Source organism: Neofelis nebulosa, chromosome 6 (genome assembly GCF_028018385.1).
Source record: "Neofelis nebulosa isolate mNeoNeb1 chromosome 6, mNeoNeb1.pri, whole genome shotgun sequence".
Lineage (NCBI taxonomy): Eukaryota > Metazoa > Chordata > Mammalia > Carnivora > Felidae > Neofelis > Neofelis nebulosa.
In genome coordinates this window covers 10,683,944-10,828,122 of record NC_080787.1, presented here as the reverse complement: position 1 = coordinate 10,828,122, position 144,179 = coordinate 10,683,944, and the positions used below count along the sequence as shown (strand labels likewise).

Sequence of the window (144,179 nt, the reverse complement as noted above, 5' to 3'; positions counted from 1 at the left end):
GCTTTTGAGGTCTCTTGGGGGGGACATGCTGTGGAAGGTGCCCGTGAGAAAGAGTGAGGGTGCCAGCGGCATGCCCTTCAAGGGCAGGGGTCAGTGGTAGGCTGGGGAGCCTGACAGTGATAACAAAAAGACATGGAGGGACGTGAGGGTGGGGCCCCATAGTGTCTGCTCCCTGGGCCGCTGCAAGCCGAGAATGCCCCGAGGACCCGGAGACCGAGTTGCCTGCTTGACCACCAGGCAAGCTTGAGAGCTGCCGGGTACAAGTGCCGGATAACCATAGACCCTGATCTGCTGAACTGTCACCTGCAGAGTAAGACTATTTTCAGGCTGGGATTCTCTCCTGGAAGTTAAAGTGTGTGTGTAGCGTGTAGTGTATGTTTGTGTTGCCTTGCGTCTTAGGTTTAATTTTGGTGCTTGGGCTCTAAGACGAAATTCACCATGCAGGGGACAATGATATGCCTAAGAATAAATAAGTCATTAAACTAAAGTGTTCTAGAACAGTGTAGTGACTTCAGAAAGTAATGAAGCAAATAATTTGAAAACCCAGGTGTTTATTTCATGTCTCAAGGTGGAAATGTGCTGTAGGCTTCTCCCTGGAAACTGACAAAAAGGACACGTGATGACGTGTACTTTGTACAAAACAAGGGACGTAGAAAATCACTCCTGTTATTCTTAAAGTCCTGTCTTTTTCTTGAGATGACACTGTCTGAGAACTTCATAAAGCTGTTCGGATGTTAACTCATTCGTGTTGAAAACATCCCATCTGATTGGAGATCTATATTGCAAATACTAACTCCATGTAAATTTGACATTAGTAGAAGAGATGAAATGCATGAGTTTTAATTTTGGGGCCCCCAATGGGCTCCGATTTTGAAGCCCCTCCCCCGCCCCACCCCCAAATTTAGGAAGAGACAACTTTCTGCAAGTTACAAAACAAAGAAAATGCCAGAAAAGAAACACTCCTGTCTTTTGTGACCCACGGAAATCTAGTGCTCGTGAGGCAGCATTGATGCCCTGACCCCATCTTTTCAATCTCCTCTCTGTGACAAATATGTGCAGCGGGGTGGGGCTGGGGTAGTGGCACGAAACACCATCTAATCTGATTTTGATTTTCTCTTTTCTCCCTTCCCTTTGTCCTCCTTTGGGGTGGGGAGAAAAGAGAAAGAACCCAACCAGGATTTCAGTAGCAGGTGTCCTGGGATACTTTGAGGAAAATGTTTATCTTGCAGATTCTGTTCTCTATAGGTTTCTTCTCCTGGGACATATTGTAAACCCTGGTGCCCAGGACGAGGAAAGCCTTTGGTGGATTCCTGTGTTGTGTGTGTGTGTGTGGGGAGGGGGGGGGAAGGCTTCACCTGTCAGATATCACGGTAGCATCCTAAGGTTCACTAACAATAGAATCCGCCAGTATAAATTACTAGAGTCTTGCTTTATTTCATAGTCGTCTAAGATAGAAAGTGCCTCGACTTTGGTATTGCCCAGTGAGGTATTTAGAACTCACTTCCCACCATGGAGGTCACCTCTTTCATTAGTGAGAAAAACAAGGAAGCTCCGGGAGGCTGCTCACCTGGTGCACTATCTTCTCCATGCCCTCTAGAAGCCTCCTGTTTTGCTCCTCGATCTCAATGGCTCTGGACAGAATAGCATCGGGGGCTTCGTGCAGTCCTCGCACTTCCGTGACGAGGTGATACAGGGGGTCATTCCAGGACCGCAACACTCTGAGTATCACGTTCAGAAGGTCTTCGTGCTAAGCGACCACGTGAAACAATCGCATTAAATAAATCATAACACAGTGGGTTTGGTTAGCTTGTGATTTCTGCTCCCAGAGGCCGCCCCGAATTATCTCTTTGTTCTTCGTGTGTGCGCGGAAAATATTCTGTAGGTGCTTAAAGTTGTAAACATAAAAAGCTGAAGCTATTGGCTTAAACTTTGTTAAAATTAGAAAGCAGTCTGGCTGATTTGAATAACTGCTTCATCTAGTGAGGCTTCTAGTTTATGGCATGAAGGATTTTGTTTTCCCTCGGAAATTCTAACATCCGCGCACTCAGTGAGTCCTTTTATGTTTGACAGCTTTGCTGGTCCCAAAAGAGGTTTGCTGGAACTCGGTACGCACCTGTAGTACCTGACTCAGGAAAGACGGATTCCACCAGTGTCTATGACAGAGGGCCCGAGTCATTTTCATCCAGCGACTCATTCATACGAATGGCTCAAATCATTCTTTAATGTATTCGTTTGTGATTTGTAATTTTTACTCCATGATATCAGAACAAAGAGCAAAGAAGACAGGGCATTCGTACATATGCTGTCCTCAATCTAGACCAACCCCTGTCCCTCTACTGCTACCAGAACAGTCTCTTCTGTTGACCCGCTCAGGCGAATAACAGGGCGTATGCCAGCTGGAGTCTGCAACGGAAGTCACAAGGGACGGTTGCCCCCTGTGGATCCCACAGGAGAGCCTTAGGAGTGGGTCGTCTCTGATATAAAATACTTGCTTCCCTGAGGTCCATGAACTAAGCTAGTGTAAAGGAAGTGAGGAGTAGAGAAGAATCAAAGTGACAGTGCAATGGGAACGTGTCCTCAGATACGAAATGGAGGGCCAGGCCGCACAGGGAATGGCCGTCTGGTTTTGCTAAGGCTGTTGTAGCATCATGAGTAAGAGTGAGGGCTTAGAATCGGATGAAGTCCGGACTCACAACTTACAACTCCTGTCGTTGGTCCAAATTCTGCAACCTCTCAGAGCCTCAGTTTCCTTACCTTGGCAAGTGTCCTCACAGTGCCCTGTGTTCTGAGATTGTTTTTGGTGAGGATTAAATACAGTGCATGTAAATTGCTCTGTGAAGTGCCTGGCAATGGAGTGGCCCTCAATAGATTTTAACCCCTCCTCCTTCTCCTTCACCCTTTCCTTCATTTTAAAGTTCTTTTTGAAAGTTTATTTGTCAATAGAGTGCAAACGTGGGAGGGGCAGAGAGAGAGGGAGAGAGAAGATTCCAAGCAGGCTCCTTGCTGAGAGCAGTGCTGTCACAGGGAGGGGCTCGATCTCATGACCTGAGCCGAAATCAAGGGTCGGTCGCTTAACTGACTGAGCCACCCAGGTACCTCATCCTTCATTTCACCACCACCACCACTGCTATTCCTGAGCTTAGAGGACAGAAAGAATGCTGGTACCATTAACAAAGCTGTGAAGAGAATCAGATTGTATTAACGGGGGTATGTGTGTGAAAACAGATGCTTATTTGAAGTCACGTTAAGACCGTGACCGTGGCAGAGAATCAGAAAGGAGAGATGACAATGGTCAAAGAGTTGGGATGAATGGGGCTTCATATGCAGACTTTGTTGCCATCAGAACAGAGGCGATTTTTGCAGCCGTTAGAAACAATACATAACATTACAGGACAGAGGAGTCAGGGGAGAATGGAGAGGGAAGTAGGGGTCAGAGAAGCAGAAGCAGAATCAGAAGGAGAGCTTTCAAACTCAGCAAGACATGGCTCACCTGGGACAGTGCTCAGTGTTGTTAAGTGCTGCCAGTGTAGGAGCCAAGGGTATCACGTAAAAGATACAACTGCACTTGCATTTCTTACATACCCATGATTTTGCAGACCTTCTGTTTTATGCATGGAAGTCCAATTTAGTGCAGGCTTTCATACAATATAATACATGCAACCCTGGGTCTAAGGCATCGGTTAAAATAATGGTGTTTGCATCAACAACTTACAGATTTTTTATTTTGCTGCTACAATGTTTTTTTTTTTTTTAAGTTTATTTGTTTTAAGAGAGAGAGAGCAGGGGAGGGGAGGAGAGAGAGAATCCCACGTGGACTCCATGCTGTCAGCATGGAGCCAACGTGGGGCTTGAACTCATGATCCCTAAGATTTTGACTTGAGCCAAAATCAAGAGTCAGAAGCTTCACCGACTGAGCCACCCAGGCACCCTGCTGCTGCAATCTTGAGCCAGCATTTGGGTTTCACCAATGATTCTTCAATGACATACTGTCTTTTCCCTTTGATTGCTTTTCCTCCATATTTGTCTGTGTGTGCAATTAGCATTACCTACTGTAGCACTTCTAAGAATGTGTAGCACGGTGTTACCAGTGTACTGCCTCAGTGGTATTGGTGAGAAACACGGATAAAAGACTCACATGGATCTGTTGGGCTTGCTCCTTGTCCTCAGGGGTAGAGAGGGAGGAAGTGTGACAGCTGTTGATGGCCTTGGTAATGAACCCCCGGCCCTGGGCATACCTTTTGTCCTGAAAGCCAGCAAGCAAATGCAATTAGTTATAGGTGTTTGAGCATCCGTTAAATGAGCCCATTACCAGAATATTAACACACTTGATGTATAATCTTTTATTTTAAATGAAAACTACATGAAAAACTGAAACCAGAGCATTGAGAAAGTCACCCTTTCTCTGCGTTTTATTTATTTTGTACATGCATTTTTTTTTAACTGTAACTCTTCTAGTCCCACCTTCTTTCCTTCTTTGTGATTTACTTGTTTAATTCACCCTTTCCACAAATTACTACTTGGAAAACAAACACTAAAAAATACCAAAAATATGAAGCATTAAATATTTTGTTGTTTCCTTTTTCTTTAGTATTTGAGCCACTGTTCTAGCGCATATATACCTATATTTTGCCATTTAGTATCTTATTTACCAGGGGTCCAAGCCAATATGCACCCCCTAATAGGCATTATGAAATTATAACTTTTCTCTGCCTGATACAGTAAAAACTTGGATTACGAGTAACTTGTTCCGCAAATGTTCTGCAAGATGAGCAAACATTTCTAATGAATTTTAACTTGATACATGAGTGATGTCTTGCCATATGAGTCGTACATGACACTGGATGTCACGCGGTCACAACCAAGCCGATGGTTCTTGAAATTCGCTTTGATATACGAGTGCTCTGGATTACAAGCATGTCTCCGGAACATATTATGCTTGCAAACCGAGGTTTTGCTGTATTTGAACCCCCACAACTATGCCTCACCACGTTTGTCCTAGATGCATAATACCATTTTGTTGACTGCGACCAAATGGTAAGTCAAAAAAACAGGGCATAAAATTTTAGGAAATATTAATCAATGGACTCAGAATAAAAAACACACACATGCACACACACCTAGCTAAGACATCGACATAAAAGTAATCTCTACGAGAAGTTGTGAAAATTAAGGAGATAACTGTGAAGACGTGAAAGACAAAAGATAGCCAGTCAAAAGTGGAGGAGGACAGAAAAACCAGTGAGTGAAGAGAACTATGTGTATCTGTATGTATATATACATATATATACACAATGTATATATATTGTATCCATGTATATATACATATATATATTGTATACATACATACAAACATTGATCCTCATTCTTTATGGCGACCCTTTGATTTACTGAACCTCTCATAGGTATACTGTCTGCACCTTGACTGACCTAAGATCAAGAGTTAAGATACAACTAAGAGTTAAGATACAACTTTCAAAGTACTGTAATAAGAAAGAGAATAATTGTTTCTGATTCTAAACCAACCCTTCTGTTCTAGTTCTAAACCTATACACTGGACATCTCAAAATAACACTTTATAGCATTGTGGGGTTTCAGAAGAGCTATCATTGTTTGTTTTCCTGCCATGGATTCAGCTTAGTTTAACTTTGTTCGGTTAACTCCGTTCTGGGCAATGAGACTGTCATTTATTAGATATCTAGTATGATAGGTGAAGAATGCCTAGGGAGACCTGTACCCCACAGTCAAGGACAAGAAATCAGCATGCGTTCATTTTCTCAAACTCCACCTGAAAGTGCTTTTTGCCAGGTGTTGTTATGAAGGGATGTTTCCCCCAAAATTCAGTTGAAGTCCCGACCCCCAATGTACAATATTTGAAGATATGGCCTTTATGGAGGTAAGGAAGGTTAAATGAAGTCATAACAGTGGAGTCCTGATTCAATAGGGATCAAGAAGAGACCCCAGGAGAATCCCCCACCTGTACCCTCTGCCACCATGAGGACAGGGAAAAGGCAAGCTGGGAAGATGTGTGCACTTCTCAGAACCTGACTGTGCTGGTGCCCTGATCTCAGACTTCCAGCCTCCAGAACTGTCAGAAAATACATTTCTGTGGCTTAAGGCACCCAACCTATGGAATCCTGCAATGGCAGCCTAAGCTGGCTAATATAGGTGCTGAAATTTTTTAGGAAGTTTTTCTCAAGAAGGAGAATTAAAGGAAATTTTTATTTTTTTATTTACTTTTAAATGTTTCTCTGGGTGGGGGGGAGAGCAAATCCCAAGCAGGCTCTGCACTGTCAGCACAGAGCCAGACGTGGGGCTCCATCCCATGAAGCATGAGATCCTGACCTGAGCCAAAATCAAGAGTCAGACGCTTAACCGACTGAGCCACCAGGCACCCCTAAAGGAAATCTTAAAAGAGTTACTGTACTCTAAGAATTCTTGAGGTTTCATGAAACTGTCCCTTTCTTCTTGTTGCACATTTTGCTAACCAGTGGCTTTTTTTTTTTTTTTTAATCTAAAATGTGTGTGGTTCGATCAGGCTCCTGCACCTTTCTTTCTTTTTTTGGTTAAAAATTTTTTTTTATCATTTATTTATTTTTGAGACAGAGAGAGACAGAGCATGAACAGGAGAGGGTCAGAGAGACAGGGAGACACAGAATCTGAAACAGGCTCCAGGCTCTGAGCTGTCAGCATAGAGCCCGACGCGGGGCTCAAACTCACGTACCACGAGATCATGATCTGAGCTGAAATCGGACGCCCAACCGACTGAGCCTCCCAGTCTTTCTTGTGTCAAGCGTAGGACAGCCCCTGCCTTCCCGGGAAGGCTCCTTCTGGGAAGAGGCAGTACTTACAAACTCGTTGAACATTTCCGAGGACAGGTTGTGGATGTAGTGAGACAGGATGACCGCACGGTCGAACAGGTCCCGCAGGGACACCTGGCAGTTGACTGCCCCACTGGGACAGATGGGCAGGGAGGCCACGCTCTTGCACAGGAGCAGGTCTGACAGCAGCAGCAGCAGGAACAGGAGTGACCCTGCTTACACAAAACCACGCACCGCTCTGAGGTGACCTGTGCACCTGAGGCCATCACCGGCAACCCCGTCCCAGAAGCCTTCCCTCTCCCCGTCGCCCTTGGCACCTTCGGGTTCTGTAACAGCTGGGGCCGGAAAGAACCCACACCTTCCACCGTGTGACTCGGGGTCTATAATTATATTTGCACAGATCACATAGTTTGAGAAGCGGGTTACTCCCTGCATCTTTCTGTCGCTCCCGGGAGTGCTTCTGCACTCGGCAAACATTGGGAACTGAAATGAACTCCGAGCCGGGGTGTTTAAGTCATTGCTAGAAGTTAGTTCAACGTCTTGGGGGTTTCTGCAGATTTTCGGTAGTCGGGCTGTCTGTGAGGTTGTCATTTTTTAACCCCGTGTTGACCAATACCTACATCTTAGACCCTGAAATGGCACACACAGCACAGTGGATCTGTTTGTTTCGCTTTCGTGACTGATAAGGCTAAACATGATGGACAACTGCTAGTATCGCGTACGAAGAGAACCTAACACGAAGCGATACGGTGGCCTCGATCTGCTAACTCACCTTAAGAACCCCCGTGCACTGGCTTGACACTTTGCCAAAAGCTTTGAATTTTTTTTTTAATTTGTGTTTCCCAGTAACCTTGTAAGAGCTTCGACCTTCATTATTATCATCAAATTACATTGATGAAGCAGAAGGCTTCGAGAGGTTAAGTGATTTTCCTCAAGTCCTATCATTAGCAGGTGGAGGGGGCTGGATGCCAGTATGATGGCTTTGACTTTGCCACGTGGCATCGCACACACCTGCGGGCTCTCCGGCTTCATCCCTGCAACTGGCCAGAGCCGCGGCCGCGATGGCTCAGGGCTTGCAAAGGTCTTTCTGTTACTTGGAAAGAACAGTACTCTGACTTTAATGCACGCTAACATTGTTTGTTAACAGAGAATGTAACGCACCACCTTTTAGCTGCAAAATAAAAGATACAAGTGTTGTCAAGTGAGTCCTAGAACAGACTTCTTATTTTTCAAAAAACGTGATATTTCCAAAAAGTTTATTTTAGGTACTTGATAGTCCTGTAACTTAGCTGAATGGATATTTTTATCTACAGGTGTAAAAAAAAAAAAGTGCTCTGCAGATAGAAAAATTGGAATACCAGTTCTCGGAAATTCATAACTTCATAGATACTATTTAACTCTGACCGCATTTATCTGTACATTTATCATCTGAAGGGTTCTCACAGTCCAAGAGGAGATAAAATAGATAAATGTTTTTGTTCTTCATTTCATAAAATGAGTTTTATGGTTGTTCCTAATTTTCTTTTTCTTGCAAATGTCAACCAAGAAAGTAAAGATGGTTAATTATTGCCAGGCTGTTTCTCTTTTTTAAATGTCATTTGGCCCAAACCCAGTTAACAGAGTATCATAAGACACAATTCTATCCTTGTCCATATTATGGTTTCTGAGTTGAAAGTTGCACCAGGCTGACTTAGGTCGGCCAAACCGCGTAAGAGGCCTGAGAAACAAAAAATGCTAGTTTCTACCTTCTGAAGTTGTGATAAACTGGACCCGTAGACATTTCCGGTCTTGTTCCAGGCCAGGGTTTCTCAACATTGGCATTATTGGTGTTTTAAGATGGATGGTTCCTCGTTCTGGGGGCTGTCCGTTGCATTGCAGTACATTTAGCAGTGTCTCTGAGTTTTACTCACTAGATACCAGTGGCACCCCCATTCCGAATTAAGACAACCAAAAACCTCTCCAGACTTTAGCCACATGTCTCCAGAAGAAGGAGGATTTCCAGTTGAGAGCCAGCGTTCTGTTCCATTGCCCCTGCTACAGTTGCTTTCTAGAGCAATGACTAGCCCTTCTAAACTCTGTAAACCTGAAACCTCTTGCTAAGAGAATACTAGCTCAGATTTCAAATTAGTGCCACCCCCCAAGAGTGTTGATAATCCAACAGCTCAGCGAGCTGTTGCACATACCTTTCAGCGACCACCCCTTGTTGTCCATGTTGGTGATGCTTTCGAGAAACACACTTCGCCAGAGAAGATCTGGTAGTCCAACGGCTTTCTCATTCCCAGATGTTGGCTTTATAAGCCTTTGACATCTTCATGAATATATTTAATCAGGCATTCCCTTCCCTGTACCAGTCATCTATTTCCGTCATTGAGATTACCCCCATAATTTCAAACATCAAATGGTATTTTATGTCTTATTCATATTCAGGAAGACATACTGGCCAGAAATGAACATTCTAGGAAGGATTGTGATTAATTAGAGCAAAAGGAAATGAGAGAAACAATGAAGATGGACTCTGGAGACTATTTTGGGTTAAAGGGCCCGTACAGCTACAGAAGTTGTACTTTACAGGAGTCACGAACGATCAAGTTTACCTTGACTTCCCTGCAGTCTCTTGAATCTACATTGTATTTCACTTAGGTGTCTCGTGTGTTATCGAAGGGTATTCTTTTTTTCCCCCAATTTGAAATTGCTAGGTGAAGTCAAGATTTCAAAACTTATACAGGAAATATCCGGAGTGAGAAAACAAGACATTGGGTCCCCGTGACGCTCTCGTCACTTGTGCCCTCCTATTTTGCTTGTTTTCACGCAGTGTGTGTTGTCCATTTTAAAATGACTTATGTGTATGTTTTAACTGGGTATTTTCACCTGTTTATTTCTTTTGTCTCCAACATATAAATAAATGTAGATTGTCATCCCCAGTTTACAGATGAAAAAAAAAAGGCGGGAAAAAAGGCAAGATTCATTGTCAAGAATATAGAAGTAATTAGTCACCATCGATGCGGGAAGGACGGTTGCTTCGTGAGGAATCAGGGATATAAAGAAGCCTTGGAAATGAATCATTTAGCAAACATGGTCACGCATGAACAAGAAAGCACCCCTGACCCCACTGGGAATTTATTCTGGGGAAGCAACATAGTGGTTTTCAAGGATGGACACACACACACACACACACACACACACACACACCCTGGTATATAATGCAATAGAAGGAAATTCTAGGCAATAATTTGCACTCTCCTCAAGGATGGGGTGGAAAAATGATCACTGGTTTATAATTACTTTATTTCTCTGACTCAGCTCCCCTCTCGGGCCAACATGACAAAAATTCATCTTTCATGGGCTCAAACGTTCCATCCGCCTCTTAGAGATTTCCTAAATGAAATGATTATAATGAATAAGAACTGGGTTGTTGATGACTTTCTCTAATTTTTAAGTCCTTGCACGTAAATCAGCCTGTGACCTTCCCTTAGCTTTCATCTCACTGTGTGTCTCTCCTAGGAGATCGACAGGTGAGGTAATTTTTAAAATAATCCCTTTTTATGGCATTTACTTTTTCCATAGTTGCTCCTGCCACATTTATGTGATAGCAATTTTCCAAGCGCTCTTAGGGAGACCTGGAAATCTTGACAAAGAGTAACATCACTTAAAAACTATCTTCCTAATTGCCTTAGCTGAAGCAATACTAGATTTTGAATCCTACTCATCAAGTGTGATGATGTATAGACTCTATCAGTCCAAAGCTGGGGCAGGATTCCATTCACTGGGAGGAGGTATCCATTTCCCGCCCCCCCCCCCCCCCCCCCGCCCAGACAGTGAAATTCTGAATTATTAAGAGAGCAGTGCTTTGTGGTAGAAAAATGAATGCTACCCTACATTCCCCTCTTCTTCTAGAAACTTAAGAGTAGGGAATCTTCCATAGGAACTGACACCGTAATGTTCAAATTTAAAGGTGTTGGGACTTTTGTAGATAGCCAGGAAAAGAGCAATCTAAGAGGACCTGAGTTGTGTTCATTCTGGGCGGCCAATTGATTTACTTGACTCCAAAGAGAAGGATGTTTCTCTGTAAACTCTCATATGCTTCTTTGCTGCCTCACCGCCCCATGTTTCCTGTTAATGGGATATTGCAGTATCTAAATAATGCAAAAGGCGTATTTTATGCAAAAAGTCATAGTTGTCCTGTTTTTCTGCTATATATGTCACCCACTTTCACCGTAATGTGGCTCTTTTAAAGATCTTTCTCTTTACCAGACCCTGCCCTTAACTTAGAGCTATAAAGAAACATTCACCAAGAATAGCCTTGTCTGGTGTTATTTACAAAAATTCATGTGTTTGCCATAAGCTGGGAGCTGATGATTGATTTCTGTTAAGTGGCTGAATAAATGGCTGAGATGATGTTAAAATCACCGTGAGGGTTTTAGTACCTGAAACGAATGAACAATTTTGTCATCTTTTCTGAATGGTTCTGATTTTTAACATTAAGTGACATAAGGTGTCTTTTCCTTACTAATCAGAAATGGAGCTTGTATTTCGTACTGTCTTTTGTTTCTCTGTTTTTAAGTTTGGAATAATACTGTTCTTCTCGTCTCATGTATGATGCAAAAATATTTAAAATAGTTCACAAAACTTGAAAGGTGTCTACTGCAGGGTATCAGAGGGAATACTAAAGAGCAAAAGAAATTAAGTTTAAAAATCATCAGATTAGTGGATCACACTGATATTTCAATTTATATTAGTCATGAATTGCCTCTTATTAATAAAGTGAAATTTGCAGATGATAAAAAGCGTATTGTTTATAAATTGAAGAATTCCCCATACCCATCTTCCAAAACTTGGAATAAAAGAGCAGATGGGGTATGTGTTGTTTTCTTTGATATAAAATAACAGAAAATGTGAAGAGCACATTGGAAAAAGGATCAATCACAATGGTGCTTTCTTGAATTGCACGGTTTTCAAGATAAACCAAAGTACTGATTTCCTTACATCCTCTGTTTACATTAACTTTGTGCATATTAAGATGTACATTTTCCCCCAAAGCGCTTGTATTTAATGCCTCTCTCTGCCAGGGCTTTGCAGGTTATCAGCTTCCTTAAGTAACTCCAGAACCCAAGCTCTTAATCTGTAGCAGTGTCTTGAGGGAATTTGCTCCTTAAACAAAAAAGCCATAATGGAAGCATTTGGAAATTTCTCCTGTAATTTCTTTTCACCAACACAATATTCACGTCCTCTGATCTAATTCTCCGAGTTCTCTGTGTCAGTTTATCCTATGACCTTCTTGTCACACATGTGTTCTGAGCGACCTGTACCTTTGGACAAATTTTAATGAGTGATATATGACAATGCCAGATCTAAGGACGATGTGTCTGGAGACTTCACAGATTCACTCTTGAAGATGACACTTTTTTTTTTTTCAAGCTAAAAGCATCAAATATTGGCTGTATGCTAATACTAAGTGAGGCAGATAAAAACTTTTCTTAGGAAAGATTCTTTATGCTCTGCTATTACACGTGTGTATCTGTGTGTATATTTTCTGTCTAATGGGAAGTTGATCTGAAGCATGCCCACTTTCAGAGAGATCTAGATCTATATATAGATACGGACACACGCAGAGAGTCCTTGTCTAATAGGATGTGGGACTCTGAGCCATTGCTACTTCCAGGGATAATTTTAAACTTTATAATTAGCACGGGCACCACCAACAGAACAGAAAGCTATAGCAGTAGGCCAGGGTCCCGGAGGCCTGTCTGTACTCCCTGACAGGCATTCATTCTTTCATCGTTCAATGTGGTGCTATTGTCAGGCTCCTTGGGGAGGGACTGGGGCCATCAAGAGAGGTCAGGGCACATGGGATCAGGGCGCTAAATCTGTACCCATCCGAAGAGAAGCATTTCGATAGTGTCACAACTCATAGGGCCACACCTGTGCTGACGGTTATCATCTCTGCCTTCTTCCATGGTTGGTCTTTTTCTGTGCATTGAAAGAATTCAGACTGAGAAGTAGGGCAGGTTCTTCGCAGGATATAATATACTTCACTTCTCGTCTGTCTCCCCATCATCCTGTAATACATTTTTCTATGGGAATTTGCCTAAAATACCTTACCTGGAACATGTCCCTCTTTTTTTTTCTTATTCATTCATTAAATGCAAAATGTATTACTAGCATAATACATCCTTTGATACCCAAGGATTAACTGAAGTGACGTTTGGCAAAACTGTCATCTGGCATTGAAATATAAATAATATGAATGGATGGGATGCTCTATACACACGCAAACACATGCATACACTTACTTTAAAGTCTCTTTATATATGTCTATATGTGCACTCTACATATAGTTACTAACACGTATATACATATAAATATGTATATATAGAAGTATGCATATATGTACTTTTAAATTATAGGGGAAAGTAAAGGTAAATGGTAATTATGAAGATTTCTGAGATACGGGGGTCAGAGAATATTAGCTCTGCCCAATTCTAATGAAATGGGCAAAAAAGTAAGCTTGAGAAATCTGGCAATATTACACCTCCTGTCAAAGGTGAAGGGAAATGTGAGCATGCTATGTTCTTCAGGGCTCAGAATGGAGAATCAACAGGCAAAATCAAGCTAATTTTTTAAAATAGGAAAGGTGTCAACAGATGATACAAAGTTATCATTACAACCACTAAAAAAAATAGGGAACACAGAAACCTTCTAACTCAGAAAAAGGAAATGTCACACAGAAGCAGGGACACACACATGCACACAAAATAAGTCCTTCCATTTAACAAAAGGTAGGAAGCATAGGGGACATGAGCAGACACACACACACACACACACACACACACACACACACACAATTAGAGGTCAGAATAAGATCATCAAGATTATAATGGGACAAGTTTATTAAAATTAAAAAATGACTCAGTTTCTTTAAAGGTGGCAAATCCCAATTCGGTGCTGGATACAAGCGATATCTCGAAAACGGTCATTTTCAAAGGATGAGGAATTAAAGGCTGATTTTGCGTTCTCTTCTCCCCTCCCCTAAGGGACAGTTGCCAATGTCTGGAGACAAGTTTTGATAGTCATAACTGAAGTCGGGGGGCGATCCTGGCATCTGCTGGGCAGAGCCCAGGAATGCTGCTAAGTATTATACAACACACAGCACAGCCACCAAAACCAAATATTACACCATCTAAAATGTTAGTAGCTCCAATGTGGAGAAACCCTGACTTCAACCAAAGTGGCTAAAAAAAGTTAAAGGACCAAAAAAGCCTATCAAGTAAATTCTTTAAAATTGTTGGAGTAACAAAATTACTATGAGGCCAGTTTAAAATTAAGCCAAAAATGGTAAAAGGTCATACTTGGTGATATCGTATACAGTCGACAATGGAGACCAGGCTATCAGCAATCTTTATGCATTTCAGAGTAGGATCCAAAACATAAAGCTTAGAGTAAGAAAACGTGAAGGGAAATTAACCAGTACACAAGGGTAGGAGATCCAATGTGTGCGTGTATTTTATTTTTTATTTATTTATTTAAAAAAATTTTTTTTAACATTTATTTATTTTTGAGACAGGGAGAGACAGCATGAACGGGGGAGGGTCAGAGAGAGCGAGACACAGAATCTGAAACAGGCTCCAGGCTCTGAGCCATCAGCCCAGAGCCCGACGCGGGGCTTGAACTCATGGACCGTGAGATTGTGACCTGAGCCGAAGTCGGACGCTTAACCGACTGAGCCACTCAGGCGCCCCTAAGTGTGCGTGTATTTTAAACACCTATGAAACATCTGCGGTAAATGACATGATACTCAATCAGCATGAAAATGTAAAAATTTTCCAAAAGAGTACAAAGAAAGAATATATAAGTAGTTTGATTTGTTTTGTTCTGTTTTCTCTTATTTTATTGCTCCATCAAAATAACTCCCCAAGTCCTCCTCTGTGTTGTTTCTGGGGCATTCAGCCCTGTAATTTCCCACTGGCTGTCCCATCCAGTGCCACGACTACCTGTCATATCCATGAAGATGATCCCAACTCTATCTTCCTTCTCTGACGTCTCTTCTGTGATGCCATTTGCCTGCTGACCATTTCAGCCTATATATCTGCAACCTAGATAGGCTGAATAATTTTTTTAAAAAAATCCTTAACTAGTCAGCTTTTCTCTTAAACAACTGTCTTCTCGGTCACCCACACTTAACCTCTCGGCGTGGTGTTTATTTGGTTTTCTTTTGTCTCCTTTGACTCACACTCCGTCAGTCCCTGTGTTGCAATTATTCTGCCTCCTTGGCTTCCATAAAATTTTCTTTTCTTCTCTTTCCAGGTTATCTTGACCTGCACACTTATAAAAGCTTCTCCTCCATTTTCTCCTGCCTATGTCCGTTTCAATTTCAATCTGTTTCTCCATCAGGAAGATTAGTCATCCTGAAGGGTAACTTCTGAACATTCTCGAATCTGTCTAAGTCATGGTATTTGAGGTCAGAGGCACTAGAGAATAAATCTAACCAAGTAGTTCGTTGCACAGGTGAGGAAAATAGTTACGCGTATGTAATTATGGAACCGGCACGCAACTCCAGATCTCTTGCTTGCCTTCCTGGTTTTATTTCTTCTTGCCTTCCGTATTCATACGTGTGCCCACTGAACTTCTTGTTCATCTGACAGTAAGTCTTGCTGAGGAGATGCAGATGTGACCTTGAAGACACGTTGAGAAACACATTACTTCAAGGAAAAATGCCAAGGCAATTGAGTTCCCAAAGAGAGGAGAGAGAAATAGAATGTTTTAAATGCTTTTGGAAACACTGACGCTGTCAGATAGGATTTGAGTGTGATTCTTAATCATGTTAAAAAAAAAAAAGACGCACACAGTACGTTTGTTAAAATACTTCTTAATGAGTTCTATCGATAAGGAATGAAAAGCTATTAATTTTGTTCCTACTTCAATTTGGTCTTTGGTGTGTCTGCTATTTTGGTCTCGAAGAATTCTTTTACTAATATGAGGCTTGCATGTGTCATAAAATCTTCATTTAACTTTTTGGCTTGTCACTTCTACATCATTAGCAGAATGAAAGTCAAAGAATTCTTGTAGATTAAAAAAATAATGAAAGGTTATCTGTCGAGACCACTTGAGAGAAGCAATATTATTATTACCATTATAGGTGATGTGGCATTTGAGTGTCCTGTCTTCTACAGGCCATTTGTATTCCTACCTTGTATGATGAACTTAACAGATGAGAAATTGGGTGTTTCTTCCAGAAAGGGACATTAATTTCGTAGAGAAAGACAGTGACTGCAAACTATACGTTTCTGTTAATAACTGCAGAATAAGAGATTGTCTTTACTTCCAGCTATATCTGAAAATAATGTCCACTTATATAAATGAAAATTGGGGATGCATATGTAGGAAACAGCCATGAAGTTGTGAGAATGTTTTCATGTTTGGTTTATAGAAAGCTTTCCCACTGTGTTCCCATCAAATATATAGGAACACATATTTGATCATTGGGAAATGTATTTTGAAGAGTGAACTAACTGTATCTTCCAAACTCTTTGTCCGTATAAATGAAGTATTAAAAATGAATACTGTTCGGCTTCAGTGTAAAGAGAATTTGAACCTCTGATGTTAAGACACCAGTTTTTTTTCCTCCATTATTTCTCTAGGCAGTTTCAGCAAGAATGCTTTTGCACGGTCGTGTACATCTGTGCGTTACTTTTGGTCGGAATGTTAAAATTTTTGTTGACATGGGAGGTAATTAGCTAAAAACAGATTGTTTTTGTAAGCCTCGTAGACTAAGCAACTGTTGGTGAAATCATTAATTTTTAATTTTCAAACAATGATGGTTTGAAGAATGTAGCCATTTTATAGCATTGTGATCAGAATCCTGTAACATACACAATAATGGATATATTTTATTAATTTCTCTAGAATATTAAAAAAATTTTAGTGTTTATTTATTTGAGAGAGAGACAGACAGAGGGCAAGCAGGGGAGGGGCAGAGAGAGAGGGAGACCCAGAATCCGAAGCAGGCTCCAGAATCTGAGCTGTCAGCACAGAACCCGACGTGGGGCTCAAACCCACGAACCGCGAGATCATGACCTGAGCCGAAGTTGGACACTTAACCGACTGAGCCACCCCGGTGCCCCAACATCAGTAGAGTATTTTAACCTTAAAAATTTTATAAGTCAGTTTTACTTCTTGTGTCTGCCGGGGAGGTGGGCAGGAGATGTGTCGGTGTATCTGTACTGTGTATCACAAAATATATTGTATGCAAAATATATTTTAATTTCTCACCAGCGTCTTATTGTTTTTAGAAGAGGAATCTTTAAAAAACGACATGCATTCTATTACATGAGGTATTTCTCATATTACACCACAAGATAACAATCCCATAGAAAGGATGCCGTTGGGGCTTTGATTGACTGTAGGAAGGTTAAGAACATGAAAGTGGAAATAAGTCAGCTTTTGATGCATTTAAACAGTTTTTATAACATGTATATAAAATAAAAGGTGAAAGCTTAGGTCCGATAGCATTTTATCACCGAGGCCCGTTTGTACTGATAACCAATTCTTCCTGCAAAGGTTAATTAAATTACAAACACACACCTGCAGAATATTTGTGTGTTTAAAAAATTCATTAAAAGTGGAATATGCCTTCCTGTTTGGCCAATTCCTTAATGAATATTTTTGCATTTAATAATAGCAGCCACCTTTAGAGCTTTCCTGCTCATTTTTGCTGCCTTTATCCTAAGCAGACAGATTTCCAAGGTTAAGACCAAAGGCTTTGTGAAAATGTCACGGGTTTGTCCTTGTCGGAAAAAATCTTAAAAGTCTTTTCTTGTAGTTTACTTCAATGTCATTCCAAGCAAAGGAAACTTTATCATCCCAAACATAAAACCAAAAATGTTGTTTTGTAGTATTATGAAAGACTTTATTATATATATTCTCTCTTCTGACTGGCACATTTTAGCACACAGTTCATAAAAGATGACATTAAAACTGTCTGCTGTCATTGCAACCCCAAATTTCAAGTTTATATCTTAAGACTTCTCTTTTCAGAAAGGGTTACATGGGAGTAAACTCCAAGATTTTGGAAGAAGAAATATGTTCATTTCTTGGAACAAATTGTATGTTATTGTTAAGGAGGCATATAGACTCACTCATAAATCATTGAATAAGAAAAAGGAGTTTCGAATTAGTATTGACCCCATTTCTGGTTTGATGAGGCTATACCTACATGATTGTGACAGATAATTGCTTTATAACCAAATCTGATGAATGTACGTCATGGTTCAGGAAAGTTCCTGGTTCTGCTCATAGAGGTCTGTAAGTCAGCAGTGACCAACAATTTGGGTTATATCTAGTCCTGCTAAGGTATCATGAAATCAAATAATTCATGTGGGACTGTGGCCTCTCTGATGTAATGATAAATCGAATCATGTTGGGAATACTCTTTGAATCTTCAGTAAAAGAGACTATAAATAGTTCTGATTATTCACTGCTGCAAAAAAAATTACTTCCTCGGTCAGATGTGTGGTAGTGAGTTGACGTAGTTGATGTTGACTGTCAGCTGGGGTTGTCCAGCTGAATCCCTCCTCATGGCCTCTCCAGGTGGTCAGGGCTTCCTCACAGCATGGAGGCTGGGTTCCAAGAGCAACCACCTCAAACCTTGGAAGCTACATAGCATCATTTCCCTTAAGGTCACTGGCATGCTCAAATTTAAGGTGACAGAATAGAAGCATCTATCAACGGGAAAGGCGTCAACATATCACTGCAAGAAAAGCATGCTGACTGGAAGGTTCCGTCATATCCATCTTGGAAAGGCTAGTCTGCAATAATCATTATACTCTAGTACAGATATTATGTTCATCCCTTAAATTATTCTGCAGTTGACTTTGATGTCTATCGTTCAATCTTTTTTTACTCAACCAGTAACATATTGCTCCATATTCTGGTTCAGGGGTTGCCAGACAGTGATAGATTCCTCCTTTGGCCCACGAAAAAACTATTTCTTTTTTATTTATTTATTTATTTTTAATTTTTTTTTTTAACATTTTTATTTATTTTTGAGACAGAGAGAGACAGAGCATGAATGGGGGAGGGGCAGAGAGAGAGGGAGACACAGAATTGGAAGCAGGCTCCAGGCTCTGAGCCATCAGCCCAGAGCCCAACGTGGGGCTCGAACTCACGGACCATGAGATCGTGACCTGAGCTGAAGTCGGATGCTTAACCGACTGAGCCACCCAGGCGCCCCCGAAAAAACTATTTCTAAAACTAACTCTTGTAATCTGGGGCACACATTTACAAAAGAGAGAATATTAGAAATAATTTTTTTCTAAACTCTAGATTAGGGGTTGGCATGCTTTTTTTTTTTTTTTTTTTTTTTTTTAAAGAACCAGAGAGTAAATATTTTAGGCTCTGCTAGGCAAGAGACACAATTAAGGATATCATGTAGGGACTTATAGGACCACTTGAAAATATAAATAATTTTCTTAGTTCATGGGCTGTACAAAAACAGCTTGTTTGGCTGCATTTGGCCTGCAAGCTATAGTTTGTGCACCTCTGGCCTCGCTCACTAAGACAATGGTACAAACAAAAATTTTTAAAACTAGTGAATCACATAGTATCATTTCCTTCATGGTCACTGGCATGCTCAAATTTAAGGTGACAGAATAGAAGCATCTATCATTGGGAAAGGCATTAAAGGCATAAATTGCATCATGTTAGGAATACTCTTTGAATCTTCAGTAAAAGAGGCTACAAATAGTTCTGATTATTCACTGCTGCAAAAAAATTACCCCAGGTTTTAGTGGGGTAAACAACAATAATCAATTTATTAAACTCTCTCATTTGGTTTTAGGAATGGGTAGGTGCTGAAATCTGACTGTATGCACTGGTCCCTGTACATACTGTGCTCTCAATTTTAATTGCAAAGAGTTACCACCATGGTGTAGTTGGATGGACCTTTCATAAAACCTGTCATCCACTTAAGTTATAAAACTAGTGTGGGAATGAATCCTAGAAATCTGATCTGGGAAGGGCAGAAGAAGGAAAAAGGGGAAAAAACATTCAGAAAATTCAATTGCTTTTTTCTTTTTCTGCTCTTTTTTGGAGGACCTTAGGTAAAGGGGTAGAGTTATTTATTTCATGGTACATTATCCTTGTTCAATGCAGGGCTATATTTCTTTTTATTTATCTTTCTTTTTTCTAGATCATCTATCTCTGCTTCTCTCCTTCCGCACTCCCTTTACCTTGCTTTCCCCACAAGCAATCATTCTAATATGTTCATAGGAATTACTTTGTGTTCCTGTAAGATGTGTATTGTCATTGACTGAGAGTACATTTGTAATTTATCTCAAAAGTACGGTCTTAGAGATTTCAATCTAATCTTTGTCTTGTTTTTTTTTCGTTGTTATATTTAATAAGATATACTCATGTTGCCATGTGTACATGTAGTCTGTTATTTCTAACTCCCTTCAATGCTTCATTGAAAGTATTAACATTTTATTGTCCACTCTTCCACATTACATCTGCTCCCCCCTTCACTATAAATAATTGTGTGAGAAATACTTGTATACATGCCCTTATGGGAAATGTTGATAGAAAATTCTCTTAGTAATCCAAATGAAATGAGGAATTTGTCACTGTGTGACTAAATCAGTGCTTTACAGATCCCCTTGAACTATTATCATTTCTGCACACGACACAATTAAAACCGACACTCAATGTCTTGGAAAGAAACAACACAAAACGTATTTTACTAAGAGTGTAATGTCACTGATGATGCTGTTGGGCCAAAATGTATTTACTTCCTTAGATTTGACTGAAGTGATAGTCACTGTCTTCGATATAAGTTATGACGGCATTCAGATTCTAATAATTTTTTTTTTTAGTAGTTCTAAAGATGACATTGTGCATTCGTAACTTTTCACAGGCTAGTTAGCATCAAGGTTTCATTCCACATAAATTCAAGAAACCTTGGTAGAAATTAAGAGAGGAAATAGTATTATCTGTTTATACAGAGACATACCATTTCTGATGTTTTCTATTGTTTCCTAGGAATCCAAAGTTTTCTCTGATTATCTTTTCCTGTTACACTGAAAAACTTCATTTAACGCTTCTTATAGGACAGGTGTGCTTATAGAAGATGCTCTCACTTTTAAAATGTAAAATGTTCTTTTTTTACCTTTACTTTTGAGTAATAGCTTTGCCCAATATGAAATTCTTGTCATATTCTTTTTAACACTTTGAGTACGGCATTCTAATGTCTTCTGGCAACTATAATTTTAGGTGAGAAGTCAGACGTTAACTAATCATTGTTCTCCTGTGTTTGATGTATCGTTTTCAGGGATTTTTGTATTTTTGGTGTCAAATAGTTTGCCTCTAATATACTTGGGCAGGATAGTTTTTGAATTTGCACTCCTTGGGTGCCACTGAAATTCTTATATCTCTGCATTTATTATTTTCGCCAACTTGATAACTTTGGCTATTCAGATATTTTCATACCATATTCTCTTCTTCCTCTGAGACACCAATTACATGTAAATTGAACTTAAAAATTTTTTTAGTGTTTATTTATCTTAGAGAGAGGGAAAGAGAGAGGGAGAGAGAGAGAGACAGTGTGAGCGGGACAGGGGCAGAGCGAGAGGGAGACACAGAATGAGAAGTAGCCTCCAGGCTGTCAGCACAGAGCCCAAGGCAGGGCTCGAACTCACAAACTGCGATATCATGACCTGAGCCAAAGTCAGACACACTTAACTGACTGAACCACCCAAGTACCCCTGTAAATTGGACTTTTAAAAATTGCCCCATAGGTCCCTGAGGCTCTGTTTCTTTTTCTTTTTTTTCCTAGTTCTTCAGATTAGATAATTTCTAGTGTTCTGTCTTCAAGTTTGCAGACTCTTCATCATGTGCCTTCTGTGATTTAAAAAAAATATTGTGCTTTTCTGTAATTTTCACTTGTTTCTTTTTACTTCTGTTTCTCTGCTGAGATTCCTATCTTTTCATTCATCTTGATCCTATTTATCTTCATATTATTGCTTATAGATATAATAATTATTTTATAATTCTTGTTTGCTCAGACACCTCCATCATCTCGGAATGAACTCTGCTAATTGACTTTTCTTTTGATAATAAGTGACATTTTCCTGTTCCTTCATTTCCTCCTGTCAATTAATTTTATATTGCACTCGGTGTAAATTATATATTGTGTTTAGATTTCAATATAGTCTATTGAAGAGTATTGCATTTTGCTTGCTTGTTTATTTTAGCAGGCAATTAATTTAATAAGACTGAAACTTCAATCTGCATTTCTTGGAGAGCAGTTCAAGCCTTGGTTCGGTTCTTTAATCCTTACCTGTGCTACTTGAAGTCTGCTAGAGGTCAGCTAGAAATTTGCACAGAGTTTATACGCTGAATTTGGGTGCCTCTTCCCTGGGTCTTTCCTTTCTGAAATTGTCCATTCCCTTTCAAGTGTCTTCAATTCCCCGGGATAGTCATGGGGTTTCCAACAGAGTTTTAGCCACCCCACAGAACTTTAGTGCAGTCTTCCCTCGAGCTAAAAGCCATATACAGGAAAATCACCTTTGTCCCCTTCTCCTGAATATGGACTATCTCTGGAAATACCCTGCATTTGGCGTTCTTCATATGTTCAAGTATGTTTTTGCTCCCTTCCCTTCTCCTTTCCCTTCTCTCTTCCTGGCTCCCCACCTTTTTCTCTCTCCTGCTCACTTGCTTGTGTTCTGTCTCCGTCCCAACCTCCCTTCCCCCACTCTGTCTCTCCCTTCTGTCTTCCCTTTCTCCTTTCCTTCCCCACACCTCTCCTTCTCTCTTTCTCACTTTTTTCTTTTCATTTTCTTGCCCCGGAATTCGTAGTTACCAGCAGAAGGAGAATGGACAGTAGGAGATTCAAGTCCATGCAAATTTGAGGTTATTGAGTCCTTCATTGAAATCCAAAAAAAAAAATACAAATATTTGATATCCCACACTCAAAAATATAAACATCCCCATGGTTATAAGATAAACCATGATCTATTTTATATAAAGTACTGTTGTTGAAAAATTAAAAAATAAGGTAATTTTGTCGCACTTGGACAAAAAATTTCTAATTGAATTTTTAAAAATGTTTACTCATTTTCCTTTTTATAAAAAGGATGTCAGAGGATAGGCACATGTCCTTTTTATCTAAAATATTTTTATTTGTTTTAAATATCATAATTTTTAATATCATAAAAATGTCTCTGAGATAAACTTGTTGCCCCTGGAACTGGAAAAAGTATTGAGAACCCGATTGAAGGGTAGAAGAATAATGAGCTAATGACCTTTGTAAGTAAGTGGAATCCCAGACTGAAGTGAGAAGGAATTTAGCCTGGGCAAAGACTGATGAATGAGAGAGATATTATCATCCCGAATGAGATCTGAACATGAGTGTTTTTCCAATTTATCAGAAGAGTGGTAATTAAATTAAGGAGAAGATACCAGCACTTACTAGGTTTTCTCTGCTTTTAGTCAATTGGAAATGCCCATGGTCTCTAAGAACAAAATTGTTATTTATAATCAGGTGGTTAAAAGAAAAGAAATAGTCCTCAAAAAGAAGGAACGAGTTAGAGAAATATAGGACTGTATCTCTCAACATACTAAGAACTCATTGTGACAACCGAAGGGAAATAATAGCTCAAATGTCACAATATTTCTGTGTATATTTACATGTGTTGTGCGCAAATATAAATATACATTTAATCCCTATATAGCATTTTGGGGCGTATCTAAAGTAGATCTTACATGTGGCACTAAGTGTAGCAGAATATCCTAAGTCCTAGTGTGATCAGTCGTTCATTGGTGGATGGGCAAATGGAAGATTTTGTTCCGTTAAAATGTTGTTTTATGACCAGATAACCTCCGAAGGATCTAAAATCAGTAAAGAAGTTCACAATAGGTCGTCAAGACTCCGAACTGAAGGCCTCAATAATCACCGCAGAAATACACGCTACCTTTATAGTTTAATGAGAAAAATTGACAAACACTATTGTCTTCGACCCAGGGCCAGAGCAAGATTTCATCTCTGCCTGCGCTCACTTTCAGGTGTCATAGTGTCCCGGCATTAAAGTTGGGTTAGTTCCCAGAAGTGCACAGATATGAACGCTCAGAGTCTTTTTTTGTGGTGCCGGATTCCCTTCTATTTTCTGATCCATCAAATCCCACACCTGAGCGTTCTCTGGTTCCAGCCAATTGCACAAGCTTTTGTATTTTGGCTTCCCAATTTGTTTCTCTTGTTCTTTTGGCAGACACGCGAGCCCCTGGAGAATTTACTTTTCATACTCTTTTATGTTTTAGTTTTCCTGATGCTCATTAGTGGTTTTGATCTCAGGTCTACATCCATTCCTGAATTTTCGAATCTCCATATACACTCCTCGACTTTTCTTGTTGGTTTACATTTTGGCTTTTTGCTTCGTCATATTTTTATAAACTTAATTTTTCTTCTGGTAGACAATGTAAGGTGGCTTCTCACTTCTGGCTTGTTCTCAGCTTCTCAAGCAACTTTGAGAACTTTGCTTGTCCCTAGGCGAGCAATTCCCTCATTTTGATCCCACTGTTGGCTTTCTAAAATTCTACTTCCTGCCTTATATATTCTTTGTTTTTCTTTATTCACAGTAATTTCATTACCCTGTGCTTGTCTGTTGGTATTAATCTTCATAGTGTATCATGAACCTGATGTACCAGAGATTTACAAGAGATAAAAATACAACAGTAATAATAAATCTCCAAAGCATATAATTTGTTGACACTGCCATTTTTTTGTGATTTTCTATCCATACATTATTGAGGTTCCCTAGCTCATTTTTCCTGACTGTGTCTTTCAATTTTGAAATAGAATCTAGAGAACAATGGGTTGCTAAACTGTAGACATCACCTTGCTTTTCATATTCCTCATTAATAAGCATGTATTAGTTATTGCCCACTGGGTCTATTCTGGGGCCCATGTTAGAGTTCACTATGGAGCGATTGCTTCTGAGTGCAGGATGTACACTGTGGGCTACAATCATAGAACAGATGGGTGGCAATGAAAAAAAAAAATAATGCTCGGAAGGTCTTATTTACTCTGCGAGGGAAAACTTGCTATGCCTGTCATCTGGAGTCTAATCTGCAGATTTGTCAAAACTTTTACTCTTCCTTTGCCCATTTGAAAAGTTGAGTTTGTTTGTTTGTTTGTTTGTTTTGCTGTTGAGTTGTAGGAATTCCTCATATGTTTTAGATATTAACCCCTTATTGAATATGTGGTTTGCAGATATTTCTTTCCTGTTTCATAGGTTGCTTCATTTTGTTAATGGTTTCCTTTATTGTGCTTTTTTAGTTTGATGTAGTCTTACTTGTTTGTTTTTGTGGCCTTTGCTGTAAATGTCAAATCCCAAAAAAATCTGTTAAGACCAATGTCAAGGAGATTACCTCTTATCTTTTCTTCTAGAAGTTTTATGGTTTCAGGTCTCAGGTTGATAGGAGTTCAGTTTCATTCTTTTTCATGTGGCTATCCAGTTTCCTCCACACCACTTATTGAAGAGATCGTCCTTTCTCCATTGTCTATTTTTGGCTCCTTTGTCATAAATTGATGGCCTGTATATACTGTGTGCTTTTTTCTGGGCTCTCTATTCTATTCCATTGATCTATGTGTCTTTTTTAATGCCAATAGCATAATGTTTTGATTTGTATATATTTTTTTTGAGAGAGGGGGAGGGGAAAGGACAGAGGGAGAGAGAGAGAGAGAGACTCTTTAAAATTTCTTTTAATGTTTTATTTATTTTTGAGACAGAGAGAGACAGAGCATGAGCAGGGGAGGGGCAGAGAGAGTGGGGGAGGGGCAGAGAGAGAGGGAGACACAGAATCCGAAGCAGGTTCCAGGCTCTGAGCTGTCAGTGCAGAGCCCAACGCGGGGCTCAAACTCACGAACCATGAGATCATGACCTGAGCCGAAGCCAGACGCTTAGCCAACTGAGCTGCCCAGGTGCCCTGCAAAGAGAGAGATTCTTAAACATTTTCTACACTCAGCATGGAGCCTACCATGGGGCTCTATCATGACCTTGAGATCATGACCTGACTCGAAATCGGGAGCTGGATGCTTAACCAACTGAGTCACCCAGGCACCCTGATTACTATATTTTTGAAGTAGTTTGAAATCAGGGACTGTTATGCCTCCAGCTTTCTTTTTCTTTCTCAAGATTACTTTGCCATTTGGTGTCTTTGTGATTCTACATGAATTTCAGGATTTTTTTTTTTTAATGTGTGGAAAAATGCCATTGGAATTTTGATAGGAATTGCAGTGAATTTGTAGATCACTTTGGGTAGTATGGACATTTTAACACTATTCTTCCAATTTGTGAGCATGGGATATCTTTCCTTTGATTTGGGTCTTTTTCAATTTCTTACACAATGTCTTATAGTTTTTAATATACAGATCTTTCATCTCCTTTGTTAAATTTATTTCTGTTTTACTCATTTTGAAGCTATTGTGGGGAGATTGTTTTCATTTCTCTTTCTGATAGTTTATTATTGGTGTATAGATACACAATTGATTTTGGTAGGTCTGTATCCTACAGCTTTGCTGCATATATATATATGCATATATATTAAGAACAAGAGGTTTTTTTAATGTTTATTTAATTTTCAGAGAGAGAGAGACAGAGAGAGAGAGAGAGAGAGAGAGCAGGGGAAGGGCAGAGACAGAGGGAGACACAGAATCAGAATCAGGCTCCAGGCTCCGAGCTGTCAGCACAGAGCCCAACACAGGGCTCGAACCCATGAACCGTGAGATCATGACCTGAGCCGAAGTCAGACGCTTAACCGACTGAGCCACCCAGGCGCCCAAGATGTATTTTTTTTTCAGAGAAGACATACAAACGGCTAACATACATGAAAAGATGCTCCACATCATTAATAATGAGGGAAATACAAATCAAAACTACAATGAGGAATTGTACTTTGGAATAACTACTATCAGAAAGACAAGAAATAAAAAGGTTGAGGAGGATGTGGGTAAAAGGGAGCTCTTGTGTCCTGATGGTAGGAATGTAAATTGGTATGACTTTTATGAAAAACCACTGGGGAGATTTCTCTAGAAATTTAAAATAGAACTATTGTATGATCTAGTAATTCTTCGTATAAATCTAAAGGAAATGGAACCATTATCTCAAAGAGATAGCTGTACTCCCATGTTTATTGCAGCATTATTCACAATAGCCAAAGTATGGGAAACAACTGAAGTGTCTGTAGTTGGATGAATAGGTAAAGGAAATGTGGTAAAGAAACAGTGGAATGGGGGCTCCTGGGTGGCTCAGTTGGTTCAGTGTTCTGCTCTCGATTTTGACTCAGGTCATCTCATGGTTCATGAGTTCAAGCCCCGCATCCGGATGGCTCTGCGCTGACAGTGTGATGCCACTAGGGGGTTCTCTCTCTCTCCATCTCTCTTTCTGCCCCTGCCCGCTCATGCTCTCTATCAAAATAAATAAATAAATAAAACCTTAAAAGTGTTGTTAAAAAAAAAAAAAAGAAACCGTGGATTGTTATGCAGCCATAGAAAGAAGGAAATCCTGCCATTTGTGGCAACATTACTGAGCCTGGGGGGCATTATGCTAAAGAAAGCAGACCGAGGAAGACAAGTACTGCATGGTATCAGTTATACGTGGAATCTAAAAAATTAAAAGGTCAAACTCATAGAAACAGAGTAAAAAAGTGATTGCCAAGGGCTGGGGAGGGTGTGGTGGGGAATAGGGAGAAGTTGGTAAAAGGGTACAAATTTTCCATATTAGGATGAACAAGGTCTGATCATATATAACATGGTGGCTATAACTGATCAGATTGTATTGTGTAACTGAAATCTTCTAAGAGAATTGAACTTAAATGTCAACAACAAAGGGGCAAGTATGTGAGGTGTTGAATATGTTAATTAACTCAGTGGAAAGGAGAATCAAATCCTATACTTTATACCCTTTAAGCATCTTACAACCTTTTTTTTTTTTTTTTACTTATTTTCATTTTACGTCGTGCAATGTTGATGGTCTCAATGAAAAAAAATAACCTCTTCCTCTTCTTACTATTCATTGTTTATGACACTTGATATGTTCAGGTTGGTGTTTGTGTAGGAAAAAACTTGTTCTTGGCAACATCTTCTGAAAAGCAGAATTGAGAAGCTATTGGGGTGTTTAAGTACTATTTATGCCAAAGGGTTAATACATAAGTAGTAAATGGTGGATAGTAAGTCCCTCAGCAACCTGCCTCAGTTTTAACAAGACTTTGGGTTTTTTTGGCTTTCTAATATTTTTGTAGGTACCGTCTCTTTGAGGACCAGTCACCAGACCAGACTTCCTAAAAGTGGTTATTGGTATAACAGGGTGTCTGGTCCCTAGACATGCCACAGTTCCCCATCACTTGAAATAGCTGGTGTGGAATAAAAACCACCCTGTCTTTCATCGTGTTCCTGATGAGATTAAGAAGGGTTGAGGTCATGGTAAGGGAGCGGTTTTGTTTTCCAAGCTGGACTCCTCCTGTCAGAACTAGGTAGCCGGTGTGTGAAATTTTTCAAGCTGTTCAAGCAGCAGTGGAACTATGTGTGTGTGTGTGTGTGTGTGTGTGTGTGTGTGTGTGTGTATGCGCCCTCAGCCCGCTGCCCCCCCCCAACATATCCCATGACAAAGCTATTGGCCTAGAACCAAAGTTAGAATCTGACTTTCCACTGTACAAAGACCTAAAATGTAGACTTATTATCACTGTAATTCTTTTTTTTTTCGGTGTAACATCTGAACGAGAGAAGTGAAAATACCATACCATAAAACCTTGAAGTCAGAAGAGAATTTTAACCTTTCCCATTCATTTTCTCAATATATATACGTAAAAGATAAAATAAATAAAATACTCGTGAACGTATACATGTGCTTATACATGGAGTGCCTGGGTGGCTCAGTTGGTTGAGCGTCTAACTTTGGCTAGGGTTATGGTCTTGCAGTTTAGGGGTTTGAGCCCCATCTGGGGCTCTGTGCTGACAGCTCGGAGCCTGGAGCCTGCTTTGGATTCTGTGTCTCCCTCTCTCTCTGCCCCTCCCCTGCTCACGCTCTGTCTCTTTCTCTCTCTCTCAAAAATAAATAAACATTAAAAAAAACACACCTACTTATGCTTATACATAAATTGTAGCTGAGGGATCTTTTAACAAGGATGCTGCTAACGTTTGTCTGGATGTACTGTGATAGTGTTCATGATGACTAGTCCCTGAAAGAAAGGACATTTTTGATTTGGCCAAAATATTTTTTGCGGGGGTCAGATGCCTGGCTGGCTCAGTCAGGAGTGCATAGGTCTCTTGATCTCACAGTTGTGAGTTCAAGCCCCACCTTGGCTGTTGAGTTGACTTTAAAAAAGAAACAAAACCTTTTTAAAAATCGAAAACTTTTGGGCACGTTAGGTTCTAAAGACTTTGTGGCAATAAACGGAGAAACCTGCTCCTGTGTTGCTATCACTGTGTCTGTGATACAGTTTTGAACCCCTTGGGGTGTCTAGTAAGCAGAAATGTCAACCAAAATGGCTGCTGCGAAGTTTGCATTTATCGTGTTATACATATTTTATCTTCAGAATAGTTTTTAGGAGGCTCCTGGGTGGCTTAATTGGGTGAGCACCCAAGTCTTTTTTTTTTAATATGAAATTTATTGTCAGATTGGTTTCCGTACAACACCCAGTGCTCATCCCAACAGGTGCCCTCCTCGAAGCCCCTCACCTACCCACCCCTCCCTCCCATCCCCCATCAACCCTCAGTTTGTTCTCAGTTTTTAAGAGTCTCTTATGGTTTGCCTCCTTCCCTCTCTTTTTTTTCCTTCCCCTCCCCCATGGTCTTCTGTTAGGCTTCTCAGGATCCACATAAGAGTGAAAACATGGTATCTGTCTTTCTCAAGTCTTGATTTCAGCTCAGCTCATGATCTCATAGTCGTGGGATCGAGTCCCACATTGGGCTTTGCGCTGAGAGTGGAGTCTCTTTAAGATTCTCTCCTTCTGCCTCTCCTCCCTGCTCCCATTCTCTCTCTTTCTTTCTCTCTTTCTAAATAAATAAATAAATAATTTTTAAAAAGAAACCATTTTTTATTTGGCAGCATATGGAATTTTAAGGTCATTTTCAAATTACTGAATTTTTAAAAATGTTTATGTGTATACTAAAGTGTATTTTGACCATTCTGGAGCTGGAAAATATGATTCTGATGAGCTAATCTCTCTCATTCCTTTTGCTGGGTTGCAAAGTATGAACCACATCAGACGGTGACCATTCAGCTAGACCACAGTCTCCTTTAATGATTCATCCACCCCAACACTCAACGATCCAGACTGTTGGAATTTTTTACTATATATACCTTGACACTTGAAGTACCCATTTTTTTTTCCAGTTTTACACAGAGTTTGTAAACCTCCCTACTCTAATAATAATTCCTAATAGACTTGAACGTTGTTATTAACTGACCTTGGACCTAATTTTTGGTAAAGCGAGCAACCCTAACAATTCTCGTAAGTATTTGCATCCTTTTGCATATTTTAGGGTATGCATCACTAATCACAATTGAGATTATTATAAAGCTTCATAGTTTATTATGCACTTTCCTACTCATGTTCTCTTTTATCTGGTCCTTCCACAAACATTGTGATAAACAGGGAGATGAGTTGTTCATGGCACTGAGACCAGGAAGGAAGAAACCTGGAAGGAGGACGAAGGAACGCTTGCATGAAATGAAGGCTCAGGCAGACTGGAGGTGAATACTAGAGTGTAGCATAATGTAATGTTGGTGGATTTCAGCTGCTGAGTTATATGAGATCGATATATCCACCTGTTCTGATTCACTAATGTCCGTATCCAAAACAAAGCCCGAAGTTTTGCGGACTTTTATTGCCTGGTTAGATGGACATCGAATCCCACTGTGGTCCGCTTGGTGCATAAATGTGCTACCACACGCTGGGCACATACACAGACCTGTATACATGAAACGTGCTGGTTTCAGCCCTCTTTTGTCTTCCGCTCTTTCCTTCCAGGCCTCTGTACTTTCCTTTCCTGTCTACTCTGTCTCCCCCTGGGTAGGCAGTGGAAAGAGGGGAGCTCAAACACATCTGCGTATAAAGAGTGTGGGGATCAAGTTGGCTCACCAAAAGTTGAAGTTTCCTCCGTTCAGGAAGACCTTTGAGAAGTCATTTCTCCATTTTTTTTTTCTGAGGGCTGCCAAACTTGATTTAAAAGCTGGAGATTTTGTGTTGCATTAAAAAAAAAATCACAATTACTTGTGAAGTTCCTGACTGAGGGATGAGTAGATAAACTCAGTCCCTGAATGTTTAAACTTGCAGAACGTCCTTCAGCTGTGATGAGAGGGTCAGGGTCGAGAAATGCGGGCTCAGGTTGGTCTTCTCTTCACAGGGAGCTGGCTGGCAGATGACGTCCTCCTCTGAGTTTCTTGTTTGTCTCTGCTTGTCTCCAGCTTGTAGAGCAAGAAAGCTTAAAAGGCTATTAGGGTTTTGTGGGTCAGATACCCAATGGCAAAAATTTCCCCTATTCCCGATCCCACAAAGCAAACAGCCTCTTTTTGAAATTGGAAACTTTAAAGAAAGATTTATGAACCTTCAGAGTTATGAAACCATCTGGTGCTTTACAGACTGGTTGCTTTGACGGTTCAAAGTTTGGACCGGCCCCCTACTCGTCCTTCTAGAATAGTTCAATTCAGTCTCCACATTGATGCCTGGGAGACGAGTCTTTGAAACGTGTTGAACGACCTGTGAAAATCAGTAGGATTTGGAAGAATGTACCTGTTACTTTTTAAGGGCGTTTTTACTGTTTGGTACGTGCTGCCTTAAGGAGCCCAGTTGGTGAACTCTGAGTTTCCACTCCGCTTTGCTTCTTTGCAGGAGCACTGTGTAATTTTGGTTTTGTTTTGACAGTTGGTGACCTTTGACCCCTCTGAGTAAAATGTTTAGGCTGAGGAGTACTGAAAAGGGCTTTCAGATGGGATATTTCCAACCTCTTTCAAGCTAGAGCAATGCCCCCCCCCCCCCTCAGCACAGCCAACCCTTATATAGAAATGGTTTTCAGCCTCTGTGCGGTGTTCTGGTGGAACACATCAGATCAAAGCCTTGCTTAATATGTTTGAAAAATGCACATCCACATTGCAGAACAAAAACATGTTATGGAAATCAATAATATCATATTCAGGCAGCCCTAACTTCAAAGTGACTCCTAATGTGTGTTCTCAATTTCAAAAGAAAATGGAGAAAATGAGAACAGGGTGCGTACGCTTTCTCTGCTTAATTCTATTTGTAACTGAGCTGAGATCTCAAATGTCTCTTTCCTGCTTTTTGATGGGTCCCCAAGGACTCTGGGCGTAGGGCAATCTGCTTATTAATTCCCTGCACCTGTGGATAATCTTGCACACTTAGGTTACGAGAGTGGCAGACTTTCTTCCACCCCGTGCTTTTGGAACACAAATTATTTACACGTTATTGGAGGAGTAGCATTTTAGGGGAGAATACAAAATGAGAGACCTAGAGATAATGTGGATCCACCCTTTAGATTCTTTGAGTCCCAGCCAATGGGTTTCTGTTGGTTGTTTATTTTTCCACAGTTGTTACAACGATGTTGAGGACCCGTGGTAGAGCTGTCTGTCAGTCTCCTAGGTACTTAACTATGTAATTGTCTTTAATAATCTTTACATCTTTAGGTTCTATACACTTTGAGAGATAGGGTTGATATTTTTACGTGTCGCACTTGCTTTAGGATAACGTTAGAACACGTAGGCTTAGGTGTGCGGTTATGCATGTGAACAGTTTATTCTTTTGATTCTCCCTCGACACCTGTGTCATGCACTCATCATCTGATTTGGTAGAAGCTAAGTATTAACCATAGTGTGATGGAAGGACTGTGTAAAATCAGCTCTCCCGCCATCTTCTTTTCCCCTCTGTGTTCTTTCCTAAAATGCTGATGGGAAACTGTAATGTTGGGGAGGATCGTGTCGAAGATGTGCCGCTCACACCCAGAGCCCCAGGGATCGAATCGTGAGACTTATCTCTTTCATAACTTTGCCCGAACCCGCCCAGAGGTTAGACAGGCCAACCGTGTTCCTTCCATAGCAGTCGCCCGTGCTTTGCTTCTCAGTCTCTGCTACGTCTGCTTGTTGGGAATCTCTTCCAGCACAGTGTTAACATGTCAAAGTTCATATGACAGACTGAGACGAATACTCGTTGAATTGTGGGCTCCAAGTCATACTACACGGTCGTTTGTTCAGAGAATGGCAGAGATTCGTCTGCATCAATTCTGGACCTGACTCGCTTGTGACCAGATCTCAGTTACCAGTACTGCGTTTCATTTCAACCCAAACTCCAAAAATAAAACAAATCCATCCAAGACTTTGATCGGTGTCCGTTAAATTTTCTTTTAGATAGTTTTAGAAAATGTAGATAATTTTCTTTTAGATAATTCCTCAGATGCAGCTTATAGACTACGGTATGCCTCCCAGCTCCTTACAGAATGAAATCGCGTCCTCTAAACGGTTCCTTCGTACACTGCTCGCTCACTGGTGTAAAAGGCAGACAGACTCGGGCTGCTTTCTTTCCATTTTGCAATTGGTAGGGACGAAAAGGGCTCTTTAGACATTGTTGAGGGAAGACACAGATAGAAACTCAGGATTTCAGTCACCTTTCACTCCTGTTTTATCCTGCTCTCTGACCTGTGCCCAGTTCTCTGAATTTTTTTTTTTTTTTTTACAAAGAGCAGGTATTTTCACTTGACTCTCATGTCAAGAGCTATGAAAATATTTTAGAGTTTTGACAGATGTTATCAACTTTGGTTTTTCTAACTAGCGGCCCCGAATAAACTCTGTCCTGGGGATGACTGACCTTAAGTCAGCCAGTTGGGTTTGATCAATGGTTGCCGTCACTTTCCAGAAAGACACATTTTAAAACATCACATGATATGACTGTCAATTGTAGTTGGACACCCCTCAGTATCCATCCATTGTCCTCACAGATTTTTTCTAAACACTTTGAAATACTTTCCAAATACTTTGAACAGTATCTATACACAGTTTTAAACACTGTTTTATATGATTGTACAGAATTATATATATATGTATATATATAAACTATATACACATATGTGTGTGTATATATATATATATATATATATATATATATATATATATATATATATATATAAAACCTTTGCATTCCTTCATGTTTGTTACCCTTTCCTTTCTTTTTAATTTCTCTCTTTTTAAAATTCTAGCATAGGTAACATACAGTGTGATATTAGTTTCAGGAGTACAAGAGAGTGATTCAACACTTCCATACATTAGCCGGTCCTCGTCACGACAAATGCCCTTCTTAACCCCCATCATCTGTTTTCCCCATCCTCCCCCGCCCCCTGCCCACCTCCCTTCTGTTAACCATTAAGTTCTCTATAGTTAAGAGTTTGTTTCTTGGTTTCTCTCTCTCTCTCTCTCTCTCTCTCTCTCTCTCTCTCTTTTCCCCCCTTTGGTCATTTGTTTCTTAAATGCCACATATGAGTAAAATCATATGGTATTTGTCTTTATCTGACTGATTTCACTTAGTATTATATTCTCCAGCTCTGTCCATGTTGTTGCAAAGGGCAAGATATCATTCCTTTTAACAGTTGATAAATATTTTTTATTTTTATCAAGAAAGGGCAAAACAAATTATGTTCCCTCAGTACATTTGGTCTCTCCTCTCCACCTTACAAATCAGATTCTGATTCTCACTGAATTGTGTGCGATCCAGACGAAGGTTTGTTACTATTTGCTACTTTATTAAATGCTTCATCATGAGGTCTTCATGTGTTTTCCGACCGCTAAATTTCACCAGAGCAAACCCACAATTTACTTCAAAACCATCACAAGAGTTTGCTGGCCTTGACCTCTTGATCATTTGTTTGAGATTTTTATACTAACCACACATTTCTGGGTAAGTGAGCACACATATCCATGCATTTCTGCAATATTATGGTAAAAGTCTTGGTCAAGTTGTTTTCAGAGGGGGTGGGGAAGCTGTATTTTTAGTATTCAAGTGACCCCTGGGTCCTGGGTAAAATGCAGATTGCAAAAAAGAAGACATGACCAATCCTGGAACTTTGGCCTTTGGCCCAGAAATATATCTTGATGGGTGTCTGGCCGAATTTCCACAGCAATTCTTAGCACAATAAAACTGACAACCATGAGCTTTTCTCAAATGTTTACACTGTAGTTTCTTAACAACATGTGAACACAATTGAAGCATTTAGAAATAATCTCTGGATTCTCGAAATTCGCAAACATTGGTCTGACCTTGAAGAAAGGGGTAGACAAGGAATTTGGAATTCCTAGCCTGGAATAACTGAATTAAGTGAGAATAAGGTATGTGAAAATGCTCCGTAACTTGTAACAGTCATGCTCATGTCAGTCATTGGTTTTTTTAGTTTGGTAATCTTCTTTTGTTTCCCCGATAGACGGTTCGGTCAAGTCAGGTCAGTGCTATTTGGTTTAAGTATGTACAATAACGAAACATAAACCGAATCAGTTTCAGGGTAACTGAGTCTGTTCTTGCTCCTATACACCAGTTATCTATCCATTGGTTCTGTCTGTACAGCATTTCTTTTACCCTTACCTTTGGGAAAGTGGTATTTTTTTCCCTTTCAGGAATCTTGGCCTCATGTGAGTCCATGCTCTTTTGAGTGGGGCTGACCCTAATGTCCCACGCCAGAGAGGCTAGCTATCTTACTTTGACGTAGTGAATCGTAATTCACTACAGTTAGTCCGTGGGTGGGCATGTGAATAATGCTTGTTTCACTACCATCGTCTATGCGAATTTTGCTAGAACCACTGGGAGGAGTAGTCTTAGAGCTTCTAGTAAGTTGTGTGTTCTGTCCTGTGGGGAAACCTGCCTGAGAATGAAGTCCGCATGGAGAAAAGGGACACATTCCTGGTAACAGAGATCAAGACCCTGCATCTACCCATGCTCAGAGTCTGTTCCATTAAGCTTCCAACTCTGTGATGTAATGTACATGGCCTCCTCTGTGTTCGTTGTTAGTTTCAGGGAAGTTTCTGTTCCTGGCAACTGAATGTTCTGGTTTACTCCCACTCTGCCATTCCCTGACCGTCTAATTCATTGTGTTACCTTGAGTTTGCCACCTAACTTCTCAGATTTAAATTTTTCATCTGTAAAAGTAAATTGTATTATTTAGAATTTAAGCACAAAGCAGGTGGCACAATGAAATTAGGGTATTTCAAGGAGTGCTTGTATATAAAGGTGTGGAAACTGGGTAGTGTTGGATGAGTAGCATAGATTCAAAGAGATGGGAGCAGGGAGCATATCTGGAAGGTGAACAGAGAGAGTCTTGCAGAGAAGTAGTGACTTGTATCTGGGGTAAACTTAGCAGGGAGAGCCCAGGGGATACACTCACTGGCCCCATTCTCCTTCCTTTCACCCATCTCCTACCATGGCTTCCCTTTTGCTGACCTCAACAGGAATGGACGGGGGCCTGCTGATGTGGTCCATGGAGGTAGGGAACAGGGAGAGAAGGGTGCAGAGTGGATTTGGATGGGCAAATAGAAGGATCTTCAGCTTGTCTTCTGGTTCTAAAATTAAATGAGTATCGTTGAAGGAATAAGGCAACTTTGGGCTCAGTTTGGATTTACGTTCGATGTATGTGTGAGAAAAGAGAAAAAAAATCTTAAGTTTGTCCATTAAGTACACAAATAGTTTGGTCAGTGCCATTGCGTTGTCTCTAATGACATGGGGCAAAAGGGCAAAAGGGATAATTTACTAGTTAAATTAGATAATGCATTTATTCCAACTGTTCTTAATCGTTTCTTCCTTTCCTTTCTTCTCTTTTCTTTCCCTTTCCCTTTCCCTTTCCCTTTCCCTTTCCCTTACCCTTTTCCATTCTCTTTCTTTCTTTCTTTCTTTCTTTCCTCTTTCTTTCTTTCTTTTTCTTTCTTTCTCTTTCTTTACTCTTTTCTTTTCTTTTCTTTTCTTTTCTTTTCTTTTCTTTTCTTTTCTTTTCTTTTCTTTTCTTTTCTTTTCTTTTCTTTTCTTTTCTTTTCTTTTCTTTTCTTTTCTTTTCTTTTCTTTTCTTTTCTTTTCTTTCTTTTCTTTCACACAGACAGCATGAGCAGGGGACGTTCAGAGAAAGAAGGAGAGAGAGAATCCCAAGCAAGCTCCACGTTGTCAGTGTAGAGTCCGAAGTAGGCTTTAAACTCCCAGACCATGAGATCATGACCTGAGCCAAAATCAAGAGTTGGATGCTTAACCAACTGAGCTGCCCAGGCTCCCCTTAAATGTTGCTTTCAGTAATTAGAGTGGAACTTGACCCAAGTGTCAGTTTTGAAAATGGATAAAAAAGTAACTTATCTTAATTACATGTGCTTGATAAAAAAGCAAAAAACAAAACAAAACAAAACAAAACGGACAAAAACATATATCTTTACAAAGGCAGGCCTGGTGTTTGATCTGGTTTCTTGACAGAAGAGACAGCAATTTGTTTCGGTGCTGGAACAGAAGACGAGCGTGTGAGGCTTATTGCAAGACTCTCAAGTAGGTACTAAACTGCATATATCGTTCTCTGTGGGCGATCTAGAGAATGTTCAAGAGTAACTTTCCCTGAGATGTTTTTTCCCCACTGATTTAACTGCTGAGTAAGCTGCAGCTCGACCATACGGCACAGTAGATTGCTCAGGGAGAAAATAATAATTTTGCATAGGGGCCTACCAGTCATATACATTGAGAAAATGCCTCTTCAATTCCTGATCTTTTATTAGAACTGCATCCTTATAAATATGAAGTATGAATGTTTGCATGTCAACATGTAGTGTAGCAAGGCCGCACTTCTCCTCAGTGGTTGTGTTGGTCTATCTCTGGTTAAAGAACTAGGACAGGGTCCTGCTGCCTTGGGATCGTCCCGCTGGGCCCTGCCCTCCGCGGAGGTCAACCGATGGCCGGTGGCTGCAACGCCTTCTCAAGCTGCATGAACGCTGTACCTTGTGCATGGGTCTCACTACCGCTCTCCAGCCCTCCAGAACTTTGCCTTGGCCACTGTCGGGGAGGGTGGCGAACTGTGCAGCGTCTCAAGATTTTATTCAGTCCAAAGGGTTACACCTTGAGGTTTTAACCCATAGCAGCAAAACGGGCTTCTGAAAAAGAATTGGAAACTCAAGGCCTCGATTGTCTTCGGAAATTTAAATGGGAAACCTTACCAAATTGATTGAGATTTATTTTCATCTATTTTTTTTTTAATTTTAAAGTTTCCTCATTTATTTCGAGAGAGACAGAGAGAGCATTCGCATGGGAAGAGCACAGAGAGAAGGAGAGAGAGAATCCTAAGCGGGCTCCATGCTGTCAGTGCAGAATCTGACACAGGGCTTGAACTCACGAACCTCGCAACTATGACCTGAGCTGAAACTGAGAGTCGGATGCTCAACCAAGGTGCCCAGTATGACACGATTTTGGTTTTGTTTTTTTTTGTTAGCTGTCCACGGCCTACCTGCCAAGATGTAGAGGTAGACAATTCATAATCTGGATGACCTACTGTAGGCTATTTCCTCGTGGTGACAGAACAGTGTCACCCCTGCCCCACTTGTTTCCGTTTGCATCTGTGGGCTACGGTCTTTGAATCCCATTCAAAGATACGGATTTGACCCGGGGGGGGGGGGGGGGGGAAACCCGCCTTGCGTCACTTGTGAGAAGAATTGAGCAAAATTTGGTTTCACTCTAAAAACCGACCTTTGCATTCTTTTGAGCTTCTGTTGCAGATCAGGCATGATGGGGGAGAGGTGGTAGGCAATGTCCCATTTCTGTTTGGTTCACCACCAGCACATTGCTGGGATTAAAATCCTTATTTTACAGCGAGAGATCTCTTTCTCTCTTGCTTTCCTTATCCCTCCTGTATCTAATTTGTTATCAATTTTAAGCATTCTTTATGAAATGTCTGCTGGATTTGTCCATTTCTTTCCTCACCTTTCATAGCAAACGGTTCCATCTCTCTCCTAGATAATCAGTAGTCCCCTGATTAACATCCCTGTATCCACTTCTGCTGCCTCCAGTACAGGTTCTGCTCTGAAGCTAGACTTTGCTTAAAAACCACAAAGCTAGGGGCCCCTGGGTGGCTCAGTCGGTGAAGCAACTGACATCAGCTCAGGTCATGATCTCACGGTTTGTGGGTTTGAGCCCCGCGTCAGGCTCTGTGCTGACAGCTCAGAGCCTGGAGCCTGCTTTGGATTCCGTGTCTTCCTCCGTCTGTGTTCCTCCCCCACTTGCACTCTGTCTGTCTGTCTCTCTCTCTCTAAAAAATAAATAGATATTAAAAAACAATTAAAAAACCACACACACACAAAGCTAATTGTGTCTCCACTCCCTCAACCCTTGGATGGCTTTCCCCTTGTCCTTAGAATAAAATCCACGTGGGGCCCCTGGGTGGCTCAGTCGGTGAAGCAACTGACATCAGCTCAGGTCATGATCTCACGGTTTGTGGGTTTGAGCCCCGCGTCAGGCTCTGTGCTGACAGCTCAGAGCCTGGAGCCTGCTTTGGATTCCGTGTCTTCCTCCGTCTGTGTTCCTCCCCCACTTGCACTCTGTCTGTCTGTCTCTCTCTCTCTAAAAAATAAATAGATATTAAAAAACAATTAAAAAACCACACACACACAAAGCTAATTGTGTCTCCACTCCCTCAACCCTTGGATGGCTTTCCCCTTGTCCTTAGAATAAAATCCACGTGGGGCCCCTGGGTGGCTCAGTCGGTGAAGCAACTGACATCAGCTCAGGTCATGATCTCACGGTTTGTGGGTTTGAGCCCCGCGTCAGGCTCTGTGCTGACAGCTCAGAGCCTGGAGCCTGCTTTGGATTCCGTGTCTTCCTCCGTCTGTGTTCCTCCCCCACTTGCACTCTGTCTGTCTGTCTCTCTCTCTCTAAAAAATAAATAGATATTAAAAAACAATTAAAAAACCACACACACACAAAGCTAATTGTGTCTCCACTCCCTCAACCCTTGGATGGCTTTCCCCTTGTCCTTAGAATAAAATCCACGTGGGGCCCCTGGGTGGCTCAGTCGGTGAAGCAACTGACATCAGCTCAGGTCATGATCTCACGGTTTGTGGGTTTGAGCCCCGCGTCAGGCTCTGTGCTGACAGCTCAGAGCCTGGAGCCTGCTTTGGATTCCGTGTCTTCCTCCGTCTGTGTTCCTCCCCCACTTGCACTCTGTCTGTCTGTCTCTCTCTCTCTAAAAAATAAATAGATATTAAAAAACAATTAAAAAACCACACACACACAAAGCTAATTGTGTCTCCACTCCCTCAACCCTTGGATGGCTTTCCCCTTGTCCTTAGAATAAAATCCACGTGGGGCACCTGGGTGGCTCAGTCGGTGAAGCATCCGACTTCAGCTCAAGTCATCATCTCACATTTTGTGAGTTTAAGCCCCGTGTTGGGCTTTGTGCTGACAGCTTGGAGCCTGGAACCTGCTTTGTATTCTGTGTGTGTGTGTGTGTCTCTCTCTCTCTCTGCCCCTCCCCAGCTTTCACTGTGTGTGTCTTTCTCAAAAATAAATAAAATGTCAAAAATTTTTTTTAGAATAAAATCCACATTGCTGTATTATGGCCATGGGTCCCCTAGGTCTGGGCCTTTCCCTACCTTCACTCATGCCTCACCTCTGCCTTTTCTGTCCAGTGCAGCCACATCAGACTTCATCAGGTCCTTGAAGTATTGACAGATTCTAAGTTCTTTGCAATAACTATATATTTTTTTAAATTTTTTAAAAGAATATTTATTTTTTAATATGAAATTTATTGTCAAATTGGTTTCCATACAACACCCAGTGCTCATCCCAACAGGTACCCTCCTCAATGCCCATCACCTACCCTCCCCTCCCTCCCACCCCCCATCAACCCTCAGTTTGTTCTCAGTTTTTAAGAGTCTCTTATGTTTTGGTTCCCTCCTTCTCTAACCTTTTTTTTTCCTTCCCCTCCCCCTTGGTCCTCTGTTAAGTTTCTCAGGATCCACATAAGAGTGAAAAACATATGGTATCTGTCTTTCTCTGTATGACTTATTTCACTTAGCATAACACTCTCCAGTTCCATCCACGTTGCTACAAAAGGCCATATTTCATCCTTTCTCATTGCCACGTACTATTCCATTGTGTATATAAACCACAATTTCTTTATCCATTCATCAGTTGTTGGACATTTAGGCTCTTTCCATAATTTATCTATTGTTGAAAGTGCTGCTATAAACATTGGGGTACAAGTGCCCCTATGCGTCAGCACTCCTGTATCCCTTGGGTAAATTCCTAGCAGTGCTAATCCTGGTTCATAGGGTAGATCTATTTTTAATTTTTTGAGGAACCTCCACACTGTTTTCCAGAGCGGCTGCACCAGTTTGCATTCCCACCAACAGCGCAAGAGCGTTCCTGTTTCCTCCATCCTCTCCAGCATCTATAGTCTCCTGATGTGTTCATTTTAGCCACTCTGTCTGGTGTGAGGTGGTATCTGAGTGTGGTTTAGATTTGTATTTCCCTGATGAGGAGCGACGTTGAGCATCTTTTCATGTGCCTGTTGGCCATCCGGATATCTTCTTTAGAGAAGTGTCTATTCATGTTTTCTGCCCATTTCTTCACTGGATTATTTGGTTTTTGGGTGTGGAGTTTGGTAAGTTCTTTATAGATTTTGGATACTAGCCCTTTGTCCGATATGTCATTTGCAAGAGAGAGAGAGAGACAGACAGAGCACAAGTCGGGGAGGGACAGAGAGAGAGGGAAACACAGAATCTGAAGCAAGTTCCGGGCTCCGAGCTGTCAACACAAAGCCCAACATGGGTCTCAAACCCATGAACCACGGGATCATGATGTGAGCCCAAGTTGGACACCCAACTGACTCAGCCACCCAGGCACCCCTGGAATATATATATTTTAGAATAATGTCTTAAAAACTGTAGATAATTATCATGTTGAAATGATCATATGTTGAAATCTGCATGTTTTGAAAAAGTTACATAATCTATAACACTACTGTGAAAATGATTATAAACGACTTTTCATTTTGTCTTGAATGTCATGTTAAGATTTCTAGTAATTCTTTATCGTCTCCTAATCTTCCTGAAGTCCAGTTTTCCCTGAAAGATTGCTTTGAAATCACAATATTGCTTGGGTATTTACTTTACAAAAATTTCTTTTAATGTTTGTTTATTTTTGAGAGAGAGAGACACAGAGCATGAGCGGGCAGAGAGAGATGGAGGGAGACACAGAATCTGAAGCAGGCTCCAGGCTCTGAGCTGTCAGTGCAGAGCCCAATGCAGGGCTCAAACTCAGGAGCCATGAGGTCATGACCTGAGCCAAAGTCAGATGCTTAACTGACTGAGCCACCCAGGTGCCCCTACTTGGGTGTTTACTTTTGCATATGCAGTGCCACGAAGAGACAGATCATTGCTGCTGTGTAACTATGTTTGTTTATGTTAATAAAAGAAAGAGGAGAAATGAATCTGTTGGCAAGCAGGTGGCGTGTGGAAGGTGAGGCTGGTTTATGTTTGTCGGTAGTTAGTTAATCTGTGAAGTTTAATCCCCGGTCCAGGTGGTGTTGGGAAATACAAGTGCAAATGTTAGCCCTGGCTTTGGTGAGCTTCTCTCTACTGATCTATATAAAGACCTGGTGAGTGGTTAGCAATTTACAAAGGTTGCAGGTTGCCTGAAACCAGCGACAAAGGGGGATGGAGGAACTTCCCTTCCTTCCTTCCTCAGACCTTGGTTTTTCAGGCATCTCTAAAAAGATGAGAATAACTGAAGACGTAGAAACACATGTATTGATGGTTAGTGGTAGGGAGTGGGCATTTAAGTTTGTTTTGAATTTTAGTGAGTAAACGATATTTGGTGTGTGTTTCCTGGCAGTTACAGGCTCCTAACTGGTGCTGGTTCCGCCTTGGAAGGAGATTTGGGGACAGAGAGACTCTCTGGAATCCAGCGAATCTGGCTTTCTTGTTGGTCAAAGTTTGAAAAACAGTAGCCGTGGAGAACTTCACTTTCCAGTACAACTTGAGTATTACTGGAATGTGGTTTGTTTTTTTGGTTTTGTTTTTTCCTGTTCCCTGCATCCATTTTGTAACTTTCCATGGACGTTTCCATGATCCCCAAATTAATTAATTTTCCAAAGTAATTTGCAGCTGTGATGTAGCATTTGCGGTGTCTACTGCGTAATAGTAATAGGGACCATCTTTGAAGGTTCATTTGTCGTTTGAGAGTAAGGAATATTCAACCCAACTGTGACACTCCTCTTTGTTCACTCATAAAACAGGCTTGTCTGGTTGCATGAGCTCAGAGGTGTCTTCGATTTCTCTTCGACTCGCTTGAAATAATTTCGTAGGTAGTGACTTCAAAAGGAAGCATCTGGAAATGCAGCGATGTTTCAAATGACTCATGAATATAGAAGAAAATTTTCTGTTGTAGGTGAGTTGAAAGATGAAGCCAGTTTTGAGTATTAGCAATGAAATACTGACCATTTGAGATACTCCAGGAGATTCTCTAAGACCAAATAGCTTTGTAATATTTGTTTATTTTACTAATTTGTGTATTTTGCATTTTTAGAACTGAAAGGAATTTTCTTTTTATTTATTTAAAAAAAATTTTTTTTTAACGTTTATTTTTGAGACAAAGAGAGGCAGAGCATGAACGGGGGAGGGTCAGAGAGAGGGAGACACAGAATATGAAACAGGCTCCAGGCTCTGAGCTGTCAGCACAGAGCCTGATGCAGGGCTCGAACTCACGGACCGCGAGATCATGACCTGAGCCGAAGTCGGCCACTTAACCGACTGAGCCACCCAGGTGCCCCAGGAATTTTCTTGAGGAAGAAAACACTGAAAGTGACATTTTCACCAAGCTCTCAAGAATTTCTGTTTGTTTTCAAATAAATAAAAATGGTGTGTGTGATGCTCTTTACCTAGACTCTTGGTATTTTTCACTAGTTCTCAAAAAAGTGAAACCTTTTTAGTGAAGCAAGGTAGAAATTCGAAGTTATGAATCCCAGTTGCCTAAAAGAAACTCCTGCCTGTGTATCTCTTCCTGCAGATTCTTGACAATCTTCATTTTGTTTGGTGGAAAAAATTATTTTTCTCAGGCCAATAATCAAAAAAGTGCTACCTGCAATTGACAGGTTTGTTTTTGTTTTTTTTTATTTTTTTAACGTTTATTTATTATTTAGAGACAGAGAGACACAGAATGTGAGCAGGGGAGGGGCAGAGAGAGGGGGAAACACATAATCTGAAGCAGGCTCCAGGCTCTGAGCTGTCAGCTCAGAGCCCAGAGCAGGGCTCAAACTCACGAACTGCCAGATCATGACCTGAGCTGAAGTTGGACGCTTAACCGACTAGGCCACCCAGGCCCCCCTGACAGCTTTGTTTTTGAAACAGGTCTGGCACATGTGGAAATGAAGAGGCAGAAGAACAAGGTGGGTGGCTGTGTGAGCTGACAGGGAAAGGGTCATTGGGGCAATAAAGTTACTCATTTCTCATCTTCTTTGATGACAGCCACCATAGACGACTTTTCTCAGTATGGCCTTGCACGGATACAAATGTGGAGCTTTCAGGCTACTGCATCAGGTGCAGCTCCTTACTGCTTAATCCCCTCCCTAGAATCACAAGGTCTGGGGCACCTGGGTGGCTCAGTCGGTTGAGTGTCCAACTTTGGCTGAGGTCATGATCTCGTGGTTCATGAGTTCGAGCCCTGCTTTGGGCTCTGTGCTGACAGCTCAGAGCCTAGAGCCTGCTTCAGATTCTGTGTCTCCCTCTCTCTGCCCCTGCCCTGCTTGCGCTCTGTCTCTGTCTCTCTTTCTCAAAAATAAACTTAAAAAAAAAAAAAGAAGAAGGTGTGAAATGCTTGGGCTGGAGTGGCAAGAAAAGTCACCACTCGATTCCTGATCATTCTTTAGATCCTGATTAGACAGCATACTCTCTGCCTTTGCTCTGTGTCTTGTGGGTTACAAATTTATTTTGAACCCACGGCAGATGCTTTATCTGTAAGTCATCCATTACTGCCTAAATGCTTTTGGGAGGCAGATCGGATTGGGCCCTTTATGAAATCCCAGCCAGCACTTTCACTCAACACTAATTGTCAGCTTACATTTAATTGCAAGTGGAGACAGTGCCTCCCACTTTCCTAAACTGTTCTGTTCCATCTTATTTGGTAAAAAGCAAAACAAATTTGGGATACCTGAGGCCAGCCTTTGGATGACAGTGAGAAAAATAGCATGTTGTGGTCAAGATCATCTTATAGTAAAGACATTTTGGCCATCATTCATCTGTAATACGTTAATTAATCTATCATGTTTAAATATGTATCATAAACAATTTTGATACAACAGTGCCGTATTACTCCATGGGATACAGATGGGTAGAAAGCATGGTTTCTACTGTAACAGGCTCTGTAGTCTTGAGAAAACAAGATATATGACAAGAAAAAGCTTTACAGGGTGTCTTCCTACTGGTCACAGATGGTTTTAGATTTGGAAGAAGCTGCTTTAGGACCCTTTCAAACCAAGGTCTTCTGCAGTGTCTTTCCTGCAACAGTGATACACATGAACATCCACATAAGTGACCCCCCTGCCCCCCTCCCCACTTAATTAACTCTCCAGCTGTTGGGATGCCCTCTGTTCTCCCCTAAAACCTGTGTACTGGTGCCTCCTGTTTGCTGAGCAGTCACTCAACGGGGCCCTCTGCAGGCCATTACCCCTCCCTGCAGGTGAGCTAATGCTCACCAAGAGATAGTGTTGTTTGTCCTCATACTGGTTAGTGACCATGGTACTTGCTGTTATAATTATATAATGAAATGCTTTGTAAATAAAAGACATGTGCGTGTGATAAGAGAGGTGTTTCAATAAAAATAAAAATGGAATACTTTGGTAAGACCCTTGAGTCTAAAAACATTACTATCGGATTAGGAATAATCTATCAAATGTAAACAATTAAAACAATTAAATCTTAGAACTCCATACTCGGATTTCTTTTCTAGTATCTTTATGTGATTTTACATTAGAGAAATCTAGAAACTAGAGATAAAGTGTAAGAGATCTGGCTTTTGGGAGAAGAGGGAGTATGTTGGAAACTCCACTCAAGGTAGAGGCCATGGCCCTATGTGAAGAGAAGCATTTATTTCCTCTTTGCTGCTTAGGATTGTTGCATTTGAAGGGCTTTTCCATTCACAAAGAAACCATTGGTGCTGATCACTTCGGTTGAGAGGGATTCTGACACTGACTTGTCGCTTCTTCTAAGAGGATCTTAATGTACATTTACACGGGTAAGGTTCTGATAACTTCTCCAGAAAAGAAACTCAGGTTTCTTTGACTCAGTGTTTGATAAACTTTTTGGAATTGATAACTCTTTTCAGATTTCAGTTTTGGGGAATTAAGATTCTAATGTAAAATTTAAGTCCTCCACTATTCTGTACTAATTGTGAGATAACAGCAGTGTTAAAAATTTTGCTATGTCCTGTGGAGAAGAAAAAAAAATGAATCAGTTCTAATCTTAATTCTTGAGTTTATTATCTAATGTGGAAAAAACACATAATCAATTATAATATACTGAGGTTGGTACAAAGTGATAAAAAGATAAAAAATATTAATTTTATATGTAAAGAACTTGGGGTACAAGGAGGTTTAAACATCTTCCCCAGAGTTGGCCAGTGCAGCATGGACAAAAAACCTGATACATCTGACTCGGTATCTAATTTAATAGCTTCATACTCACATAATACTTCATACTAAGCCTGGCAAATAAAAAGTAAGCTTTCATAGTTTTCAGCTAAATTAGTTATTTTTAACTTTGTATTGAATTATAAAAATAATTTGATCACTCAGATTCCCAAATTTGTTTTCTAGAATATGGAATAATAACATATATGATGTATATGCCCCCTCCCCTTTCTTATGGTTCATTTTAAGTACTTTATTATTTTTAGTGTTATTTTTCTATAAACCAGTCATACTCACTGCCTACCGCTCAGCTGTATAGGGATAGAAGACCCTCCACCCCGACCCTGGAGAGAGAGCCGGTTTGTTGGGATCTCACTAAAATACACAGAATGCCATGCATGACTAAGATTCATCTTCCATGTGAAAATATCAGCAAATGGTTGGTTTTTATTGAAAAACATATATATATTTTTTTTCTGGAAAACATTTTAATAGTTTGTTTCAATTTACTTGATTAAAAGACCAAAGAAGAGAGTACATTCTTTTTTAAACCCGTCTATATACATTTAGAGAATATGCTTTATTGAAATGGTATCCTTAGACAATAAACATAATGGTTATTTTGTTGAAATGGTTAATCTTGGACAATGAATTTATATCATGTCAGCATATGAGTTTTCTCCTTTTCTTTACCATGGTAAAAGTTCCTTACTAGAGGGGCCTCTGGGTGGCTCAGTCAGTTAAGCATCTGACTCGTGATTTCTGCTCAAGTCATGATCCCGCGGTTTGTGAGTTTGAGCCCTGCATTGGGCTCCATGCTGACAGCGTGGAGCTTGCTTTGGGCCCTCTGTCTCCCCTTCTCTCTGCCCCCCCCTCCCCGCTTGCTTTCTCTCAAAATAAATGAACATTGAGAAAAATTAAAGGGATGTCTGGGTGGCTCAGTCATTTGAGCATCTGACTTCGGCTCAGGTCATGATCTCTCAACTTGTGAGTTTGAGGGCCACATCGGTCTCTGTGCTGACAGCTCAGAGCCTGGAGCCTGCTTCAGATTCTGTGTCTTCCACTCTCTCTCCTCCCCCTCCCATGCTTGCACACTCTCAAAAATGAATAAACATTTAAAAAAATTTTTTAATTAAAAATCCTTATTAGAGACAACAGAAGAATGATTTAAGAAAATAAAGAAAAAACCTAAAACCTCATTGGCAGCAAATACTAAGGCCACTCTTTCTTTGTTTTTTTTTTCATAATATAATTTATTCTCAAATTGGTAACATACGGTGTGTAAAGTGTGCTCTTGGATTTCAGGGTAGATTCCCATGGCTCATCGCTTTCATACAACACCCAGTGCTCATCCCAACAAGTACCCTCCTCAGTGCCCATCACCCACTTCCCCCTCTCCCCCATGCCCCCATCAGCCCTCAGATTGTTCTTTGTATTTAAGAGTCTCTTACGGTTTGCTAAGGCTACTATTTCTTTGTAAAACTCAATACAGATGTTTAAGAGGTAAGCAGATAATAACATACATTTAAAATCCATGTTTTCATTTTCTAGAACTGCAAGATACAAAGTCCCCTTGCAGCTTTGAAATGACACACTTGAGCGTTCCATTTCCTAACTTTCCCTTTTGGCCTTTGTTTCTCTTCATCTGACAATACTTCTTTATTTTGCAGATCTGTTTGGTTCTACGATATAATCCCAGGGCCTTAAGCATATCTCCTTACTTCCTAGAAGTGAAATCTGACAAATGCCTGAATAACTGAATAGTTTTAGAGTTAGCAGATGTCAAAACATGGATGTGAGTGTGTCAGCTTGTCCCGACAGCATGTGAAAGTTGAATGCTCCTCATGGTCCATTCTGCTTGGAGCATTGCGTCTGTGGTTGGGGCGTAGGAAATCTTGTGGGGTCAGATTGTGAAGGACCCATGTGACATGTTAATGAATTTAGATCATGTTCTTAAGGAATGATGAACTTTGAAGGAGATGTGGAATGAGAGAAATTTCTAGGAAGAACACGAAAGCAAAAGGTATTTTTCCTAATATATCTGATAGGTAAGCACAATCAACATATTAGTGATAGAGTGAATTTTTTGGTTGTGAAGCCATTATTTTGAGCTACCATTACATTAGGTGGCACGACTGGGTCAGCCAAGAAGAAGGGAAAAACAAAACTGTGTATAGGTATTTTTGTAATTTGATTGTTCATTTGACAGTGAAGCAGCTACTTTATGTGGTGCGTTTGTAGGATAATTTCACTGAAACAGACCTCTATGCCCTTAAATAATCCTCTCCCTTACAAAGATTTCCATTGCTTTCTCTGCATGAGAGCTCAAGGGAAGATTGAGGACATTGAAAAAAGGCAGTTTTTTTTAAGTTTCTTTATTTAGTTAGAGAGAGAGAGAGAGAGAGAGAAAGTGTATGTGTGTGTGTGTGTTTGTGTGTGAGCGAGCAGGGTAGGGAGAGAGGGAGAGAGAGAATCCCAAGCAGGTTCTGTGCTAACAGCACAGATCCTGATGCAGGGCTTGGTCTCAGGAACTGTGAGATCATGACCTGAGCTGAAATCAAGAGTTGGACGAGCTGAGCCACCCAGGTGTCCCAGAAATGGCAGGTTTAACATAGACTCTTAAGTGGGTTTAAAACATAAAACAATTGCCGAAAAGGCAAACCCAGGAGAGAACAGGAGGCTGCCTGAAGGGCAAGCATGGAGGGTCGTGGAGGCTGGACTAAGGAAGTCACGAAAGGGAGATGTGATGTGTAGAAGTTCCAAAGATATTTTGGTGGAATTGGCACATTTGGATGATTGTAAGGGAGAGGCAGGGAAAAGAAATGAGTCCTGTTTGTGATTTGGGCAATGCTTGCTTGGCCAGAGTTAAACAACCCAGGAGTATACTTGTGATTTTTGTAATGTATTTGGGTATTTATTAGCATTTATTGGATTGGTTAGCCTAGTATTATTATGTTAAACTTTTAATATATGTAGTATTCTATAAGGGATGCGCTTACCCAATAGATGTGTTCAGATCCATGTAATAAGTTGATATAGTACATCTCTACCAAAGAATGTGATCATGAATCTAATTCTTTCTTACAAAGGCATATACCTACTCCTCACTGTCGGAAATGCTTGTCTGAAGGACATTGAAGACATATACATGTAGAGATAGTTGGTTGTGAATGATATAAAAAATGAACTCAGTAAATATCCATTATATTTTCTACCAGAAATATGACATTCACTGTAAATTGGACAATGCTATTATACATTATTATTGAAATGAAATGAAACATGTGAAATGAATGAGTTATATTTTATAAGGTACAACCACTTTGTGGGCAATGTATTTGTAACAGTGTTTGTTATGCGTTTCCTGATGTGAGGGAAATATAAATGGTGATGTAGTGTTCTAAGGTGATTTAGATTTTGGAAGGATAAATGAAATGGAATTTTTGATTGAGATGACTACATTAAATTGTTTGGTTTTACATTTGATTGTGCCTTATGTATAGACTTCATAATAGGGTTTCAAATACATAAAAGGGAATTTATTCCATAAGCTGGAGTTAGAAATTCATTTTAAATATTTAATGATTTAATTAAGTTTTATTAGTGTGATGCTTTTTGCTTTGCCGATGAAAAATTGACAAGGGCCTCATCTGGGTTTTTCCCCCCTTTTTGGGTAGTATCTTGGTTAGATTTGTTTGTTCTGTTCTGTATCTTTATAAACAGTGATAAATACTCATTTCTCAAAATAAACGCTTTTTCTAAACATCTGAAATTGCCAAGAGAAAAATAGTAAACAATTGTGAAGCATTAAAATCAACAGACTTTACTCACTGAATTGCTCTTTGATTCAAAAACTGATTTTTCATACTGTGTCTCTAGAGAAAATTTGGTTTGTTGTACTCCAGTCTTGTCTCTATCCTGATTGTCTTCACCAGGGTGCAGAAACCTTTTCGTGCCCCAACACTCAGGCCAGGTGCACATGGCACTTGCTGTTGGACTAGACTTTGGGGCACTGGATGGGGAGTGGGGCTTGCTCTGGTCAAGCAAACAGTGAGGGAGAGCGAAAAGTGAATCCCCTGAATTACCCGACTATCAACAATGGGTTCAATGGGTTCACTGTGAGGGGTTTGTAGGGAGTGGACGTTCCCCAGATTTATACCTCAGGAATATATTGGTCCTGCAAGTGTGTCGGTTATGGAAATGCTGTAAAAAGTCGAGAGACACTTTGGTCACGTGCATTTCTATGAACTGTCATACTCCTATTTCACTCTTATTAATTGACAAAGTGGGGGGAAAGGAAGAGAGTATACTTGCGATATTTGTCCAAAAGGCAGCAGTTGGCCCAGGGTAGCAAGGAATGTGATTCTCCAGACTTTACTGATAAACCTCATGCCCTTTGCCCGTGTGCTGATCAAGAGTCAACGTTATCTTCAAATGTGCTTCTGAAGGAAAAAGAAAATAAGTTTATTATCTCCAGATAATAGATGTAGGTAATTGGTAATTATCCTCTTTCTTTTTAGATAAACAAATGTAATTAACCAAAATTCACCTTTACTTTTGTCAAACTTCTCACGATTCGGGAACACAGGCTATTAAAGGTAGGAAGGTATGCTGAAAACCATCTTGTCTCCTGTTGAAAGTTTGAATGTTATTGCTAGAGAACTGAGTGTCCCCTTATGGTAGTCATTAACCACACATGGTTGTTAACATTTCAGTTTAATTAAAATTAAATAACAGTTTTATTTCTTCAATGGCCACAAGAGAGTTGTGGCTGCCATATTGGACAGGGTAGAAATATTTCCATCATTATAGAAGATTTTACTGTGCTGCCCTGGGTTAGAAAGTATGTGGTTATGGCATCGAAGAAAGTATTTTTATACAGATCCTGTTAACGTAGTAATAAACAAACGATACCATTTCAGTTATAAAGAATATTCTTTTTGGCTTTTTAAGATTTTATTGGAATTGCAGTTAATTAACATACAGTGTTATATTAGTTTCAGGTGGACGGTATAATGATCCAACACTTCATACATCACCTGGTCCTCGTGACAACAAGTGCCCTCCTTAATCCCCATCATCTAAGTCACCCATGTCCCCACCCACCTCTGGTAACCACCAATTTGATCGCTATTACTTCGGGTCTGTTTCTTGATTTGTCTCCCTCTCTCTTTTTCCCTTTGCTCATTTGTTTCTTAAATGTCACATGTGAGTAAAATCATGTGGTATTTGTCTGTCTTGGACTGACTTCACTTAGCATAATACTTTCTAACTCCACTTCGTTGCAAACGACAAGACTTCATTCTTTTCTAGGGCTGAATGATATTCTATCGCATATGTATACCGTATCTTCCATTCATCCATTCCATATCATTCATTCCATATCTTCCATTCATATTATCCATTCATCAGTTGGCAGACACCTGGGCTGCTTCCATATCTTGGCTCTTGTAAATAACGCAGCTACAAACATAGGGGTGCATCTGTCGCTTTGAATTAGTGTTTTTGTATCCTTGGGGTAAATACCTACTTGTAGGATTGCTGGATTATAGGGTACTTCTGTTTTTTTCTTTCTGAGGAATTTCCATACTCCTTTCCTACAATGGCTACACCAGTTTGCGTTCCTACCAATGGTGCAAGAACGTTCCTTTTCCTCCACATCCTCACCAACACCTGTCGCTTCTTGTGTTGTTGATTTTAGCCATTCTGACAAGTATGAGGTGATCTGTTATTGTAGTTTTGATTTGCATTTCCCTGATCGTGAGTGATGTTGAGTATCTTTTTGCGTGTCTGTTGGCCATCTGTATGTCTTTGGAGAAATGTCTGTTCGTTTCTTCTGCCCATTTTTAAATCGAAGTATTTGGTTTTGAGTGTGAGTTTTTATAAGTTCTTTATATATTTTGGATACTAACCCTTTATCAGATATGCTATTTGGAAATATCGTCTCTCATTCTGTAGGTTGCCTTTTAGTTTTGTTGATTGTTTCCTGCACGGTGCAGAAGCTTTTTATTTTGATGTGGTCCCAATAGTGTATTTTTGCTTTGTTTCCCTTGCTTCAGGGGACCTATCTAGGCAAAAAGTTGTTACAGCCCGTGTCAAAGAGGTTATTGCCTGTGTTCTCTTCTAGGACATTTATGGTTTCAGGCCTCACATTTAGGCCTTTCATCCAACTGTGTATACGGTATATGCATGTGATGAGTGTTTCTCGTTCATTTATGTGTTACTGTGGCTGTTCCCAGCTGTCAGGCAGCTTTTCTCTTAGTGATGAAGATCCAGGTTCTTCTTTCTTGGGATTCTGCCATGCTTCAAATCCTTGAAGTGCTGGTCCCAGCTGCTGGAAAGGTTAAGTTGCACTGGCCTCTTCACCACCTTGACCTGCAAGTGATAAAATCGATTTTCCCTCAAAATCCACTGGCGAGAACTAGTCACGTGGCCCACCTATATGCTAGGCTTTCCAACGGCAACTCTGTCTCATGGAAGGAAAAGCCACTGGGAAACCACCACAGTTTCTCAGCAACTGAGAAACTCTGCAAAACAAAGATGAATTTTATATGGAAAAGTAACTAATGGGTAAGGGAATAGCTTTGCTCATTGTTAAACTGATTGCATTCTGTCATCTTCGGCAGACATATATTATTGTTTTCTGCCCTTTTTCAGGAATTGGCTTTCACATTATAATTTGATTATAATTTCACATTATAGTTTGATAATCTCTGAGAACCAATTAATATCTTTATTTTCATGTTCTTCGACATTTAAACACTTTCTACCTTGCAGATTAAGAACAGTCAATAAGACCAACCTCATTTTTACTTACTTCATATAAAATATTATAGATCCATGGGAAATTTATGTAAAAATGGTTGTATATTTTTATGTAGGCTTTTTATTTTATAGGTGAAATAGTGATACTCTGTTCCTAGAAGTTTTCTCTTGTGGGTCTGAGTATGATTTAATTTAGAAGAATAGAATGTACATAAAATTAGGATTATGTGTATCACATGTAGTGAAGTACACCTGGAAAGGAGTCTCCTTGTTATGGACAAAGAGTTACTGGCAGAACTCTCATAGAATTATCTCTTGTAAATCATCTTCCAAGTTAAAAGATAAATCCATACTCAAAATCTGCACTTTTAATTTTTTTAGTTTTTAGTTTTGGGGGCTTTATTTACATTTTATTTTTAAGTCATCTCTACACCCAACATGGGGCTCAAACTCAAAACCCCATGATCAGGAGTCACGTGGTCTGACTGAGCCCACCAAGTGCCACCAAATCTGCACGGTTTTTACATGTTGATACCATGATTGGATATCCAGTGCACATGCAAGCACACTTCTCTTTCTTGACCTTGGCACTTACGAATACCAAAAAAAGATAGTTCAAGGTTACCCTATGCCTAAATTCATTTTGACTGTTTTCTTCTCTTTGGATATCTCCGTCTGTAATCTCTGCTTCTATCTCTAGAGCCATCTAGCTATCTTGTTCGTCCTTCCTTCCTTCCTTTCTTCCTTTCTTCCTTTCTTCCTTTTTCTTTCTTTCGTCCTTCCTTCCTTCCTTCCTTCCTTCCTTCCTTCCTTCCTTCCTTCCTTCCTTTCTCTTTCTTTCTTTCTTTCTTTCTTTCTTTCTTTCTTTCTTTCTTTCTTTCTTTCTTTCTTTCTTTCTTTCATCTATCCATCCATCCTATCAATCATATCTACTGGTAATACGTTGCGCAATAGTGTGGGATTGTAAAAATGACCTTGCAAACTGGGGCGCCTGGGTGGCTCAGTTGGTTAAGCGTCTGACTTTGGCTTAGGTCATGATCTCGTGGTTTGTGGGTTTGAACCCCGCATCGGGCTCTGTGCTGACAGCTCGGAGCCTGGAGCCTGCTTTGGATTCTGTGTCTCCCGCTCTCTGTGCCCCTTCCCCACTCACACTCTGTCTCTCTCTCTGTCTCTCTCTCTCTCTCTCTCTCAAAAATAAACAAACATTAAAAAAATTTTTTTAATGACCTTGCAAACTGAAAATGCACAAGGCAATTTTAATAATCAAGTGGAAAAATTTGTTTTATCAGCGACCTTTACAATTTTTGCTTAAACATTAAAAACTCTCTTAATTTCAGTCATAAGTATGTAGGGAAATGAAAAAAAAGCAGTAAAACTCTCTTCAGTACTTTATAATTTGAAACAGAAATATCGAGAACTAAAATGCTTTGGCCCTTTAGAAAAACGTGTCAGGAGTAGTTTGAACCGTGCTTGCCGCCTTCTCATCGAGTAACTTAAGGAATGAAAATCTTCTCGGCCACGGCAGATTGCTGTACTTCTAAGTTTGGATCAACTCCTGACCTGTCCCCCTTTGTGCTTGCATTGTTATCAAGTATCAGAGCATTCTTTTAATGTGAAATTTATTTTTTTACAGATGTCACCTCCTCGAGGACAACTCGATCCTTTTCATCACGACTAGCCTCTTCATGTTTGTTGGTAAGCTCTCTTGTGCTCCGTTTTTATTGGTTATACGTCCCGAGTCTCTCAAATGGTCATAGTGTCAATGTTCCCGTGGTCAACCACGCATGGAAGGTTCCGATTTAACTTCCAGTGCTAGCACTTTTCGTTTCTCTCGCCTACTTTCATCTTCGTCGGCTGTTTCCCTCCCGATTATCCATTTTGTAAAAAGTTTTGTGGGGCTTTCCCTGGGAGATAAGGGAGCCGTGGAATGACACGCTTTTCTGTCTGTATGTGCGCGGAATAACAGATGTACAGTGACTAATCACCGATAGACTTCGGTCACTGAATGGGGTGTACGTCTCTTTTTTACATAGAGATTTGTGGGCTCAAGAGCTAGCAGCAAAGTTTACCCTTGAAGCAATTACTCACATCTGATATATTACAGTAACTGAAATTGGAACCCTGTTGTTGAAAGCTGGTGGTATTTCACTAAACCATGATAGCTGAAATTTGTGTATATTGGAATCCTGCAGACAAGGATTGTTTCTGTGTGTGTTTTCCTTTTATGGAATCCTCTCTCTGGTCCTCCGATCATTTCCCCTTCTCGGCTGTTACTACTGCTACAGCCCGTTATAAAATGAACCCCATGAAGCCCTTTATTTATTCTGCTACAATGTGTCTATGACATAAGCTGGGACAGGTTTGAGGGAAATACGCATCATTACTGAGAGAAGTCCATAAAATATTTACCTCTGGCAATTGGATAATGCTTTGAATTAGAGAAGGCTAAAAACATACTGCACAGTGCAGGAAGAGCCATCCACCCAAGTGAATCTGCACCATCTGTATGCATGGATGTGATCGTATTCCAATTTAAGAGTAAAATTCATTACTTGAGATAGTGTAACTTGAAGCTAGTTAATTACTGGATTTGAAAAAAGAGCAATGCTGGTATTCACAAATAAATTAGATGTGACTCTGGTGTGTATACAGAGTAAATTACAACAATTTCAAACTATACTTTAATGGATAAGATTTCTCTTGGGTTATCCGTAGTAGAATCTAGATTCGTGGGTTTTAAACTTTAAAACGCATTTGCATCACTGGGGGTCTGCGATTTCGTAGTTTTAACTACTTCCCAGGAAATGCTAACGTAGATGACCAGACACTGAGTATCAAGAATCTAGAACTACGTAGATGTTGCTGTAAACGTTTAGGAAGTCAGTGGCTTTAGCGAATAAAACTGTGCCATATTTAAAATTGCTTTGACTTTTTTCCACTTTCCAAGTGGAAAATACGCACTGTTAAGAACAAACTTTGGACCTTTCCTAGCTTTTAAACTTCTGCCTTGGGTTTGCCTTTCCTTTCGGTACCTTCTGAAAGCTTTCTCTTTCTTTACTCCTACATGATGGCCTTCCATTCATTCACCAGCTCACCAAATCAGGCTTTAGTCTGGATGTGAACTTCTGACAGAGACTTTCTAAATGTACATCAGGACCTCCTTGCAGTCAACTGTGTGATGTGCGTATAAGATCTTGTAATGTGGAGCTGACTTCATGCACGTCTTCCCTCCTTTGGTTTCTGGAATATCACCGCTCTTGTTTCTTCTCCCACTTTTATGGGGCTACCCTCTCCATCTCCTGCACGAGCTCCTCAGTTCAGCCCCATCAGTGCTCTCCTGCCCTTCTAACAGACCAGCGGCTCCTGCCACCATCTCCTCTTGGCTCTAGTTGCCATGCATATTTCAGCGACTCCCAATTTTTGATCTTTCTACCTCCAAGACTCATAGGTTCACTCCCATAGTGACCTTGGGCAAGTTTCCTAACTATCCTGACCCTCACTTTCTGCCTCACCGTGTTCTTGTGGGGATTAAACAATTCTACTTGTAAAATGCCTGGAAGAGTTCCTGGCATCTAGCAAAGGGGTGCAAAATGCAAGCTGGTAAGCATCTGTTGGAATTTTGAGCAATAAAGAGGCTGTATGCCACACGATTTAGGTGTCTACTTAAGTGCCTTGAATAACGATCATGAGATTCCTCTGAGAATATTGCCCATTTCTCTGCATGGCAGGTTAGCAGGTTGCAGTAAACTCTATCAATTTGAATTTATTTCTCTGGAAATGTCCCATCTTCTAGTTTGACTCAAATGCACGTAGTAACAGCTGATGCCATGGGTGCATCCAGCCTGTGGGGGTGACAGATTTCCTTGGTCATATTCTCATTGTGGGCAGCTCTCTTCCATTTGAAGCCATGCGAAGCACAGTCGTCCATTTTCACTGAGGACTGTATCATCCCTCAAACATTTGTTCTTATCGATGGAATTTTTGGAATCTCACACTTTGGAAAATACCTAAACTAATTTTGAGTTTACCATTCTATTCCTTTATAAAAAGAAAAATGTAATATTATCCTCAGACATAGCCTGAAGAATTTCAGTCTGAGAAATGAGCCTGATAGCCAATTTACAAACTACACACATTTAGTGCATTGAATTCAACACATATTCATTGAATACTTATGAAGCATCATCATCGGAATGTAACTCTCGCTGGCCTCGAATTTTTCATGAGAAGGAGGCAAATATATGAATAAAGAATTATAGTCAGATGTGTTAATTTCTCCATGGTAAATATTAGTAGAACACATCATAGGAACCCAAAGGAGAAGACAGCCAATCTGTCCAGAGAAGTTAGAAGAATTTTCACAAAGGAAGTCGGATCAGATCTAGTGGAGAAATCTCCAGGAGTGAAGAGGAGAGGGAATTGTCCAGATGTGGAGAAGAGAGCATATGCAAGGACCTCAAACCCAACAGGCCCCTGTGGGTTTGGGCAACATGTTAAATTCTGTAGGTTCACACCAGGTTCGTTGTGGGGGCCAAGTGAAAGCAACAGTGGGGGCCTAGCCTGTGGCCCACACCCTTTATCTTCCTCTCTGTAGACTTGTTCCTCCCATGGGCAGCCTTCCGGGAAGATGTGGGAACCCTTGAGCCTAGGGTTCAACATGTGCTCCCCATCCGCCCTAGAGACCAGCCTCCTTACACCGGCCTTAGAAAAGGGTATAGGGTCATTGAGGCAGGGAATTCCAGGGTTCCAGGTCTAGAAAGAAGAAGGCATAGGTCCAGGAGAGGAACATTCCTTTGCTCTAAGGAAAGAAAGCTAGAGCAGGACTTTCTACAGTTCTGTCTCGGGCAGAGGATGGATGGAGCCCAAGTTCCGTATGATTCATAAGTTGGTCGCTTGGAGAAGGTTGGATACGGAAGATGAAGCCCAACTTGTGGATTAGAAGCAGATTGTGATTCGTTTTGATTTTAAAAATATATAATGGTCATCGTCTCCGACTATAATTAGTGGAATCTAATTTTACTGTCTCGGATCAAAAAGTTCTACCCGAAAAATTATACTGCTCGGTTTATAACGTGGTTGTGAGTGAATTATTGATTAGTAGTGTTACTCATTTTCAAAGAATTAGAATGCCAGGAACTATACTTAAGCCAAAAGTTGCGTTAGACAGAATTAAATCTCTTCTCTCCAAATTTGATTGTTGCTAGCACTTCTAATCTTGCAGTGATTCAAAAATGTAAGCATAGCCTATTAGATGCTGGTCATCTCAAATTAAAGAACGGTGCCTTGTAATTGCGCTGTGCTTATCCTTATTATATGTACTGATTTAGTCTATATATGTGAAGTAAGAGTGCTTATATTTCCTAAATCTTAAACTTCATACCCATGAGTGAGGTCTAGCAAATACCTAGCTAAAACTTTCCATCAAGGCAGAACGTTGGAGGCGAAGAGTTATATACAGAATAGTCACATTTCAAGAGTTTTTCTCTTTCCTTTCCTTTCCTTTCCTTTCCTTTCCTTTCCTTTCCTTTCCTTTCCTTTCCTTTCCTTTCCTTTCCTTTCCTTTCCTTATGTTTGTTTATTTTTAGAGAACAAATATGATCAGGGGAGGGGCAGAGAGAGAGAATCCCCAACGGGCTCCACACTGTCATCTCAGAGCCTGACCTGAGCCAAAATCAAGAATCAGACACTTAACTGACGGAGCCACCCAGGATCCCCTCGAGAGTTTTCCTTTAATATAAGTCAGAGAAAGACAAATATCATATGATTTCACTCATATGTGGAAATTAAGGAATAGAACAAAAGAACAAAGGAAAAAAAAGACACAAAACCAAAAAAGAAACTCTTAACTATAGAGAACAGTTGCGCGGATGGTTACCAGAGGGGAGGTGGGTGGGGGGTGGGGTAGTAGATGATGGGGATTTAGAAGTGCACTTGTGACGAGCTTTGGTGATGCATGGGAAGTGTTGAGCCACTATGTTATACCTGAAACTAATAGAACACTGTATGTTAACTATACTGGACTTAAAATTTTCAAACAGTGTTTTTTTAATTTCGTTCACCAGTTGCCGTGTTTCTTAGAGTCATTCTGATTTATATCTCAAGCTACTTTTCATCGTAGAACATGACTCAAATTTACAGTAAGTCTACTGTGTTTGCTAAGAAATCCTGCGGCTGCTTAATGACACCATCGGGAAATAAAACGGAAAAAAAAAAGTTAAAGAGAAGTGGGTCAGGCAGGAACTGAAGGAAAAAAAGAAAGGAGAACAAAAAGGGATAAGAAGTTGTGTGCACTGGATAGTGTTGGGTGAGAAGGTGGTAACTGCTCAAGTTGTCCCTTAATGACCAGTCACCATATGTGTTTACCTCTAATGCATTTTGCAGATGGGCAGAACATTCAGGATTAGGACACACAAAGCTTTTTCTATAAAGCTTCAACTTCCTGGAGACAGTGGGCATTAATAAATTAAAATTTAGTGACACACTGATAAGTAAAAGTTAAAAAAAAGTAAAACCCCAAATATGAAAATCATGCCAGGAGCGCCTGGGTGGCTCAGTTAGTTAAGTGTCTGATTTTGGCTCAGGTCATGATCTCATGATTTGTGGGTTCACCCCTGCGTTGGGCTCTGTGCTGACAGCTCAGAACCTGGAGCCTGCTTCTGATTCTGTGTCTCCCTCTCTCTCCGCCCCACCTCTGCTTGTGTTCTGTCTCTCTCTCTCTCAAAAATAAATAAAATTTTTAAAAAATAAAAAAAAAAAAAGGAAAATCATACCAAAGGTCCTATTTCTCCCTTGAACTTGGGGACCAAGTTATGAACATGATAAGAAGTTGTAAACTCTACTTGGGACTAATCAGCATTGCTGTTCAGGGTCCTTTCACACTAATTTAAGGTGACTATGGTCGTAGAATCCTATGATGCTTCAGCACGCTGTCATTTCACATGCTTTAGGCACGTAGGAGAGGAAGAAGAAGGAGAAAAGGAACCCACCTTTCTATGGCAGTTGTAACTCAAAATACTGTGTGTTCTCTTTTAGTCTCTTGTTGCTTCTAACTAGAACTCATTTATTTTGCTAAAGGAAATTTAACGTGGAAGAGATGCATTGGGTATGAGAGATGAAAGTCACTTTTCTCAGCAAAAGACATTTTAATCTCAGGGCATATTCTAGAATAACCAACGCTATTAAAAAGCAGGCAGCTGGAGTACCCTATAAGACACAAAATGAACTAAAGCAGTCCATGTGATCAGTACAGGCTCACAATATTCAGTGCTAGGTAGATGCATCATCCAGATGCCTTATAAAATCCAACTTTGTTAAAGTGACCAGATATTTTGGCATTGTGTAGACAGAGTCTTAGTTCTACAAGTGTTAAGTTAGGTGACATCAGATTTTTCTGCTGAAGACAACTCCGGTGACCGAATTCAACATGAAACACTTAGTTGAAAAAGTAGTGATTTGGTTTTAAAAGTATAAAAAAAAAGAAAAGGTTTAAGTTAATTTTCACCAGGGTGAATTTGTTTAAATGTGGTTGGAAGACGTGTAAAAACTTAAAAACGTGGTTGGGGGAAGCGAGCCAGAGCGATACAGGTCTGTGTCACAATGCTGCTTTTCAGTTGGAGAGTTCTCTTCGTTCTTCCGAAATTTCCGTATATAGTTTCTCATTTAATTCTCCAAACCAATTTTTTAAAGTAATGCAAATTATTCCATTTTCCAGTCTAGAGGTGACGAAAATGAGTCCCAGACAGGTGAAGCGACCTGCCTAGAGGGGGCAGATTGTTGTAACAGGCTTCTCATGTTGTTCATGCGGCCCTGTATCGATTTCCTTACGTGTCTACACCCACTTTAACCGCACTCACTCATACTGTTTTTGGCCAATGGAGCAACAGCAAACATGGCACAAACAGGGGCTTGACAGGTGCTTTTCCCCCTTCTTCCTGCTGGGAATCTTTGTGCCACAAGGTGCCTCCTGATGGGCCACCTGGAGACCAGGCCAAGGCCGCAGACATATGGATGAGGGCATCATAGATCTACCAGCCCCAGCGAAATAGCCAAGGGGGTAGGACCAGCCAGCCAGCCGTCAGATTCATGAATTAATAATCAGTCATTGTCTTTTTTTTTTAAGTTTGTTTATTTATTTTGAGAGAGACGGAGACTGCCTGAGTGGAGGAGGGGCAGAGAGAGAAACAGAATCCCAAGCAGGCTCCGCGTGGCTGGCTCAGAGCCCGATGCGGGGCTCAAACCCACGAACCACTGAGATCCTGGCCTGAGCCAAAATCAAGAGTCAGGCACTTAACTAACTGAGCCACTCAGGTGCCCTCTTCCTATGTTTTTTAACCATGTGGGAAATGTGGTCGCAGTATATTTGTATTACTTATTTTATTTTATTTTATTTTATTTATTTTTTTAACGTTTATTTTTGAGAGAGAGGGAGAGTATGAGTAGTAGAGGGGCAGAGAGAGAGAGAGAGAGAGAGAGGGAGAGAGAGAGAGAGAGAGAGAATCTGAAGCGGGCTCTGAGCTGACAGCAGAGAGCCCAATGTGGGGCTTGAACTCACAAATGGTGAGATCATGACCTGAGCTGAAGTCGGACGCTCAACTGACTGAGCCTCCCGTGCACCCCTGGGGATGATTGTTAAAGCATCGAGCACTAACTCACAAACCTAGAGTCACAAGGCAGACGGAGCAAGACCAAAGCACAGAACTTTTGAATCCAATTTCAGCCCTCCACTGGGGGATGGAAAAGTGGGTATTTTACCCAGCAGTTGAAAGAAATTGGTCTAAAGGATTTTAAAAATTGAAAAGGGAGAAATCAGATCCTTCCACAGGGACTGTCAGAGGCTTTAGTTTTTGCTTATTTTTACAAAATTCTTTTATCTTTGTAACTAAATAGCTGTTATCTACAGACACATTTTTTCCTACTCTTAGATTTGTTCCTTCGTCGCTTGTATCATAGTGTGTGGCTTTCATTAAGGGTTAAGTTTTCCAGGGGAAAATGTAAGATAAAACCATTCAGGGTTATTCATTTATTGTCTTGACATATTTATAATTCATGGCATATGTATTTTACCTTCTATAGGCCTGTGGGGTTGAATAAAATACCCAATGTAGCATAGAGCAACATTTTTTTTTTCAGACTTCCCTCCACGGGGCTTGTGCATACTCAAATCAGTAGTTCACAACTGCTCAGGAATAAAACAAGTTATTTTTGTTGTTTTACATGGCCCCAAAATACCGTGCAGAGTATCCCAATGAAAACAAACATTCATGTTTTCCATATTTGTTGTCCTAGTAGTTGCTTTGGTGAATTTCCCTCAAATCTCCCAACGGTTTCTTCGGGTTTCGTACCAAGATTGATCTTTCTCAGGCACAAAATGATTTTTTAGAAACTAAGATTTAATTTGAATGGGGATGGGGAAGTAGGTGAAACAATGGCTTTTCGAGGGAGGCTGGCCGCAACTTTGAAGTCCAGAGCTATAGGCATGGCTTTGTAATGCCCCACTGGAAAAAAAAAAAAAAAATCCCACAGAAAAGTAAACATTTTGACAAGGATCTAGACATCAATTGGAGCTCATCCAGTATTAAACAGAAACACATGCTTTGTTCAAGGCATTTACAGAAACAAAACCATCCTGCCTTCTTTATTTATTTTTTTAAAGTTCAGTCTTCTATTTATGCCCTGTCATGACTAAAGGAGACTATGAATTGGAAACAAAGGCACATTCTTCCAACTAAAATCTGAAACATGTCCACTTTCTCCTTTCCAGTGCCTTTACCCGTGACCTCGCGGCCCATGCTCTCAACCTCCTCCACCGTGCCCTTCCACGTGTTACTATATTTTTATTTTCATTTTTTTAAGGAGTCTCCACACCCAGTGTGGAGCTGAACTCGCGGCTCGAGCTCACGACCCTGAGATCAAGACCTGAGCTGAGATCAAGACTTGGACGCTTAACCGATTGAGCCGCTCAGGTGCCCCCACCACGCGTTACTATAAATGTGCTTTGGCCAAATATTAATGCTAGGCGCCGATAGCAAGAAAGCCAAACATACACCCTGAGGAGAGTCCCGAGAGTCAACTCTTTTTTTTGTTGTTTTATTTTCCTCTTTACTTGAGCTGTACCTGTGATGCTGGTGTCCCCTGTGATCTGGAAGCTTCCCACTCTGGAGGTGGGGAGTATTCTCTACACTACAAGTCTGGAAAGTCACCTCATACAACAGTGCCAGGAGCAGATGTAAGTGCACTTTCTGGACCCTACAAGCCCCACATTTGAAGAAGTGTGATCTATGAAGCGGTGTAGACAATAGTGACACAAAACCAAATAGTCAAAGAGCTTTGTTAATCCCGTGGGATAAGCCAGCACAAAACCAAAGCAAATGCCCCCCACCCCCCAAACCTAGAATATTTTTGTTTTTATAGGAGTTGTACAACTGGTTCATTCACTAAACTTCTCACTTTTCAACTCATTATTTTGGTGTAGATTTGATGCCTTGGTAATTCTATTAAAAACAGAAAGTTGGAGTGTTTGTAGAGTGTAGGTACAGTGAAGCACTGACAGTTTTGGCCAAATTTCTCGAAGGATCCTTTAGCTTCTAATCATTACAAAAGAATCCTCTGAGGAAGGCAGTTTTCCATATTAAATTTCACCGTTACCTGTTTGTAAAACTGAAACGCAGTAAAATGGGAGAACATCTGTCTTTAATATTTCTTTCAAATCGCAGTTGTGATGGATGTTTCCAAGACCACCCACCTGAGGGATGTGGAGGCACCAAATGGTCATAAGAATGACTCTAGACCCACATCGGAACCCCATTGCTCATGCTCGCCATGTTGCTATGTGGCAGTAGCTTGAGCTCCTCTCCTCCTTTTCCAGGAATTTCCTACCTGGACAGAAACAGATCTAAGAGGGGGCCCGCAAATGTCTTCCCAGTAAGAGCACCTTCTGGTGCTTAGAACTGGCCCGTGTCTCTCCTCCCAATCGATGTCCGTTTGGGTTTGCTGTTGGAGGCACCATCTTTTGGAAACCACCGGCCACTCTGGAGATGTCCCTGTGTCATCAGAGAACGGCCATGAGTAGAAACACTCCTCCCTCGTGCTGCCTGAGGGTAGACGGCATCATTGGCCCTGTCCCGGTTGGGGAAGGGCCTCTTTCTCACAGCATCGTTAGGTCCACGTCTCTTCAATCACCATTCCTCAGAAAAATTGTAACTCTCTTCTCCCCCTGTACATCAGGCTCTCTTCAGCTGGATTTCACACGAAATTCCTCATACGTTCAGTGCGTTTTCAGGACTCCCATCCCAATTTATTTATTAAATATCAACACCATTGGTCACACAGCAAGTGAACAGAAGCTTTTTACCCCAAATTTAAAAATTAATGAAGTTGGGGCGCCTGGGTGGCTCAGTCGGTTGAGCCTCGGACTTCGACTCAGGTCATGATCGCACGGTTCGTGGGTTCAAGCCCCGCATCGGGCTCTGTGCTGACAGCTTGGAGCCTGGAGCCTGCTTCGGATTCTGTGCCTCCCTCTCTCTCTGCCCCTAACCCACTTGCATTCTGTCTCTGTCTCAAAAATAAATAAACATTAAAAAAAAATTTTTTTTAAATTAATGAAGTTGGATCATCTGGACCAGTTGGTACCAAACCAAGGCATCCTGGGGCATATGAAGATTTCCCAAGGGGCATGCTCGCACGGAGTGGTTTAAGGGAAACAGTTTTCTTGTCAGACATTTGTATTTGAAGCCTCAAACGCTGGTCGTCCTCACCTCCCCTTTCAGAATCGCCCTTATCCTGCTTTATAAAGTAAGGCATGCCTTTCACTCATCCGGAATCTTACTATTGTGCAGTGCCCCAGGGTGGACAGACCTCTGGGATGCCAGACAAAAAGACCATTTGAAATACTGTGGTCAACTCAGCCTTCTTTGATCAGGGCACCGTGAGCTCATGGTAAGTCTTCGTGTCCTTCTGCCTTCTATTTATGTCGGTTAAATGTAGAGCGAGATGAGTTGCTGGTTGTGGCAGAATGAACTCACATATGTTGTGGAACAGAAGGGCAGCAGTGGACGGTTTTCAGTCAGTACCCGTGCTTTCTTTGAGCACGTGCCTATGGACATTGACTTCGCATGGAAAAGGCAGTATGTTTGCGGTACAGTGATGATGAGCACAAGCTCCTGTAGTCTCTTCATTGTACCTCTGGACTCCCGTATTCCTTGATTATTCCGTCTTCAGTCACTGGCTCTGTAATTGGAGACAAGCCTCAGTTTCCTCGTCTCTAAAATGCCGTTAATGGGGCGCCTGGGTGGCGCAGTCGGTTAAGCGTCCGACTTCAGCCAGGTCACGATCTCGCGGTCCGTGAGTTCGAGCCCCGCGTCAGGCTCTGGGCCGACGGCTCAGAGCCTGGAGCCTGTTTCCGATTCTGTGTCTCCCTCTCTCTCTGCCCCTCCCCCGTTCATGCTCTGTCTCTCTCTGTCCCGAAAATAAATAAAAAAACGTTGAAAAAAAATTTTTTTAAATGCCGTTAAAATAATGCCCACTGGGACACCTGGGTGGCTCAGTGGGTTAAGCGTCCGACTTCGACTCAGGTCACGATCTCGCGGTCCGTGGCTTCAAGCCCCGCGTCGGGCTCTGTGCTGACAGCTCGGAGCCTGGAGCCCGCTTCGGATTCTGTGTCTCCCTCTCTCTCTGCCCTTCCCCCATTCGCACTGTGTCTCTCAAAAACGAATAAACGTTGAAAAAAAATTTTTTTAAGTGCTGACTGCAGCAGGCTGCGGTGAGGATTAATGGAGGCAACGTTGGAAAAACATTTCAGAGAAGACCAGAGCAAAATAAATGCTTAAGTGTTTGTTTCATGGATAAAATGCACTTACAGATTAAGTTAGAATGGGAGAGCATCCCCAGGTGTGACCAGCTATCCAGTAGTGGAGTACAGAGCTCTCCCTTCCCCAGAGAGAAGTCTGGCCTCTGTCCTGGTTTCTTGGACGGTAACCTGTAAGCCCTCAGAATGTGTCGTCCGAGGAAAGTTGTCAAAAGTTGACATTGAGGAAAGTGCTTCTGTTTACCTGGAGGCCTTTGGGCAGTGGACAGAGCCAGCGCAGTTTGGAGTGGAAGCTTTGTGCCACACCAGCGATGTGCTGTGCAGTGGGGTTTGCATCATGGAGGGGCCGGAGACTGAGATCAGCTGTCTGGGCAGTCACTCAGGGCTAGGTGATGGAGCCCCTGGGAAATCCCTGGACACTGAAGCTCGAGCGAGCTCCCCAGCTTGGGAAGACTCGCTGTACGTTGTCACACGCCAGTGCTGGAAAAGTAAAGTGGATCGCGACTCCCTGGGGAGAGGACAGCCAGAAGCTCCACATCTCATACTCTGCCCCACCCACCCTTTCCCTCGGCTGATTTTAATCCGTATCTCTCAGCTGTGATAAGCGTAGCAGTCAATATAACAGCTTCCGGGGTGTTACACTGAAACCCAAGTGTAACTGAAGGCCTTCTTGCTAATTCTGGAACCCAAGAGTGGGTTTCAGTGGTCTTAGGGATCCCTGAACTTGCGATTGCTGTCACAAGTGGACATGGTCTTGTTCGTTTCATAAGGCATCTAACTATTGGGTTCCTATGTTGTATACCTGAATCCAGTACAGTATTGTCTGTCTACTCTTCAATTTAAAAAAAAAAAAAAAAGTGGGTGTGGTCTTGTGGACTCTTTTCTCCAAACTTTGCACCTGCGAAAGGACTTTTTCTTTGTGCCCATAAGACTTGGTGTTGTCCCGTTGGCTAACTTGGATTTTGTGATCATTTGTTTCTGAACTCAGCAATTAACTCTTATTTTCTAAATAGGGACACATATGGAGGAGAATTACTTAATCCGACTGATAACCCAGAAGGAACTTGCAAATACTCCTGTGTTGTTGTGAAGTCCCTCAGCCTCAACCTTGCCTATGGCTGTTGGTCGTGATGCAGCGGTCTGACACCTTGGCTTCCGAGCCAAGCTCCACGGGGCGCTCAGTATGGACGACGAACTGGGTTCCTTTAGACAAGTCAGTGTCTTATCAGTTCTGTTCCTCTGGAGAAGCCCGACTCATGCCAAGGTGGAGGCGCCTAAGAATCATCTCAAGGTTATTGTTGAAGGTGAGCTGGATCCAGTCTACTGCTCTCCCAGAGCAAAGGAAACAAGAAAAATTAGAACGTCACAGGTGGAAACAACATAGAGAGTGTTTTCCGTTTCCCTCAACATCCCTCGTCTATTCCAGTCATTCTGCTTGTATGAAGAGGACTTACAGGTTCCCAAACAGAGTGTTTCTTCATGTTCTGGAAAGGATCCATTCTCGTAACAGCAGCCACTGAAAACGACAGCTCAGGAAACCTAGTGCGCACTTGTAGTCAAAATCGAAGGACGGTAATAGCAAACCACGACGAACTACTCCTCATTCTCTGTGCGATAAATGTAACTCATACATGATCTCATTTGGCCTCCATCACAACAATGCACAGCAGCTGTGATTTCTCCCATTTTATTTTATTTCACTCTTTTATTTTAAATTTTTTAAAAATGTTTTTATTTATTTTTGAAGGTGAGAGAGACAGAGCATGAGCAGGGGAAGAGCAGAGAATGAGGGAGACATAGAATTGGAAGCAGACTCCAGGCTTTAAGCTGTCAGCACAGAGCCCGACACGGGGCTCGAACTCACGAACTGTGAGATCATGACCTGAGCCAAAGTTGGGTGCTTAACCGACTGAGCCACCCAGGCGCCCCACATTCTATTTTATTTTAGAGAAAGAGCATGCAAATTAGCAGGGGAGAGGAGCAGAGAGAGACAGTCTCTGAAACAGGCTCCATGCCTGTCTTGGAGCCTAGTGGGGCTCCATCCCACAACCCTGGGACTATCACCTGAGCCAGAATCAAGAATCGAACACTCAACCCACCGAGCCACCCAGGTGCCCCTATTTCTCCTGTTTTAAAAACAAGGAAACTGAAGTTCATAAAGTTTCTGGTCAAAGCTTGCTAGAAGGGTGTGTTGACCCAGCCCTAGGGGACACACAGACGGAAAAACTAACGTCCACTACACGGAAGGAACTTTGTCTGGAGAAGTGAACTAAGATTGCCAGGCAAGCGAGAACCACTGCACAGGCCAGAGAAGACAGAAGCTGTCACCAGAAGTCGGGCCGGTCACGCCTGGGGAATCCCACACGGATATTTCATATCGTGGGCACCCATTTATGAGAGCAGGATGGGGCGGTGGAGAGGCAGCAATTTGACTCTGGGGCCGGACCCTGGGCTCCAGTCTGAGCTCTAACATGACTGCCCTTCAATCTGGGAAATTCCTCTTCTCTAGGCCTATGTCTCCCTACCTATAAAAGGCAATTAGATTAGAAAATCTTGGAGTTTTGCAAAGATTGTGCAAACCTCTCTGTAAAACACGACCCCAAGCTCGGTTTTTGTGGCTTTCTCAAAAAGAAAAATACAGATTTGTTGTGCAAGTGTCCCACTTGAATCCCTTCTACTCCTCATTATCTGCTCTATTTCCCTGTGTATTTGTCTAGATTTGAGAGAAAAAAAATCCTTGGTTAGAAACAATCACTCTACACTTGTGAAATACTGTTTTCATCCCCGACGTCTTCCGTTCTTCTTAACAGAAGCCCGAGTGATAGTCACCGTGCTCTAATGAGAGAAATTATTTCAGAACGTCAGCATGTCACCTTGAAGGAGTTTACCGATTTAAAAATGGGTCTTGAAGTGTACAGAAGAGGCATAATTTGCATACTTTTGCTTCCTGTAACAGTCTTTTTCCAAATAACACATCTGTCCTGTCTCCATTTGCCTGAAGCGGTGTAGAGCGCATACTGTCTTTGAAAGAGAGAATTAATAATGCATTAGGCAGCCTTCATCTGGAATAACAGTTCAGGTGTAGTCCAGTCGGCATCTAATCCGAGATACTAATATCATAGTCTCGGGGAGGGTGGGATTCCCATGTAAATTGCCATCGATTTTGTACTTTAATTTGACAGTCACTAATGTAATGTATGCTATGAACAAGGAAGGACCCATGCTGGATGAGGCATACAAAGAAAACCAACTTCTCTGACATTCGGTTTCCTCATCTCTGGAACGCTTACCGTTGTAATATTTACCTGAAAAAGAAAGAAGGTGGTGCTTTTAAAATTCCAGTTTCTGGCGTGGTGGAGATATTCACTAACCAGTAACCTCGCCGTAGCAGATGTAAACCCTCGTTGCCCTGAAGGAACTGAATGTAAGTAGTGAGAATTCCTGCCGTCCTAATGACTGACAATATTAGAAGCCAGAATGTGGTCAGAGAGAGAAAGATGGCAAGAACAAGAACGGGTACGTTGAGGGAGAAGAGAGTACTTTCGTTTAGAGAAGTGAGGTAAGAATGTATCGTGGCATTTGCCATTTCTTTTGGGCCTTAAAAGATTCGGTTTTTGGGGACCCTGGGTGGCTCAGTCAGTTGAGTGTCCAACTCTTGCTTTCAGCGCAGGTCATGATCCCGGGGTAGCCCCCTGTTGAGTATGGAGCCTGCTTGAGGTTCTCATCCTCTCTTCCTCTCCCTCTCTCCCTCTCTCCTTCTCTCCTTCTCTTTCTCTCCCTCCCTCCCTCTCTCTCTCCCCCTCCCTCCCTCTTTCCTTCTCCCTCACCATCTCCCTCTTTCTCTCTCCCTCTCCCCCTCTTCCCTGCTGGCACACTCTTTCTCTAATAAAAAAAATAATAATAAAATACTAAAAGATTAGGTTTCCATATGCAGTGTAAGGGTATTTGATTTGTAGACTCTCCTTCAGTTATCAGCCCTGATCAGGATAATGTAGCGGGCAGGTTGAATGTCTATGGTAAAGTAACGTAACTGGATACTAAGAAATCTTTCCAAGGGGCAGGTTGTAGAACCCTGGCTCTAGTTTGTCCTGGTTAGCACTTTGACAGTGACTTGATTATCACATTGCCAGAGGACATGGAAGCTGCAGGGATGATATGGGTGGAATAACGGGACGCAAATCCAGTGGGTTTAATCTTGTAAGATGATGTTTAAGAGCACACGTATTTACAGTTCTGTAATGAGATCCACCAAATAATCAGGCTCTAGAGTTTAGGTAGGAAAAAAAAATGATGAGTTTAGTCAACTGTAAGTCTTATGAGAGAGAACGTCTAAAAACCCATTGAGGGGCTCTTGGGTGGTTCATTTGGTTGGGCATCCGGCTCTTGATTTCGGTTTAGGTCATGATCTTGCTGCTCGTGAGTTCGAGCCCTGCATTGGGGTCTGTGCTGGCAGTGCGGAGCCTGCTTGAGATATGCCCTCTCTCTCTCTCCCCCTCCCCTGCTCACTCGCTCTCTCAAAGTGAGTAAATAAACTTAAAAAAAAACCTCATTGAGATTTCACACTGCAGTAATAAAATTTCACTCAACAAACATCTAATGAAGGGCTACTATATGCAAAGAACATATATCCGTAAAGAGTACACATTTGGACGCTGTGATCTCAGGACTTGACTTTTAATAGAATCAATAGAAATGAAATGAATTTCACAGTTGAATGTTGCACTCCAACTGTGACAAGTGCCAGGAGGGAAAAGTACAGGGTGCCACACGTACACATAACAAGGGGACCTGAGCTCACATCAGGGTCTGGGGAGGCCTCCTTGAAGAGGTGACTTTCACTGAGAAAGATGACGGGAATTAACCAGGTAAAAAATCTTCCAGGTAGAGGAGGCAGAATTTATGAAGGTCTTCAGCCAAAAATGAGGCTGCAGACGGCAAAGACAAGACACACCAGGACTGAGTCTCGAAGGAATTCAGTTCAACTGGAAAGTCCTGAGATAACTGGATGACTCCTACGAGGTGGAATGTGGTCAGTGCTGTGAAAGATCTCAGAATAAAGTTTTGCAGATCATAGGAGATCTTTCTGTTTGCCCAGGAATTAGGTAAAAATTCACCAAGATGAGCTTTCGTTTGGGTTTTTTTTATTTTCGAGAGAGCGTGCACACATGTGAGCAAGGGAGAGTGAGTGGGGGGGGGGGGAGAGAACCTCAAGCAGTCTCCACGTTCAATGCAGAGCCCAACATGGGGCTCAGTCCCATGACTATGGGATCATGAGCTGATATCAAGAGTCAGATGCTCAACCAACTGAGCTACCCAGGTGCCCCTCGTTTAGGTCTTTAAAGAAAGATGTGGTTCTGGTGGGCAGGGTTAGGGTATCCTCCAGAGGCAAAGACCGGTTAGTGGAGGATAAGAAGAGTTAAACAGGGAGGAAGAGGCTCGGTATGGTGTGGGATCGTGGGAATTGAAGAAAAGTTTACAACGAGAGATGGGTCATCATTTGGGATGATTTGACAGTGTTCAGGTAGGATGAGAACTGAGCTCTATCCACCATATTCACCCAACTGGAAATTACTGGTAAACTTAGCATGAGTGGACTGAGCTGTGAGTAAAAAGTGAGGAAATGGAGCCCACAGGTAGGGAGCGGCCCAGAACGGCTCGAAAACTCAACGCTGTAGGCTTCCGGTGACCGGATCCTTGTGATGTTCCTTTTTTTTTTTTTTTAATTTTTGGAATGAAGCACAGAGCAATAGTCATGCAGTAGTCCTACAAAACTTAATTTCAGTTGGATGAATGAATATTTGGGGAAAGAAAGGTTAATTATACTAGAAATAGGACAAGACTTTGGGGAAAAAGACTTACTATCACACTTTGTCTCTAGCAAATTACTAACTTTGTGACCTTGGGCAAGTCATTTAACCACTTGGAGCCCTACTTTCCTTACTTATAAAATGAGGATAATGATAATTGATCTAATTTCCCTAAAGAGTTGGTGACCATGCAAAAGTAAGAAACTTTCCATGAATGTGTGGGGTCCTTATCTAATAAAAGGTACTTTAGTATTCGAAGGATTTGAAGCTATGCCATGGACTGAGGAGGTGGTCAGATCATTGCCTCCTCTTCCTGGACTACATTTCCCAGGGACCCTTGCGCTGGAATAGCCCTGTGTTTGTGTGTGAGCACTGACGTGTGACCAGAGGGGTTATGTGTCGCTTCCGGGACCGGGTCATTGAAGCCTCCCCAAAGGGCCCCTACATGCTCCTGCTGCTTTTAATGGTTTCCTGCAGATGGGTGATGGGGTAAGAACTTGTAAGTTCCTACTACCAACTTGGAAGACAATTTGGTGTTTGTGTCCAAATTTGAACATTCTCCTATCCCACAGTCCTGCTATTGTAGCCCCAGGTATATTAGCTCTAGAGAAAGTTGGAAATGTGCTCTTACGAGACATTTTTTTTTAATGTTTATTTATTTTTGAGAGAGAGAAACAGAGTGTGAGCAGGGGCGAGGCAGAGAGAGAGGGAGACACAGAATCTGAAGCAGGCTCCAGGCTCTGAGCTGTCAGCACAGAACGTGACGCAGGGCTCCAACACACGGACCATGAGGTCATGACCTGAGCCGAAGTCGGACACTTAGCCAACCAATCGACCCAGGTGCCCCTCTTAGGAGACATTTTTGAGTGGGTTTGTTTGTAATAACCCAAACTGATGGCAATCCCAATGTCTTTCAATAGGAAATCCAATGTCCATGCATAGAAGAATGGAGAAAGCAATTGAAATTCACAAAGATTAATTAACACTATGGGAACAAATCACTATACATGACATGACGTGAATGGAAGTAAGAAGTATAATGATAGGTGAAAAACATAAGTCACAAAGGAAACCATGTGGCAAAATTATGAAAGACTGAATAAGATAAAACAACAGGGCCAAGAAATACACTTTTTAACACTGTATCCATCAGTGACTTTTTCAAAAGGAGGAAGGGAATTGTATAAATAATGCCAAAAAAAAAATACTGCACACAACCACCATGAAACTCGGTGACTGAAAGAAAGAAACACGTGGGGCACCTGGGTGGCTCAGTTGGTTAAGCGTCTGACTTTGGCTTACGTCATGATCTCACGGGTTGTGAGTTTGAGCCCCACGTTGGGCTCTATGCTGGCAGCTCAGAGCCTGGAGCCTGCTTCGGGTTCTGTGTCTCCCCGTCTCTCTGCCCCTTCGCCACTCGTTCGCTCACTCGCTCGCTCTCTCTCTCTCTCTCAAAAATAAATTAAAAACATTTTTTTTAAATAAATAAAGAATCATGTAATATGTATATAGCTCACTGTCAGCTGTGTTCATCTGACCTTGCCACTGCTCGGTTGACCTGACCTGGGCTCCCTCGTACTTCCATGGGGGCTACAGGTTTGCTGGGTGGTTCTGGTAATCTTGGCTGACACATGTTCTTGGCTCGGCTGTTGGCTGATCTAGGATGGCCATGACCTAGGGCGACATAGCTCTGCTTTGTGTGTCTGTCGCCATCCAGCTGGCCAGTCTGGTCCTGTTCTCATGATGGGGCCCCGAGGGAAGGAATCAGTGAGAGTGATCCTGCAAAGGGCCAACAGGAATGTGTGTGTACTTTCCAAAGCTCTGCTTCTGTTTCCTTTGCTTATATCCTATTGGCAAATGCCAGGCACATTGCCAAGCATAGCCTTAGAGCGGGAAGGGATGATGTTCTAGGATAGAGGCCATAGGAGGACATTAATGAGGGCTGTGGATGCAATCAGCCTGGCAGAAGTGATGACCCCTGTCAGGACGGCAAGGGGCGGAAAGGAGAGGAAATGCAGCTGCCAGCTGATTGGTGATGTTCTAATACCTACGTGAGGCAGTGGTTTTTTACTTTTCACTTTGTAATTGTGCCTTGTCACAGGCACGCATATATTATGTTTATCCTTTTTTAAAAAAAAAATTTAGTGTTTTCATTTTTGAGAGAGAGAGCACGCAGGAGCAGGAGAAGGGCAGAGAGAGAGGGAGACAGAGAATCCAAAGTAGGCTCCAGGCTCTGAGCTGTCAGCACGGAGCCTGATGCGGGGCTTGAGCTCGTGAACCGAACGGAGACATCATGACCTGAGCAGAGGTTGGACGCTTAACCAACTGAGCCCCCCGGGTACCCCTATGTTTATTCCTTTGTAACCACCAAGTACTAGACTTTTGAATATTCAAGGGAAAAGCTTTTGGGGAACTCCAGTGGCAGATGAGGCCTCTAGGCCTCTGGATTCTGTTTCTGCAAAATGGGATATTAATTGTGGCTTTCAACAGAAGATTGTGACTTTGACAGAGAAAGCACACATCAAATGAAATTGAAGGACAAGCTTTGCCAAACTGGTGAGAAGAATTCTTTTTTTTTTTCTTTTTTTCTAGAGACCTCAGATCACATTTCGGCATTGTAGAAAATTCATTCATTCTGCTCTGTTCTGCTCTCTTTTATGCTGTTTGTTTTATTCCTGGAACAAAGATCCCACAGCTTGTCTTCGAAAGACTTCCATGCGAGTGTGAAAGGGGGTAGGATTTGGAACATGCTAGAGTTCAGATAAAACTCCTGATTTTTTTTTTTTTTTTCAAAGCGCTTCTCAATTGGACGCAGGTCTCAGACCTCCAGGGTTTGATTCATTCATCTCGAGCTGGAACTCTGTTTTTTCACCCCGGTCCAGAAGACTGGGAGATTCACTTTAAAAAGATGCTGCCGCTGCTTTTTTCCACATCACAAAAGAATTAATGTTTGCGCAGCCCTTTGAAGATGTGGTGTCACGCATGTGCTATTATTAATAATAAACTACAGATCTGCTTCACACCATCTGAAAAACAGGGCTGCGCCACCATGAAAGGGCTCTTATTTCACCCCGTTCTCCATTGTGCTTCGCCCGGGTCCCTCTCTGCTTCCGTCTGGGCTGCTTCCAGAACATGGGTCAAGAAAGACAGCAGCTGGAGGGAAACAAAACAACCTCTACCACCCAACACATTTAAAAAAAACAACTAAAGTAAAAGAGGCTTGCTTTTTAAGTTTATTTATGTCGGGAGAGAGAGAAGGAGAGAGAAAGAGAATCCCAAGCAGGGTCCTCACTGTCAACGCAGAGCCCGATGTGGGGCTCGAACTCACAGACCGCAAGATCCTGACCTGAGCCGAAACCAAGCGTCAGACGGTTAACCGACAGAGCCACCCAGGTGCCCCTAAAAGAGGCTTTTATAACCATTAGAGGTCAGTGCCACCTGCTACGAGCCTTTTGGCCAAAACGCGGGTTTGGGACACAGTACCTGCTGAAGGTAGGGACAAACGGAGCGTGTCTGATTCTGAGCGAATTCTGGGGGAGGACAAACATTCTCAGGGCTCGCCAGCCTGCACAGCCAGGAAAGAAGGCACTGATCACAGCCTGCTGTCTGTCTCTCCTTTTCTGGGAGTTGTTCTTTCCCCCCTTTTCTGAAACCACTCCTATCATTCCTCCGGTAGCTTTGTGCTATCTACAAGCTACCTCTCCATGGTGGAGTTTGGGGAGATGGGTGTAAAATGAGGCCACTGTAAAAACCAGCGCAGTAAAGCCTTGAGGACAGGTTTCACTTGGAGAGGCGAGAACACACACACAGGGCTGAAATGCGAAGGGTGGTTTCCGTGGGCTCCACGGACCGCGGGGACACCCACTGACCGGCCTGAGGAGGGAGAGGCACGTTTGAGAGCCGGGTCTGTTCTGTTTTTGAAAAAAAACAAAAACAAAAAAAACTTTACACCTGTCTTTGGTGGCGATTTTCAACTCACCCTGTCAGTTTCAGCCTCCCGTTGGCCCGGCTTCTTTTGGGAGCTGCGTATTCAAAATGGACTTCTGCCTCGTTTCTGAATTACAGCGGCTGGCAGACGGGGAAAGGATGGATCTCTGGCTCCATTTCGGGCCCCAACGCTGAAGGTGTAATATATGAACAATGGAGCTGGGGAGAGAGAGACGGAGCAAGCAAAAAGAGGCAAAAATACAAAACTCAAGGAAATCAAGATCACGCTGTGCAAAATTGTTACAGCTGTTTCTGTTTTTATTGGCTGTTTCTTTTGGCTTCGCTTTTTCAGCAACTGCTTTTCAGATGGGCAGGAAGGCATACGGCGTGGCCCAGCTCCGCGCGCTGGGAGGACCGTGGATGGAGCAGGGAAGGAGGGGAGGGGCAGGCACTGGGGGAGGAGGTTCTGAATTTCGTACAGCACTTGGAAGAGCTACACATCAAAGCTTTTTTTTTTTTTTTTGATAGTTTGGTGGAAGCCTTAGCAATAGAATTCAGATGCACTTAATGGAAGGCTCTTAAAAGCATCCCATCTCCCTGGCTGGATCAGATTAGCGGGCCGTTTAAGGCATTGCACCAGCCCTGGAAATGACGTTCCGATATCTCGGGAGGAAATAAAGTGTCAGGACACATCCTTTTTTCCCTCTCTCTCCCCGACTGTGATTCACCTAGACCATTGCACAGGGCTGAACATATGGAGAGTGCACATTTTCCCTGGGGAGCTCTCTTTCTCCCGGTTACAAATGGAATGAGCTGTATGCCTGCTCACTGACCCTAGGAGAATATTGGCAGCTGGGATACAGCGCCCCAAGGCTTGGCGGAAAATGCACACCCACCTTGATTACCCTGCATAGCAGCTGGAAGGTGAGCCAGGAAAAAAAGCATGTGGAAAAGCCCACAATTACTCTCTCACTTTCTTAAAACTTCCTATCGAATCGGTGATTTAACTGACATTTTTAAGGTTTATAAAATTGCTTAAAACTGAAGTTCTTGGATTTGATGCTGTTCTTAACCACCCCTGTCCCCCCACCCCCACTCCAGACACAACCACTCTTAACCAAATTCATTCTGCAAACCGTAAGGAAAGATTATTCTAAAAGCAAACACTGAGTCCCTAAATGAAGGCATGTGGGCAGTAGAACAGGGAGATCAGGAATATAGCAAGGGGGAAAGCGTTTACTTCCGTTTGGCTTGTAGTTAGAGCAAAAGGGAAAGTTTAATGAAAAGGCGATTAATGAAAAATACCTAGAGCTGGTGATACGTTGTTACACGCTCTCGTGTTAAAAAAAACGTCCAATCCAGTGAGCCCCACTGTAGAATGAAGGGCAGATCCCAAGCCCAGGGCCCAAACATTGGTTCTGCTTTGAACTTAACTTGACTTTTCTGGACTGGACCTCCGACTTGACCGCAGAAGGGCAAATCGTTACCTTTATGCCTTGGTGTGCTCATCCAACAATGGAAGCTGCACTGGGGAGATGGGTTGACGGAAGGTTGCAAAGCCCTTTGAGGCTCTAAAACCCCAGGTGATTGTGAACAACAAATCTAATGTGATTAGATGTGCCTTGGTTTCTTGGTTGTGTCTTAGTCATTTTTTTTTTTTTCATGTTTACTTCTGAGAGACAGAGAGCACAAGCCAGGGAGGGGCAGAGGGCGAGGGAGACACAGAATCCGAAGCAGGCTCCAGGCTCCGAGCTGTCAGCACAGAGCGTGACGTGGGGCTCGGACCTGTGAACCATGAGATCATGACCTGAGCTGAAGTCAGAGGCTCAACTCAGCCGACTGAGCCACTCAGGCGCCCCTACAATGATATATTTTGAGATGTGCCATGCTTCTTTTGCATTTTCTTTTTCTTTTTTTTTTTTTTTTTAACGTTTATTTATTTTTGGGACAGAGAGAGACAGAGCATGAATGGGGGAGGGGCAGAGAGAGAGGGAGACACAGAATCGGAAGCAGGCTCCAGGCTCTGAGCCGTCAGCCCAGAGCCCGACGCGGGGCTCGAACTCACGGACCGCGAGATCGTGACCTGAGCCGAAGTCGGACGCTCAACCGACTGAGCCACCCAGGAGCCCCTTCTTTTGCATTTTCTAATTTCATCTCTTCCTGTTTTGTTCGTATGTGTTAATTGTGGCTAACAGCACATCATTATTGCCAGATATTTAATTTGTTTAAAAGTTTTCAGTTCTGGGAGAATGTGGTCCAGGTAGAGTGAGGCAGGCTGTTTTTGTGAAAGTGGGCTCACTAACCTCCTTGAACAGGAAATGGAGTGATTTCCCAAATTAGAGATGTCTAGGGAGAGCTCTTCTCCTCTTACAAAGAAGGAAACTGTTCCTTGTGAAGGAACAGTAGTAAAAAAAAATAACAGATTTTGTTATTTGTCGCTAATACTTAAAAGGATATGGTAAGTTTGTTTGCACCTCAGCTCTTAGTGTAAGGGTGGGTGAAATTCTTTTGCCCTGGGCTTTGGCCACAAAATGCCATTGGTTGATGGGGCTTGACCATACATTCCCTCCTGAGAACCTTGTGAAATTTAGATGTAAGACTTTGAAACGGAAGCACTGAATGTTCTTGTTTGCTCTCCGTGTTCAGCCTTAAACTTTTATCTGTAGCCCTAGGAAACTCTGCAAAGGTCAATCTTGTGAACATGGACATTGGTTATACTTTTCGGGGTCATTATGAACAGCCTCACTTGAAAAAACAGATCTGTTTTCCTGATTCACTTTTCTGTGCTTTAGAATGAAAGTTATTATACTTCACAATGTTAAAAAAAAAAAAAAGGCATCTGGGGAGCCTGGGTGGCTCAGTCAGTTAAGCATCCAACTTCGGCTTAGGTCATGATCTCTTGGTTCGTGAGTTCGGGCTCTGTGCTGACAGCTCAGAGCCTGAAACCTGCTTCGGATTCTGTGTCCGCCCCCCTCCCCCCCCCCCCCCACACTCATGCTCTGTCTCTCAAAAATGAATAAACGTTAATTTTTTTTTTTTTTAAAGCATCTGTTACATGTACTCCACATTTGAGATACCATTAGTCAGGAGCATCTTTTACAAATGAGGAGTCGATTTTTTGCATTTTGAGGTTCAGCCAGGCACTCCCATTATTCAGCTATACACTGAACCTCACTTGCAAAAACATGGTTCTGCCATTATCCTTACAGAAGGCCGTGTGTTCACACACATGCACAATTATGAGGCTGAACATCCCTTCTTCTTTGGGTTGCTCTTTGATCTTTTATTGTTTTGCTGCTGTGTCCATATGGAAATGTTACCAACCAGCGGGCAATTCCTTTTCCATTATGATTCCTTGTCCAGAGTCTTCCCCCCTGTTGTTTCTTATTTGTGTTGGGCTCCAGATTGATGCCAATATTTCAAAGGAGTACACCTCCTCGGGTTCAAAAGCTCAATTTGCTTTAAGCAGCCATCAAAGCTTACACTTAGATTTAAGTACTTGTTTATAGCCAGGTTTTTCTGACATGCAGTGACAATGTGGGCATCTCCCAAGAAACAGTTTTCTTGTGATACGGGGGGGGGAGACCTTTGGGATTGGGTAGGGAGGACATCAGCCCTGTCAGCAAGAAGCCTGTTTTCAGTTGGTGTTCCCTCTGCTGATGTCCATTTTGGTCTTTACCAATTGGAAGTATATATAAGACCCGCAGGGGCATGACCTCATCCAAAGAAGATTGATTGAAAATTTTCAAACCCTAAAAAAAGCTCAGTTTGTGGATGGTAGGTTTATGTTCATTCGTAAAATTTCTTCCTGTCCAGAGTACCCAGTAATGCTTGTCCTGGAAACCCCCCACTTTTTTATACCGGAAAAATACCAAAGATGTGAGAGCATAGAGGTATGTGTTTACTAAGGGAACTTTTTTTTAATAGCCTTCTGAATCTCCTCCTTAGAAGAGATTAAATAAAGCCGGTGCCTTTCCACTTCCCAAGTCTATCTCACACATCAAACAAATGAAAATCCTTCCAAAACTCCTTTCCCTTCATGCCCACACTCAAATATGCTGTTTTATGTGGGTTGACCAAAGTCTTTTTCTGATTTTCCTCCCCATCTGTTCTTTGAATAAACATGCATCCTAAAGGAGGACTTACAGGATCAAATTTGATTCCTGTATTTGGAAATGTTTTCAAAAGACCATGCCGCACTTGGCTATTTGGTCAAATTAGGTTCCGTTTGCCTCTAATAGCATTTAATTACCTCCCACATGCTTCTCACACTCTTTCACTTCTTGGTCTGCATGACTTAGCTCTTCTGATGTCCGACAAAGTGTACCGGCTATATTGGCCGTCTGGAATTGTGGAAACCAAAATAACCAGAGACACAACCGGTTAGTTTTTAACTTTTCAGATTGTTTTGTTGCCAAAGACACGGCACCTCAATTTCTTGCTTTTACAAGTGGATTGCTATACTCATGGTGATGAGGGAGCGTGGGGCAAGCTGAGGACAGAATACAGGCTGGCACCCCGTCCCCTCCCCCAGGTGGAGTATATGTGACAGTCCCCGGAGACGCCTGGCTGCCCAAGAATAAAGCAAAGGGGTGTAAGTGCTGGCCATGGTGATGGGGGAAACTAAGGCAGATGAAAAATTAAATTCCCTTACTGCCTTTAGCCCATTGACAAGTCCTTGAAACAGGCAGTGACCTCCCTCTAGGAGCTCAGCTGCCTCAATGATGACACTTTCCTGGATGCAAAAGAGAACTTTAGCTTAACATTGAACCTCGAGGATCCTGTAAGCGTACTTCCTTTATCTCAACTGTAGCGAGATATACGCTGGCAATCATACTCGAAGCTTATGGCCCCCCAGTATGCATCTGAAAGGTCTCATGACTGAGATTTTGTTAAACTGTAGTGAGTGGCATTTCCCTAGTAACAGCTAGCCCCTCAAGGTCCTGGAAACCTTGCTTCCAAAATACCTTAGAGACTCAGTCTATCCCTCACCTCCTCCCAATCTGAGGGCATATAATGAGTTACCTGTCACAACCCCATACAGCTCTTCCTGCCCACGGGTCCTGTCTCCGTGCTTTAATAAAATCCCCTTTTTGCACCAAAGACGTCTTCAAGAATTCTTTTCTTGGCCCTCGGCCCTGGACCAGCCCAATGTCACCCTAAAACTTCATCAATATGATTTAAAAACTCACTTGAATGGAAAGCAATGTGCACTAATAAATCTCCGAGAGACGTTCAACCCAAAGTATGAAGCATCAAGGACGAGTTATCTTACAGTTATCCTCAAGGAGGGATTCGGTTATCCTGATTAATTTTTATTTTTCTTTTTCCAGATTAGAAAGGAGAGGAGGGTGGAGTGAAGGCCTTGTGTGGAATGTCATGTTCAGTTGTCATTATTTCCGGTTTACAACCTCTGCATAGGCTGAGATTATGTCTGTTAATCGGAGTTCAATTTTAGTGGCATCACATACAAAGATTAGTTATCTTCAGTATCCTAATTCAGTTTATTTTTATTTATTTTTTAATCTCTGCTCTTGAGAGAGAGAGAGACAGTGTGTGAGCCAGGGCGGGGAACAGAGGGAGAGGGAGACACAGAATCCAAAGCAGGCTCCAGGCTCTGAGCTGTCAGCACAGAGCCGGACGCGGGGCTCGAACTCACAGACAGAAAGATCATGACCTGAGCCGAAGTCGGATGCTCAACTGACTGAGCCACCCAGGCCACCCCCCCCCCCAATTCAGTTTAAACCTGGAGTTGGAAAACTATTTTTTTTTTCTTTTGAAGGGCCAGATAGTGAATGATTTAGGTTTCGATGTGCACTTTGATCAAAATCACATATATTAGGTAGGGACATAGAGGATGAAAAAGGAAACGCTTGCCCCTCTGTGGTCCTGTTCACTGTTTACATTGAGGCATTCCTGCCTTCAGCTGGAGACGTTCTCTGGCTCTGGTGGGTCGGGCCTGGTGGGCAGGCAGGAGTGTGTGGTGCCCCGGGGATGGAGATGGGTGGGTGGGTGGCCCCTGGTCCCAGGGCAGGCGCTGCAGGTGGGAGAAATTGGGACTGTGGCTTGCAGTGTTAGTGCACGGAGTAGTGACTGAGGGCCGTACACAAAGAGGCTTTGGTCTGGATGTGGTCTCCTGGCTGGAGTTGGCCAAACTCCTGATGACACAAACACCTAGATGCCGATGACTCCAAACTGATATTTCCGGTGTGAGTTGTACCTGTTGTACATTTCCCCTTTGCTCCTTGGTAGGCCCTTTAAAGAAAAGATGTCCCAAACTCATTATATTACCTTCTTCCCTCCACTCCCTATTTCTGCAAATGGCACCACTGTGCTCACCCAGCTGCCCGAGTCAGAAACTCTGCGTCCATTTCTGACTCCTCCTTTCCTTCATGCTTTTGCCTACAGTGACTGGGCTAGAAGCAACGGAAAGGCCGGAACAGATCTAGCTCATGTTAATATTTATAACTTCCTCTAGAGGGCCTGACACACAGTAGGCTTCTAACACTTGGTTGTTGAATCAATCTACCCAACACCAAACATAAATGATCCTTCCTGATCATCTCATTCCTCTGTCAACATTTATCCATGGCTTTCTGTTGAATAAAGAATAAGCATAAAATGTTTGCAGACTATGCAAAAACTTTTCCTGTTTGGACTGTGCCTCCCCTAAGGACTAATGATACAGAATTATGTCACAGGCACTAGTATCTCTCGTACTTGATGTCTTCAGGGGGTGCTGTTCCCTCCGCCCGGAGTGCTTCTCCACTGGATTTACATGTCCTTCCAGACCTGAGTCTGTTATCTGCAGGAAGAACCCCCAGGTACCTTCCCATTCCTCAGGTGTTTGTTCTCATAGAACCAGGCAGGGCTCCCCCAACTCTACCACAAGACTTCGTCGGTGCTGAGACTACTTGGTAAATGCATTCACCCTGACTGGATTATACGTAGCATCAAGGCAAGACTTTGTCTTTTTCTGTATCTTAGTTTGGCACTTGGAACATGGCTAAAATGACACCTAAGTGTATTTGAGAAACCTCAGAATGCCTTTTGCATCCATGTAGACTCAAGAGGGGTCTTTCTAGAGTCCACTGGGCCTCTCTCAAACCTTCTGTTTGCAGCCAGAGAGAGCAGGTTACAATTAGTCTGTGCTAGGGATTGCTTTGTGTCGTGAAAGGCACTGGGGCTCCGATTGGAAAGGATTTTGGTGGGGGGAGGGTAGGAGGAAAGTGCTTTGAAGCCCCAAGGCATGGTCTTTGGTCTAGAAATCCCCCTGGGTCTGGCTTTGTTGCACACAAGGCAAGGCAATTGCATTTACAAGTTACTTAGACACAAAGAGGCTGAGACTGACTGGGGCAGCCAATTGGAGCCAGCACCAAAGTGTACATTTTGTCCTACAGTCACAACAGCAGTGCTCATACGATATCAGAGATGGCAATGAGAATCTTGAGTTATTTCTTTTTTTTTTTTTTTGAGTTATTTATATGCGTAAAAGAAAGACAGTCCATAATGATCATCGTAATCAGTGATTGTAATACCCTCTATGTGCATGTCAATATTAAACAGCAAGAAGGACGCCTGGCTGACTCAGTCGATAGAGTGTGCGTCTCTTGATCTCAAGGTCGTGAGTTTGAGCCCCTTGTTGGGTATGGAGCCTACTTAAAATAAAACTTAAAAAAATTATATGACAAGAAATCAAGCAATATATTACTTAGTGTCTCTTTTTCCTTTCTGAACTCTAGGTAGGTGGAGAATTACAAATAGAAAAAGTGTAAGAGATAATTATATCATTGCAATAATTTAGAAAATCTGAAACAAAGCCTGGTGGCAGTGGCCTTAGGGGGAATGTAATACCAACTAAGTTATTTGAATATAAGCATGATGTTGTTTAATGCATCCATCATGTAATTAGGCATCATTAAGAATCTTTCTAACATACAGTGATAATTGAGATAATAATGAAGGAAAAGAGATAGTAAAGATTATAGACATTTGGAAGAAAGTTGCTCTTTTGAATTTAATAAGGAATATAATAAAGTACCTGAGGGCATTGCAAGAGTCCAACAGGGGGTTGAGCTTCAGGGATTTGTGAATTTTTTTTTTTTTTTTTTTTACGAATACAGTACTGTAAATGTATTTTGTCTTATGATTTGCTTAATAATTTTTCTTTTTCTCAAGCTTACTTTATTGTAAGAATGCAGTCTATAATACGCAAAGTATGTATTAATCAACTTTATGTTATCAGCAAGGCTTCTGGCCAACAGTAAGCTATTCAGTTATGGGAGAGTCAAAACTGATATGTGGTTTTTTGACTGCGTAGGTTAGCACCCCAACCTCTGTGTTGTTCAAGGATCAACGGTACTCAGACTCTCCAGTTATATCCTTTCATTAACCACAAACGCCTGGCAGTTAGATGAATTTGGGTTATTATCAGAAAGGGAGGAAAAAGTATAAAATTGGGTGCAGAGAGAACGCCTGCTCTATGCCCTTCGCCCCTACTTTTCTTTCACCCCAGTAAAAGGACAAAAAATATTCCAAAAGTTCCACTTCCAAGTTACTTAGAAAGGGGGCCTTTTAGTAACCAAAAACTCCTCCAAAAGGATACAATTAATTTACAAAGCAAGACAACTTCCTAAGCTTTCCTATCTTTCTGTTTCATGATAAAGAAAATAAGACATCATGGTTTGATCCATAATTAATCACATGAGAATGGAATTTATTTTTGTCCTGAAAATGTTGATTTTGGGGGAAAGGAGAAGGTAGGGCTTTTTCCCCCCTTTTTTCTCCCTGTCTCTCTCTCTCTCTCTCTCTCTTTTCTCTTTCTTGCTTTCCCTCTCTCTCCCTGTTTCTCTCTCTCTCTCTCTCTCTTTCTTTCTAACATTAAGGAAGAAACTAGCAGAAATAAATGAATCATAAAATTGTGGACAAATCAGACCACTGGAATTAATGAGATTTCTCCAAGTAGAACTTTCTCTGAGGCCAGGTTTAGGCTCTGGGAAAAAAAAAAAATATGTGCGCTTGTAGGGCTTTAAAGATGAAAACTGTTTCCTCTGCACGGTAATGCAGAAAAGGATTTACCCCACCAAATTTCCCCAGAGTCCTCACTAATAAGATAAAGTCAGCTGAAAATCACTTTGCTCAGCATAGACTGTGACTTCTGAAAGGCTCATTGAAATTAATCAGTACATTTCTGTCTTACGCCGTCTTTATGTTTCACATCTAAGAATGTTCCTTAGGACCGAGTGAGGAAGAGGCAGTTCCCTCATAGTCTTTGGCAGGTGTCATTTACTTGCAAGGTGGGCTAACAGAGGCGGAGAGCAGCTCATCTTGAAGGTTCTGTGTGTTGCTAGAGCTGACGTATGTGATGAGTGGGCAGACGAGCCTCTGTGATCTACTTTCTTCATTCTGCATCATTCCTCTCTGGAGTATTTCACAGGGACGTCCAAGCCAGCGTGGAAGAATGAAGGACCGCACCACCAGGCAGAAATTAAAGGGAGCAACCAGGAGAAATGTATCTTGTGTTGGAAGCTACGCAAAACGCCAGGAGGGTGTGTACTTCTTTGGGGAGCCCCGAGTGGATGCTTTCGAGGCCTGATGTTTTCGTGGCTCGCTTTGAGACACCATCGCAAATGACCTTGTTCTCTTCGTTCAGGCATGTCTGCTTTTCTCATCTATCAGAATGTCCTCTTTCAGAGGGCTGGGACTGTCCCTGGATTTCTTCAGCCTTGCTGTAGAACCTTGTTGAATGATATGAAAAAGGAGATACTCGATAGCATTTGGGCAATTGGGTTGTACGGTAAATGACTTAAAAGATGCATAAAGTCTTGCTCTAGAGCAAGACAGTCCTAAACCCTTCTTTCACTTTTGACATTTAAATAAAATACTTAAGATCACTTTGCATGTTTACATGTAAGTTTTCCTTTATTTAATCACCATACGTAAACAATTTGTTTCCTGGTATCTGTAGTTTCTAACTCTTTCCTCCTCTCAACTGAATTAATAAATTGTAATGAGGTTGTATGTCTCTCTCTGTCCAGAAAAATTTATTCAATTCTAAATCTGTGGCCTCACTTGCTAATTCCTAACCTTTTGCTATTTGTGTGTGTGTGTGTGTGTGTGTGTGTGTGTGTGTGTGTGTGTGTAGTCTGGATCTACTTCTTCAGGATAATGTGGCAGAGACGATGCCATGTGTTCACCAAATTTCATTTTTATTTTCCTCTTCCTTGGACACACAGCAGATCACATTTCCCAGTCTCTCCTGTGTTAGGTGGAGGCAGACCATGGATGCTGGTCAATGAAATGTGAAAAGGAGGAGAAGCACATGCCAATCCCAGGCTGAGACAGTGAAAAGCCCTCGGGACTCTTTGGGCAGTTTCTTCCCCTGCCATGGGGAATGTGAAAGCCTCGTGTTGAGACAGAAGAGCCTCCAGATCAAAGCCACTTGGATCACCGTGTCGCTGCACGGAGGACACCTGCCATGGAGGATGGCCTGGGCCCACGGCCAGACTATGCATGTGTTATGTTAAACTATGTAAGACTGCATGGCTGTTGTTTACACAGCGTGAGCCAGCCTGCTCTGGCTGATACTGGAAGGATGCTGTAGGAGTGCTTTCTAGTCCCCTGGGAACACCTTGTGTTTTATCATTTGGGATAACGTGGGTAGTAAACACCAGTCTTGAGCTGGGGAATCCTAGATTTTTTTGGATGGTAAGCTCTTAAATTATTATTAGTGTGCAAGTGACATCCAACTGAAGGATAAAATAGCGAGAGTAAGGTGCATATTGCGGAGAAAAGGCCACAGTGGAAAAAACAACTCTGTTGAAGTTGAATCCCAGTCTGCCACCCTTATCTCTATTCTTTTGAGTTTTATAATCTGCTTTTCAAGTCGGTTACCTCATAATTAAAATAAGGATCACACTCTCTGCTTTATAGAATTGTTGGGCGGACGTACTGGCATAGGTCACTAATGTGACCTTGAGAGAGATACTTGAACTTTGTGAGCGTGAAATTCTTTATGTTTAAAAGTAAAGCAATACCCGCCTTGGGGGCTGTGGTGAGGACGCATGAGAATGTGTGCGTTCCGTGGTTTCTGGCACATGCTGTATGCTCAATAAGGTTGATTGCCACCGTGAGTTGATAAGCAAACGTGTTGGGATTTACTCTCCACAGTAGCATCTCCAAGCACGGGGGCTTATACCTTGATTAACGGCATGAAGAGTTTTCCGTACCTCGGGCTCCACGTAGAGCTGAACAGTCTCATTTTGCTGTTTTGTTATTAGCATGGAGTACAAATAAATAAATGCCACTTTCCTTTCTTGTGCGTGAGCCCTATCGTTCAGTGTTTTTATAGACCATTCTGAGTCCGTCTTGGGCTCTGCATGGAGAGAAATAGGCTTCAGGTTTGCTCTCATCCTGGGGTGATTCTGGCCTGGAGAGAAAACCCAGGCTGGATTTTCTTAGACTTTTCAAGAAAGCATGCCCACCATCTACACCTGTACTGTCAACTGGTTAATTTTTAAACTATCCTGATCTGTTTTTACCAAAACCCACACAACGGAAATGTAAGGTGGAGAGACACTTGGCTCTCCCACATCTGCTGACAGCTTTTGCCGTCCTGGTTCGCTCTCCGTTTTCGACAGCCGAGTTCATCTGAGAAGCAGAAGCACAAACATCAAGTTAGCATCTTGCATACATTACCCTGCAATAATTCACAGCACAATAAACAGCTGTTAATGAAGAGTCTCAGTGCAGAGATATCTGGTTTTATGATTTACTCTACACGACTAATTAAAGAAAGAAATCTTTATTGCCTTTTATAACTGTGCAGCCCCTTCACATTTCTGTCTTTACGCATTTTTTCCCCTTCAAGTCTGTGAGCGATATTGGCCCACATTGGTTTGTGCTCCCGATGGATTACAGCGTAACTGGATTCTCCTGTCTCTGCAACTACCTTTTTTTTTGCCAGCTCCCTACACTTCAGTCCTTTCACGTCTCAGAAGCTCCAACACCCTACAGCTGTCCTGGTCCCTCCACCAGCGATCTGTTAAAGGAAGTAATTTTAAGTTTGTAATGGCTTTATTATATGCTAAATAACTGTTTGAATGTGAACAAATCACTTACCTCTCGGTGAATTTCCTCATCTGTGAAATAATGAGGTTTGACTAGATCACACTGGAAAACTATTGAGACTGAGGATTCTATGGCAACCCAGAAATCAAGTCAAGAGCCTTAGGGCTTTCAAACCAAAGACTGGAGGGAGGTGATGCTGAATGTCACCAAAATAATTAATTTCTAATGGTAGATTGCATTATCATCATGCCAAATGTATGGCCTTTTGGTGGAATACCAGAAATGCAGAAGACATTGTTCCTGCCCTGAAGGAGTTTTTAGTTCAGCAGTGAAGACATGTATATGACTAACTTTATGTTATAGCATTTAATTAAATTAATTAACATCCTAATGGCGTCCCAATCACAATGGATGATTCACGTCCATTTTAGTTAGCTAGAGTTTGATAGATAATTATAACTGTTTGCTTCATCAAAAATAGGGTCATTTGGGAAATTGAAAAAAAATGCCCGAAATTGTTCCCAGCATTCTATTTAGAGATTTGAGGTCTACTTGTTTATTACAAAGAAAGTGGTTTAGGTGTTCTCCAGAAACACTAAGATCTAACCCACCCTCCATTTTAAATTTCCAGGAAGCAAAGGAGGTGGAGTCAAGATAAAAGGAGACATTTTAGTGGCTTTAAAACAACCATTCCATTTTGTGCACAGTTGTGTGTGGGTCAGGAATTTCTACAGGACTCAGCTGGGCGGGTCGTCTCGCTTCCACAGGGGGGCATCTGGAGTTGGAGAATCTGCGTCCATGGTGCCTTCATGCACCTGTCTGGCTTCTCCATGTTCCTCCGTCTCTGTTTCTGCACGCAGTGTCTCATTTTCTACAGCTTCTCGATGTGGCTTGGGCTCCTCATGGCAAGATGGTCGAATGGTAGTCTTCTCACCTGGTGACTGACTGGATTCTAAGAATGCAGGGAAGAAGTACCCCTTTCTTAAAGGTCAGGTCCAGGAACTGGCCTCACATCACTTATGTTATACTCCATTGGCCAGAGCTGGTGGGGTGGGGACACTCCTCTCCATAGGAAGAGTGTCAAGGAACTCATGCCGTCATTTTTCTGCCACACACACTGGCACACATGATCTAATATGAAATCATAATGCCTTGGTTTTCCATTTGCGTCATTTTTTAATAAGAAATATAAATTATAAATAAATTATAAATAAATGTGTACTCTGACCACGTTCTTTTTTTAAATGTGTATTTATTTTGAGAGAGAGAGAGAGAGAGAGAGTGTGTGTGTGTGTGTGTGTGTGTGTGTGTGAGCAGGAGAGGGGCAGGGAGAGAGAGGGACAGAGAATCTCAAGCAGGCTCTGCTTTGTCAGTTCAGAGCCCACTGTGGGGCTCGATCTCACTTGAAAAAATGAGGATAATCGGAGGACATCTAGTTTGTATCTGTGTTATTTTTTTTCTAACGTAGGTATATATTTTTTGCATTTGTAATGGTAATGCATTCAAGAGATTTGGGGAAGTTGAGAGCAGGTATTGCTTTTAAAAATGCTTTCTTAACTATGTCATTAAAATCTGCCGGTGTTCTAAATAAACCAGCAGATGGATTTAGTGACCGTTGTGATATATTGGTCCTACATCAAATGACAGGGTGGGGATTTCAGAAGTTTGTGAGTGAGGAAATGACAAAAGGCACCCTCTAAAGAACACCCATAATTCATGCTAAGGTCAATACAGAGTTTTTATTTCTTTTTTTTAAATTAGAAACTGAAGTATAGTCAACATACAATATTCGTTCAGGTACACAACATAGTGATTCAGCAATTATATACATTACAAAATGCTCACCATAAGTGTAGTTAACATCTGCCACCTTATGGAGTAATTACAATATTATTGACTGTATTTCCTATTCTGTACTTTTTATCCAGGGACTTATTTTCTAACTGGAAGTTTGTACCTCTTAATCCCCTTCACCTGTTTTGCCCATCCCCTCCACTGCACCCCCCCCCCACTCCTAGCATTCACCACTTTGTACTCTGTATTTATGAGTCTGTTTCTGTTTGTTCATTTTTGTTTCTTAAATTACACATATGAGTGAAATCATGTGGTATCTGTCTTTCTCTGGCCGACTTATTTCTCTTAGCATAATGCCCTCTAGCTCCATCCGTGTCGTTCCAAATGGTAGGATTGCTTTTATGGCGGAGTAATATTCCATTGTATATATACCCCACCTCTTCTTTATCCATTCATTCACTGATGGACATTTCGGCTGGTTCTATATTTTGGTTACTACAAATAATGGTACAATATGCACAGGGATGCATGTATTTTTTCAAATTAGCGTTTTCAGTTTTTTCAGGTAAATACCTAGTAATGGAATTAGTGGATCGTATGATATTTCTGTTTTTAATTTATTGAGCAACCTCCATTCCATTTTCTGTAGTGGCTGTAGCAATGAACATTTCAAACCAACAATGCACAAGGGTTGCTTTTTCTCCACGTCCTTGGCAACGCTTGTTATTTCTTGTCTTTTTGATACTGGTCATCCTGACAGGTGCGAGGTGACAGCTCATTGTGATTGGATTCCCATTTCCCTGCTGATGAGTGATGTTGAGCATCTTTTCATGTGTCTATTAGTTACCTGTACGTCTTTGGAAAAATTTTTATTCAGGTCCTCTGTTCTCTTTTTAATCAGATTGTTTTGTTTTTTAGTGTTGAGTTGTATGTGTTCTTTATATACTTTGGATATTAACCCTTCTCAGATATGTTATTTGCAAATATCTTCTATTCAGTAGGTTGTCTTTTTGTTTTATTGATGGTTTCCTCATTGTGCGGAAGCTTTTTAGTTTGATGTAGTCTCATTTGTTTATCTTTGCTTTTTTTTCTCTTGCCTGAGGAGACAGATCCAGAAAATATTGCTAAGAGATGTCCAAAAGTTTATGTACTGCCTCTGCTTTCTTTCAGGAGTTTTATGGTTTCAGGTCTTACATTTAGGTCTTTAATCCATTTTGAGTTTATTTTTGTGTATAACATAAGAAAGTGGTTCACTTTCATTCCTTTACATGTGGCTGTCTGGTTTTTCTGATGCCATTTATTGAGGAGATTTTCTTTTCCCCATTCCATATTCTTGACTTTCTTGTCGTGGATTAATTGACCATGTAAGCATGAGGATACTTCTGGGCTCCCTATTCTGTTTCATTGATTTATGTGTCTGTTTTTATGCCAGTACCAGCCTGTTTTGATTACTATAACTTTATAGTATGGTTTGGAATTTGGAATTGGGATATCTCCAGCTTTGTTCATCTTAAGATTGTTTGGCTATTCAGGGTCATTTGCGGTTCAATACAAATGTTAGAATTATTCTAGTTCTGTGAAAAATACTATTAGTATTTTGACAGAGATTGCACTAAGTCTGTAGATTCCTTCAGTTAGTATAGACATTTTAACAATATTCTTCCAATCCATGCACATGGTGTATCTTTCCTTTTATTTTTGTTGCCTTCATTTCCTTTCATCAATGTCTTATGGTTTTCAGAGTACAGGTCTCTCACCTTCTTGGTTAAATGTATTCCTAGAATTATTCTTTTTGGTCCACTTGTAAAATGTGGTTGTTTTCTTAATTTCTCTTCTTGCTACTTCACTGTTAGTGTATAGAAATGCAACTGATTTCTGTATATTAATTTTGTATCCTGAAACTTAACTGAATTCACTTATTCTAATAGTTTTTTGTTGGAGTTTTTGGAGTTTTCTGTATATACTATCAGGTCATCTGCAAGTAGTGACACTTTAACTTCTTCCATTCCAATTTGGATGCCTTTTGTTTCTTCTTACTGTCTGATTGTTGTGGCGAGGGCTTTCAATTCTGTGATGACTAACAGCAGAGAGAGTGGACATTCTTGTCTTGTTTCTGATTTTAAGGGGAAAGCTCTCACGTTTCCAACATTGAGTATGACGTTAGCTGTTCATTTATCAAATATGGCCTTTATTATGTTGAGGTATGTTCCCCCTAAACCACTTTTTTTGAGGGTTTTTTTTTAAAAATCAGGAATGGATATAGAATTTTATCAAATGCTTTTTCTGCATCTATTGAGATGATGTTATAGTTTTTATCCTTCATTTTGTTCATGCGTCATATCACATTGATTTGTGGATATTGAACCATTCTTGAGTCTCTGTAATAAATCCCATTTGGTTGTGGTAAATGATCCCTTTAATGTACAGTTGAATTTGGTCTGTTAATATTTTATTGAGGATTGTTACATCAATGTTCATCAGGGATATTGGTCTGTAATGTTCTTTTTTTTTTTTTTTTTTTTTTTTTTTTTTTTTTTTTTTTTTTTTTGTAGTGTCTTTGGTTTTGGTATCAGGGTAATGCTGGCCTTGTAGAATGAATTTGAAGAATTCAAATGAATGAATCCCTTCCTCTTCTGTTTTTTAGAGTAGTTTGAGAAGGGTAAGTATTAACTCTTACATGTTTGGTAGGATTCACCTGTGAAGCTTTGTGATCCTGGACTTTTTTTGTTTGCTTGCTGATTTTTCATTATTGACTTAATTTTGTTACTGGTAATCAGAATGTCATATTTTCTGTTTCTTCCAGATGTAGTCTTAGAAGATTGTATTTTTCTACCAATTTATCCATTTCTTCTAGGTTGTTCAATTTGTTGGCATATAATGTTTCACTGTAGTCTCTTATAATCCTTTGTATTTCTTTGGTATTGCTTATAACTTCTCTTCTTTCATTTCTTATTTTATTTGAGTCCTCTCAGGGTTTTTTTGTTTTTGTTTTTGTTTTTATTTTTATTTTGTTGTTGTTGTTGTTGTTGTTTGGATGAGTTTGGCTAAAGGTTTATCAATTTTGTTTATTTTTTCAAAGAATTAGCTCTTAGTTTTTTTCATTGATCTTTTCTATTACCTTTTTAGTCTGTTTCATTTATTTCTGCTCCAATCTTGGTCATCTCCTTCTTTCTACTAACTTTGGGCTTTGTTTGTGCTTTTTCCTAGTTCCTTAGGCATAGGGTTTGTTGGTTCGATTGTTTATCTGAGATTTTTCTTGCTTCTTGAGATATGCCTGTGTTACTATAAACTTTCCTCTTAGAACAGCATTAGCTATATCCCAAAGATTTGGAAACATTGTGTTTCCATTTTCATTTATCTTCAGGTATTTTTTTTAATTCCCTCTTTGATTTCTTCATTGACCCACTGGTATGTATGTATGCATGTATGTATGTATTTCTTTATTCATTTATGATACCGTTAGTTTATTACAAAAGAAATACATGAGGGGCACCTAGGTGGCTCAGTTGGTTAAGCATCCGACTTCAGCTCATGTCATGATCTCACAGTCCATGAGTTTGAGCCCCGCTTTGGGCTCTGTGCTGACAGCTCAGAGCCTGGAGCCTGCTTCAGGTTCTGTGTCTCCCTCTCTCTCTGCCCCTCCCCTGTTCATGCTCTGTCTCTCTCTGTCTCAAAAATAAATAAAAACATTTAAAAAAATAAAAGAAATACATGAAAGTTATTTACATTATGAAAGATTTCACAGCTCCACTGCAATGGGCATCTTCACATGATGCCATTTCAGTAATGATTTATTTCAGTCTACATACTTTCTGAGAATGTCACCATCTCTAAATAAGAAATAATCCTCATCATCTAGAACTACTTTGGTGCCTCCATATTCTGGGAGAAGAACTCGAATTCCAACTTTCACACTAACTGGGTGAATCTCTCCACCCTTTCCTTTAGAGCCTGATCCAACAGCTACTGTGTCTGGTTGCACTAGTTTCTTGGGGATTTTTTGGAAGCATAATGCCTCCTTTGGTTACAGTTTGGCTGCACTCCTTTCAACTAAAACTCAGTCAAATAGGGGAAGAAACTTTCTAAATGTCTGTCCTGCCATGACTCCGGCCACCATGACTTGGTTCTGGAGCTGCCACCACTGCAAGGATACCATTAGTCCAACCCACGGGCCACATGACCTGACCCACTGGATTTTAGTAGCATGTTGTTTAGTGTCCATGTGTTCATGTTCTTTTTCCAGATTTTTCCTTATAATTGACTTCTGGCTGCATTCTGTGGTGGTCAAAAAAGATGCTTACTATGATTTCAGTCTTCTTAAATTTATTGAGACATTTTTTGTGGCCTAACATGTGAGCTATCCTGTAGACCGTTCCATGTGCATTTGAAAAAAAATGTTTATTCTGCTGTTTTGAGATGGAATGTGCTGTATATATCTGTTAAGCCCATCTAGTCCAGTGTGTGTCATTCAAAGCCACTGTTTCCTTATTGGTTTTCTGTCTGGATGATCTATCCATTGATATACGTGGCATGTTAAAGTCCTCTACTATTATTGTATTATTGTCAATTTTTTCCTTTTGTCTGTTAATATTTGCTTTATATATTTAGGTGTTCCTCTGTTCGTTGCAGAGATATTTTACAATTATTATATCCTCTTGTTGGATTCATCCCTTTATCATTATGTAATGCCCTTCTTTGTCTCTTATTACAGTCTTTGTTTTAAAGTCTGTTTTGTCTGGTGTAAGTATTGCTACCCTGGCTTTTTGTTACTGTTTTACTTCCATTTGCATGAATTATCTTTTTTCCATCCTTCACTTTCAGTTTGTATGTGTTTAGGTCTGCATCGAGGTTCTTGTGGGCAGGTGAGAGACAGACATAGTTGTGTTGTTGTTGTTGTTGTTTAAAGTTTATTTATTTACTTACATTGAGAGAGAGAGACAGCCAGCCTGAGTAGGGGAGGAGCAGCAAGAGGGAGAAAATCCTAAGCAGGCTCTACACCATCAGCATAGAGCCTGCTATGGGCCTCAAACTCACAAACCATGACATCATGACCTGAGGTGAAATCAGGAGTCAGACAGTTAAGCAACTGCACCACCTGCACACCCCTGTTGCTGTTGTTAATGCCATCATCCTGTGTCTCTTGATTGGAATATTTAGTCTATTTACATTTAAAGTAATCATTGATAAGTATGTGCTTATTTCCATTTTGTTAATTGTTTTCTGGTTGTTTTTCAATGCTTCTCTATTCCTTTATTTTGCTCTCTTCCCTTGTGATTTATGACTTTATTTACTGTCATGCTGGGATTTGTGTGTGTGTGTGTGTGTGTGTGTGTGTGTGTGTGTGTGTGTGTGTGTATCATAGGTTATTGGTTTGTGGTTACCATGAGGTTCATAAATAACATCCTATGTAAATAACCGTCTATATTAAGCTGTTGGTCACTTACATACAAACACATTTTTTTAAGTTTGTTTGTTTGTTTGTTTTTATTTATCTTGAGAAAGAGCATGAGCAGGGAGGGGCAGAGAGAGAGAGAGGGAGAGAGAATCCCAAGCAGGCTCTGCACTGTCAGTGCAAGGAGCCCAAAGTGGGGCTCAAACACACGAACTGTGAGATCATGACCTGAGCCAAAATCAAGAGTTGGACACTCGGAGGACTGAGCCATCCAGGTGCCCTGCAAACACATTCTAAAAGCACTATATTCTTATTCGCCCCTCCACATTTATATATATACATGTATATGTATGTGTATATATATACATACATATATACACATACATATACATGTATTTATATGTGTATATATATATATACATACACACATATTTATATGTGTATATATATATATATATCCCCTAACCAATTCTTGTAAATACAATTGATTTTACTAGTTTTATCTTTAAACCTTCATACTAGCTTTACAAGGTACTGATCCATTACCTTTACTCTATGCTTACTTCTACCCGCAATTTTTTTTTCTTTCAGAATTTTCTTCTAGTTATGGCCTTTTCCTTTCTGCTTAAAGAACTCCCTTATCATTTCTTGTAAGGCTGGTTTCCTGGTGATGAACTCCTTTAGCTTTTGTTTGTCTGGGAAACTCTTTATCTTTCCTTCACTTCTGAATGATAACCTTGCCGGGTAGAGTATTCCTGGTTGTACTTTTTTTTTCTTTTCATCACTTTGAATATATCATGCCACCCCTTTCCAGCCTGCAAAGTTTCTGCTAAAACATCAGCTGATAGCCTTATGGCTATTTGTTTTCTCTTTTGCTTTTAAGATTCTTTCTTTAATGTTTGATATTTTAATCATTTTTTTAATTTTTACTTTTTATTGAAATCCAAGTTAGTTAACATATAGGGTACTAATGGCTTCAGGAGTAGCATTTAGTGATTTGTCATTTACATATGACACCCAGTGCTCATCCCAACAAGTGTCCTTACTGCCCATCCCCCCACCCAACACTGCTCCAGCAACCCTCAGTTTGTTTTCTGTATTTAAGATTCTCTTATGGTTTTGCCCCCCTGTTTTTATCTTATTTTCCTTCCCTTCCCCATGTCCATCTGTTTGGTTTGTTAAATTCCACATATGAGTGAAGTTATATGATATTTGTCTTTCTATGATGGACTTGATATTTTAATTATAAATTATATGTCTTGGTGTGGACCTTCCTTGGGTTCATCTTCTTGGGCATTCTCCTTGCTTCTTGGACTTAGGTGTCTGTTTCCTTCTCTACGTTAGGGAATCTTTCAACTATTATTTCTTCAAGTAGGTTTTCTGCCCCCTTTTCTCTCTCTTCTTTTTCTGAGACTCTAATTATGTGAATGTCAGTATGCTTGATGTTTTCATGTTGCTCCTTGATGCTTCTGCTGTTGATTCCTTCTAGCATATTTTTCATTTCGGTTACTGTATTCTTTAGTTGGTTCATTTTCATGTTTTCTTTTTTCTTGTTTAAAATATTTATTTACTTTGGGGGGAGCACAGGTGGGGGAGGGGCAGAGAGAGAGGGGGACAGAGGATCTGAAGCAGGTATCTGCAATGACAACAGTGAGCCCCATGTAGGGCTTAAACTCACTAACCTTGAGATCATGACCTGAGTGGAAGTCAGACACCAACCGACTGAGCCTCCCAAGGTGCCCCTGCCTTTTCATATTTTCTGTCATTCACTCTGTATTCTGCTGAGAATCTTTACAACCATTGCTTTGAACTCTTTAACACGTAGATAGTTTATCTCCATTCCATTTATTTTTCTCAGGTTTTGTCTTGTTCTTTTGTTTGCCATACATTTTCTCTGTGTCCTCATTTTGCCTGACTCCATATGTTTGTTGCTATGTGTTCTGTCGGTCAGTTCCGTCTACTGGTCTTGAAAGTAGTGGCCGTGTGTAGGTGTGTAGTGGGGCCCAGGAGCACAGTCCCCCCTGGTCACCAGAACCAGGAGTGTCCCCTCTGTGGGCTGCACGTACCCTCCTTTTGCAATGGGTACAATTGCTGTGGGCATTCCGGTAGGTGACACTGGCCCCCAGCCCGACTGGCTGTAATGACTGGCCATGACTTCTTGGAGGCGCTGGTGAACAGGGCTGGCCCCCAACTCTCTGGGGCAGGAGTCACTTCAGAGGGATGCTGGTCCCTGCCAGCACTGCCTCCTCAGTGTGGTGGGAGGTAGTCATTTCGAGGGGACTCTGGTCCCCTCTTAGGCTGCCGACCAGATGTGGCAGGGTGGGAACTGCTTTGGATGGGGCTAGCGGGGACAGATAGTTTGAGTGGGCCTGTTTGCAGGGGAGAATGAGTTGGGATCCACAGAGCCAGCCAGAAGTGTCAGTGGCTCCTTCAGGTGTCCAGGAAGGACAGGACAGGCAAGAAAATGATGGCTGCTAGCACTGTTTTTTTTTTTTATTCCCCAGTGAAAGCTCCTACAGATTTCTGCCTCTCCAGCACCTGCCCTAACATTAGTCAATACACCTCCTTCACATATAACCCAGGTGCTTTTCCAATAGCTGCTGCTTTGCTGGGTCTCTGACCAAGTGATCTAACGTGCTGGTCCTTGGTTTTCAAGGGCCCTCTGGCTTCCCTGGAGATGAGCGCCACTGATTTTCCACGCCCTATGTTATGGGGGCTTGTTTTGTCTGTTCAGTTCTCCAGGGTGAGGGGTGCCCAGCGTGGGGCTCGCTCCCCTCACTCCTCAGTGAGGACCTCTGTGGCCATGCTATTCCTTCTCTTTGTGGGTGTCCTCACAGGGGTGTTTGGTTCCCACCTCGTCTCTGCCCCTCCCACCCTTCTCCACGTGGCTTTCCTTATGTCGTTACTTGGGAAAGGACTGTTCTGCTAGTGTTCTGGTCATTTTCATAGTGAATTGCATTACATGTGTTTGTCGCCCCACTGTGTGTGTGTGTGGGGGGTGAGCTCAGGACCCTCTTCCTCCACCATCTCCTCCCTCTCTGCCTTCAGGGTTTCTACCCAAAGTAAAAGGAAGGAAGCAAACCTCTTGTTTTCAATTTACATGATAAAGATTAGCTAGTTCTCATCAACCACCTTAGCAACAGATACTATATTCTAAATAAGATTAATGCATTTAATTATAGGGTACTATAATTTAATAATGGGTACTAATAATATCCATGCTATCCATAGTCAAAAATTACAAATATACTAATGAAATAATGAAAATGAACGTCAGTTACATGAGGGTGGGAACTTGATATTGTCCTCTTTTCTCTCCCAGCCACTCACCAGTAACGATTGTCTGGTAACGTTGAGAGGCTGAGTGAATGAAAGTCTCTACGTTAAGAAGAATGTACTTCCTTTTTAAAAGAATGGGATAAGAAATCAATCGCATGAGACAAAACAAAGAATGACTTCTATAACAAATAGGAAATTTGCCCGCAAAAACTGGCCAGGAAAATGCCGTTTTGTGATGTTACGACTTGATTGAGTGTAATCTATTCTACAGAAAATGTTTGTGGAAGCAAAATAGTGCTGAGATCCTCAGCCACATCTGTTTAGCGAATTAGGTGTAGGTCATGTAGCTATAACTGATGTAAGACACTATATTAAAAATGAAGAATTATTTAAAATTGAGAGGCAGTGTGATTATTAAAATTCTTTCACTGATGTGAAGAAGGAAAACAATATGGTACATAGAAAAATAGTGCATTATTTTAAACAGCACCTAGTATTGGTAAGTTAGATTATTAATTAGTATGTAAATAGTTGTTAATGAATGAATGTCATTTTGTATTATATCATAATGAAGATGAGTCAATAGGAAAAAAGGCTAGCGAAGGTGGTTTCTACTAAACAAGCATATTAAAATAGCAATTTTTGGGGCGCCTGGGTGGCTCAGTTGGTCGAGTGTACCACTTCGGCTCAGGTCATGATCTCGCGGTTTGTGGGTTCGAGCCCCACGTCGGGCTCTGTGCTGACGGTGTGAAGCCCGCCTTGAATTCTGGTTCTCCCTCTTTCTCTGCCCTTCCCTCACTCTCTCTCAAAAATAAACAAACGTTAAAATAAAATAGCAATTTTAGTTCATATTTATAAACTTTTGCCTAAAAAATAAGCATTGCAAAATAACTATGACAGACCCATAATCATAAATGGACTAACAAATCCTGGCAAATGAAAGTAATGTTCCTTGGTAATTGTAATGCCTCATTTGATAAAGTCAATATTGCAAATAGCCTTATTCTGTGTAGTAGGAAGCATGGGTAGAGCCATACTGTTTGCACATTACAGTGGTTAAATTTTAGTGGTCAGAAGGATCCGTTAAAAGTTGCTAAAAGTCAGATTCCTGGGCCTCAACCCTAAATGACTCTCATTCAGCAAGTGTGGGGGCAGTTTCCTGAATCTTCCGTCTATAACCTGCATGTCAGGGCATCCTGTGCAGGTAATTTGCAGGCTACATTTTGAAAACCAGTTCTTGAAATTCCTGCTGCTGTGTACTTGCTCAGAAGATTCAATCTATTAGTAAATAATGAACCTGAGATACTCTTATCTTAGGACATTTTCCTTGTAGCTTCTGGGCATTCCTGTGGGACTGCCTTCCAACTAGATCGCATTCCCCTAAAATCTGCTTTTGCCTTTCTGAAATCGGTACCCTTACTCACTCAGGACTTACTCAGTGTTCATGAGTAAGACTAGTCTGAAAAGTCCTTTCTTGTGTAATCTCTATTGGGTTTCAATAACCATGGTTTTTATACCTCATTACTTACATATTTTTCTTCCCTGTCTGTGCTTTGGAACAAAGTAAGTAGCATTAGAATCAGTTGCTCTTAAGAGTTTGTAAAATTCCCCTATGACACCTTGTGTATCTTGTGCCTTTAGTGAAAGGAGAAACTAGACTTTTGATCAATTTCTCTATTTCTTTTCTTTGTATTTGAACTGTTTCGCTCCTTATCACTTCCAGAGTAAATTTTATATTTTAGAATCCATGTTTTCAATTTTCCATGTTTCAAATTTCATGGATCCATGAAAATCCATGTTTTCAGATTTTGTGTTAGTATCAGATTCAGAAAACTAGTTGTATGTGTTTTTTGAATTTCATCAATATTGATGAATAGTCCTCTCTTTTTCTTATTTTGTGTATTATTTTCATATCTCACTCTTTCCCTTTCAGTTAACTTTTAGGTGAGCCATGGAGAAAACGGAAGCAAGTAATTTAAAGAGAATTTTTTTTTTAATGAGAAAATCAATTTAAAGTGAGCATCGTCAGGGGCACCTAACTGGCCCAGTTAGTAGAACATGTGACTATTGGGGCGCCTGGGTGGCGCAGTCGGTTAAGCATCCGACTTCAGCCAGGTCACGATCTCGCAGTCCGTGAGTTCGAGCCCCGCGTCGGGCTCTGGGCTGATGGCTCGGAGCCTGGAGCCTGTTTCCGATTCTGTGTCTCCCTCTCTCTCTGCCCCTCCCCCGTTCATGCTCTGTCTCTCTCTGTCCCAAAAATAAATAAAAAAAAAAAAAAAAAAAAAAAAAAGAACATGTGACTATTGAATCTCGGGGTCGTGAGTTTCAGCTCCATTTTGGGCTTAGCACTTATATAAAGACAAATAAATAAAATGAGCATCCTCAGAAGCCGGGGAAGGTACTTGCCAACACACATCCCAATACAAGTGAATCTGTCATCGCCTATTCCAATGAATCTTGTAGTGTCCCTGACAAATGAAGCTTGTAGTGTTCTAATGCATTTATATAGTCACCTGGAAACATAAAAGAATGATGCCATTCCATTTCACTAATAGTGTAAACTGATTACAGACGATTTACTTAAAATTTCTGACACGGATGTGTCAGTGTAGATTACATTTTGAAGACAGATCAGCTTTTATATCTACTCATAAATGTGATTCAACTCAATGTTTTTCAAGGGCTAAGAATGCTTAAAGAGATGTAAAATTCTTCTAAGCACCTACTCAAGGGTTGGGGTCAGGAAATATGGCAAAATGAGATATTAAGAAAGCAATGGGTTGTGTTCAATGCATGTTAGTGTCGGGATGGTCATTTGTCTCACTAAATACTCCCTAAATCCTAAATAGCTTTAGTTCTGTCAATCTAATGGGAGGCACAAATTTGGACAAAGAAGATTCTTAAACTTGGTCTTTTTTATGTATAAAAGTGAAATTCTCTTGTCTTCAAAGCTCATTTGTAGCGCTAGAGAGGTTGTCTCCGATCTGTAGGTAAGTGATGGGTTGAAGGCAGAATTCTAATAACTTTTCCAACACATGTTGGCGCCTGTAGTCTTTTCTTTCCCTTGGGTGGGGGATGGCTCTAGTTAGGTTCAGAATTTCTATAAAAATGCCCTGTGTCATAATAGGTGCCAGGTGCCCTGCTAGGCTCAGTAAGTAATGTATAATGATGGGATATATTCACACCTTGAAAATGAGGTAGTGAATTTCTTGAATCTTCTTCTGGAGTTCAGCACCATGAGAGTCCCTGCGGAGGTCCACAGGGTGATAACCTGTCCCAGGGATAGCAGGTGATGACAGAGAGTTTGATTTCCATATGTTTTGTGCAGGAAATCACAGCTTTGGGCTGCTTAAGCTGGGGAGCTGTCATCAGTTATACACCGGTGGTGTTAAGAGACTTGTGGAATCTGTCCTTCGAAAGGATTCTGAAAGCCAGAGAGTGACATTGGTATCCTTTGGCATCGATAATTACATGTATGGAGTGAGAACTTTTCTAAAGGCAACTGAATAAATAAAACACTGCATTTTTAAAAAAAATGTTTTTTAATGTTTGTTTTTGAGAAAGAGAAAGAGAGACAGAGGGCAGGTGGGGGAGGGGCAGGGAGGGAGGGGGGTGGAGAATCTGAAGCAGGATCCAGGCACCGAGCTGTCAGCACAGAGCCCGACCTGGAGCTCAAACTCCTAGACCTCGAGATCATGACCTGAGCTGAAGTCGGATGCTTAACACACTGAGCCACCGGGGCTCCCCCACAAATACAGCTTTGGATGCAATAAGCGGGTGGTGGTATTTTTCAGGTTGAGGATGGAAAGAAAGAGCTTTCAAGCTCATTTTCAGTAACTCCTATTACCACACACAGTATGGACAAGACACAGTATGGACAGGACTGTATTTGGGGTGGATTTAATCCTATTAAATTGTTTAACAATTTCAGATTTTTTGTTTTATTTTTTATTATTTTTTTTTAATGTTTATTTATTTTTGAGACAGAGAGAGAGATAGAGTATGAACGGGGGAGGGGCAGAGAGAGAGGGAGACACAGAATCGGAAGCAGGCTCCAGGCTCTGGGCCATCAGCCCAGAGCCCGATGCGGGGCTCAAACTCACTGACCGTGAGATCGTGACCTGAGCTGAAGTCGGACGCTTAACCGACTGAGCCACCCAGGCGCCCCCAGATTTTTTGTTTTAAATCAGCTACTAGATGAGTGAAGATAGGGGCCAACTGATGTAAAAAGGCCATCACTGTCCTGTAAAACCAGGCAGAATTTTAAGTATATTAGCATTCCACGGGGGAATCTGTATTGGACACCTTTCTTAAAGTGACCCTGGGTGGCTCAGTCGGTTGAGCATCCGACTTCGGCTCAGGTCACGATCTTGCGGTCACGATCTGGCGGTTTGTGAGTTCGAGCCTGGCGTCAGGCTCTGTGCTGACAGCTCGGAGGCTGGAGCTTGCTTCGGATTCTGCATCTCCCTCTCTCTCTGCCCCTCCCCGGCTCATGCTCTGTGTCTCTCTGTCTCTCAATAATAAATAAACGCTAAATTTTTTTTAAAAAAAAGTGACCCTGATTTAGTAGTTTTGAGTTTCACCATGAAGACTGCAGTCTATCAGTATTTAGTGGGCCTCATGCAATAGTATGTGTAAAAAAGTAAAGGTAACTCCATCAGTATCAGGATTTATGTTTTTCCACTTGTACACCCCAAAAGACAGCTCATTTCCATGGAGAAAAGCGGGGACAGGTGGGACCAGTCCACCTGTGCAATCCTTGCAGAGTCATCCTGCTTAGGTCAGAAAGCCATGGCAACCTCACCCTTCCTACGCGCACTTCATGAGTCACCTCTTGGCCCGCAGTCCCCACCAGCTCCCGAGGTCCCGCCTGACCTAAAGGTCCGTTCTCCATGCCCTGGGGAAAGGACAGGGTCAGCAAAATGGAATCCCTCCAGGTCATGCTGACCTGTGTGGTCCTAAGTTACAGACATTAGATTTTTCAAAAGTAATTATTTCCTTTCTAATCTCTTCCTCGTATTTATTTTCCTCTTCTCTTATTTGCCCCCACTACTTTCATTGCTCTGGAAACGGCTGTTTCCCCAAAGCCCTTAGCGGGGTAAGCCTAGCTCTCACAGGCCATCTCTTTCTGTTTTAGGGATTACGCAGCACTCTTGGAAAACGTGTTCAGGTAGTTTCGGGGATGTAATTGTTTTGCCAGAAAGAGTCCAACCCCCTAAATATGACATTTTGGGCAGCCTTGTGAACATGCTTTTTTACTATCTTGTTGCAAAGCTGTGGATTTATAACAGTCCTAAATATTTAGATAGACCATGAAAATATCATCAGTTAGGACAAGTGTGGTGTCCCGTAAAGACAACGGATTTAATTATTTGGCTTCAATTTCCCTTCTCTAAGTTGTGACTAGATTTTTTTTTTTTTTAACTTGGTTGATTTGTGGTCCTCAGAAGACAATGTCTGTGATAGCCTTTCCTGTCTTCCCCCAAACCCTGCCGTCTCCCTCTAATTTGTTCCTGGCGAATGACAGCAAGTTCACAGCCCCAGGTAGCTTTTTACTTCTTTCATTTCTCGAAGCTGCCTTATCTTTTCTTTCCGTGTATCTGAAGATTTGGTTTGGGCATGCATTTGAGGGCTTTACGGGTTTTGCCTTAAGATCCGTGGATTGGACTCTTTGATTTAAGTTCCTACAGAGGATCACCCAGGAGTCTCTCTGCGATGCTCTGTCAGCAGGATATTTTAGTGCAAGGCCAGGCCTGTCCCTGCTCCCTAGAAGGACAGCTTAGGCAAGTGTGTGCCGCGAGAGGCCCTTCGGGGGTCCCTGGTGTCCTACACCTCTGGAATTTACTTTCAGGTTTAAAAAAGTACGCGGAGAGTCCACACTTTTATACCCATTTGCAAAATACTGACCAGCTGGACAACGCAGAAATCCGTCAGGTTTGTAAATGAATGGAGAATGAGGTCACGTGACTCAGTCAGCCTCTTCCTGATGCTTGTTCAGATCTTAGCCCATTGGGATTTGGAACAGGATTGCATGAGTGCAGGAGCATTAGGCTTTTAGTTGTCCATGGGAATTAGTTAAGGAGCTTTTCTGAGCAGGAGTGCTAAGATTTCAAACAATTTGTTTCCTTTCGACTTAATGATAAATGGGAAAGAGAAAGAAAGCAATTTTGTTTGCTTTCTCTTTTCTGAAAGTTTTACCCGTGGATCTGTGGGTCCAGAGTCTATATATGTCATGGGCTTAGAACCTCAGTGGGAGATAAAGCTGAGCCACCAGGGTCCTGAGACAGAGAACCGGAGGCACCGAGCTTGTAGATGTGGTCACCCTGATGAGCCAAGCCCTTGTCATCGTGCGTCGGTACAAAAGAGCCAGGGAAACAAAACTTGCATTCAGCCACACGGCCTGTGCAAAACCTCTGTTGTGATCGTGCACTTGACACGGGCCTCAGGTGGTCACAGACATGTGCTACTCAGTCAGAGAACAGGTGTTCTTAGATGAGCTAACCCGATTTTAGTATATGTGCTGCCGAAGCGAGCACTAGATGAGCTAACCCAAATGGCACCTACCTTTCGCTGTTCCGGGCACCGGATACAACACGAATTCAGTACGGTAAGCTCCCCCAGGAACCTGGTTTTCGTCTATAGTTGGAAACGAAAGGGAAGTGAGGACAAAGGAGGGGAAGTCCCCCAAATAAGAGCTCAAATGAATGCTCTGACAGGGGGCCTCGTTTCCAGAGAAGTGAGGCAGGTCGTAACAAAATGTGGAGAGGATTCAACGACCATCTAAACCCTCTCAAAACAAAAACAGCCCCAGCAAATTGCAACAAAGGAAGAGATGGAAAAATGCCTTATGGTTTCCCTAATAACTTGGATCTCTGGTTTTCTTTGAGAAGTCTGTTTTAACAGGGGCTTGTGCTTTCTATAGAGAAGTACACTTCGTATAAGTGCCGAGGCAATAAACATTGCAGATCGGGGGAAAATCCAACCAGGCAAGTTCTTTTCAGCTCATTAAACTATACTGTTAATCTGAACTATTTTATTTATCTCTTTTCAATATTAACGGAATCAGTTTTAGTCGGGAGACCAACCGTCAGTCTTATCCTGCTTTCTCTTTTTGACTTCTGGCCTACCATATTAATTGATCACTTGAATATTTTCAGGAGTATAAACCATTTCCCATGGCCTAATTAAGGAATTAAAAATTTAGAATGTAGGCAGTCCAGAAAACTATCGCTCAGAAAAGCCATAGGTCTCCTTGGAAGGAGCATTGCCCTTACCCTCTGTTTATTTGTAGTTAGTCTTTGTCTGAGATTTTAAGATTTATTGTCCACCTGATTATAATCTCTTCTGGAGCACCGAAATCATGAGACCTGTCTGCTTTCAGACTCACACGGCAAGATTATTTCTTAGAATGCATTTCTCAAAAACATATATCACAGGCAGTAATTTGTGTGTGCATCAACTGGGAGGTCTGTAGCTGTGCTTCCCATCAGTTGGATGGCATTCATTGTTAGCTTCGTTCAGTATTATATTGATTAGTCCTTCCTTCCATACTCCAAGGACACTGGTTTTCCTTTGCAGGGTATATCTTGAGTCAGTGTTAAACTTCCAGCATTAAATCTATTGCAGACCCCTCCTTTGTATTGCTGAAGGGAATTTTCGACTTACCCAGCATCCTTATAGACAACAAATTATATTTTGTGTTCCCCAATGCCTGGTACCATTGGCACTGTTTATTTTGGTTCGAGAGTCCTAGGGACCTCTAGATCTTTCTCCTAGAAGCTATGCAGTAGGTTTCTAGGAGGCCCATTGTACTGAGTGATGATTTATGTTCATCACAGAGTTTATAATTTAAGGAGCTCCTGTGATCTTCTCTTTGTAGATAATGCTATTACAGTCATAAAAATCTCCCATATGAGTGTTTGTACCTCTCCTGTTCCCATTGCCTTATGACTGAGTAGCCCTTTGGCCCACTGAATTAAAAACAATTAAGATTAACAACAAAAAAAGTCATTCAGCCAAGCCTGACTCCTAGAGAGAGAGAGACACCGGAAATAGCATGCCATTTTTAAGTTAAAATGTCCCACTTCTTCTAATGTTTGCATTTTAAAATGTGGAAAAGGATGACATTTGGCTGTCACAGATAACATTTGTGACACATTTGGCATTTCTACGTGTGTGATTTTTAGTTTCGGTTATGAAGTAGACTTCAAGTAGTCTAGAGCTTTCGCGCAGGATTTATACAAAAATTTTTTCACTGTATATATTTAAGATTTTTGCTGTTAGGTATATTAAAACCATAAAAGAGTTTCTGGAATCTAATTCACCAAACTTACTTCAGTTGTACCTATTCTTTGCAATATACTGCATTAAGTATGGTGAGATGTTGCTAAACTTTTACTTTTGGTAGTTCTTCAGGGGAATCACCACATCCACGGCCCCTTCCATCCCTTCCTCCCTACCCCCTGCCCACCCCCCCAACCATGAGTCATAAGACACTTCAAATGACACTATTAATATGAAGATTTCCCAATGTGATGCAGGACTCTTGAGGTATTCAACTACCTTGTCCCACTCCTGAGAATTTCTCCCTCCTCTGTACCACAAGTGTGGCTCCCTGAAAGGGTGACCAATTGCCCTGGTTTACCTGCTTGACCAGTTTTAGTACTCAAAGTCTCACATCCTGTGAAACTGCTCGGTCTCAGGCAACCAGGACAGCTGGTCCCCCTACTTGAAGCCGTGTTTTGGTTCATGAGCCTCCCCTAGGGCCATGTCTGATTCAGCTGTGGTGTACCTTTTTGCCAAATTGGACCAATTACCTTCTTTGTCCGTGGGATTCTGAATGCTCAACTAAGAGAAACACTGAAATAGCAGTGTTTTCAGCATAATTCTTTATATTAAATGCAGCCCTTTAGAGTGGTTCCACAATGACTGCACTTTAATATCACCCAGAACTCTTAAACTATACTATTGAGTCGGCCTTGGCCCCAAACTGATTTAATTGGTTTGTGATGAGCCTGGATATGGTACTTCAGAAAGGTCTTGTCTGGTATGTAGTCAGGGTCCAATGTACTGCTCTGGAAGGAAGATGTACAGACATACAAACTCTTGACATTGAGGCTCTGGAGTTGCCTTGACTTCCGTCATTTCTGACACTTGCTTGTTCAACATCTCTTGGATTTTGTAAGAGACGCCAGTATCTTTCCGGTGAGTCAATTAAAAAAACAATCGGGGCGCCTGGGTGGCTCAGTCGGTTAAGCGTCCGACTTCAGCTCAGGTCACGATCTTGCAGTCCGTGAGTTCGAGCCCCGCGTCGGGCTCTGGGCTGACGGCTCAGAGCCTGGAGCCTGCTTCCGATTCTGTCTCTCCCTCTCTCTCTGCCCCTCCCCCATTCATGCTCTGTCTCTGTCTCAAAAACAAGTAGAAACATTAAAAAAAAAATTTTAAATAAATAAATAAATAAATAATCTACCTTGCACTGTTCCCTATTTTTTTGCGTCCAAAAGAAACACAAATATTATGCCTCATCAATTTTGTTCTAAGTATTTTACTTGGGTTAAGACAGATGGAGAAATAGATTGAATCATGATTCATTAATGGGGGAGACACTTGTGCTCAGAGCCCAAAGACTAATAATCTCATAGTGAAGGCCAGAGCCTCAGCAGGGCACATACCAGGCACTCAAGCATGATGAACTGAATGAATGAATGAAAGAAAGAATCCAGTTGTCCCTTGCATCAAAATCCCTCAGATCATTTAGAATTGCATTCTAGGAAAAATATTTTAAAAAATAGATTAAAAATTACATTAAAATATTAAAATGGCTGTAGTATTTTTATTTTGCTTTGGTTGACAGGAACATAGAACCAAAATTATGCTCAATTAGTAAGAATATTTCTTAATGTTTAAAATATTTGTGTTTCTTTTCCCTTCCAAAGTTTGTAATTTTTCTTTGATACATATTGTCTTATTTTATTAAGCTATTTTAAACTTTCTTTTGAATTAACATGCCCAGGGGCACCTGGGGGCTCAGTTGGTTGGGCGTCCGACTTCGTCTCAGGTCATGATCTCACGACTATGAAAAACAAACAAACCAAAAAATACAGGGATGAAGTGTTCTTAAGGTGAAAGCCATTATACTAGTTAGTAATATTATTCATATGATAGGGATTTCAGAAATTAAGGGCCTTTTTTTTTTTTAAATGTTTATTTTTGAGACAGAGACAGAGCATACGCAGGGGAGGGGCAGAGAGAGAGGGAGACACAGAATCGGAAACAGGCTCCAGGCTCTGAACTGTCAGCACAGCTCCCGATGCGGGGATCGAACCCACAAACTGTGAGATCATGACCTGAGCCGAAGTCGGATGCTTAGCCTACTGAGCCACCCAGGTGCCCCAGGGACTTTTTTAAAAATTACAAATGCTGATAAATAAGTGCTTTGATAATAAATTTTGGGGAAAATGTCGGTAGGTAAACTGGGAAATATTTTCAAAACATGTTTAATGCAAAAAGTTAATATTTTTAATGCATAAAGAAGTTCTATAAATAAAGATATAAAAAGATAATGACAAGGACACCTGGGTGACTCAGTTGGTTGAGCATCCAGCGCTTGATTTCAGCTCTCTCGTCATGATCCCAGGGTTGTGGGATCAAGCCCTGCATCGGGCAGCCTCACGGAACATGGAGCCTGCTCGAGATTCTGTCTCCCTCTGCCCCTCTCCCCCATTTGTTCATTCTCTCTCTAAAAAAATAAAAGTAAAAATATAATGACAAACCTCCAATACAAATGGGCAAAGGTCATGATATAACAATTCACAAAATGAAAAAGGCTAATGATTTTATCAAAATGTGTTCAGCATTACTAGTAGTCAAACTAAAGCAAGTTAACACAAGAATGAAGTGGGGTGGTTTTTTTTCAGATAGGCGAAGACCTTTTTTTTTTTTTGAAAGAGCATCAGCAGGGGAAAGGAAGAGAGAGAGAGAGAGAGAGGGAATCTTAAACAGGGTCCACACTCAGTGCAGAGCCCTATGTGGGGCTCAATCCCACAATCCTGGGATCATGCCCTGAGCTAAAATCAAGAGTTGTATGCTCAACCAACTGAGCCAGTTGCCCTGAGATAGGCAAAGATTTTTAACAATATCCAAGATTGCCAAGAATTTTGTATAAAAAAGAACTTTTGGTTGCGATCATTATATGGTAATGGGAACATTTTTACAGGACAAAGTATATAAAGTATTCATATATTTCCACCACTCTAAAAAATTGGTACACATACATCACATGTTATAAATGTTATATATAAATCAAAAATACACATAATACATTTCTACTGTGTGTACACAGAAAAATTCACCAAAATGTTACTAGGTCATTGATCTGCACTACCGTTATAGATGGTTTTTATTTACCTCTCTGTAATTCCTATGTTTCTTTAATGAATGTGTTGTTAACAAAATAAAATTGTATCTTAAAAAGGCAATCAGTAAGTGTAAAAAGCCATTCATTCTCTTGATTTGATACTGTTCTGGAGAGTTCACTATAGTATTTACGGTCGTATTAGCTATTTCCCACAGGAATAACATTGTCAAGAAATGAGTTATGTATATGCAGCCACCATTTTATGATGGAGTCTGGGTGGTCTTTGCCAGACTGAATTTATTAGCAATTGAAATGGATCCATGAATTGGGAAGGAGAGGATACCTGAAAAAAGGAAACTAACAAAGACATAAATTGTGTACTTTTAGGTTCTTTACATGACTATAGATATATGCTTTGGATATATACATTTCTGGCAATCATAATTTTGATGTCCATATCATACCAGAAAACTTTGATACAGACCCTAATTATGACAATCTACAGAAAATCTATTTTGTGGGTAAGTTGTGATCAAAGCCTTCATGTGAATGGTTCCATTTTGGAATAGAAAGCATAATTAAAAGTTGGGAATATATTGATCATTCTTATTTCACTTGAGCATTACCTGTTCCTTAGGCTGAATATACTTACGTACATATGATTAACAGTGTATGTGCAACAAAACTTTGCAATGATTTATTTAGTAGGGAATTTTTATAAAATTTATTCATTTCGAAACATGATTAAATGCTAGGTGTGGGGCTAGGTGAGCTATACATACTATGTAATGGTTTTCTTATCAACTATTCATCCCATTACAGAGATGATGAAAATAAGTAATTGTTTACAGGTGAAGCATCTCATGCCATCACTTTTAGTTTAAACATACATAATTGGAATCTGTAATCTTCTCGTTTCTGTGATTGTTTTAAACACTTACATATTTGGGTTTGATAGACTCTTTCTTGCAGGATATACATTTTAGGCAATCAAACTCTCTCTGTACGCGTGTTAATATATTTTAGTGTAAGTATTGTGGTTATTGCTTTTGAGTTCTTTGCTCATAGTTTTGGAATGTGTACTACCACAAGTTTATTGCGACCATTAATGAAAAAAATTGGTGAGACGTCCAAAGAACTCCATTAAGTGCAGAACATGGCAACTCAGATTCCCAATTTTAAAGCATCCGTATAATACTAAAATACAATACAGGGCAAAGTAAACTATAAAACAGTAAATTACACATGCATTTAAAAAATATTAATGGTGATATGCATTATCTTATTTTTCTATTTTGTTTTACTAGAATTTGCACCGTTAAACGATTCCCCCGAGAATTTTAATGCGGCCGGTCTGCGCTATGCTTTTTTAAAATCCCTAGAGTGAAGTGTTCCATGATTAATAAGTTTGGAAAGTGCTGGGTTAAGTGAAATTAAACAAGTTATTTTGGTGTGGGGGTTCACAGAATTTGTAAATGACTGATATATACTGTAAATCTCAAAAAAAAAAAAAAACCCTCCAAAACTATAATATGCACTATTTCTGAAATGCATTTGACCACGGAATCCTATTCAAAGGGAACATACCAGGGGACTCAAGGCCCGTGAAACACTCTTGAGTTTATGACATCTGGATCTGTATTGTTAGAGTGGAAATAATGAAAATGGCTTTATTTCTGGAAACCAGAATGTTCCCTCAGGTGACACTTTGAAGCTGAAATGGGGAAATATTTCTTAGCAATGACTATCCTTCATAGAAACAGTATCTTATATCCCTGTTGGTATTCCATCTCAATATATGATTTGAATTTAAAGGCCATTTGAATGAGGAGTTTATTACCGTGTGTATAATACGATTTGATAAACAAAACAGAATAATGCATCATTTAACAGAGACCTTAAGCCTATATTGGATTAACATATCTCACTAAAAATGATTACCTTATATATGATATCTTTATGTAATAGCAACAGATATGTTTTTAATCAAAATTGAGTGTCAGAAGTGACAAAGCACAGAGGAGTTTTAGGGCAGGGAAGCTAATCTGTATGACGGTGTAACAGTGGATACATGTCATTATACATTTGTCAAAACCCATAGAATTTACAGCTCCAAGAAGAATCCTAATGTACAGTACTGAGTTTGGGTGATGATGAGAAGCCATTGAAGGTTCATCAATGGTAACAAATGTACACTCCACTGTAGTGATGTTGATAGTGGGGGAGGCTGTGCACGCATGGGGGTAGGGGGCATGTGGGAAATATACATCCCGCTCAATTTCGCCCTGAACCTAAAACTGCTCTAAAAAACCCTCTATTAGAAGAAAGTGACAAACGTATACATTCTGAAAACCTGAATCACCTCTTATTTCTCTTTTAATGGAGACACAAGGTGAATAAAGATGAGAAAACAGGATAGATGGGTAATCTAATGGATTTACAGAAATTTCGTGCTCTTAGCGCATTCCACATAAAAATAGGTCAGTAAAAATTGTGCACATGGAGGGACATTCACAGCACAAATGATACCAGATATCTCCATGGCTAAAACTTTGAATGTATTTCCTCTTTCACATAGTTATTACCTACTGGTAGGGACATGAGTTTTTGTTTCATGGAGGAACAAATATGCAAAAAAAAAAAAAAATTCCTAGAATATTACTGACATCCAATTTTAACATTTCTTGGAATTAGAATTCATTTTAATGTATTCACAAGTTTTAATTACAAGTTTTCCTATATATAGCCCTTGAGATAGTATTAGAAATGGGAAGAGTAATCTGGAGGATAAGGGATTAAAATGAAGGATCACTTAAGGAAGACTGTGGACAAAGCACATGAAATTTAGAAAAGATTTTTGCACCCTACTCCATCAAGTCATTCCAGATTCTGAGGCTCACGTATAAATGTCATACTAGAGAGGGGTGGGCATCTGTTAATTTCAGTTAATTTCAGTGTATAAGGCATTATGTATTATTTCCACTCTTTCAATTGTAGCTCTGGTAATAAACTCAGGGAAATGACTAAATGACCAGGTAAAACAAAAACAAAAACACCCCAATTCATCCCAAACCTTCCTAACAGACACACACATCCATCAGTGTAAGCCTTTCTAACACCCCATTTCTTCATGGAGAAGTCGGTGCATTGGGGGCAACAGATGAAGAGTTATCAGTTACTATCCTTCTTCCCTGTATCCCAGAGATGGTGCCCTTATGATTCAAGGATCCTTTCTTGGGATACCTTGGGCCGATGATGGATGTGATGTGACCTATCTGTGATTTAGGCTTACTGTCGCCGGGCTCTCACCTCAGAAGCTTGCCTGAGACCTGATTTTACTTTTGCCAAAGTATCATGCAAAACACTGAGCATATGTGTCGACCCTTGTCCCAGACTCTGGCAATTATGTGCATTTGTCTTCAACCGCAGGCTTTTTTCCCTGGCTTATTTCTCCTTAGATTCTTACTGCTGCCTCACTCTGGTTGTGACATCAGTATCTGATGCTTATATCACACTTGCTCAAGTGGTTAGTGACCATAATCCTTGGTAAAGCAAAGTTTAGTATAATTCCAAGGCAGCATTTTTTTCCCCTTTTTTTCCTGTTAGTAATAGTTGACGAAAGCAAGAATAATTTTGTGTTTTTTTTTTAAACAAAGCTTTCAACAATTAGCCGTCTTTAATTTTTCTCTCATTACCTTATCCCTTAAGAAAAACACCATCAAAGTTTTAAGGACATCCTGTTGGCAAAAAGGACAGTCATTTAGTAATAAGTCTAGGACTGTTTCCTGATAACCACAGTTGTGCAAGAAATCAGTGAATTTTGCCGTTAGGAACTGGCTGCTTAATTCAGTAACTTGAAATTGACGACACCTTTGATTGAGAATCAGATGGGCTTTCTTTCTGACTCTGGTTCTCAGAGAAGGTCCTACTGGCATGTGGGTACAAAGAGACCTCTTTAGCAGAATGTCCACTTACCCTTAATGTTTAATCCATAGGCATTCTGACAACAGAAACCCACTCCTTCCCACACTTTTCCTGATGACCTCATGAGACCCACGGCCACTCCATGTAAGACACTGTGCTCTAGTAGGGTTGTATTGACCTAATTTATAAAAGAGTTAACTCCGAGAAATAGTGTTGTATAAACTAGTGAATATATGATGATTCCGAACACATCATTTCTAGTCATGGTGACTGAGAATTGACTATGCTTTGTTTCTGAGCACCAGTAATTATGATATCTTGTCCTAGTGAGGCCAAAAAAATTTCCCTCTCCACATGGTCCCTTCATCACCCCCCGAGAGTCCTGCTGACATAAGGAAAGTTGCTAAGAGTGCTTTACACGTCTTTAACGTTAAAATCTCTAGAAAACCTACTAGAAAAGTCTATTTCACTTTTAAAAATATATATGAGAAGTAAATTGGCTTATTCTTTAATGAATGTACGAGTTTTAGTATAAAAAACGCAAATATTATACAAGAGTTAATATTTACTTAAGACCAAAAATGTAATAGGGAGATTAAATACAAGTAAAAGAATAGGGTGCCATATTGTCTTTAAAAAAAAAAGTATGAAAGGAGACACAAGTTCTAAGCCTGCTGCTGATTATATGTAAGTGCTTTCATGACATGGATTTTATCACCACTTCAGCAGCCTTCAGTTTTCTCCTCTGTAAAATGAAGGATTTACATATTATTATTTAGATCCAAAATCTATTCTCTCTGTAATGCCCAATTAATCTACACACACAAAAAAATAGCAAGGACACCCGAACTGGAAATAAATGTGTCCGGGATCATAAGTTTCAACTCTCGAAGAAGGCATTTTGGTTCAGGAAGAACAGCCAACTGAATTTTGTTTTTACAATCCTATAGCTCTATTAAGGAAAAACGAATTTACATAATGTTAACTCCTAGTGAAATTCTGGGCAAGGTAGCAGTGACATCATTTTTAGTTGGGGATCAAATTTCATGAGGAAGTTACAATATGATCCTATGGATTACTGTGGATTTATTCAGCTCTTTTTTATGTGTTGAATTGTGATACACGGTACAGAAAATCACAGAGAGTCTAGACATTATTTAATACCAGAGGCTGCCAAACCATGGTAGGGACCCCTTTTGATGTTTTCCAGTTGTGTTTGGAGGGTGGCTTAATTCACAATGGGAGGAAAGTGAAGTGTCGTGTAAGCTCTTCTCTTTTTTTGTTTCCCTAGTAGAATGGATGAATAGTTCTTCTCCCAAGGGAGGCTGGAAAAATTTGGCTAGTACCTGCCAACAGTGTGGTTATACTCACCTTCCTGATGTGGTTAATGAATTTCAGGGATAAAGAACTTCTTCACTGATTGACCCAAGGGATGTACAGTTCCAAAGAAGCAGTGCTTAAACTGTTTACTTCCTTCATTCGTCTCCTGCCCCATTTGAGATCCTACTTCATGCCAGATACTGTGTTAGGAGATTAGAATAACGTGAACTGGACTGCCTTCAAAGATGGACGGTGGACAGGTAGAAACAGATATTCGAACAAATGACTGCACTTCAGTATAATCGTTACAATGCAGGAAGTGAAGGAGGAGAACGGAAAATGGATTAGAGTTGGCCTGGGTGACCAGGAAATATATCATAGAGAAGATGGTTAAGAGCCCAGGGAAAAGCAGAGGATACACTGGAATCTGATCTAAGCACCTAGGAGCAGGTGGATGGGGAGAGTGTTTTAGGCACAGTCACTGCAAGCAGGAAGGAAGGAAGGCATGGAGGGTGCGCAGGTTGTCTCACGTGAGACACCGGAGGTGTTTGGGAGCTCATAGCTTTGTTACAATGGGGAAGATGAGGCACAGCAGGCCACAAAAGTCAGGCCATGGATATTTTTGCCTCTCAATTTGATGTGCTCATGAGACTCTACTCCCAATATGGGAAGCATATTGCCCTTGCTTCCCAGTGTGGGTTCATTTAACCTTGGGGTTAAATGTGAACAGGTCATTGGATACTTGAAGTTGCTGGATAACAAAGCATCATCTTCCTTGAACAGCGATGAAACTCATGTCTAGAAATTTGAATATTTTATTATTCGACACAAAGACACAGTAAGAGCTAGAAAACAAACTTATAAACTTTAGGGATTAAACATGAGATTTCAAAGAAATTTCTCTAGTAAGATGAAGTTCAGAGCTGTGTGCCTGGAGCCCCAATGGGTTTGTCTTTGCTTCCCTTGGTCATTAGGGCCTCTTTAGCACGAGGAATGAATAAGGCTAGTAGGTAGAAAACTTCTGTTTTCTGTTTGTATATGTGGATGGTTCTTGCTTTCATTGATACTTTTTGCTTTCTACTGTCTTGTTTTTAATTAGATGTGTGAGTCTCTATTTTGTGCGGGTATAACAAAGTTGTTAACTTACTAAGTTGCCCGTATTAAATTTTACATCTCCCATCTTATTTGGCATTTTCCATTGACATTTTTCTATGGAGCATGCTTTTTTATTATTTCTTTTTGCCTTCATTTCCTTTGTTCCATCGTACACGTTAAAAATTCTTTTATTGGTTTGAAAGTCGTGCATTCTGGTCTTAGTCTTCTAGTGCTCACAACGTATTAAAGCCCAGTCTCACGGTCATAGGCTCAGTCTGTTTCTTAAAATTTTAATCCGTACATCTTCCCGCAAGTGAAGTACACCCCTTAGCACACTCTCACCCCATTCGGCCTTTTCCCATTGTTCCCCCTCTTCCTATTCCTAGACATATTTCTGATTTATTTAGCGATATACTTTTATTATTGCTTTTCCTTGCTTATTTTGACAACTTCACTAAGTTACTTACTTAACCCTACTTTTTCTATGAGTTAAAGCACTCTGCTTTTGGAAATATGCTGAATCCTCTGAGGCCTCGGATACTTGTTTTACCCTGTTATTTAAATGATATTTAGCTGTTTGTATAATTCTGGGCTAAGCTCTTATCCTTTATTACTTTGGTAAATTAACCTAATGTCTCCTTAGGACCTCAGTTGCTTTGAAAACCTGATTTTCAATCTAATTTTGTCCTCTGGGGTGACCTGGTCTTAGACCCTGGAAGGTTTTAGAATTTTTTTTAATTAAAAAAAAAAAATTTTAATTACTCTTTGAGAGAGAGAGAGAGTGAACATGAGCAGAGGAGGGGCAGAGAGAGGGAGACACAGAATCCGAAGCAGGCTCCAGGCTCTGAACTGTCAGCACAGAGCCTGACGCGGGGCTCGAACTCACGGACCGTGAGATCATGACCTGAGCTGAAGTTGGATGCTCAACTGACTGAGCCACCCAGGTGCCCCAGAATTTTCTATTTTATTTTATTTTTTTAAATTTCTTTAACGTTTTATTTATTTTTGAGACAGGGAGAGTCAGAGCATGAACAGGGGAGGGTCAGAGAGAGGGAGACACAGAATCTGAAACAGGCTCCAGGCTCTGAGCTGTCAACACAGAGCCCGACTCAGGGCTGAAACCCACAAACTAGGAGATCATGACCTGAGCTGAAGTCGGACGCTTAACCAACTGAGCCACCCAGGTGCCCCTAGAATTTTTTATTTTATTTGCTCTTGTTTTCTTAAAATTATCTGAAATATTCTGAGTTGTGGGATTTTTTTCCCCCTATTTATGTATTTATTTTTTTTATTTAATGGCATTCTATGAACTTTTAATCAGAGGCTAATATTAATCATAAGTCTGGGAACATATCATTCTTTAGTTCTTTAAATATGTCCTCCCTTTCCAGGGCATCTGGGTGGCTCAGTTGGTTTAATGTCTGACTCTTGCTTTCGACTCAGGTCGTGATGCCAGTGTCATGAGATCAAGCCCTGTGTTTGGCTCCATAGGATCATGGATCCTATTTGGGATTCTCTCTGTCTCTCTCTCTCTCTCTCTCTCTCTCTCTCTCTTTCCCCCCCCCCCCAAATTAAAAAAAAAATTAAATATGTCCTCCCTTTTCATTATGTTGTTTTTATTTGGGAATTTCTATTTTGTGAATGTACTTCTATGTTCTTATATCTTAATTTTTACTTTAGAAATCTTGTCCTTTTATTCTTTCTGAGTGCCTTTTTTAAGAGTTACCTTCCCTGACCTTCTGGCTTTATTACCTTTTTTTTTCTTTTTCTTTTTTTCTTTTTTTTGGCCAATGTTTATTTTTGAAACCACTTACTGAGTTCTTAATTTTTTTTAACTTTTTTTTAAATGTTTATTCATTTTTGAAAGAGAGAGACAGAATGTGAGTGGGAGGGGACAGAGAGAGAGGGAGACACAGAATGTGAAGCAGGCTCCAGGCTCTGAGCTGTCAGCACAGAGCCCGACGCAAGGCTCGAACCTGCAAACCATGAGATCATGACCTGAGCCCAGGTTAGACACTTAACTGACTGAGCCACCCAGGCGCTCCACTGAGTTCTTTATTTTAACCATTTCCTTTCTCATACCCAGTTTCTCCATCTGGTTTTTCCAAATGATGACCCATTTTTGAGTCTTATCTTCAATATCTCCCCTTATCTCTTTCAGGACATTTATTACACTTACTTTAAATTCTTCTGTCTACATGTTAATTTTGCTTTCTCTATTATAGTTTTATAAATTTATTGAATTTTTAAAATAGCAGTTCGGTTTAAATGTCTTATATTCCTTTTCTTCATAAGATAACTCCTAGATTATCGTAGTGTGTTCTTGGGAAAAGATACTGGCAAAATACTGGATTGTATCGCTCTTTGAATATTTCAGAAGGGGAAAGGGAGAAGATTCTTTGAGATTGCTTTTCATTGGGATGGACCACTTTCATTTCCCTCCCCCTTCGATAGCTCATTACCCTAGGAAATTTCCTTATGCCTCCAACTCAGTCACTGCTCTTCCCAGGCTGTGCTAGGCTGATATGACTGTGGATTTTGCTTTATATTATCTCCTTCCTTCCCTCCCTTCCCTTCTTTCTCTCTTCCTCCCTCCCTCCCTCCCTCCCTTCCTTCCTTCCTTCCTTCCTTCCTTCCTTCCTTCCTTCCTTCCTTCCTTCCTTCCTCTCTTATCCCCCAGAGGCAATGGAGTACTGAACATTGTGTTAACTGATGGAATAAAAGAGAGTGACAAGAAAACTTGGATTACTGTCTGTTCCCAGATGTGACTTCTAGCCTCTCCCTTTGGGTTTCCATTCCTGCCCTCAGTTCTGTGCCAGAGCACAGACTCCTCCTCTGTCCCCTGAAGGGTTGTCTACGATATACTTTTTCACCCCTCAGTCACCCTCCCACTTCTATGACATCTCCAGTGTTGCCCTGTGGTTGGAAAAAGCCACCTAATTCCGTGTCAGTTAACCATCCCATTAGGGAAAAAAATCCAGTTGTTTCTTTAAGAAAAGCAAGTGAAAATGCTGACTCTGGAACTCATGTTGGCTGAAATGTCTCTTTTATACTTGAATGATATTTTGGTGGGGTGCCTTACTTTAGAGTCTTTCCTTGGTGCTTAACTACTGTAAGACATTCTGAGAAGTGATTATTTTCCCCTTAAAGTGCCTTGGTCTCCCTGCTTTGATTTCAAGATTGTGTCTTTATATGTGACATCTAGTAGTCTAATGGTTTTTGGATTAGGTCTGATCATTAATTGTGTAGTAACTTTTTTGTATTTCCTAAAACACCAAGTGCTTCTTACAATTTCAGATCCAGTTGTCCTCAGTTTATGAAGATTATCTATTTATGTATTTATTTTTAAATGTTTATTTACTTATTTTGAGGGAGAGAGAGAGAGAGAGTGCATGAATGCACAAGTGAGGGGAAGGTAGAGAGGGAGAGAAAGAGAATCCCAAGCAGGCTCCACACTGTCAGTGCGGAACCCAATATGGAACTCGATCTCATGACCATGAGATCATGACCTAAGCTGAAATCAAGAGTCAGACACTTAGCCAACTGACCCACCCAGGTGCCTCTCTGAAGATTTTTTTTAAATTAAACATGAAAACTTTTCTGTTTTATTCATTTCTTCTTACCTTTTTCAGACTGCACTTATGGCTGAGTGGATCAGCTGCGTCTGTATTCTGCATGCTCTTTTCTTTAGGAGTTTCTTTGATCCCTTGTTCACTTCTGTCAGGCTTTACTTTCATGTCCCTCTTATCTTCCACTCTGTTTCTCCCAACATGGACTTCGTTTGGAGACAATTTCATTATTTGCATCTTCTCTCTTAAGTTCTGCCAAATCATTTCTTATTTCGTAAGCTAATCTCCTCCTTTCTTTCTTTAATTCCGTATTTCTGCTGGGATCTCTTGTTTTACAGACCTGGTATTTTCTTTACTTCACTTGAGTCCTTGGAAATGACTTAGGTCATGAATTTTAAGCTGTCCTGTATAGACATGTTTTCAGGGGTGTTCTTTGCCATTCGTTTTTCTTATTCCTTTCTTGCTTTTCGAAGACACTTAAGAATATATGTATGTTTCACTTTTTCTCTTTGGTTATGACTCATCTTTTTAAGTGTCCAACATATAAAATTTAGTAGCTAAAATGAGCCTAACCTATACAGAAAACTTAAAAGAGCACATGAAAGCACATACACATGCCTGTGTATGGTTTCCAAGTTTCACTGGTCAGCATGAAGAGATTAAATATAATATTTTTAAACAGCAATGATTGTCACTAGGTCTCATTTTTAATGTTTAAATTATTGGTAATGTAAGGGTCTAGATATATAGCACTTTTTTTAAGTTTATTTATTTATAATGAGAGAGGCAGGAAGCATGAGTGGGTGAGGAACAGAGAGAGAGGGAGAGAGAGAATCCTAAGCTCTCTGCACTGTCAGCACAGAGCCCAGTGCGGGCCTTGATCCCATGAACCGTGAGATCATGACCTGAGCCAAAGGCAGACCATTAACCAACTGAGCCACCCAGGTGCCCCTAGGTATACAACATTTTTATTGTGTTACCTGCTTATTGTCTCTAGAAATATTCATTTATTGTTTACTTATTCCTTTTCCAATACTCTTGCTTTCTTTATGTACAGCTGAGTTTTGAGTTATGTCATTTTCATTCTTTCTAAATAACTTCTGTTGGAAGTTTCTGCAGGCTGGGTCCACTGACCACAAATTCCTCAACTTTGTTTATCTGAGAAAGTTTTTGTCTCTCCTTCTGTTTTGAAAGATAATGTCACAGAGTACAGAAATCTAGGTTGGTGGTGTTTTTCTCTTAATTCTTAAACCTTTCACTCCTCTCCTTGTTTGCATGGTTTCTGAGAAGTCAAGTGTAATTCTAATCTTTGCTCCTTTATAGGTTGTTTTATAGGTAAGATGTTTTTCTACCCCTCACCCTCTGGTTTCTTTCAGAATTTTTTTTATCTTTTATTTTCTGTAGTTTGAAAATGATAATGCCTATATGGAGATTTTGGTTTTGGTTTGGTTTTGCATTTATCCTGATGGGTATTATCTGAGCCTCTTGCATCTGTGGTTTAGTGTTTCACATTAATTCTGGAAATTTCTGAAATTGTTTTTTCAAATATTTCCTCTGCTCCTTTATTTCTTCTCCTTTTGGTGTTTTCATCACACATATTTTACACCTTTTTTAGTTGTCCAGACTCTCTTGGATATTCTTCTGTGTTTGTTTATTTGTTTGTTTTCCCCCCAGTCTTTGTTCTCTTTGCTTTTCAGTTTTGGAGATTTCTATGAGATTCTTCAAACTCAGAGATTCTTTCCTTAGCTGTGTCCAGTCTGCCAATAAGCCATGAAAGCATTCTCTTTATCTGTGTTTTTGATCTCTAGCATTTCTTTCTGGTTCTATCTTAGAATTTCCATCTTTCTGCTTATATTGCCCATCTGTTCTTACATGCCCATCTGCTTTATCAACTAGATTGTGAACCATAGCTTCTTTAAATTCTCAATCTGATAATTCCAACATCTTCACTGTATATGAGTCTAGTTATGACGCTTTATCTGTCTCTTCCAACTGTGGTTTTTTGCCATTTAATATATCTTGATTTTTTTTTCTTTTTTTTTGATAACAAGGCATGATGTGCTAAACCAGGCACAATGTACTGGATGAGAACTACTGTAAATAGGACTTTAGCAATGTGGTGGAGAGGTGTGGGTGGAGGAAAAGCATCTTATGGTCCTATGATTAAAGGTTAGTCTTTCAGTAAGCCTATGCCTCTAGACTATGAACTTCACATGTGCTTCTCAGTCCCATCCCTACCCCTCCCTGCCTGAGGTGGGACAGGGGTTGTGATTGGGTATTTCCCTTTCCCAGGTCAAGTAGGCTCTGGTAAAACCTCAGTAGATTAGGCTGTCATTAAACACTTTCTCCTGAGGGCAGACCTGGTAAGAGGAACAGAATGCTCTGCCCTGTTTTAAAATGGTTCCTTTCTCCCTCCCCTTGCCAGAAGTACAAGGGGATTTTTCTCCATATCCACCGTGAGAACCTGGTAGAAATGCAGGAGGTAAAACGCCACAAAAATGTGGGCGCCCCCCAAGGACTGGGCCCCCCCTGCAGTTTTTACCTCTTGGAGTTGCTCATGTGGAACCTCCAGCAGTCCCTCAGACACAGTCCAGGCTCCCTGCCCACGTGGGCTCCTCCAGATGTTGCTGCTCTGGTCAGCTGCGATTCCGCGTACCCGCCCGCCTGTCGGTCTCTCCAATTTGGGGGCAACAGTTTGCCCTGTGACCTCACTTCTCTTTCAAATCTAGAAAGAGGCGTTGAGTTTTCAGTTTGTTCAGTTTTTACTTGTTGTTAGGATGGGGGGAGATGACTTCCAAACCTCTCACGTGCTGGTCTGGGTGGAAGAGGTCCTCGTGCTCAATCGAAAATACCCAATAATGGTTTGTACTTGCGTTCCTGCCATTCAGGGGGTCAAATGGGTTCTGAGGTGCATCTGTAGACACCACTTGTACTTTAGTCTTTTGCTCTAAGAGAGTTTTGTTTTGATCCTTCATAGCATGCCATCTAGCATGAAATCTATGCCCCATACACTCTTTTTTGAGGTCACAGCTCTGGGCACCTTCTTTTTATGTCCTATTCACCCTTGTTCCCTTTAACTGCCATTCAGAATCTTTTGTTATATATGTTAACTCTGGAGGTCTTAATGTTACCTAATCAAACATGGGAGAGAAGGAAGCAGAGGTATTGATAAACTGCCATCTTAAAATTGTAAGCCAACTACTTTATTTGGCAAAACAGTTTAACACCACCCACCCCCGTCAGCCTTTTTTTTTTTTTTTTTAACCTTTCTCACAGCAGCATCATGCCATAGATGTTTGATTAAAGAAAAGAGCCATCTACCTAGATCTCTACCCTTAACCAGAAGGGGATTGTCAGGAGTTTTACAGTCATGACTCTGCTTACCCGTCTTCCAATGAAATGCTTAGACAGATCTCCATCTGCCACCTTCTTCTGTTGTCCCACACTTGGGAAAAAGAGAAAAATTTATGGTCTGGATGCTCAGGACAAATCCCAAGGACATTTCCTTCCCTTCTCTTTTCTCACTACATAGATAAGGCAAGTAAGATTTGTTGATCAATTGATTATGAAACCCGACTTTCTCTAACTTCTCTGCGAATGATGTTCTTCTTCACCATTAATGTAATCATCTCAAGGACCAAGGAATAAAAAGTTCTTCGCCATGAAACTGTTGGTTGTCCCACGGGACAGTGGATAAACTAATTCAGAGGAAGAAGGATGACTTCACTAGGATCTAGGGGATTCACAGAGTGAATATATGATGCTTGTTTTCTGTCCCCTGAGAAATGATGATGAGATTTCCAGACATGTTCTTGCTGATATATAATCTAAACTGGGAGGAACATGTGCTGTTGTGCTTCCCCCCAGCACCCTTAAATTACTATCAAGTGGAACACAAAAAAGTTCAAAGTGTGATTTAAAATTTCGCTGCCAACGTGTCAAGTCACTAGTGATGTTTTTTCCTTGTATGTAATATAGCTTTTAAAAAGTTCATTAACCTTTAATTTTACACTAAAGGCAAAATTGTTTTCATACCCATTCCTTTTAAATGAAAGGAACACGTTCTGCGTCATCAGGAGTATAGAGGAAACAGGGAAAGAGTGAAAATTAGTATGTCATTAATTGCATTAATTATTCAGACAAGTGGCATCATTAGTCTAGAGATCACCAGTATTGCACACCATCCAAAGTCCTTCTATTTAGTGTCCATTCCAACAAGGTTGAGTTACATGGAAGGAACACCCCATACCTTAAGGTATGTGTTTCAGTGTTAAAGTTTCAGTGTCTGATAGACAGGTCTGATAAACACACAGCCAAACATAAACAGAAAAACTAATTTCAACTGCATCAAAATAGCTGAAGATAACCCAAAGATTAAGACCTCTAGGGACAGATTCATGAGTATTCCATATTTAGATTGGCTTGTCACCAGGGGGATTCATTGCTTTTCTTTTGCTTAGATATGACTAATGAATCATCCAGGAAATCTTTATTGGGCACCTACTGTCTGAGAAGTTCCAACGCTAGAGACATAGTGACAGACATAAGATAAATCAGGCATGGATTCCTCCTTTTAATAATTTGCCGTGTAAGGGAACAAAGATTCTACGTAACATAAAACAGCAGAAGACGGTGAGTGTTATCGAAAGAGTATCTGGATACTTTGTGTATTGTACTTTGTTGTTGCACATCGTAAACTCAATGTGAGGTTTAGCTCTGTCTGTGATTTTCACATCAAATATAAAAGAAAAAAAAGAACAAATACATAGAATTTGCAGATAGTTTGAGCATTTGGTGGAGATGCAGGATGAAGAAAATCACATAAACAACTTAAATTTCATGTTAGAATTCCTATTATTAAAATTTATTTGACCATCCCACTATCTATCTCGATACCCATCCAGCCCTTGTGTGCAAGTACCATTTTCATCAAGAACTGGTGTGTTTTTAAGATTATGTTCTTTATTCTGTGTCAACAGCCTGCAAATGAGCATACCCTGTATATCTCCACTAAGAAAAAAAATAATACTGTTTCAGGGCAAATAAGGAGATTTCAAGTTTTTCATTACTTTGCATAAGATCCACACATGTTCATAGTAGACTATTTATGAGGCGTGGGATGTACATAGGGCATTGCTTTTCCTTGGGGATCCAATTACTTCTATGTAGTCCCTTTATGTAGAACTGGTAACCTAACAACGTTTATTCTTGGAATGAAAATTGGTCATATGAAAAATGGCCCATGTGAAAAGTCTTAGAATCTCAGGATATTAGACCTTGAAAGGATCGTAGAGATTCTGAGCTTAACCCCCTTACGTTACACTTGAGAAACTGAAACATAGAAAGGTCTACCCAAGGACACCTGGCTATCTTATGGGATCAAGCAATTTATAACCTTCTCTTATAGTTCCTAAGATTTACATGCCATAAAGTGGTTGTGTGAAGTCATAATACAGGGGTTGTAGGACAAGATTTCACCCTTGAGAATTGTTTTTAAGACCCTTAAAATTTATGTGATTTTCCGTTTCCTCAGATTGATCATTTTTGGCGCTTTATAGTTGTGAGTTAATGCACAACCCAGGTCCAAATCACTTCCATAGGGGAGCAAATATCAATTCACAACACAATATAGAATTTGATGTTAATTTAAAAATCAAAATGAAACCCTCATCAGAATTAAAATCTTTTCTTCTCTAAACTTCCTTAGGACTTACCCATATATTTAATATTGCTGTTACAGCTTTACTACCTATATAATTATTTACATATTGTATTTCTATTCATGGACCATAAGCACTCTGAAAGCATAGACTGCCATATTGACACCTCCCTCACGGGTTACCCCTGTGCTTTCACATAAAGCTCTGCTCCATAAATGTTTGATGCTTTAATGAATAAGAGAGAGGAACTTGTACCGGCTGAATTTAAACTTACTACCCGATATCCCCTTTTAAAAAAGGCATACACAATAAAAGTAAAATGGAACAAAGACCTACACTGTAGGTGAATGACTAGCTTTTCTGGCTGAAAAGCTAGTCAACCTTTTGTGACAGTGAAATATCTAATCATAAATGGCACTGATTTTTCTCTTCACAGCTACCAAGATTTTATTCTTTCCCCTGGTCAACATGCTTTACTTTTATGATGCTCCTTTATTTCAAGGCACTTAACACATAATGACTTACCATGCAGTTGTCTGCTCTTTTTCTCACTATATGATACCGTTTCTTTTTAGATTTGACTTGCAACGGAGATTCATTTTAGCAGAGTCACGCAGTGATTTCGCGATGAAGATGATTTTAGCACTTGGCATTTTTCATTGTACATCGTTATTCCTAATTGCTGACTCTTAGAATTATTTAGAAGGATTTTTCATAGACTATCTGCAAGTTCATGCTTTGGACCATTTTCTACTGTAGATGAGGCAGTAACACCAGCCTCGCTTCATTAAGATCATCCGGGTACAGTCAGGCATGAAGAGATTTTAAAAGTGTTATTCCACATTGAGCCTTTGCTTACTTTCATTTTTAATGGAAAAAGCTTAAGGCCCTTCAGGTCGAAGCCATTTACAATCAATAGTACAAAAAAAATCATTAAAAAAATAAAATAATCTATTATGGATGAAGCTGGATGATGGCATCATCCCATGTTAACATTTATAAGTTCCAACAGCTAATAATAAATCTATAGAGTGGGGAACATGAAATATTTAAAAAATGAATAATTAATTTGCTAGAGAATCATTCATTAAGGTTCGAAGTAATTCACTAATATGGAGATAAGCAAGTGGAAGCGATATTGTCATTTATCCCTGAGAAATTACTGTTTGGTTGAAGAACAGAAAAGATCCAGGGAGAATGAGAGAAAAGTTATTAATCTCCATGAATTCATTTGGAAGAATGGTTGTAGGTTACAAACAGGTGGTTGGAGCTTTATTTCTGTTGTTAGCCACACTTCTAAGGTCTTTTAGGGTGACCTTGTGCTCTGTGGATCAGAATCCATATTTTTTTTTTTTTAACGTTTATTTATTTTTGAGACAGAGAGAGACAGAGCATGAACGGGGGAGGGCCAGAGAGAGAGGGAGACACAGGATCGGAAGCAGGCTCCAGGCTCTGAGCCATCAACCCAGAGCCCGACGCGGGGCTCGAACTCACGGACCGTGAGATTGTGACCTGAACTGAAGTTGGACGCTTAACTGACTGAGCCACCCAGGCGCCCCGATCAGAATCCATATAATGGAAGGATTCCAGCGGTAGTGCCTTGGACGTTTGTGTTCGTAGGACTGGAAAGCATAGGGCAGTGATATTCATGCCTGGATGCTACTGAGGGTGGTGTAGGTGACACCTACACTCCAAATTGGTTTCCCATTTGGGGGGAGAGCTGAAGATTATTTCAAGAAAAGAAGACTATTCCCCGCTAAGGAAGCCCAAAGTGGATCCCAGTGGGCTGAATAGATATATCCTTTTCCTGGCTCCTGCCAACTAATACAGAGACTCTTGGCCTAAGCACAGGTCCTCACCAGGGCTCTGACATTTGAGGAAATGACACCAGGGGCAGGGGCAGGGATTTTTTTTTTTTTTTTTTTTTTTTTGTGATGCTCTGCTAGAGCTGGGAGTCAAGTGCAGAGCATTTGGAGTCTAGAGTCACCATCCCCTCTGCAGTTCTCCTCCATTCTTCCCCCAGTTTGGTTCTTCTACCCTGCCTGCAAATGCTTTCAGTCACCCAGTTTCAGATTAAGTTACCCAGAGTCCCAGTTGATTGATCTGTACTACATTTTCATCAATAAAACGGAGCTTAAAAATTGTACCTAGAAGATTGTTTTGAGGGTTAAATGAGATAATATGGAAAGTGCCTGGGCCTTGACTCACAGTAGGCACTCATTTTCATCCATATATCAGGAGGTTGATATCCATTAGATTTTGCCAAAAATATTTTGTCTTGGATGGGTTCGTTATTTACGTGCTTAGTGCAGTGGACTGGGCCAAATGATCTTTTATGGCTTTCTTCATTGATTTCCCAGAGGCTGCTTTTTCCTCTGGGGCAGCAGTAGCTTTTGGATGCTTGAGCAGGATGAGGATGTGGTTCTCAAATTAGCACTGCATGTTCAATACATAAGATGTCATTAGACATGGAGTAAATACAGATCACAGTGTAATTTTAGAAATACAAATCAATGTTTTAGGTCGAAGTTGAAGAAATGTTACGGTTGAATTTGTAATTATATTTCAGTGGATTTGAAACAAACAACCTCTCTGTGGCTGCTTTGGGTAGAGCTTGGCCAAGGTCCCATTTTTTTCTGAGGTAGGAGCCAAGGAAATGGCTGAGGACTCACTCTACCTTCCTTAGGTCATGGGGCCACAGGTTCATGTAAGACCATATTCCCAGGCTTGTGGAGGAGGACGTTAGCTTCTGTTTCTTTATAAGAGTATCTCTGTCTACCGTCTCCTGGGTCTACCCAACACTGATATCTGCATTATGTCTCCGTGGAAAATGAGCTCGTGTAGAAATCAGTGTTTTTCACCTAGAGTGCTTTGCTTTGTTGAATCAACCCTGCGTACCCATGACTAGGAATGATTGTTGCTGTTTGCATGTGGGAAATACTAGGCATGCAAATGTTACCTGACTCCTCCGTGTGAGAGATCATCAGATTGCAGCTGAGAATGAAATATTTAACCCAAATCACTTAACTTCATCATCAATATTCTTCCCTTTCTACCGCACTTCCTTCCTTCATTTTTCTTTTATTCTCTTAAGTCATTGCAAGTAGTTTCTGCTGCTTGTATTAGGGGTTATGCACTCTGCGAATTTCTGGGAAGGTCAAGATAAATGAGGCACTGTTCTCACCCAAAAATGTCTCCCTTCAATGCAGAAGATGGACAAATGAATAGAACATTATAATTTAGCAATAGATATTTCATTCCTACCCCATCAACTACTAGACAATATGCTCCGAGAAGAGCAGAGACTATCCGGTTTCTAGAACAATGCTTAGCATATAGTAAGCATTTAATACATTTTTGTAGAATTGATGAAATAGGTAAACAGGGGGAGGGGCAGCTCATCAGAATGGTGAGCTCATTTCATCCGTCTTCCACAAAAATTGCCAGAGGATCCCATCATGTGTCGTATTCTGTAACTCACAGATCTCGTTCCATCGTAATTGATGAATGTATTCGGTGTTTTGCTTCCTTGTTGGAAATCTGATTTTTGTATGCCAGGAAGAAATGTGGGTAGGAAGCAAAGAATAGACACAAACCCACAGACGTGTAGACATAAAGAATATGTGTTTTGTTTTTTAAGGTTGATGGTAATTTTGCTATTTATGTCAATCCTGTGTCTTCATTATCACATGAGTCATATGACTGCAAGTAGTTAGTTGATCTTGCCTTGGCGACCCACCTAGTACTCAGGCAGTATAAAGCACCGTTATTTGTTATGTTGGCTTATCTGTATCCCTCTAGGTGAGGGATGATTTTCAGTGATGGATGTTTTAATTCTTTGTCCAGCCTAATATTATAACTCAGTTCACACACTTTCTCAGTCCGACACCTCCCACTGCCAGCAAATTCTCCCTGATATCCAGAGAGAATGATTTTTCTCCTCCTACTTTATTCCAGCTCTTTGTGACGGCACACATAATTCTTCTAAACCTTTTTTTTATTTTACTCTTATAAAATATGTACTAAATATTAAAAATCATTCACCATAATAAAATTGTAAATACCTAGACTCGCTAACCTTCATTTCTCTAACCTTTTTCCCTGGTAGTCGATTACTGAGTCCATTTAAATTCAATCTTTTCTTGTCACAATTAGATGGGTCAAAAACTCATTACGTTGTTAGATAATTAGCATACGTTGCAAAATTACCTTAACATCCTAATCATGCACTAAGTGCATCTTTTACACACTTTTCTTGCTAAACTTAAGCTAGAAAACAGATATTGTAGATATTTGCTCCCTGGATAAATGAAAGACATACATCAATCCCTGAATAGGCTTTTCGATAATAATTATAGTCACTTCCGTATATGTTTCATTCTTTTATATATGCATTTTCTCATTCCTTCATTCAAGTACTTGCTGATCACTGGTAAGACACAATACTAACAGTATATACTCAGAATGGAATAGAGAAACGCCAATTGCAGGGAAAAATCATAAAGATTGCATCAGCTGCCAAAGGAAGTAGTCATTTTATTTATTATTTTATTTTATTTTATTTTATTTTATTGACCAGCTTTTAAATTGTTTGTGCATACTTGTTTTTCACGTTCACGTGGAGGATTTCACATTTTCATTTACAAACATTTCACATGAGTGATCATTAATTAACTTTCCCCTCAAGTGCATTCTCTGCAAAGATGCCTTATCAATGCTGATAAGAAACATCAAAGGTGAATCAAGTTTGGAGCTCATCATTCACCCCTTGTTTGAGGGAACCGTAGTCTCACTTTACCCTAAAGGCACCTTCTTCCTCTGTATTCACAATACTTGCGAAGCCTTTCACTCCTTCATGTTCTTTGCATCTTGGATTTCACCTTTCGCCTCAGTCCAAGCTATGGACCTGTTTGTGTTAGGATAGGCTAGGGTGTGTTACCATTAAATGTTAAGTCTGAAGCCTCGTGGGTTAACACAATAAGGGCTTATTTCTTGTTCATACCACATGTCCTCTATGGGTTGATTTGCGAGACTGGGGAGGAGTTCTGTTTCATGGTTATTCAGAGACCCATGTTGACATTGCTGGTCACAGAGGCAAAGGAAAGGAGAAATTGGAGAGCTGCACGGAGTCTCCCCCCACCCCCCCAACTGCCACACACACACCATTTTTTATCATCTATTTCCAACTCCCTGTGGGCATTTTTGCCGGGATATTTTTGAAAGTTTTTATTTCCGTCCCAGTCAGTTAACTTACAGTGTAATATTAGTTTCAGGTGTACAATACAGTGATTCCACACGTGCACACATCACCCGGTGCTCATCACAAGTGCCCTCCTTACTCCCCGCTACCTATTTCACCCACCCCCCCTCCTGGTAACCATCAGTTTGTTCTCTAGAGTTAAGAGTCTGTGTCTTGGTTTTCGTCTTTCTCTTTTCTCCCCCCGTACTCATTTGTTTTGTTTCTTAAATTCCACACATGAGTGAAATCATATGAGATTTGTCTTTCTCTAACGGACTTGGTTTGCTTAGCATTATACTCTATAGCTCCATCAAGGTCACTGCAAATGGCAAGATTTCATTTCTTTTCATGGCTGAGTAATATTCCACTGTACTTATGTACGTGTGTGTGTGTGTGTGTGTGTGTGTGTGTGTGTGTGTCTCACATCTTTACCCGTTCATCAGTGAGTGAACACCTGGGCTGTTTCCATAATTTGGCTATTCTAGATGATGCTGTTACCAACATTGGGGTGCATGTATCTCTTTGAATCAGTATTTTTGTATTCTTTGGGTAAATAGTAGTGTGATTGTGGATGACGGAGTAGTTCTGTTTTTAACTTTTTGGGGAACCCTCGTACTGTTTTCCAGAGTGGCTGCACTCGTTTGCGTTCCCACCGACAGTGCAAGAGGGTTCCCCTTTCTCCACATCCTTGCCAACACCTGTTGTATTGTTGATTTTAGCCATTCTGACAGGTGGGAGGGGATAGCTTATTGTAGTTTTGATATGCATTTCCCTGATGATAAGTGATATGGAACATCTTTTCATGTGGCTGTTGGCCATCTATCTGTATGTCTTCTTTGGAAAAATGTCTATTCATGTTTTCTGTTCATTTTTTTAAATTGGATTATTTGTTTCTTAGGTGTTGGCTTTTACAAGTTCTTCATATAGTTTGGATACTAGATCTTTATCGGATATTTGCAGATACCTTCTCCCATTCCATCGGTTGCCTTTTAGTTTTGTTGATTGTTTCTTTCGCTGTGCACATTTGCTTGGATAATTTTGACTTTCCTCAAACTCCAAACTTGGCTTCATAACCTTTCTTCCTTAAGAACCTCCTTATCCAGGGGTGCCTGGTGGCTCAGTTGGATAAGTGTCCAACTTCAGCTCAGGTCATGACCTCGCAGCTCATGGGTTCGAGCCCCGCGTCGGGCTCGTGCCGACAGCTCAGAGCCTGGAGCCTGCTTCGGATTCTGTGTCTCTGCCTCAGTCTCTGCCCCTCCCCTGCTTGTGCTCTGCCTCTCAAAAATATACATTAAAAAACAACAAAAAAAAGCAGCTCCTTATTCAAATTTCTAACTTGTGCTCCCGTTGAACCATCTCAAAACACTTGGAGTTGCTTTAAGTCTATGTCTCCACATCTGTCTACATCGTTCTTCAAAGACTCAAGTTCTAGTAGTGGCCACCTTTGCGCGATCGCTTCTCTATCTTTACTGTCCATTCCCTACGCTGTGGTCTGGTCTGGCCTTCTCCCTGTTCCCTGACGCGTAAGCTACTAAAATAGCTTTTTAGGGCCTCCAATCAAACCTACATAAAACTATCAGAGCAATCACTATTAGGATTTTTCTGACATTCACAAAACTCCCAGTCTTTTTGTTAGTATTGAAATCTCTGCCCCTTTTCAAGGCCCCTCCTCAATTGTCCACTCCCTTGATTTGTACCTATTTCTCAACGTACACCCTGTAGTTTCATCAAGTTGATTTTCTGTTTTACACACTTGTCTCTACTTAGTTTGGGCTTCCTCGTCTCACTTGCAGTTGCTCAAAACCAAATCCATCCCTCCAGGGCCCAGCCTGACAATGGCCTTGGAGTCTTCCCTGCCCTCTACTCAGTTCATGGCTGCCCCTCTGCTCTGAACTTCACAAGCCCTTGATTAGCACGGCATTAGCATGAAATTACATGTCATTTGAAGTCATTCATTCATTCCATTCGTATTAATTGACTGGCTATATGTAAGAAAACATGCACAATGCTGCATATGCACGGTAAACGAAACCAAACAAAATAAAACATGTTTTGGCTCTCACAGAGATTCCTCTGTAATTGGGCAGGCAGACATTAAGCAAATAATTACCCCGAATAAATATATAATTGTGAATGATGATTAGGACCATCAGGGAAAGTTGCAGGGTGCTCTGAGAGAGAATTACTGGAAGAGCTCATTTAGAGACTCAGCGGAGTATAATGCTAAGCGTACGCATACTGGACAGAGGGTGCTTGAGGTCAATGCTGGTCTTACCATTTGTAAGCTGTGAGATCTTGTGCAAGCTGTTTAACCTGTTCAGGCCCAGTTTCCTTAGCTATGTCATGTCCTCTGTACCTTGCAAACTGTGTGGGTTAGCTTGCACAATGTCTGCCTCCGACCGCGTCTCTCTTATTTCCGTTATGGTCGTGGAACAGCTAAATACTCTCTAGATCTTGCTTGTGGTGGGTTTCAGGTCATGTGACACAGCTCTGACCCCGGATGGAGGTACCAGAGAATGTCTGGTAAAATCTTTTACTTTCCTGATATGGGAAATAGATATGGAGATAGATATGTAAATAGAACTACCCTACGACCCAGCAATTGCACTACTAGGCATTTATCCACGGGATACAGGTGTGCTGTTTCAAGGGGACACATGCACCCCAATGTTTCTAGCAGCTCTATCAACAATAGCCAAATTATGGAAAGAGTCCAAATGTCCATTGACTGATGAACGGATAAAGAAGATGTGGGACATATATATAATAGAATACTACTCAGAGATGAAAAAGAATGAAATCTTGCCATTTGCAGCAACATGGTTGGAACTAGAGGGTATTATGCTAAGCAAAATAACTCAGTCGGAGAAGGACAGGTAGCATGTGATTTTACTCATATGTGGAATTTGGGGAACTCAACAGATGAACACAGGGGAAGAGAAGAAAAAATAAGATCAAACCAGAGAGGGAGGCAAACCATCAGAAGCCCTTAAATACAGAGAATAAACTGAGGGTTGATGGGGGTGGGAGGATGGGCTAAATGGGTAATGGACATTAAGGAGGGTACTTTTCTGGTTGAGCACTGGTGTTGTATGTAAGAGGTGATTCACTGGGTTCTACTCCTGCAGCCAAGACTACACTGTATGTTAACTAACTTGAATAAAAAGAAAATGTACTGGCTCTCTGTGGGGCTCATTGGGTGGTGGGTAAGTCCATGCCCTGTGGTTTGTCACTTTCTTTTTTTTTTTTATTAAAAAAAATTTTTTTTAATCCTAATTTATTTTTGAGAGAGAGAGAGAGAGAGAGAGAGACAGAGTGTGAGCAGCAAGCGGTAGAGAGAGGAAGACACAGAATCCGAAGCAGGCTCCAGGCTCTGAGCGTCCAGCACAGAGCCCGACATGAGGCTCAAACTCATGAACCTTGAGATCACGACCTGAGCCGAAGTTGGACGCTTAGCCAACTGAGCCACCCAGGCGCCCCAGTGGTTTGTCACTTTCTAATGGAGTCTTGTAGGAAAAATGTGTGGCCCAAGGTGCCTTGATTACACCTCTGTGCAGCACAGTGTGGAATTGCCCAACATGGCCACCATGGGAGACTGGATGGGACCTGTGATCTTCATCCTAACAAGTTCACTCTGTTTGCTGGAGCTTTACCTCTGCTCAGTGCCCGGGGGGGGGGGGGGGGGGGGAGAGGGTATGATGCAGCAGTGTCTCCCCAGCTGCAGCTGCTGAGCCCATGCAGAGCTCAGTTGGGGGTACTGATGCTCTCTGACACGCTCTTTGTATGCCACCAAGGAAAATCGGGAGAGGTACTCAGCTAGTGCAACTATATCGTCATCGTTAATGCCTGTCGGAGGACACAAGAGAAATCTTTTGTGGCATTTCCATTGCTGGCATGATGCTGAATACTTCCAACCCGGTCCTGGCAGTGAGCCATGGTATAAACTTCAGACATCAAAGAAGGTCCCGCCCTAGGAAGACATGCTCAGGCCTTTCCGTACTCCTGTTAGCCCTTCTTCTCTCTTGTCACCCCCGCATAGCTCACAGTGACCTCTGCCCAGACAGCTCCGTGGTCACCAGCCTGGGCCTGTCCTGCTCAGCAGTGCCCGGTGCCCTCTGATTGACTCTGTACACAAAGTCCACCCAGATAGGCTTGTCTTTGTTTTCAGTGCCCCATAACACTTTGTTCTTGGCTGCAGTTAATCAAACTAAATTATGCGCAGGTATTAATGGGGGCTGGGGCTAAAAGCATCACACATCCCAGTAATCTATTTGTAGGCTAATAGGGGTCCTGATGGAAAATCTGATGGAATTAAATTTACATACAAACAATATTTATTGAGGGGCGCTTGGGTAGCTCAGTCAGTTGAGTGTCGACTCTTGGTTTCAGCTCAGGTCATGGTCCCAGGGTCGTGGGATTGAGCCGCATGGCGGGCTCTACACTGAGTGTGGAGTCTGCTTAAGACCCTCTCTCTCTTTCTCTCCTGCTCTGCCCCTGTCTGCAGCCCGTGCTCTCTGTCCCTCAAATTAAAACACACACACAAGTACGCATGCAAATAATATTTGTCGAGCACCCATGATGAGTGAGCCAGTGGGCAAGGAGACTTTGTGCAAATATATGTCATTTTGCCAACCTCGCCACTCGGGGGTTATTATTCCTAATACAAATGAGGAAGTAGTGATGTTACGAATTTGTCACATGGCTAACTAGTGATGAAGTGGAGATTCAAATTTAGTCCTTCTAACACCTAATCTACCGTACAGCCTGATGGTTAAGAGCACGAAGCTGGAGCCACACAACTTGGTCTGGTACTGACTTTGCTGCTAATGGGCTGTGTGACCTTGGACAGGTTATTTCCTATCTGTGTGCCCTCGTTCCCTCAGATGTAAAACGAAGATGACGATACTAACAGCTCCCCCATAGGAGGATTATGTGAGGATTAAATGCGTTCGTATCTGCAAAGAGCTTAGAGTAGTACCTAGGCCCTAATGAATGAGAATCAAAGTGTTGACCATTACCCTGGACAGTGGGGCTGTCGGGGACTGGGCACGTCTGTGTCTCTAAAACAGCACCGCGTGGAAAACTGTCTACACATAGCTGTTGTTATCAACTGCTTGTGTATGGATCTTTCTGAGATACGAGAAAGTGTTGCTAAGGGAAATTGTAGAATATTTTCCCACATAGGATCCACTAAAGTAGAACAGACAAATCAGGATATGTGAGATATTTTGGTTCTATTGTTCAATAGAGGCCAGGAGATAGTAGTACTCTTTTAAATAACCCTTTTTAAGGTGACTTAAATGGCTCCATTTGACTCCATATGACTCCAGCCAGGCAAATGTCAGCTTGTTTTCCACAAGTCTTCCAGAACCTTCCAAAGCAATTTGAAGTGTCCTTTTCTGAAGTAACCATCTTGGCCTATTAAATTCACATTTACATTCATGAAAAGTTTCCCAAGCCCATGCTATATTGCTAAATTACAGTTACATTGATCTTACATGCATCACTTTTATGGCATAGACATCTAACTTAGAGTATAAATATCTCACCCTTCTAATGTGCTTTGCCTGCCGTGACATAGGAGTTAAATGGAGCTGGGAAGGCCTGTGGCATGATTCCGGGCATGCGGCGCTACCCTCTGTATTTGGTGCTGAAGTGATGTAGGATGACACCCAAGCTAATGTTTTTCAGTAAATCACCCCTTCTATTGGCCTAAAAGGTGTCATGTGAAACCGTGAAAAGCATATCTGCACACACATTTGGTGACGAAGAGAAGCGGAGTAAGTAAGTAAGAGAGGCAGAGAGTAAGCCCATGGTCTGCACCCCAATTCTTCCTCAGTCTGCAAATTGACATTCCTTTCAAGGCGGCCGGCACTTCCTGAAGAGCTTGGCCCTGGAAATTCTCGTTGTAGTAACAGACGTTGTATAATAAGAACACTATAGGCCATTCATGATTCTAATTAGAAGTATCAAGAGCAACAGAAACAGGGGAACAGGGCACGTGGGGAGCGGTCACACCCAACCACAGAATGCCAGCTAGCCCCCCACATTGGAGCCATCTTTTTTTTTTTAATTTTTTTTTAATATTTATTTTTGAGAGAGAGACAAAGAGTGCGAGTCGGGGAGGAGCAGAGAGAGAGGGAGACACAGGATCCGAAGCAGGCTCCAGGCTCCGAGCTGTCAGCACCGAGCCCGACGCGGGGCTCGAACCCACAAATCGTGAGATACGACCTGAGCTGAAGTCGGTCACTGGACAGACCGAGCCACCCAGGTGCCCCCCAGATTGGAGCAGTCTTAACCAGGCAGTGCAACAACTTACTATGTGAGGAAATATCAGACACTTTACATATATTGTCTCACTTAATATTTGCCTAGGATAGTAAAGTAGGTATTATTTTCATGCCTTTTTGATGAGTAAAGGGATGCTCGGGGTTTAGTAACTAGCAAAAGGTCCCAAAGAGAAAGAAGAAAGTCCTGAGCCAGGGATTCAACTCCACCCAGGCTGACTCCAAGGCAAAGCTTTACACTTTTGTGCTGGTGGACTTTTCTAAGACTTCGGCTTATGCTTTGTGCTTTGGTGGAGACTACTGAAATCATTTCATTGTTTCATTTCTGTCACCTCTTTAGTCCTCTGATAATCGGGAGAACAGCTAGTTTCCAAATGAGTAGACTGAGGCTTAGAGAGCAAGTTAAATCAGAAGGTTAAAAAAGACAGAGGCTAGGGTCTTAATCCATTTCGAACCCTAAAGATCACGCTTGTTTTAGAGAAAAGAAAGCCACTGTTCAATTTCTGAAATAGTCAGAGTTTGGGTTTGCTATCTCACATTCTTCTTGGTGGCTTTTACCCTGGATTTGGTGAGACGGTCCCTCATTACCAGCGAATCCCAGCCCTCATTAAGGAATCTAATCCGGTGGTCATTTTATTCTATGATGCTATAATTAACGAACATGAAGAGTATGCTTTGCAACAGAAGCGTATAGCTGCTGGTAAATTTCAGCCACTCACAGTTGTTTTGGACTGGCAGTTCTTGGTCCCACCTCAAAAAAAAGTATGAGAGCGCCCCACTCAATTCTCAGATTTGACTATGGTAATCCCCCCATAAGTAGACCCCTCGTTTGCACACTCAGCACCACCCCACCCCCAAACCCTAACACCTCCACCTTGGTTGTTCGTAGGCTCTCACTTCGTGCTTAGTTCTTTTCATGGGATGTCTGCCTCATCCCCCAGGTACGGACATCCCCAAACACACGAATTAGCCTACATTAGTGTTTTGGTGTCCTGCCAATTATTGGTTTTCTCTTGTCTAGCCCTGGAAACTTTCTTATTCTGGAATGTTCTGTACGCCCACCACTGAATGAGGTGCTGGCAATTAGCTGAACCTTGCTACCTGGTGCATTAGTTCTCTGTGCTGTGTAACACATTACCATTTACCGAGTTAGCAGCTTACAGCAATATATATATTTGTTATCTCAGGCTTTCGGTAAGTCAGGGGTCCAGGCATAGCTTAGCTGTGCTCTCTGCTTCAGGATCTTATCAGGCTGCAACCTAGGTGTTGGCCAGGACTGTGTTCTCATCGGGGACTCAACTGGGGAAAGATCCACTTTTAAGCTCTATCAGGTTGTTGGCGGAATGCATCTCCTTGCCGTTGTGGGGCTGAGATCAGTGTTCCTACAGGCTGTCTTGGCTGGGGGCAACTCTCAGCATCTAAAGGGTATTTGTTCTTTGCCAGCTGACGCTCCCTGTAGGCCTTCTGTCATCGTGACAGCTGACTTTAAAGCCAGCAAGGGGAGTCTCTTGCTCCAGTCTATTTAGACCGTCTTATATAATGTACCGTAATCATGGGAATGGTATCCTGTCACATTTGCCATATTCTGTTAGTTGGAAGCAAGGCACAGGTTCAGCCAAGATTCAGGGAAAGAGGATTATACAAGGGCATGACTCACTGGTGAGAATAATTAGGGTGTGTTGGCCACATCTGGTAACAGTTTTCTTCAATACCAAAGGCCACTCGTGGATTTCTGGGGCCTGTTATTGTGCGATCTTGGCTTCCTATCTCTGCCCAGTCTTATGGCTGACTTGCATGGAAGTCCACCCTGGACAGGCCACTGGATGAGGCAGTGGTCTCTCAGGGGTGCTACGCACCACTGTGTTCATTGGAAATTTGATGTCACTACACTGAAGTGTTCACATGTGACTTTTAGATAACAACTGAAATGTCATTAGAAAAAAAAAAGCCACTAATAAAAATGTTTTGAAAGCTTTTCAAAAGCTTTCAAGTTTTGAAAGCTTTTTCTGGCCATACCTAACGATGTCAAATAATTTTTTGAGGTGCTAGTAAGAGTCACACGTAGTAATCCCACCTGCCCTGAGACCAGCCTCTAACTGGCACCGGGTAGCATGTGAAATTCCAGAACCCAACGACCGAACTTGCTGCAATTTGTCACGCATAAGTGATTTCTTTATTATTTGCGTTTAGCCATTTACGAACCCTTCAAATGTTTGTTGCACAAAATCATAGTTCTAGGGTAATTCCTAATAAAATGTTATTTTACATGAGGTGCATGTAATGATTTTCTTGTGTTGAAGATTCAATATTTTTGTTGATAGAAAATTAGTTCCTTCTAGTCCTCTAAATAGATTCTTTCTATTTTTTTATTTTAGAGAAAGAGAGAGAGGGATCCCATGCAGGCGCATGTGCCTGCAGTGGGGGCGGGGAGGGGCAGAGGAAGGGAGACAGAGACTGTTAAGCAGGCCCCATGCCCCGGGGCGGAGCCCAACAAGGGGCTCGATCCCGCCACCCTGGGATCATGACCCGAGCCAACAATCAAGAATCAGACACTCAAGCATCTGAGCCACCCAGGAGCCTCTAAATAGATTTTTAATAAAGATTTAAAGACATTGCTTTTCAAGGGTACCAGATTTTACTCTGACTTGGATGTCCGTGAGTCTCCACGGGGCGTGCCCACCAGAAACTACTCTCCCTATTCCTTGATTTCGTATCGGGCTTGCCTAACTTTCCACCTGCTGGTGATCATACCCTTTGGCCCTCTGAGTGTCTGCTCCCATTTGTCCGCTTAGCTTGCCTCAATCCACTTGCCCTGTCCCCTCTTAGCCCAGTCTCTAGTTCTGCACTGAGCTGCATTTGGAGGTGGTGCATTTGGGCAAGCTAGCACTGGATGGCATTTTATCATGCATTACAATGTATAAGCACATCAGCATGCTTCATTTCCCTCGATCCCCGCAATAACTCTGGTGGGGGTATATTCCCAAACTTTGCGTATGGTGGACTTCACTGACAATTGGGGGTAGGAAGGGAGGTGTTGCATTTGTGATCAGTTCTCAGCAGACAGGCCTAGAACAGACCACCCTGTGATTTCACTTTTCTCTCATATTACCCGGGCCTAAGTCCTTCATGAAATCAATAAGTCTTAACTTGCCACGGGTTGAGGGATATAGACTTGAACAAATAACATCTTGATTTCATTTAATAACACTGAAAACTCCTCTCTGCCTGACTTAGCAAGATTGGTGACCAATGCAATTGGTTTTTTATTTTCACATGACACAAACGGTAAGAGAAACTACCTTTTTTATTATTTGGAGTGGATAAAAAATGCATAAATGCCAAGTTTAGAATCTCCTTCGCTCTGCCAAAGTAGCAAATTGGAGACTGGAAATGCAGCTCAAACTGATAAAGGCAAGAGGTTGACTCGAAATGGCAAACATATAGATCAGCTGAAGCAAGTTATCAGAAGGGAGGAAGCTGAGCGAATTCAACTCGTCCGGGCCTGTCAGGAGTACTTTCTCCTGCTGGGCATGATAGAATGTGATTCCCACAGAATGAATGAATTAGCGTCTTCAAACGTGGAAACGCTCTCTCTCTCTCTCTTATGCACACATGGGGCCACTTCCATATTAAGAGTGTATAGAACTCAAAAACACGTTCATTGTCACAGTGAAGATGGGAGTTTACCAAAACCCGATGGTCTATTCATGACTTCAGCAATATTTATATTCAGACATTATGTGGTGTTTTTCTATGTTCTGTGGGAGGTGTTTCTACATAAAGAAATATGAATAAGAAACCATCCTGGATTCAAAGGATTTTCATTCAGTTTATCCAAACAACAGTGGCAAGCGTAATGGCCAACAACTGAGATTCTGAGGCAGTCTTTATTTTTTTTTTTTTAATTTTTTTTTTTTCAACTTTTTTTTTTTATTTATTTTTGGGACAGAGAGAGACATAGCACGAACGGGGGAGGGGCAGAGAGAGAGGGAGACACAGAATCGGAAACAGGCTCCAGGCTCCGAGCCATCAGCCCAGAGCCCGACGCGGGGCTCGAACTCACGGACCGCGAGATCGTGACCTGGCTGAAGTCGGACGCTTAACCGACTGCGCCACCCAGGCGCCCCCTGAGGCAGTCTTTAAATGCATTTTGTAAGAATTCAAAACAAACAACATAATGATGTCTGCACCACCTCAGGCTAATCTTCTAAATTCTGCAGCTTTCTTAGTGACCACTGTCTTTTCCACAAAAATCTTTCCTGTGCTAACATCTAGGACACCGTTCTCTCCTGATCCCCTTTTGCACTTTGTTTTTGTTTTTTTTTTTTTCTCTCACTTCCATAATCTCCTCTTTTATTGCCCCACTAGGTGTTGGTACTTCCCGGGGTTTACACTTAGCCACTCTCTCTCTTCAACCCCCTGCCTTCCCATGGCGACCTGTTTCATGCCCACTGCATCCAGTGCTACCTGGATTGTGGTGACTGCAAATCGATATCTCCATTCCAGGCTTCCTTCCTTAGCTTTCTACACTCTTTTTTTTTTTTTTTTATTTTTTTTATTTTGTTTCCCTGCTATTAATAACTAACAAGATATCCCACAGGAAAATCCAACACGTTTAAAACCAAAATTATTATCTTTCTCCCTAGGCTTGCTCTTCCGCTTCCATATATACCAAAAAATCTGGCCGTAATTACAGACTTTTCCCTTTCTGCCATTATCCAATCTCCCATACCTCTCTGGTCACTGGGTAGTATAGGTTCTCCACCCTAATGTCTCTCAGTCATCGATCCTTCTCCGGTACCAGCACCGCTGCCCTATGTCGCATGTTCATCATCTCTCGTGGACCATTGTTAGGATTTTCTCATTGATCTTTCTTCCTGTGGTTTCCCTAAGTCTGTCTTCTACATTGTTGGTAGTTAAGTCTTTTTTAAAAAAACCATATTACTTTATTTCCATACTTCAAATTTCCTGGTGACATACTAAATCAGTACCATCTATGTGCACCATCCAATGACTTCCCTGATGTGGTGTTTGTCTTCTGGCTCCCTTTTTTTGGCATCCCACTTCTGCTTCCATCTTTGGTCACTAGGTGCACCTTGCTACTTCAGGTTATCATGCTTTCGCATTTTATTCCTTCCACCTCCAAGTCTTTCTCGTACAGCTCCCCGGGTGCCATCTGTCTGCTGAATGTCTAGTGGTTCTAAAGGACCGCGATCGAACGTCATCTCTCTTGTGAAGAATTCACATCCATTTTCTCCCCATTCTCCTCCCCAAGGGACTTGATCATTTCTTCTCTGGTGCCACAATATCTTATTTGTTCCACCATGTTAGGCTTTTAATGCATTCTCTTAGGTACTCACTATCTTCTTGAATCTCCATTTCTTGAGCTAATAAACCAACTATCAGTAATTTCCAACTTTGGGACCTACCACAAGTCTATGTGATTTAGAGTAGTTGGATGACTTAAAGTAGGAGAGGGCAGCAGACATAGTTTATCAAAACATTGTAATATTTTTACCAAAAACTTGAGTGAAACACAATATTTTGGATAAAGGAGATAGTCCAACAGAGATTGCCAATAGAAAATAATGTCAGAAATATTTTGTTGTTGCTGTTGAGACAACAGTGTTCAGTGGGGGAAATGTATAAGCATTACATACACAAATTTTTCTTTTTCTCTTCTTACTTCCTTTTTCCTTCATCCCTCCCTACCTTCCTTTCCCATTTGTCTGTCTCTTTTTCTCTTTCACATCTCAAGCTCACTCTGAATTACTTAAGTATTTACCAGATGTTAAACACTGTGCCTTCGTCATAATTACATATTTAATGGATAATTTTAAGTATAGATGAAAGAAAAAAATCCATCTTGACATTTTTTTTTTCCTCATTGAATTCTACATAGGCATCTCTGAACTTACCCTAATGAAAAAGCAATGATTCGATAAGTTAGTTATTTAGGGCAGTAACATTGCAGCCAAGATGAATTGAAGTGAATGACCGGCTACCCTTATGCCTCAGCTCACTTTTGCTTCTGTGTTGACTATACTTCTGAAGTCTGGTCTTAAAATGCTATCAGTGACGTTTTCTGAGTCTTCCGTGAAAAGGTCTTTTCTTCCCCATTTGAATGTTTTGTCTTGAGAATTGTAGCATTTAATCTAGTGTCATAAATTCTGATGTTCTGGGAGGTTTTTAAAAATTTTTTAATGTTAATTTATTTTTGAGAGAGAGACAGAGCATGAGCATGAGCAGGGAGAGGCAGAAAGAGAGGGAGACACAGAATCCGAAGCAGGCTCCAGGCTCCGAGCCGTCAGCACAGAGACTGATGCAGGGCTCAAACTCACGACCCATGTGATTGTGACCTGAAGTTGGACACTTAACCGACTGAGCCACCCAGGCGCCCCTGATATTCTGAGAGTTTTAAAGGGGGTGATGACTGAAGAACCCCACTGGGCTGAAGATAGCCAGTGTGTGAAGACAACGCATCCTTGTGCATAAGGTATTTATCTGGGGCTCTGATGCTACGGGACACACACCATTCCAGATGTGGCCATGACAGGCCCTGAAGTTTCTTTCTTGAAGCGATTTCAAATTCCATTATGAACTTAACGAGAAAACTCCAATCTCAGGGGCACGCTTTTCAGGATAAGTAAGGGAATCCCCTTTGTGATTTTGGGGTGTAACCCCAAACAAAACAAAACAAAAACAAAAACATATTCACTGGTAAGCAAGGCATCAGTAGGTGAATCCTGTCCTATACTTGCCAGCAAGTAAGTGGTAAGAAGAAAATGCATGTGATTCTAAATTATTTCCAGAAAATATCAGACACTTGCAGAGTGCCTCAGAGAAGACTTCGATTTTGCATCAGCAGATTATGAATCACATACGAAATATGTATTTTTCCTTTCATCCTCCTCTTTTATTGAAAATGCTGGAAAAAGGATTATCCTGTGACAGGAGTTGCATTTCTTTGATAGATCTCTGACATTGACTTTATCTGGTTCTTACTAATAAAAACATAAAACACACTTGTTTCTGTCTGCTGAAACACTCATGTATTGAACATTCAACATAGGGATGTTAAAACATATAGTTTAGATGTGGTTCACTTAGAAATGAACTATGAAGAACCTTTCCAGTCTCATCAGCCGTGGATGTGCTGTGTTACCCACAAGACTATCACATCCTTCCCAGAAACATGCTCTGCCATTTATTGTTTAGTATCAATTACTTTATTCATTGGATATATATTGAGAGCTACTGTATGCTAACAACTATGCTATGTCCAAAGATAGAACTGAACAAAACCAGGAAAGGCCTCTTCCCCCATGGACCTGATGGTCTAGTGACGGGGATATACGATCAAGTATTTCACGAACAAATATAAAATCATGATCACTATTGGAAGA

The 144,179-nt window shown here is 41.2% G+C and overlaps 1 protein-coding gene, 2 long non-coding RNA genes and 1 pseudogene across 3 annotated transcripts in view; 2 read left to right on the top strand and 2 right to left on the bottom strand.

Annotated features, from left to right (window-relative positions):
• Positions 1-7,409, bottom strand: part of PRL (prolactin) — an 8,249-nt gene extending 840 nt beyond the window's left edge. The window contains exons 1-4 of the mRNA XM_058735984.1: positions 7,088-7,409; positions 6,849-7,030; positions 4,136-4,243; positions 1,568-1,747 (exon numbers count right to left, since the gene is read on the bottom strand). Coding sequence (XP_058591967.1) covers positions 1,568-1,747; positions 4,136-4,243; positions 6,849-7,030; positions 7,088-7,409 — 792 coding nt within the window. The remainder of the gene's footprint in view (positions 1-1,567; positions 1,748-4,135; positions 4,244-6,848; positions 7,031-7,087) is intronic.
• Positions 7,410-34,289: 26,880 nt separating this feature from the next.
• LOC131513711 (uncharacterized) lies at positions 34,290-68,712 on the top strand. The gene is made up of 3 exons (XR_009262738.1): positions 34,290-35,188; positions 54,887-54,948; positions 67,069-68,712. It is a non-coding gene; the product is annotated as an uncharacterized LOC131513711 (long non-coding RNA).
• Positions 68,713-76,719: 8,007 nt separating this feature from the next.
• On the top strand, positions 76,720-87,904 carry LOC131513708 (uncharacterized). Its single transcript, XR_009262734.1, has 2 exons — positions 76,720-85,337; positions 86,057-87,904. It is a non-coding gene; the product is annotated as an uncharacterized LOC131513708 (long non-coding RNA).
• Positions 87,905-93,435: 5,531 nt separating this feature from the next.
• LOC131513707 (10 kDa heat shock protein, mitochondrial-like) lies at positions 93,436-93,754 on the bottom strand (annotated as a pseudogene).
• Positions 93,755-144,179: the final 50,425 nt, after the last annotated feature.